Source organism: Delphinapterus leucas, chromosome 13, assembly GCF_059928025.1.
Source record: "Delphinapterus leucas isolate spDelLeu-1000000601 "Yukka" chromosome 13, BTC_Dleu_Yukka2, whole genome shotgun sequence".
Lineage (NCBI taxonomy): Eukaryota > Metazoa > Chordata > Mammalia > Artiodactyla > Monodontidae > Delphinapterus > Delphinapterus leucas.
Genome location: NC_143141.1, coordinates 85,123,573 through 85,267,751, shown reverse-complemented (window position 1 = coordinate 85,267,751; position 144,179 = coordinate 85,123,573). Strand labels below are relative to the sequence as shown.

Sequence of the window (144,179 nt, the reverse complement as noted above, 5' to 3'; positions counted from 1 at the left end):
CTTGGGTGACCCTGGATAAGTCAATTGATCTAACTGGATCTATGTTCTCATGGGTGAAATGAAGATACTAATAACCGCCCTGCCTACTTCATTTGACTGGTGTGTGAGATGAATATGTAAATAGGTTTTGTAAACAATCCCATCCAAATTAAAGGGATACGAGGCCACCAATGAAAAAAAAAGAAAAGAACAACATGACTTTTGTTTTTAATGCAATGCAATCTGAAACCCTGGGCTTTTTCTCTTTAAACAAAATTCTCATTGGAATGAGCATACTCAGAAAATTTGGTAAAGACCTTGAGAGAGAGGGAAACTTGATATAAGGAGGAATCATTCATTCTTCATTTTATGGTAAACATATTCTGAATCCCTATTACATGTCACACACCCTCTGCCAAGCACTAGAGAAATAAATGGGAGTGAGACATGGTTCTGGCCCTCAATGAGCTCACAGCCTAAGGGGAGAGAGGGAGAAATAACCATGCCATCCTAGTCTGATGTGCTAACTTCTGTGATGGGGATATGAACCCAGAGCTGGTGAGAGTAAACAGCAGGACCACCAAACCTCGCCTGGTACCACGGAGGATTTACCTGAAATCGATGCTGAAATACACAGAAGAGTAAATAAAACTAAAGGTGGGGAGGGAAGGTTCTGAATAGAGGGGAGGTCAGATGTCATGAATTTGAGATAAGAGAAGATGTTGCACCTCCAGAGATAAGAGAACATGCTGCACCTTCAGAATTACGAAGGGTCCTGCATGCCTAGAGCACCCTCTGTATATGGAGCCTCAGGAAGGAGGTTAAGAAGTATGTGGAACAGTGGAGGATTGAACGTGAGAAGTGATATGCTATTGATCTCTGTTTTAGAAAGATCATTCTGGAGACTTCTTAAATTAACGATGTATTGGTCTAAGCTCCAGGCAGGGTTTGCCAAATCTGGCTGAGCTATGAGATTCATTCAGGGAGCTCATACTAAGTTCAGGTTTCTGACCCCATGTCTTCTAAACCTGAGTCTAGAGATGCGTCTTTTGAACACGTTCCCAGGTAATTCAGGTGACACTGTATGAACTGAAGTTGACTTAACGGTGGCCCCCGGAATTATATGTCTGTGTCCTGAACACCTGGCTGATGAATGTTACCTTATTTGGAGAAAGAGTCATTGCACCTTACCCTGGATTGTATGCGTGGGCCCTAAATGCGACTACATATATCCTGAAAGATAGGAGATCAGGAGAGGGTAATGTGACCTTGAAGGCAGAGATGGAAGCGCTATGACCACAAGACAAGGAATGCCTGGGCCACCTGCAACAGAAACAAACTGTGCCCTTGAGCATACAGATTGCCTCAGGTCCTGTCGACTTCTTGATTTTACACTTCTGGTCTCTGGAGCTCTAAGTGAATACACGTGGGGTGTTATGAACCACCTAGCTTGTGGTCATTTATTACAGCAGGCCTGGGAAATGGATACTTCAACCAACAGCAATTTCATGTTTTATTTTCTTAGTTTCATGAAGAAGGGGAAAACGGTGGCACAGACTGAGGCAAAAGCTAATAAATTGTTAGATGGAGTTTGTTGAGAGAGAACATAGCAAACTGCATTGCAGTAAAAGAACTTTTCAATCTGAGCTGCAGTGTAACCCTGACCTAGGCTGAGCTTTGAACACAGCATTCCTCTCCCTTCCCCTTTGTCCTGCACCTCGTTCCTATGTTCTCTGCTTTTGCTCACTGGTGCTGGAAGTGGCTATGAGGTGGGCAACCTTAAACACAAACAGACCTATTTCCATCTCGTCGGAAGCCACGCTCACCAACGCGCAAGGGAAAACTCCCAGTCACTGACTGTATGAAAACACAGGCCTCGAAGACTCAGTGGGCTGACTGGGCAGCTTCAACAGTGCTGCAACTTGACCCTCTCGCAGGTGCTAGGCAGGTCAGAATCCAGGTCACTGAGTCATCGGGGACCTTCTGGACGATCATCAGGGACTTTCTCTATTCATTATGTTAGGCTATAAAAAAAAGTTTCCTTAATGGGGTGTGTGTGTGTGTGTGTGTGTGTGTGTGTGTGTGTGTGTGTTTCTGTTTCTGTGTGTAGTTCTCTGGGTGTGTATCTGGGTGTGTCTGTGTCTGTGTGTGTGTGTCTGTGTATGTGTTTGTTTCTGTGTGTGTGTGATTCGTGTTCAGTTCCTTCCTAGGAGCCATCTATTTCAGAAGCACCTTTCATGATACTAAAGACATTTCCTGAGCATCTAGTATAGCCCCCTTGAAGGCAATGAAGACACAGAAGTAAATTACAGTCCATATCTGCCCTGAAAAATGTTCACAGCCTAGTGGAAAGAGACACAGTATCGTGTTAAAGTTGAGGAAAACAACTTTGGATCCAGGAAAACCTCCATTCAAGTTCAGGGTCTGCCTTTCATTGACTGAGTGATTATTATTAGCAAGTTTCCTAAGCCCTGGAAGCTTTAGATCTGCAAAATGCAAATAATAATATCTTCTCTCAAGATTGTTGAAAGGATTTCATGAGTCGATATAGGCAGAACCTGTGATGTAGTGTCTGCTATATTCTAGGCACTAGTAAAAGAGATTTTACTTTTGAGTTTCATTAGGTCCCATTTGTTTATTTTTGTTTTTATTTCTATTACTCTAGGAGGTGGAACAGAAAAGATCTTGCTGTGATTTATGTCATAGAGTGTTCTGCCTATGTTTTCCTCTAAGAGTTTGATAGTTTCTGGCTTACATTTAGGTCTTTAATCCATTTTGAGCTTATTTTTGTGTATGGTGTTAGGGAGTGTTCTAATCTCATACTTTTACATGTACCTGTCCAGTTTTCCCAGCACCACTTATTGAAGAGGCTGTCCTTTCTCCACTGTACCTTCCTGCCTCCTTTATCAAAGATAAGGTGACCATATGTGCGTGGGTTTATCTCTGGGCTTTCTATCCTGTTCCATTGATCTATATTTCTGTTTTTGTGCCAGTACCATACTGTCTTGATTACTATAGCTTTGTACTATAGTCTGAAGTCAGGGAGCCTGATTCCTCCAGCTCTGTTTTTCTTTCTCAAAATTGCTTTGGCTATACAGGGTCTTTTGTGTTTCCATACAAATTGTGAAATTTTTTGTTCTAGTTCTGTGAAAAATGCCAGTGGTAGTTTGAAAGGAAACCATAAACAAGACCAAAAGATAACCCTCAGAATGGGAGAAAATATTTGCAAATGAAGCAACTGACAAAGGATTAATCTCCAAAATTTACAAGCTGCTCATGCAGCTCAATAACAAAAAACCAAACAACCCAATCCAAAAATGGGCAGAAGACCTAAATAGATATTTCTCCAAAGAAGATATACAGATTGCCAACAAACACATGAAAGAATGCTCAACATCGTTAATCATTAGAGAAATGCAAATCAAAACTACAATGAGATATCATCTCACACTGGTCAGAATGGCCATCATCAAAATATCTAGAAACAATAAATGCTGGAGAGGGTGTGGAGAAAAGGGAACACTCTTGCACTGCTGGTGGGAATGTGAATTGGTACAGCCACTATGGAGAACAGTATGGAGGTTCCTTAAAAAACTACAAATAGAACTACCATATGACCCAGCAATCCCACTACTGGGCATATACCCTGAGAAAACCATAATTCAAAAAGAGTCATGTACCAAAATGTTCATTGCAGCTCTATTTACAATAGCCAGGACATGGAAGCAACCTAAGTGTCCATCGACAGATGAATGGATAAAGAAGATGCGGCACATATATACAATGGAATATTACTCAGCCATAAAAAGAAACGAAATTGAGTTATTTGTAGTGAGGTGGATGGACCTAGAGTCTGTCATACAGAGTGAAGTAAGTCAGAAAGAGAAAGACAAATACCGTATGCTAACACATATATATGGAATCTAAGAAAAAAAAATGTCATGAAGAACCTAGGGGTAAGACGAGAATAGAGACACAGACCTACCAGAGAATGGAGTTGAGGATATGGGGAGGGGGAAGGGTAAGCTGTGACAAAGTGAGAGAGTGTCATGGACCTATATACACTACCAAACGTAAAATAGATAGCTAATGAGAAGCTGCCGCATAGCACAGGGAGATCAGCTCGGTGCTCTGTGACCACCTGGAGGGGTGGGATAGGGAGGGTGGGAGGGAGGGAGACGCAAGAGGGAAGAGATATGGGAACATATGTATATGTATAACTGATTCACTTTGTTATAAAGCAGAAACTAACACACCATTGTAAAGCAATTATACTCCCATAAAGATGTAAAAAAAAAGAGATTTTACTATTATTTTATTTGTGCTGTAATAGAAGTGAGCAGATGATTCAGTAAACACAACAAAAAAGAAGGAAGTAAGCTTGGCAGAGTCAGGAAAAAGCTTTCCAGAGTCATCAAGAATCAGGAAGCTGCCAAAACCTCTGGGGCATGGGGTCTAAGCAGGAAGAAGGGTTGAGTCTGGGAGGTAGAGTCATCAAAAATCCTGGCTGCCCTGTTAACCTTGACCATGCCGTTGATGGGAGAAAAAAAAAATGACATGGTTTTATAGTTAACGTTAATTGAGAATTAACATTGTATTCCTCTAATTTCATACTCCGGAAACAGAAGCTGCTTATTCAAATGGAGTAGTGTTTGGGACTTCCCTGGCAGTCCAGTGGTTAAGACTCTGTGCTTCCACTGCAGGGGTTGAGGGTTCGATCCCTGGTTGGGGAACTAAGATCCCGCATGCCACGCGGTGTAGCCAAAGACAAAACAAACAAACAAAAGAAACCCAGAAAGAACAAATGGAGTAGTGCTTGGCCTCATAAAAACACAGTGAACACGAATCACACAATTGAAGAATTAAGGTATTATTCCTCATTTTAAGAAGGAGCCGTTACACTTAAGAAAAGTTCCTGAAAACTATTTCTATCTTGTTTAGGGTGAAAGCATGAATAAAAGAATAAATGAAACACATTAAACATTTTTTTAAACCCAGCTTTTAAAGAACACTCCCCTGATGAATTCCACATGTCTTACTTTTTGCTTAAAAAAAATACCATAGTATCACATTTTCTGAATGGCATAGGCTCATCATCACGCACATGGGTTACTCAGTGGTGCCATCGGTGGCCCCAGTCTCAGCCATTTTCCCCCATGAAGTGTCCCTGACAACACAGCTCTTACACTGGCCACATCTGCTCTTGTTTTGATCTAATTTTCCTCTTTCTTTAGCTCCACTAATTGTGTTCCTGCTGAGACTAACCAGGGCTCAAAAAGTGTTTGATCTCGTCTAATCTTAAGGTGCATAACAGTGTTGGGAAGTAAGCTCCATTGTCCTCATTTTAAAGAACAGAAATCAACTCAGACATGACTCAACCAAGTACACACAGCTAAGAAATGGCAGATCAAATCTCCGTCTATTTGACTCAGAAATCCAATCTTTCCACACCAAAGCCTCTTCCACTTATGTTCATTCATTTATTCACTGAACAAATATTTATTGGGTCCAACTGGTGGGCACCAGGCTGGATGCTGTTGCTTACCCTTTGTAGGTCTTCTTGCATCTTTCACATATTTTGGTTCTCATTTACCCCCTGAGATTTAGCAGATTGTCTACTCTTTCAGGTTCCTGAACTTGGATATTGGAGATCCACCATCGTTCTCTTCAACAGCATCTCCTCTAACTTGGTTTCCAGTTACCACCCAATCCTGGTATCTTTTCTCTGAATGATCCATTCATCGTGCCCCTACAGAGTGCAGTGCTCAGATTCACATGCACTCATCCAAAATTTAATTGACCAGTGCAGACCTAAGCAACCTGTTGCTGCCTCACTCTGGGCTGTCTATCCCTAATTCAGGCCAAGAGGACTCCAGGAAGATGGACTTTTAGTCTAAAGCAGCCTCATCCTCCTGTCTTCAATTACCTCCCTGACATTCATGAGGCCCCACAGATAGAATGAGAATGAGGCATACCAACACAGAGAAGACTCATGAGATGTGAAAAGCATCCCCGGCCTCGGAACCCACAGACCTCTGAATGTTTTTTTCCATCAGCTCAATTCACTGAGCTGCAGATTCCACGGTCTACTGTTTTATTAGAACTTTCTCCAAACACTTCAGTAAATCTCAATGTACTGCTCTTCTGAAAAGCCCAAATGCTCATGGCAGAGATATTTAATCACGGCGCACCACGTTTTCAAATGAGATGAGGCAAGTGAAAGTTAAGTATTCCAGAATTCATGGTGGGCACCCTTTCAGAAAACGTTTTTATTAAGAATTTGATGAAGAGTCTAATCATACTGCACACACAGATGACTCAGAATAGAAGATGCACAGGAGGAAAAAGTTCAGAATACTTTCAGAGGCCTTTCCCCATCTAGAATGAGATGGCCTAGAAATCGGAATGAAAAGGCAGGTTGTGGACTCTCATTTGTTGCCTTCAAAAAGGAATACTTTTTGAGGAGCCCGAATTCACTGAGCACTGGGTCTGTTCAGCCAATTACTTTCCTAGTGGAAGAGACAGACTGGTACACCACAGGCAGTGGGCAGGCCAGCCTGGAATGGACTCCAGGCTCTGCCATGCACAGACTGAGCTCATGCAAAAGATTGAGCCTCGCTGAGCCTAAGTTTCTAGTCTTGCAGTTGTGAGGATTAAGTCAGGCAATGCCTGAAAAATTCCAGCTTCATAGCGGTTGCTCCCTAAAGGACAGCTGCTTGTAGGTTCAACATTAACCAAATTATCTAGGCAGAAAATCACTTTCTACTTTTAAAGAAAAATAGGCAACTAAATTTTCGCTAAATGCTGGGCTAGGAGACCACCCACATTAGTGGAGCCATACCTCTGTGTGCCAGATGCTAGGCTTATGCATTTAATCTTCACACTTTCTGTAGTGGGTTAAATGGTGAGTCCCTAAAAATATATGCTCACATGTAAATCCCAGAACCTATGAATGCTACCTTATTTGGAGAAAGAGTCTTTGCAGAAGTAATTTAGTTAAGGATCTTGAGATGAGGAAATCGTCCTGGATTATCTGGTGCATCTTAAAGCCAATGAAAATGTCCTTACAACACACACACAGAGGAAAAGGTGATGTGAAGATGGAGGTGCAGATTGGAGTGGTGTGGCCACAAGCCCAGGAATGCCAGGAAAGCCATCAGAAGCTGAAAGATACAGGAAATAGCTTCTCCACCTAGAGTTCCCAGAGAGAGACTGTCCCCACTGAAGTTCAGACTTTTGAATAAGTTTTTGTTTGTTTGTGTTAAGCCACCAAACTGGTGATGATTTATTATAGCAGATTAAGAAAATTAATAAACCATCCTTGCTCCGTGGGCATTTTTGAGCAAGAAATCTCAGAAAAGTCAAGTAACTAACCTAAGTTCAGACAGGCGTAGTGAAGCTATGATGCAAATTTAGGTCTCCCTCCCATGAGGACACACAAATGCTTGTTTGTTTGCTTCTCCTACTCAGTGATCAAGTCATCCATGATGCCTGTTGGATTTGGAATGAGTTCTTGTCATTCAAGAATGTTAGAAGGGTTATAATGAACATCTATCTCACCAACTCCCATCCAACGTAATCCAATCTCTCGAATAAATCCAGTAACAAAGATGATATCCTAACTCGGCGTTAGAATCAATAGATACAGGGCTTCCCTGGTGGCACAGTGGTTAAGAATCCGCCTGCCAATGCAGGGAACGCGGGTTCGAGCCCTGGTCCAGGAAGTTCCCACATGCCGCAGAGCAACTAAGCCCGTGTGCCACAACTACTGAGCCTGTGCTCTAGAGCCTGCGAGCCACAACTGCTGAGCCCTCGTGCCACAACTACTGAAGCCCGCATGCCTAGAGCCTGTGCTCCGCAACAAGAGAAGCCACCGCAATGAGAAGCCCGTGCACTGCAACGAAGAGTAGCTCCTGCTCGCCGCAACTAGAGAAAGCTCTCGTGCCGCAACGAAGACCCAAAGCAGCCAAAGATAAAAATAAATTAAATAAATTTGAAAAAATAATTAGTAGATTCAAACATACATAGGGAGCTATTTGGAAGAGCATTGGGATTGTCCATCTCTAGTTCTAGTCCAGAGTAACAAATAAAAGAAAAAGCTATGTAATAAGGGAATGTAGAATAATCAAACAGACACTGAACTGGGAACCAGAAGATTTGGGAGTTGCCAGATGGGTCAAATTCCTATGTGATCCAGAGAAAATCATTAGCTTTCTTCTGGACTCCATTTTCTTCACCAGAAAATGTTGCGGCTAGGATCCATTATTTCTAGATGCTCTTCCAACAAGATTCCCAAGAACTACCTTTAGGAACATTTCTTGCATATACCTGGAGCCCAAATTTTGCACCAAGTTGTAGCTCGTTTCTGTGGATACCTTGCCAAAAGTCACTGGCTCATACAAAGTCCAAACAAAACTTTAAAAATACTATTCAACAAAAAATTTAACTAGATACAAAATCTTGGTCAATCTTGAACGTGAGCAATCAAGGAGAGATTAGTTTTCGAAATATCAGTTTGTCCTCTACTATAAGCAAGTTCTTCCTGTATAGATCATCCCTGACATTTGTCATCGCTTTGTAGCTAACGAAGTGCTGTCATACACACATAGCCACAGGTCAAGGTCACACTGCTGGTAGAGGTCAGAGGCAGGATGGAGCCCAAGCCATCCAGGAGACAAAGCTTCTCTTCTTTCCACAGTATTCAGGGCCTGCTGATGACCCATGGACCTAAAACAACATTATCACCCCATCCGTGGTTTGATTGCCTGACTTTAGAGAAGAGACTCACAACCTTGCAGTCAATATCTATCATTTAATAAGTGAAGATTTGTCTTTGAAGGCGATAGCTTTATTTTATTTTCCCAGCACTTGGGACATGGGTGACACTCATAGAATTTTAATGAACAAATGAAAGATAAAATCATTTCATTAATTTGGGAGTTGAAGTCCAAAGAGAGAAAGCCACTTGACCAGAATCTCCCTGTCAATACTGCCAGGGCAGAATTCATTTCTAGATGAACCAAATCTCTCTTTTTTAAGTTTTCTTCAGTTATGTTAAATGGCACGAAATAGATCTTGTACAAGTACCTGGACAACGTAAAATTATTAAATTTTATAATATAAATTAAAGATGTGTGGCAGAAACTCAAAATCACTGTACCTGTATTCTCGGAAGAAGACAATGGGGTATGACAGAAGACTGTATTTGCATAAGCTGGAAGGTTTCCTCAAAATATACTTGTGCCGTGCTGTGATGCTGGGGCCACAGTGGAACGTGTGGAATCTCTCTGTTATGCTCACTACTTCCTCTCTGTTACAGGCTGCAGGCTCATCTCCTTACGTTTTTGTTTCCTTCAGCATAACTACTCCAGTTATGCAATTGTTCCCTTCATGGTAAGACCTCAGAGGTCACTCACTATAGCATGATGCCAAGACAAGGGCATCTTGTGCAAATCAGACAGAGGCAAAGAGCAGACACAAGCCACTCCTTCTGCATGATGTTTGCCATGCCTGCTTCTCATCCCAGCTCAGGACGCTAGCACTGAGAATTTTAAGAGCATGGGGAATAAAATGTATCCTGGTAACAGCTAGGGAAGGAATTCTGGCTGCTGTATCTCTCAGAGGAACATCAGAGTGGGAGAAGAGGTGATCCTTTTGTGGCATCTGGAACTCACCCCACAGGGAGCTGAAATATCTGGGGGCTGGGGTGAAAGAGAAAATGGGGTTCATGGAATTCACCAGCTATGCTTAGCCTGACCATCTTGTCCAGAAACAATGACAGCATTCCAGGGGTGAATAGGTCCCCAGGGGCCAGTTTAATACCTTCATTTCCTCTGCCAAGAGAGGAGAATGGTAACACCTAAGGTCACCCAGTGAATTTGTGGCAGATTTCAGTCCAGTCTCATTTGTCCAGAGTGCTCAAGATTGATTCAAACCTGCCAAAATGAAGCCAATAACAGGGCATTGGCACTAGAGAGTCAAGTATTCAATGCTTTCTATTTCCTTCCATCTTTAACAAACTTGGCAAATTGCAGGCACATACTATGTAGATTCATGTCTGCATGGTCTACCATGTTGATTTTTTTCTTTTCTGGCTGAGTTGGGTATTCGGTGCTGTGCACAGGCTTTCTCTAGTTGCAGTGAGTGGGGGCTACTCTTTGTTGTAGTGCACAGGCTTCTTATTGAGGTGGCTTCTCTGGTTGCAGAGCACGGGCTCTAGGTGCGTGGGCTTCAGTAGTTGTGGCACGCGGGCTCAGTAGTTGTGGCGCATGGGCTTAGTTGCTCCGCAGCATGTGGGATCTTCCCAGACCAGGGGTTGAACCCACGTCCCCTGCATTGTCAGGTGGATTCTTAACCACTGTGCCACCAGGGAAGTCTCTACCGTGTTGATTTAAAAAAAATAAAGAAAAGAAAAGAGGATGCCAAGGCTTCCTTGGTGGTGCAGTGGTTAAGAATCCACCTGCCAATGCAGGGGACATGGGTCTGAGCCCTGGTCGGGGAAGATCCCACATGCTGTGGAGCAACTAAGCTCGTGAGCCACAACTACCGAGCCTGCATGCTGCAACTACTGAAGCCCACACACCTAGAGCCCGAGCTCTGCAACAAGAGAAGCCACCGCAATGAGAAGCCTGCACGCACAGCTAGAGAAAGCCTGCTCGCAGCAACAAAAACGCAACACAGCCAAAAATAAATAAATAAAATAAATAAATTTTTAAATAAATAAAAAGAAAAGAGGATGCCAGTACACATGAGCCATGTGAAGTCTCCATACCTGTCTGTTTACTCCATTCTGCCATCTTCTATCTTCCTCACTCCTGACCTCATCTCATTTTCCACCTCGCTCCCCCAATGGCTTTTCTGGTTTAGCCATACTGTCCATTTCTCTTCCTTTGGATCTTGACGTCCACCAACTCTGATCCCATTAGTTCAATTTTTTTTTTATTATCCAGACCCCAGAAACCCCTGGACTTACTGAACGAAGTCAGCAACCCTGATCTGGCAGGGCTGTATTAAATTGGAGTCATTTTACTGATTCAAAGACTCATAAAAGAGAATCAAAACAGTAACCAAGAAATTCAGTTTCTAGCCTCACTGATTTCTTTGGTAACCCTTCTAGCTTGATCTACATTTTCTTCATCTCTTAAAGGAGGTGGTGAAACTAGAATTCTGGCTTCAGTATTGTATGAGTTTATAAGTTGGAGGAGATCAGACATGTAAAGAGAGAGGCTTTTCTGAATTAATGATGTCTCCTGTCAAATCCATCATGAAGAAATTCACACCCTGGAGGCGAATTATTCAGCTAAGCAAATGCTATGTAAACATGAGAAATGGCACTGATTTTCTTAACGTCACAGACCATAAACTAATTTATAAAAAATGAAAAAAGAATTATCTTAGTCCATTGGGAGCCATTTCTCTTGTGATTTTTTTTTTTTTTCTTCCTCTGGAGTATCCCAGACTGGAATATTCTGGAGAACTTTTGAAGAAGCTGATTCTGCCAGGAGAAGAATGCACGAAGTAGAACATCGTTCTGGACTCTCAATCCCATTTGATGCCTACTTCTCCAAGCCTCAAACTTTCTCTGGATTATCTTTCCTTGTTTATCCATCTTCTATATCTCGAAGTAAGAGACAGCACTCTTTTTGTCTGAAAGAAATCTGGCCTCTTAACCCTGGATCCCACACAGTCGTTAAGTACCCATCTTCCAATATCTTCCTTTTAACTGACTCCTCTTGAATCCTCCCTCCCTCATTGTAAGAAACCCCAGACAATCTCTTGAGCTTGCAGTAGAAGAACTCCCTACTCTGTTCATTTACAAACACCTATAAAAAATCAGCCTCGTTCTTCTGCAGCAGGGACCTCCTGCCCCTGCATTGCATCTGACTCCTTTCATCTTTTCCCTGGATTCAGCACAACCTCTGGCCCATGACCCAGCCTGTAGACCTGCTCCCGTGCACCTCTTCTCCCTTCTCCGCAGCACAGCCAGTGTGAAATGTAGCTTCCTTGGATCTCTCCCTGCAGAACAGCTCCAGTGTTTCCTCATCATCTCCAAAAGCCTGCACTTCTTGGCCTCCATCATACGATTGGAAACTACCTAGTTGATTCTCCCATTGAATGCATGTGCACCTCTGTGAATTCACACCTGCCTTTGCTACTTCAGGGAGAAAATGTCTGAGGAAGCTTCGTTAGCACCTCTCATGTGGCTTAATTAATGATGAGCACCTTTAGCTCACCTTTCACCAGCCTCTCTCCTCATGAAAAGGGAATGTCCAGGGCATCCTCGGGAGAGCACAGCAGACTCCAGCAGACCTTTCTAGCCAGCCTTTCTCCATCTCCAACCACATACCAAAAATGTCCTTCCAAGGCTTGGCAATAGGATCATTATTTTTACTTCCTTCTCATTCTTTACTTAATGTTTAATTTCTCCGTAACTCCTCTCTTTAATGTCAATCATACTAGAAATAGTGATAATAGTAAAAACTACTATTAATATTTGTATTGCACATTTTGTATCACATTCATACACTGGACATTCTAAATTAAACTTTTCATTTGAGATAATAGTAAATTCACATGCAGTTATAAGAAATGATTCAGCGAGATCTCATGTATCAATACTTTTACCTCCGTACCTCCAGAGATTTACAATTTTGAAATGGTATTACAATACCAGGATATTAACACTGATACAGAACATTTCCATCACCACGAGGATCCCTCCTATTGCCCCTTTATAGTCACACCCACATTCCACCCATCTCCTCCTTGATCCCCGTCCCGCTAATCTGTTCTCTAATTCTAAAATGTCATTTCAAGAATCTTGTATGAATGGAATCATACAATACATAACCTTTGGAATTGGCTTTTTTTTTTCTTTTTTACTCTACACAATTCGCTATAGATTCATCCAAGTTGTTGTATTTGTCAGTAGTTCTTTTTATTGCTGACTAGTATACTTTGGCATGCATGTACCACAGTTTGTATAATCATTCACCTATTGAAGGACATCTGAGTTATTTTCAGTTTTTAGCTATTAAAAATGAAGCTGCTATGAACATTCACAAGTTTTGTGTGAACTTAAATTTTCATTTCTCTGAGAGAAATGCCTAGTGAACAATCGCGGGGTCCTATGATAGTTGCATGTTTAATTTTTTAAGGAACCACCAAACTGTTTTTCAGAGCAGTTACACCATATTACATTCCCCCTAGCAATGTATGACTTACCCAGTTTCTCTATAACCTCACCAGCATTTGGTGTTATCAGGTACTTAAGGGTACATTCAGCTTAAGAGGGTACTGGAAGGTCTAGCCACAGCAATAAGTCAAGAAGGAGAAATAAAAGGCACACAAATTGGAAACGAAAAATTAAAACTCTCTATTTGCAGATGACATGATTTTCTATGTAGAAAACCCCAAGGAATCTAAAAATCAAAAAAATTCTAGAACTAATAAGTGATTTCAGCAAGGTCACAGGATACAAGATCAACAATAAAAGAAAATTATATATACTAACAATGAAAATGTGGTAAACGGTTTGTAAATACTATATCATTTACAATTCGTCCAAAGGAAGTAGAATATTTAAGTATGTACTTAAAACAATACAGGATCTGTATGCTGAAAATCATAAATTGGTGATTAAAGAAATCAAAGAAGACCCAAATAAATGTTGGAACAGTCAACTTAATAAAAATGCCGATTTTCCAAAAATTGATCTATAAGTTTAATACAATTCCTATAAAAATTCCAGCAAGGTTTTTGTAGACATAGATAAACTTACTCTAAAATTTACATGTAAAGGCATAAGCCCTGGAATAGTTAAAGCAATCTTGAACAAGACCAATAAAGTGCAGGAATCACTCTTTTCAATTGTCAGGCTTACTATAGAGCTACAATAATCAAGACGGTACAGTATTAGTGACATAGATCAATGAAGCAGAACAGAGAACCCAGAAATAGACTCACGCAAATAGAATCGGCTGATTTTTTGACAAAGGTCTGAAAACAAGTTAATGAAGGAGGGATAGGTTTTCAATAAATAAATGGTGCTGAAACAATAGGACATCCATAGGCAGTAAGCAAATGAATGAATGAAACTTGATCTAATCTAGCTTAAGGCACTGAGCTCCTTAAAGACAGAAATAATTTCTGATTAATCTCTGGGACCAAGCACAGTGCCTGGGACATGCAAACACTCTGTGGATAGTGAATAAATGAATGATTTGTGAATGAGTACGTAAAGTAGCACATAAGTGGCCCAGATATGCATCTGAGGCTCTCTCGAGGAAGAAGCGTCTGCACTGAAATTTCAGAGCTGCATGGGATTTGTCTTGAGATGAACTCTAAGAGAGGAAATCTGTTCAGTGGAAAGAACACTGACATCAGATAACTTTGGAGAAAGCTCAGATCTGAGTTTGAGCCCCAGCTTAGCAAGGTACTTAGCAAGGTTCTTCACTTTGGAACAGTGACTTACTAGACCTCAAAATCTTCATCTATAAAGTGTGAAAGAAAACATTTACCTGAAAGGTTATACAAGGATTCATGTTCGTATGAAGCACTAACAGAGCGCCCAGATGAAATAGAGAATCAAAAAAAGTATCTCTTATGCTTTCAATGATCTTAAAAATTGTTAAACCAGGATCTATCTTTATAAAACAAATGTGAATTATTGAAAAAATTAGTAGTAAGTTGAAGTAGTTTTATATTTGGTTTTATCTAAGCAGTTTTTCTGCTCTTAGTCAAAAATGCCCCCAGTAAAAATTCTCAATTCACAGCCAGAGTCATGTCCATTATCACTTGGATTTCTCTAAATAATTCCTACTTGAGGAATCTCAGCCAACAGCCAGTAACATGTGGATGAGTGATACTCTTCACTTCTCCCAGGCCAACTCAGTTTCGAACTATTTAAACGAAAGTATCTCCTTTCTAAATAAGTTTTGCTAGCTGGCTGCTTGAGAGTAAACTATCTTTAAGAAAAGTTTTCAGTGGTCAGCTCCAGGAGAGCTGGAGATGAAGCAAGGTCTCAACACTGCTGCTCTTTTGGTTTCATTTGAAGTATTTTCTTCTGAGCTTTGATTTAAAGTCTGTGCCCTAGACAGAATACTACTCCAGAGAGGGGATGAAATGAAAGAGGAAGAAGGGAAAATTCAGAGAAGATCTGAAAACAAGATGTTCAGTATCACAGCCTCACCATGCCTGAACTTGACTTTTTGGAGTGGACATTGGCCTCCAAAGTTGTAGACCCAAAGCAGCAGATGGTAGAGGAAAGGTCATCTGACTGAGAATTAGGACCCCTGCATGAGCCTCGCCAGCAAACTTTTCTTCTAGGGAGTCTCAGGCTTCTACCCATAAAAGACATGGCTGCACAAAGGAAGCTCTAAAATTGCTTCAAAATCTATATTTCTCTGAATTTTTAACTACCATGAAATCATCTCTGTCTTTCCTTCTAGCCATGTGGTCAGGCACCAACTCTCCAGCGCTGAGTGAAGTCACATATAGTTTCAAAGAAAACCTGGTAAATCCTAATGTTCAGAGATGAAAGGAAGAAAATGAGCATTGAATTCCTTTGTCATTAAAATTCCTTCCTAGACGACTGAGTTCCTGTGGATTTGAATGAATTATCTAAGAATCAGTGTTAACGCTTAATTGGAAGACAGAGGAAACCACAAAGAGCCTGACAAGAGAGGGCAGACGAAATAGAAATGTCTCTAGGCATTGAAAAGTTTGACAGGCAAGAATAGTTTGTGATTCCAAAGGCAGCTCTTGGAGAACATGAGTCAGCAGGAGATAACTAAAAAAAGTTAAATAATTAAGCTTACATAATAGCTATCTGATTGACTATCTAGATGTGGATTTAATTAACATTTTTAACCTCTCTTTGTCAGTAACTATATATTATTCAACTTAAAAGTGGAGAAGTTTCATTATTACCAAAAATCATTCATCTACAGTGTCTGGGAATTTATTTCCAAATTTAGCAAAGAAGCTACTGTCCTTCCAACTCCTTTCCTTCCCCTCCCTTACACACAAAAACCTTACAGTTAGTTTTCTGAGAGAAGAAGAAATTGAGAACATGGTTGCTCCTTTCATCATTTTCAGTAGGTAAATTGCAATGTAAATGATATCACGAACTGAATTCATGGGCAGATTTACTGGATGGAGGCCCTTTCCTGTACAGTGTGGGAGGTGGAGTTTGCAAAGTTTAAGCAGATCTAGTCTCCTTGAGGCAGGAGATAGATGGGCCCCAGGCTGAACAGTTTCTGCCCTGTGGACAGAAACTCCATAATAGCGGAAACTCCATAAAAACAGGATGATGGAGGAGGCTGGGCCCTTCCCAGATCAGAGATAAAAGACCACATAGTCCTCATTCTCGAAGTCAAGGAGACCTCCCTGACAACACATGCGCAGAAAGGCTCCTTGGAGGTCAAAAAGGGAGGGGGCGCCACCCCACAGTAAGTGATGTCAACTACCCATAGGCCTCTTTGTTAGAATCCATCTTGGCTAAGAGATGTGCAACGCACATATGGGAGGACCCTGAGATATACCAAATACGGACTCAGAACCAGGCAAAGCAAGATGATTGGTCAAAGGAAACCTGGAACAAATGCCCCATAAAAGTGATTCAACATACCACGGGGGCGCGACTCTGTCTCTGAGCCCACCCGTCTTTCTATCCACACGTACTGTAAGATTTTTCCTCCTAATAAACCCTTTACTTGCTTTACCACTTTCCCCCTCTATGTGGAAATTCATTTCTACACAGCTGATGGGCCAGGGCCTTGTCACTGGCCCCTGGTCCCTGATGGTCTAGTGACCAGGATTCAGCGCTCTCACTGCCGCTGCCCTGCCTCAATCTCTGGCCGGAACCGAAATCCTGCTTCAAGCCGCTGCAGGCCAAGGCCTCCCGAGATCACCCCCACCTTTGAGGACCTCCCAGCAATGGATAAGGCAGATCAATAAATAAGTACCATTGGTGGTAAAGGAAGTAAAATGTACGCCAAGGAGGACAGAAAAATTTTCCCCAGGTTGGGGCCGAGCAGTCAGGGAGGAAGGTAGGGAGGAGACACTGGGGTTGATGCTGGAAGCTCGGCCTCTTTGCACCGGCGCTGAATTGAATCTCAGAGACAGAGTTTTGGGTGAAGTAGAAAAGAATAGCTTTATTGCCTTGCCAGGCAAAGGGGGACACAGTGGGCTCATGCCCCTCAAAACTGTGTGTCCCATCCCCAGAGGTTTGGTTAGGAATTTTATAGCAATGGTTCAAGGGCAGGGTTGCTGAAAAGGATTAGGTTGTGTACAGGGCCTGCATTGCTTTACTGTGGTCTCAGGTAGCGAGCTTCTCTGGCTCCTTTATTCTGGCCTCAGGTGGGCTGCTCTGGAATGAGGAATGCTAACATCTTCTATTTGTTGGAGGTTTTAGTTCTGTAAAGAGCTCAGACAAACTGTTCTGTACATCCTTTGAGGCGGAACCAGGGCCCTGCCCCAAGGCTGCAATATTATTTCTGGGCTACTTCTCCCTCGTCTCTGCATCCCCTCTCTTCCCTGATTAGCAATTGTTTGAAAGGCTTCCATGCCCCGGAGCACCACAGGGTCCTGCTCTGTTTCAGGGTTGGGTTTTGAGGACCCTGCAGAAAGGGAACCGTGCAGAATAACAGAAGTATAAATCTACACTAGCCCAAAGTTAACTCCAAATCCTGCCCCGGTATATAATTTTAATTTACAGACTACTTTAGAAAAGGTGACTATGAGCAAAAACATTGTCAGGAGGCAAATAAAATATAAACCTAAATTATAATAAAGTAAGATCGAAAGTTCTAAAAGCCATCTACATGAAGTGGGACCAGGCGTGCAGGATATTAACCCTGACTTGGATCTTGAGGGATGGATAGAATTTTAAAGTGAGAAAAAGCAGAGTTTGGAGGGAGATGCTAAAAGTTTAGTTTTCCTTAGGCCAGAGTGTAGGAAGAGATAAGCTAAGCCTGAGGACAGAAGACCTTGAATTCTAAGCCAAAGAAGTGAATTTTACTTGCTGAATTTTTACAGTGCTACATCAAGCATGTATGTACCAAGTAAATCAGTATGCCCAAATATGAAGATGTGTTTTTATTTTCCTTATCTTATTCCAAGGAGCCCATAATATGACCTTCAGATCTAATGCTATCCGTTTAGGTAGGCAGACATAATTCCTAGCTTCTGCCTATGCTTTTTCTCAGCATAATTGCTAATACTGACCCCTTTTCCTCTCAGAATTGTCCTGGGTTGAATGATAAATTACTTGGACATCCAACTTACATGCTACAATTACCCTTTCCTCAACTGGAAGATGTAACCATGCTCCCTTAGGTGTTTGGCCAGTAGAAATTTGCAACTCTATGTTCTCCCTTTGCTTTCTTCCAGGTTAGACTGGTTTGTCTTGAGGCCAGCCCCGCTCCCTTCTCTCCTTCAGATTTGGTGTCTGACAGGCTTTTACCCTTTGGGCTTTAGCCCCAGTTGCTCTGGAAAAGACTCCATTGATAGCCAAAGCTTACTCAGTGGGACCTCAGTCCTAGCTGTGCGTTGGTATTAACTGTCCCAACTGGCAGACCAAACACTCTCCAGGCTAATTGCACACAAGGAAATTTTTCTATAAAGAAATTGATTTTTGACGGTTTTTATAAAACATTCATCCATTCAACCTAGTTGAATTCATTTTTATCTTACAGCTTTGTTTTTGGGTTTTCTTTTAATTTCAGATGAGGTCGTGATAGTCTTTACAAGGCATAGACCCTCTAAAAATCTCCGCTCTACTCTGTCCTACCCCATCCTCCCTACTCTTGATCTTGTGGGTCTACGGTGGGATCTGGGTTGGTCCTGATGTTCAATACTAAATGGGTAAAGAAAACAAAGTTATCAGTAAGGCCAAAGGAATACCAGGTCCCCCTGGGAAGAGCTAGCTCTTGGAAGGCGTTATTAAACTTGAGCAAGGCCAGGACAGGTGAAGTTTGATAGACTTGTAAATAAGGGCTGGCGTTCCAATTGGGGGATACAGTGCAAGTACCACCTGCTTTGGGAATCAGGATTTCTCTAGAAAAGGATCCCATCTCCTACATTGGTCTCGCCATCTCTACTCCTGCAGGACCTGGAGAGTCCTGATCCTTAGCCTGTCCTTTCCTGCCTATGAGTCAATGCTTGACACTTTTCTCTTCTGTGGATTTTCCTAGGGAATGCGGCCCTGCCACCATAAATACTCAGTACTGTCACCACCCTTTGTCCCCTTTGACTTTGGTTTTGACTCACCCAACATCTCTTCTTTACCAAGGAAGATGAGGAGAGGAGATATTGTCATTAACCACATGACAATAATTTTAGTCTCTATACTAGACCCTTTACATCCCTAATAATATTTAATTCTCATAACAACCTCTAGAAGGTGAGATAAGAGACAGATAAGAGATATCTCTTATCTCGATAAGAGATAGCAATGATCTCTTATTTTAGATGAGAAAACCAAGGCTCCAAGTGTTTTTAAGAAATTGCTCAAAGAACAAGTAAGTATTAGTAAGAGTGGGATTCAAATGGCAGCTCTTTCTAATACAACATGCTGACTCCTAGTGCTGCCTCTGGAAGGTGCTATTGGAAACAAAGAAGTTAAATCATATTTGATTCCTGCCCTCCCAGGAGACGACAGTTCAGTGGGGCAGGCAAACACACATAAATCCACCTGAACTGGAGCAGGGTACCAGGAGAACAGATTGCATAACCTCTCAGAATTCAACTCAAACATCCCATTCCCTGAGAACCACTCGACAAAGATTCTAATCAGAAAACTATTATGGGGCTTCCCTGGTGGCGCAGTGATTGAGAGTCCGCCTGCCGATGCGGGGGACGAGGGTTCGCGCCCCGGTCCGGGAAGATCCCACATGCCGCGGAGCGGCTGGGCCCATGAGCCATGGCCGCTGAGCCTGCGCGTCCGGAGCCTGTGCTCCGCAACGGGAGAGGCCACAACAGTGAGAGGCCCGCGTACCGCAAAAAAGAAAAAGACTATTACGTGTCTTATGTTAAAGTGCCCTATACTCTAATCAGACCACACATTTTAGCATTTTAATGTTCTAGAAGAAAATGGTATTAAAGGTAATATTTCTAGAAGAAAAATGGTATTAAACATAATATTAACATGCTCAGTTTTCATTCACTATATATTTATTCCAAGAATAATCCTTGAGTGTTTATTAAGGTCTAGCCTCCTCCCTAAGTGTCAAGAGTATGAACGCCAATGCAATGTGAGTCCGGACCTCCAGGGTCTTAGAGTTGTGGTTGAATGACTTTGTAAGAGCACATTGCACAATTCTAACCAGCTGTAATCCTGTTTCTGGAGACCGTACATTTCTTAACTAGCTCACAGCAATTCCCACTTTGCCAGGCACATGGAGGGTGCACGGAGAATTCTGGCCAATTGGGAATAATGCTCCACTGCTAGGTTAATTCAGTGGCCATGCGGGAAGGAGGAAGGGGGAGATCACCCTGTTGTCTGGAACATAACCACCAGAAGAACTTTCTTTCTTTTTTTTTGGTATGTATTTGGGTATGAAATTGTGAGCCAAAGAACAGAATGATGAATTTCATCTGCTCTAGCCAGGCTCTCCCTGAATGAAGCATCATCCCTCACAACCCTCTTGCTGCTTCCCTAGGGATTTTCCTGGCTAATGTGTTGGAGTGTAACATAATTTTGCAGCTTTCCCAGCTCTTCCATCTCAGTATATATTCATATATATGTATATCGGCATATATATACATACATATATATCCATGAACACTAGCTGGAATAAGACAAAAAGGAATCCTACAATTTTTAAAGGAAAAATGACAGCTCGTGTTTACCTTTGTCCTCAGGAACACAAGTCTGGGTGAAGTGAATTTGCTTTCAGTCTGGAAGCAGGGAAATCAGTGCCTGGTGGGTTGCCCCATGCGGTGGCCCTCTGACGAGGGAGACGCAGGGACAAGCCATCTTCTTGACGCCCTTGGCTGCGGGGGGAGAGGTGCCAGGCCCAGGAGAATCCCTAGACCCAGCTGTAGGTGGCACATCATAGGACTGGTTTTGGCCAGAGTTTCATAGTCTTGGTAGTGGCGTCTCCAGGGGAAGCCAGGCTCGTGCTGTGACAATCCAGGAGGGCTCATCCCATACCTCACCTTGCACTTTGCTTCTACACTGAACCATGAGCTTCCTGGAGTGGGACACCCCTCTTCAGGAGAATATCTGCCAGAAAGCAAGGCAACAGGTCTTCTCCAGAAAGTAAAAGAAACTATAAAGCCCAAGGAGACGATATTCTCTGAAACAGCGGAGAAGACAGCTGGTCCACAGCAGCCTTTCTTTTCTGTACTGGCTGCCGGAGCTGGTGCCGTAGACGGTGACACATAAAGATAAGTTTTCCTATCAAACTTTTCAAAAGTTTTTCACCAGTGTCCCTCCACCACAAAGGTGGCTAGAAGCATTTCAGAAAAAGGCAATCTCAGTAAGATTTTTGAAACAGAAGCGAAGCCAGGTACCCACACAGGGTAAGGAACTTACAGGTGGATACCTGCATTTGAATCCCAGTTTTGCTACCAAGCAACAAGCTGCTTTATATCTGAGAGCCTCACTGTCTTCGTCTATGGAATGGAAGTGACAATAATCCTACAGCCTTGCTCTGAGACAATGCCCTTGCTTGTGACTATTAAAAAGTTAATAAAAGTGCTGGCCACCAATTTGAATATTGTCTTTTCCACTCCAGCCTCCTTTTCTCCCAACTCTGCCCTCCCGCCAGAGGCTCATGTGATTCTGAGGGTGACCTTCAATCAGAGAAGGGCACTGGGGCTTTAGGTTACCGAGCACAGTCAAGACAAGTTGTTTTTGAGGTTTCAGTTTCTAAAATTTGGTAGAAAGAGACTCACCTTGGGGCCAATACAGTAGCCTCATTTTTGGTTTCCTTTTTGGTAAGCTCTTTGAGGGCGTAGGTAGCGTTTATCTTATTTACTGTTCCATTCCCAGCACACCCCCAGTGCAGACTGATACTCAATAAATGATGGTTGATTAATATATGTATTTTGGGGGGAACCTCAAAGAGAGTGAAAGCATGACTTCTTGTACCAATAAGCTTGTTACTGAATCCACTTTATGTAAGACCCATGTTTCTTCAAGCTTTCTTTTTTTTTTTTAAATTAAAGTATAGTTGACTTACAATGTCTTGTTAGTTTCAGGTGTATAGCAAAGTGATTCAGTTATACCTATAAGGCTCTCTTTCTATAGTCAATATTTTCTCAACAAGAGTTTATTTTTACTTAGTTGAAGTTTCCACCCTACCCCTTCGTTTAAGTGAAGCTATTGAAAAAAACACACAAAACAAAACAAAACACAAAGCAATGACAAAGCCCTAAGTGGGAAGGGTGTAACTAAGAATGCAGGTCCCGTTACTTGTTCTGGATTCAAGTCCTGACTCGACTAGTAAGTAGTTGGGTGACTTTGGGCAGGTTGATTCACTGCTCTGAGCTTTGGTTCCCTCCTCTACAAAATGAAAATAACAAAAAAAGGAAAGAATATAAATAATATAAAATGGTACCAACCATCTGGAGGGCAGTTAAGGATCACAGTGTGAAAGTTACTGTCAAGCTCTCCAAACAGTGTATGGTGTGTGGCTAATGCTCTCCAAACTGTTACTGTGAGCGCATCTCCTGAACATAGAAGACAAGCCACCTCAGTCCCCACGTGGTGGGAAGACGATGGGCCTTTGTCAGGCATGGAACCCTGGATCAGGACCTGCCAGGCTGCCTGCTTCTGATGGGCACAGGGCACGTGGTAGGTACTGCTTGTCGCAGTGATGTCCTTGGAGATCTTCAAAGTCAGCATGTCTGAATTGGAGCCCACAATCTTTCAGAGTCCCTATCTTGGTCAGTGACGTCATCGTCCTGTGGGTCACCCATGTCAGAAGCCCGCGACCCTTCCTGGCCTCCTCCCTCATGCTCTGAGCCACGTCATCATCAAGTTCTGTCGAATCGCCCTTCTTACAACGTCTAGAATCCAGCACCAGCTCTTAAGTCCATCTGCCTGGAAGGCTTCATAATCCGTCATGTTTCTGGCTAGTCCATCTCCAGAGCTATGATCGGGTACCGTTAGAAAGCCAATCGTTCCCACACACAGCCATTCTAACAGACCGATATGATAATGCCCCACCCTTGCTCCAAATCCTTCCTTGACCCCTACCAGGTCCAGAAAAAAAGGTCACGTCCCTTATCCCAGTGTGTGAGCCTCCTGTGCTCACAAACCTGCCAGACTTTCTCCTACCACACCCTCCTCCCGTCCTTTGTTCCAGCCACCAGAGGACACCACTGTGCTTGTCACTGACTGGGCACAGTCCTCTGCCTAGAACGCCCTCTTTGGTCTTCCTAATAAAGTCCCCTTCCTTTACGAAAGATCGTTTGACTGTCACCTGCCCTGAGACCCTGACCCCCTCTCTCTCACCTTTGGTGTTGAGGAATACCTCCCTGTGCTCCCATAGCTCCCTGAGCTGCAGCCCTTATCACACAGCATGGTTATTGTGGATGGACTTTCAGCCTCCCCGGTTACACTGTGAATTACACAGTAATTGCCAGGATGAGGCATTGTTCATCTGGAGCCATGGCACCCGGGACAGGGCTTCGAACAAAGCAAATAATCATAAAATGCTTAATAAATGAATGAAAATGATTACTGAATTAATCAATTGCAAAGGTAAGGTTCTTTCCTCACAAAAAAATCAATATGAAGCAACTAGAGGACACATAGGAAACAGTCTGCCCATAGGATGCTATTAACCTAGGGAGCCCCGGGGGTGGCTCCCTTACCCCCTACAGGTCCTGGCACAAATGTCACCTTCTTAGTGAGGTGGCCACTGACCACTGAATTTAAACCCCCCTCACCCTGCCCCCACCATTCCCTTTCCTGCTGTGCTTTTCTCTAAAACCCTATCATCTTGGAACATAGTATGTATTGAGTCTTTGTTTTGTTTCTTTTTTTTTACTAGGCTGTAAGCCTTTCAGAGGCAGGGATTTTGCTTACTTTGCCTTAGAACAGTGTCTGACATACCGTAGGTGCTCAGTGCATGTTATATTGAAAATGAATGAACGAATGTCAGTCATTCACTACTTGTGCTGTGACTGACAGGTTTGTTAGAAAAGGGAGTGATCACTTTAGCCTGAGTCTGATGACTCCTTTGAAGGTCAAGGTCCATTAAGCTGATTTTAATAGATTCCATTTATCAAAAAAGAATATCCTTCTTGATGATCTTATCTACTCATTATTAGTTTCAGAATAAACTGATGGAATGGTCAAATGCTATTAATATAAAATTAAAGCATTAAACTAGCAATAATAACGAAGAGAATCAATAACATAGCTAACACTTGTACAGCTTTTACTATGCGCTAGGCTCTGTCTCAAGCATACGACATATATTAGCTCACTTAATCGTCGCATTAACCCTGTGAGTCAGTATTATTATTTTCCCCCTTTAACAAATCTGAACACTGAGGTGCAGAGAGGTTAAGGAATTCACTCGAGGTTACAGAGCTGCAGTGTGGAGAATCCAGGGGTCATGGTAGAGCAGAGGAAATACAACAGGCAGGGCAAAGGGCTTGGGTTCAAGTTCTGCCTCTTAGTAACTGAGTCACATAAGCAAGTAACTTCATCTTCTAAACTCCAGTAACCTCAGCTGTAAGACGAGGAGGATAGGATCGTACACATTCACACAGTTGTTGAGAGGCTGACAATCATTGTATATGAAAGCGCTACCAAAACATGAGCTGCTGGGCTTCCCTGGTGGCGCAGCAGTTGAGAGTCCGCCTGCCGAGGCAGGGGACACGGGTTCGTGCCCCGATCCGGGAAGATCCCACATGCCGCGGAGCGACTGGGCCCGTGAGCCATGGCCGCTGAGCCTGCGCGTCCGGAGCCTGTGCTCCACAACGGGAGAGGCCACAACAGTGAGAGGCCCGCAAAAACATAAGCTACTGTTACTCACTGGGTAGCATTACAACAGTAATGTTTTCATCCCATTCAAGGTTAGGACACTATTATATTGTAATTCTTACATGATTGCCTCCATCTCATTCCAGGAAACAAACGTTGTTCTCATTGACCATTAATTCATACATTCTGGCCATGAGTTGTTTTCACTTGTCCCTCGTGTCCCAGAGCAGCCTCCATGCTAAGCTGAGGTTAAAATCTTCTTCTGGGAGGTAGAGGTGGTCTTCTCAGATGGCAGCCAGGACAAATGTTACAAGGTCTCTTCATTTTAACAGCAAGGGAGCCTGGTTAGTTGGCTTCAAAGGTGTGAATTCAAAGACCTCTGCCACGTGTTGAAGATCTTCTTCCTGTGTTAAAACAAGTTCCGCCTCGGGGTCTTTCCGCCTGTCTGTCCCTCTATTGGGAACGTTCTCCCCTTCTCTCTATGAAACAGTTAAATCTAACGGCTCATGCTGCTTCCTCAGAGAAGCGTTCCCAGGCCTCCAGGACAGAGCAGGTACCCATGCTCGCTGCCATCCCAAGCATCTCCAGGGGCACTGCCACAGCCCCAAAGCAGGCATCATTTGCATAAATAGTAAATGTCTGTCTTCTCCACTAGAATATAATTTGGATGAGGTTAGGGACCACCTCTGTCTTTTTCAACACTGGAACCCAGTGTCCGTTGTAACTATGACACCTTGCCAGTAAAAGGTGCTCGTTAAAATATTTTGAATGAAAGAAAGCACCCCTTGACCACTTTGGGGAAGCCCCAGGCTCTCTGAGCCTTGGTTTCCACGTCCGTCAAAGAATCTCCCTGGCCATCACATGATTGCTGTGCATATTACAGCGAAAAACTCTTTAGACACAAAAATATGAACATGCACCCAGGGACTGAGGTGCCACAGTTTCTATGCAAAGCATTTTAGGAGGTGAAAAATGCATTCCAAGGTTGAAACAAATAGACCTGCACATCAGGCATTGAGTTATTTGGAGCAAAAGCAACCAGGAGGGAAAAAAGGACATATGTTGATTTGGAGGGCAGAAGGAATTCCAAGCTCTGCAGTATCTTTGGAATTCTTGGAGCCCTTTCAGTGCGCATCAGGTTACACTGGAGATATATTTGGATTTTGCCATCCACTAAGTGCTGTTTCACATGGGCCACGGAGATGAATTCTAACTTACCGTAAATAGAATGAGGAGAGCTTTGTTGCTAAATTATTTATTGCGCATTACATCTGGCCCTGAGCAATGATGTTTTTAGGTTCCACAAAGGTAGCTGTGTATAGTCTATTGTCATTACATAAAGGAAACTCTGACGGTTTAGATTATAAGATATAAATTTTCTGTTCATCAACCGGTGAAGAGCACACAGGGTTACTCTATTGTGTTCGTGCAGGAGACTAGAAATGGATTTCTCCATCTTCTCCCAAACACTCTGTTCACATTTGCCATAAAGATCCACTAATCAGGTTTTGTTTTCCATCCTGTAGAATGAAAAGCAGAATTTCCTCTCCTCTGTCTGATGGATCCTGTATGGCTTCCCGGTGCCTGTGGAGAGAAAGCCAGGCTTAGAGGAATCTTCTAAACACAATACAGAATAAACCCCTTACAAAGCTTCACATTACAAAGGACAGATTGAGAAAGCCCTTCACATTCCTCCCTCTAATTGCAACAGGTTTGAGGTTGAGGGAGATTTCTTAATAGGGCAACACCTCATATGCCTCTTTCTTTATAGATGCAGGTGTTTTTCTTTCTGGAGAGGTACCTTTCATGCCCCAATATTCCTTCCTCTTCTTGCTTCTACTTCCTTCAATCTTTTCCTATTATCAGTTGATGATGGGTCATTCATTTAAAAAACATGTATTAATCCCTACCATGGGTTAAACTAACTGTGTGTTCAGATAACCCACTGGCCTTCCTCCAGCTCAGCCTGGACACCTTGAACACCCTTCTCCTGAAAGCCCTCCCTCCAGTGCCCTCGTCCTTCAGATCTTAGCTAAGATTTTACTGACTTGGGGACTCTTTCCAGATCTTCAAGCTGGATTCCATCTCACTGGTGTCCCCATGTCCATTGTATGCACGCTAGGCTCTCATTTTCCTCTGCCCAACTCCTCCCAGAACTTCCTATGCTTTGGATACATCCAGTGATATGTGAGTAAAGTCTGTTCCCCACACGTAGCTACAAGCTCCCTGTGAGCGAGTTCTAGGTATGTTCTCTTCATTATTGTATGTAGTTCATCATCATATTGATCACGATCAATATGTATTTGTTGAATGACTGACCTGCTTACAAATAATCACAAAATTGACAGTGGCTTCCACGGTCAAAGTTATTTCTCACTCACCATGGAGTCATGCAACCCTTTTCAGCAGCCCTTCTTGGAGTGGCTGTCCTCCAGGGGCCCTCTCTGGGGGCTGGGCTGTGTCCATCTTGAGACTCTGCCATCTTCTGGCCTCAGCTGGCTGGCAGAGGGAGAGCAGAGCATGTCGAGAAGACACCTCTGTCTGCAACGGTCGCATGTCATTCTCATCCACTGTCCTTTGGCCAGAATCAGTCACACAACTCGCCAAGTGCAAGGGCAGCTGGGGAATGGAGGGGGGCCCCCTTGTTATTAGTCGGTGCTGCCAGTCTCTGCCAGAGGCACTTAAAAGGGTGAGAAAGATTCTGATAGGCAAAGACATCGAGGGCTAAGCAAATAGCATGAGCAAGGGCTCAGGGAGGGAAAAAATGAAATAATAATTTTAAAAACCCTAATGATTTGAGAGGAACTTATAAAGGCATCTAGTACCTCAAGGACAATAGGCTGGAGAAAGGAATAAACAGGTCATCGAGTGGACAGATAAATGGATGCACGGACTTGCACCTAAGGCTGAGGAGCTCAGACATTATTCTGTAGAGAGATGCAAAGTTAATTTGGACCCTGGTCCTCTCAGCGTCCTGTACCCCTCCCCGCACACCATCATGAAGCAGCCACCATAGGAACTGCAGAAAGGCAAGAGCCCTGAGCGAAGGGATGAGAGGCCAGATGCCCTCTGAGACCCTGTCCCTCCAGAGACGCTCTTTGGAAGCCTCTTCATTTTGCTTTCACTCATTTGTGAGTTAGCCTCTCATGTAATTAATCTGCTGCCTCCAGCCTGACATGGGGACAGATAAGTGAGGGGAAACACGGGTGCGCTCCACTCGCAGAGAATGGCTGCTGAAAACATGTACACGGGCTAACAGGATGGAATTTAAATTCTGAGAACAAGTTACAGCTCATCTGGACCCCTGCTCATGGAAATAATGAGGTCACTGAAATCCTGGCAGTGGGGCGGGGGGATTGGCTCTGCCACCCGTGTGGTAAGGGCAGAACCAGAAGCCTGGTCTCTCCCAGCTGAAATGTATGTAAGGGAATCAGACCTAACCACGAGAGAATGAGCGAGTACGTGGAAAGATGCTGAGTGCTACGGGCAAAAGGAAAAGTTGAAAAGATGAAGGAGGACCAGAAATGCCAGGATGCTGACAAGGTACAGAAGGTGAGGCGCAATTTTAAATAGAAGAGTCAGAAGAGGCCTCAGTAACAAGGTGACATTGAGCACAACTTGAAGGGGATAAGAGGTGAGCCATGTAAACATCAAGGGAAGAGGGTACTGGAGCCAATGGGAGGGCTTGAAAATGAGGTGTGATGTGCAGAATACATTTCAAAAGGATCACCCCGGCTGCTGTGTTAAGAATAAACCATGGGAGATAAGAGTAGATGTGGGGAGACCATTAGGAGGTTATTGCAGTGACCCAGGCAAGAATGATGCACTAAAAATGATTAATAACCAAAGCTACAGTGTTCCAGGAAAATGCTTGTAGATTGTAAGTCATCCATATAAAACTATGAAGAGTAGATATTAAGAACCCCTCATTCTATTTTTCAGGTGAGAAAATAGAATTCAGAGAAATGTAGACCTTCCCCAATGTCACACGTTTAGTTCATGGCAGAGCCAAGTTTCAAATCCTAGCTCTAATTATTGGGCACCTACTGTATACAGCAGACTATAAGACATGGAGGAGTCCTTGCTCTCAGGAGATACAGGCTGGTAGCAGATGAGAAGGGAGGGGCCACGTGTGCCAAAAGACAAATGACTAGAGGGAAGAAGGGCATCTATGCTTCTGTGCCTGAAGCATGTGCTCTTCCTGCAGAAATTTCCCTGGATGCCCCCAGCAAATATACTCCTCGGGGAGGAACCCATTAGGTCTTGGGGGTAATTTTTTAAAGGTATGGAGAAAGATATGAAAAGTCAGAAGAAAATAAAAATTAGAAATGGGAAAACACACCAGGCAGACTCCAGAGGATAGAGGAAAAGATGGAAAGGAAGATCAGGGTTCTGATTCCAGCTTGCTTCTCTGTTTCTCTACTTGAAACATTTTCCTCTCTCCTCCCCTTTTTCCTTTCACCTGTCTTAATCAAAGAGGGGCTCATACGTCGTTGCCCCTTCTCTCTTGCCAATAAGTAAAGGTGGTGAAAAGCTGACAAGCTGTGCAGATCCCTGGCCTTGCCTCTGCTAGAGCCTGCATTGTGCTAAGACCGAAGCTGCAGTTCCAGGCTCCTTTCTCAGCTGGCTTTGGGCCCCAGTTGGCCAAAGAGTGTCTTGGATGAGAAATGGGAATGCTAGAGGAAGGGAAGAGCTGGGGTGTTTACCCTTTCTTTCTTCACTGCAGCCTTTCCAGCCCTGCTGGAGACCTGGCCTCTGGCCTTGGGCAGCATGGCCTCATCCCCCTGCTATCCAGTTTGGGATGGTACCGGCTTTCCTTCTTGTGCGAATCTCTGGGTTGCTTTGTTCTATTTGTTATTTATTCAGCTTCTCCAATCTTCCTTCTCCATTGTAGCTAATTCCCTGGATTAAATTCCTCCTGTTTTAAGTACTGAAAGTAACTTCTGTTTCTCTTGAATGACACCCAGGCATACTTTCAAACGACAGCCAGCCATGCAATCCCAAATGTGCTACCTTAAAAACAGTGCAAGACCGGATTCAGATTTTGAAGTACCTGCCTTAAGGATGAATTCCACTGCATATTGATAATGTAATAGTAAAACTTCCCTTTGAATAGAAGTCAAAATGTTTACAGTCAGAAAGGATTAACATTAGGATTAACATTACAAAGAAAACAGTCTTCTGTTCCAAGGAAAAATGTATCTCTGTGATGTGGTGGTTTTATCTGATACCTCCGTTAGCATAATACAGTAGAGGGGAGTATATTTACACTAACAACAGATCCTTTTCCTGCATTTCTGCCCCTTGTTACTTTTACAAACTAAGCGTCATTTTACCAGCAGGAAGACACAGTACATAAAACTTTGCAGCCGCAGGATATGTTCCCTAATATTTGGCTAATCTTTGGGTGATCTCAGGAGAAGGTAGTGGAAGAATTTTAATAGCTAGCAGGGGGTATATGAACTTCTCTTTTTATTACCTGGGTCAGCTAACACTTTGCAAGATGTCATGGCACAAGAATCTAAATATTACATCCAGAATCTCTTCACTGCTCTATTCAGACCCAATCTGTGTCTGGTTCCTAAGTGCTAAGCTTGAATAGATATGCTCTTAATAATTAATCCTTTCCTTAAAGGGCTTTGATTTTTCAGATTCAGATTCCGCTGAGTATATATTTGGCATCTCTAAGCCAGTTGTGCCAAAACAGAATTGTAATGTTGGAGGTGTACTCGATTCCAGGCCCCGTGAGATTCAAATGGAAGAGGCTCAGATGTGCTGTCTTAACCCTTGAAGAGAAGCTTGGCAGCAGTCATCTCCCCGAAAGAGGCACATTTATCCTGAATTAAAACACCCCTGCCTGCTGGTCCCCATGTGTGCTGTCCTGTGCCTCTGTGCTTTTGCTTGTGCTGTTGCCTTCCTCACTTTACCCCATTACTCCGTATGTGCTCTTTTCTAAGATGCATCCATTGCCTCCTCCAGGAAGCCCTCCTTGATTTTACACACACACACACACACACACACACACACACACACACACACACACACCCTGCCCCAGGCTGGCTCAGGCCGCCCCCCAGCTTTCTTCTGCACATAATTCCAAGGTGATCTCTTTGTGGGTCTGCAGCTACCTGCAGACTCCAAACTCCTGCAGAGCATGAACTGTCTCTGGATGTAAGCATGCAGCCTCAACAGCTGCTCAGTTCCTATTCCTCGAACACAGCTGAACTGAGCTGAGCAGAGCGGGTGATCGTTTACGAAGTCTAGATCATGCCTCTGGCAAAACTGCAAAAGGCAGCAGTTCCTCCAGCGCGGTGCTCCATGACCATTTCAGGACACAGTGGAACATTCATCTCTTTTCTGTAAAATTGCCTGTGTGCCGACGCTGCTTGCATTCTTCTTTTTCGTTTTGGCTTTCTTCCTGAGAGAATTACACAACCGCCTGTCCTCCTCCCTGTACTGTACCTCCAGCTCTGAAACCCTATGAATAAAGAAAGACAGCCAGGACTCCAGTATCCTGTTACAAATTCAATACACGCATACCTTTCCCGTGAGCCCTGCAGACTTGCATTTTCTCGAGAACGGCAAAGCCAAACAGGCCTTTCCTCTTCCCAACTGAAAAAGACAGGTCTCAGAAACCTGAAAGGGCTTTATGAGGTCGGTCAGGCTTGCCCTGTCCTTAATGGAAACGTAATGGATAACATGCAGCCAGGTCTGGGCTCGGAAAGGCTCCACCATTCGCTCCCTGTTGGTGACCCAGGCCATTTGCTTCCTGCGACCCCAGGCCAGCTATTAAACTTCATTGCAGCTCAGCCTCTTCATTTCTAAAATAAGGTCCTTACCATCTATTGCACAGTGCTTGGGGAGGATTAATAAGATAATGTTACACAGAGTCTGGCACCGAATGTTCAAAAAGGGGTAGAAATAATAATAATAATAAATATAAAATTTCTCTTCCAAGCTGTTATAGGTCAAATTATATCTACCCCCCCCCCCACAGCCCCAGTCATATGTTGAAGGCCTAAACCCAGAATGTGACCTTATTTGGAGGGCCTTTACAGAGGTAATCAAATTAAATGAGGTCACTAAAGTGGGCCCTAATCCAGTATAAGTGGAGTCCTTATAAAGAGGGGAAATTTGGACACAGTCATGGACACAAGGAGAACTCCATGTAAAGATGAAGGAGGAGACTGGGGTGATGCTTCTTAAGCCAATGATGCCAAAGAGGCCAGAGCAAACCACCAGAAGCCAGGAGGGAGCATGGAACAGATTCTCCCTCAGGGCCTCAGAAGGAACCAACCCTGCTGACACCTTGATCTTGGACTTTCCGCCTCTAGAACCATGGGGTGATGAATTTCCATTGTTCAAGCAGCCAGTCTGTGGTAGTTTACCTGTGCCGAAACTGAGAACAAAGAGGTTAGACCACTGCCTGGAACGATAGCACAGCGGGGGAGGCAGAGCCAGGACGATGTTGCAGTCCTGTGCAGTGTCTTTCTGGAATGAAAGGGCTCGTTTCTGTCCCCGGGAAAGGTGTTGGTTGCCACAGTCTCTATCCACACCCCTCACATGCACCTCCTCCAGCCCACCCTCCCGAGGCCTCTCCTCTGCACGCTCAGGACACGTCACCTCCTTTTCCTAGTAACCTTTGGCACATTCTCATCTCCTACCTTGCGCTTCAGTTAGGACTACATCCTTCCCAGGAGAGATTCTCATTTAAATGATCTAGGGTGGGGCTCACAAAATTACATTTTTTAAAAAGCTCCCCAGATGATGCTCATATGCGGCAGGGTGAAGATGCTGCATTAGACCACAGGCCCTCGGAGCGGGTCCACGGCGGCCTCACCTGGTATCCACTGCGTGCCATCCAGTGGGTGCTCCACTGGGTGGGAGACGAGGGAATTGAGTCCTAGGTAACAGATAAATACACAACCGCAATGCTCCAGAGCCCATGGTACCCATTCATCTGTCGTGTGCACTTGAACCATCAGGGAAGCGGCCTCACTGCTCACTGCCGGCCTCCTGTCCCTCTCACCCATATTTGGTGCCCCTCCAGGGGACTCCTTGTGCAGATCAGAAATCACTTAGCTCCACACACTGGGGTCAGACCCACCACAGCTCCAGTGGTACCCAGCCGAGTGCATTTAAAACAATTCCACAGTTCATTCTCATACCTCTCCAGAATGAGAACCCTCTGGTGTGGACCGAGTATCTTTTCTGAAATAACAAAAACAGTGCTACTAAAGCAATCGAGTCAAACAAACAAACAAAACCTCTCCCTGTTGAAAACAATTGAGTATCTTTCCATCACCTATTTTTAAAAGCTCAGACTCGTTCTGTGCCCCATCACAGCCTTTGCCATCCTCACCAGCAAACAAGCTAACCCTTTTCCTTCTTCCTGTTCTGCATGTGCTGACAAAGCGGGAGAGCTCTTTCTCCTACAGCAGGCTTTCTCCTGCCTCAGGGCTTTTGCTCCTGTTTGTTCCTTCTTCCTGGACTGTGTCCTGCCCCGTGGTCCAACTTGGACCACTTTTTCAACACTTAGTTCACGAATCTCCTTCCCTGAACCCTCCCCGCCTTAAAACTCTCCATCCCCACCTGACACCCGCAGGGGCCTGGGGCCTCAGGGCTCCCGTTAGCACTCCTGGTTTGCTTTGACAGACCCTGCTTGTGACAATGTCTTTACATTCTCTCACCCACCCTCCACAGCTCTCTGTGGCCCTGAGGACACTGCCTGTCTTATTCACGTCTGCAGGGCCAGCACTTAGCCCAGCATCTGGTACACATTAGATGCCCCGCAAATATTTGCTGAATGAATGAGTAAATTGCATTCATTGATACTTATGAGTGCTTTACAGTTTACAAAGTGTTTCAAATGGCAAATGGTATGAATAAAAGCTCGAGAAAGTGCATGCGGATCTAGTGGCCCTTCCAGCGAGGGTTCCTGCCAACCCTGACTCAGTGTTCAACTCTTCTCCAAAGTCTGCAATGGAAATATGGTTGTTAGTGGAGGGTGTTGGGTTTTGAACTTGGGCAACGGAGGGTAAGTTCACACACGCTGGGGCAGAGAGGGCCAGGCTTTATCCCGCTTCAGTGTGATTGACAACATGACCCCCCCCCCCCGCTACTCCCTATTCCAAGCAAAAATCCTGAATTCTGCCATTTACAAAGAAAGATGAGCATGATTAGCAGATGTGCCTCTGGCCATGCAGAGGACAGGTGTTTCCATCTGTGAGCACAGGCTCCTCTCCCAGATCAGTCACATCCTGAACACAAAAGGCTGTTTCTTTCCAGTTTGTTCAACCCCAGAGCACTCAGGGAGTTTCAGTGTCCATCTTGAGTGTCAAGCCCCTCGCCAAGACCTCTAGTGAAGCCACATGGAAGAGGTGAGGGACAGGGAATTAGGGTCACATAGAAGGAGAACTGGCTTTGAGGCAGCTCCTGGGCAGGGCCTCCTTGCCCGGGGCCCCAGAGATACTCTTGGACTGATAGACAGTGGGCCCAGCCCCAGACCTGTCCATTGCCCACCTGCTCCAGCTCCTGAAATATACCCCGTATGGCCCCCTCCCTTCAAGCCCATGTGGTGACGGCATTAAGACACTCCTGTCACCCACATTCTTCCTCTGGAATTGTTCCAGGACATCCCCAGTCTGCTTCACTCTTGCTCGGATTCTGCTTTCTTTCCGGGTCTCACAACCCCCTTCTGGGTCCAGTCCTTCATCACCTTGCATGGATCAACAGCTCGATTCCAGATGAGCCTTCTCGGCTTCAGCAGCCGCCATCCCACCCTCTGCCCTCTCCAGCCTTGCCTCCCTCCTGTCCCTCCAACAGACCCAAGGGCACCCGTGTCCACCAGACTCTGCCTTGTGGCTTCATGTGCTGAAACCATGGTAAGGGGCTGCCCAAGCTCCACTGAACCCTGGTCTTGTCTTTTCTAGTTTGTCACAGCCCAATGAGGCCTCAGTCCAGCAGGGAGATGGGTCTGTCTCTGAAGTTGTCATCAGCCCAAGAGGTGGCATCCAGTACAGGCCCACTGCCTAGCTCCAGTCAAAGCTGAGTTGCAACCTTGTCTATGAAATTGGGTGGCTCCCACTGAGTCCTTCTTTTGTCTCTTAGAAAAACTGATCACTAAGAAGCTCACAGCCAGAGATGGAATCCACCCCCTTCGCAAAGGAATTAAGCCTTCGTGTGTCTGGATCACTCACTGATTTTACCCTGGTCTCATTTTACTTGGTTTGCCTTACTCTGTTCTTTTTTGCTTCTCTCTAATTTTGAAATTCTCAAATCCTTAGGAAGGAGGGTTAAAAAATGAGCAAATCAATTAAACGAAATGATTAAACTCAATAAAATAGAGATTAGCCATAACATGCTCATTCTCTGTGTTCTCTAGGAGGCCTCTGAGATGAGAATTAGTTGGGGGACCTTGAAATGAATCAGATAACCAGACACTTAAATGTATCCTGGAATCACAGATAGGCAGCAGTAGAAGGGAATTTAGAGGTTTCCTAATCTAATATTTGCATTTTAAAGATGGGAATATAAAAACTAAAGATGGCAAAAAACTCACCCAAAAGTCAGGAATGACTGTGTGTCAAAGATAACATCCTTTATTCAATAATCCATTTGTTTATTGAGCACCTACTAATAACCAAAGGACGGTGCAGCAAAGTGGTTGAGAGAATGGCTTTTGGATTTAGACAGCCCTGACCTAAGACATAGTTTCCTCTCCCTGAAATGTAGATTGTTGTACTTATTTCAGAGGGTTGTCCTGATTACAAAATAAGGCCTTACCTGTGAAGCCTTCAATGGCATCTAGCTAAGATGAAGAAGTGTCAGTTACACTTCTCCAGTTTCCAGGCTCTCAGTATGATGTTCTTTCCCCACGTGGTGGAGCAGTAGAATGTGACGTAACGGCCATCAAGATATTGGGATTACAAGATCCAAACTGTTGCCCTCACTCCATCAGCTTCAAATCACAAAGGGAGGTCTTGAGTGAATCACTGATTGGAAAGCTCTTTCCGTTCCATATAACAGTGATTAACAAAGGACAAAGTTATTTCAAAAAAACAACAGAAAGCTGGGACACACAACTCAACTCCGTGCTAGAGAATCAGTGATTCCATTACAGAGAAAAGCCACACAGCAGACTGGGCCCAGTAGGATCCCACTGGTGCCAGCGTAATGGATCAACATAGATGGCTAAATGTCCTGTTTGCCACAGTGATAGCTGCATACATTCCAGACAGAGTCACCAGACTGTTAAAATGTTGTACAGGTAGCCTAGAATTTGATTCAATTTTTTCTCACTATCTTCAGATAACCCCCCGTGTTAACTTAACCTACCAAAGAAGCAAATGGTGCAAATGTAAGGAAAAGAGACAGTTTTTTCAGTCATTGTCAACAAGAACCTTGGGTTCCGCCAGACTGTCTTCATCACCATGCCATGGGGATTTCACAAGCTCTGAGCCAGAGAAGCTCCACCTCTTCCCCGCCATGCCAGTTTAGGCCAGTCTTTAAACGTCAGCGTCCTCACGTTGACGCGGGGAAAATAATAGCCACATTGCTGGGATGCTTGCGAGGTAAGCGAGACAAAACCTACAGTTTCCAGTACACAGTAGAAGCTTAATAGTGGCTCATCTGTGTCTTTGCCTGTACAGTTCGCTCTTCTAGAACGCGTTCATGCCTATTCTCTATCTAAATCCCATCTATCTTTCAAGACCAGATTAAGGCAAAAACTCCTCCAGGAAACTTCCCTACCCTTCTCAGTCCACACAGACCTGGCACTTCTAATTCATTGCACGTGTTATTAGAACCCCCCATTTATAAGATTAGAGACAGATGGTAGTATCTGATATCCAAAGGCAGCAGGCTGATACCTAATGTGTTGTCCCCATCTCCCACCATTCTACAGTGGTGCTAAACCAGCCCACAGCCATATTACTTATGCTACTTATAAATACAATGATTAGTGTAAAATACATTTTTTTGAGAGGCAGGACCATGTCTTATTCTTTGTAGCCCTAGAGTCTAGCACTGTTCCAGAATCATGGCAGAATTCCAAACTGAAGGGCTCAAAACAACAGGAGTTTATTCTTTCACAGTTCTAGGGGCTAGAAGTTCAAGTAAGGCAGGCCATGCTCTTTCCAAAGCCTCTCAAGGAGGACCTTTCTTTGTTTCTTCCAGCTTCTAGTAGTCCTAGGAATTCCTTGGCATATAGCAGCATCACTGCCATCTCTGCCTCTGTTACCATATGGCATTCTCTATGTACGTACCTCTGAGTCCTCAGCAGAATCACCTTTAACATCCTTATTTCTACAAATAGTTTCTAAGGCAACCCAGGATTTTTCTAGCATGAATCTCAAAAGTCTTCTAGCTTCAACCCATTATCTATTCCAAAGCTACTTCCACATTTTTAGGTACTTGTTACAGAGCACCCCACTCTTGATACCAAACTCTGTATCAGTCAGGATTCTTGAGAGAAAGAGAACAAATAGGATGTATGTGTGTTTGTGTCTATAGATAGATAGATAAACAGATATATAGATAGACAAGGATTTATTTTAAGGAATTGGTTCATGCAATTGTGGGGTTAGCAAGTCTGAAGTTTGTAGCACAGGCCAGCAGGCTGCAAACTCAGGCAGGGTTTCTATGCTGCGGTCTTGAGGCAGAATTTCTACTCCTCCAAGAAACCTCAGTGTTTGCTCCTAAGTTCTCCACCTGATTAGATGAGGCCCACCCACATTATCGAGGGGGGCTTTCTTACTTAAAGTCCACTGATTGCAGATGTTAATCACATCTTCAAAATACCTTCATAGCAACATCTAGACTAGTTCTTGATCAAACAACTGGCACCAAGATCTAATCAAGTAGTCACATGAAATTAACCATTACATAGGGCTAGGAGTTGTGGTTAAGTTTTGCCTTTGCTGTTAACTTACTTGGACTCATTGCTAATTCACACAGCCTTTCATTTCCTCAACCATAAAAAGGAAAAGTTTGGAATGACTCCAAAGTATCCCAGCAAGCTCCAAAATCTGTAGTTTATAATATGCAGATTCTAGGTTGTCCTGAATTGTCCTCCTCTTCCTTCAGGGCCACCTCTGTCCATCAGCCATCGATTTCACTACCACTCCTGTCTAAATTCCCTTCCCTGAGCCCACTTCTTAGCTAACCCCATTGATCTCAGAGGCATGAGGTGGGGAGACTTGACGCAGATTATAATAAACAAGCTACTGTCAATGGAAAGAAAATTTATCTTGGGAAGGTATTTATTCAGTTGGCTGAGAGGAGAAATGCTGTCTCCTTGAATGATACAAAATAAAAGAATAAACCACTTTGTTAAGCCTAAGCTGGAAGCAAACAGAACACCATCGGCACAACACAGTTCCAACCCCATGAGCTGTCTGAGTTACCTGGTGAACAAATTGAGCAGATAGAGAGTGACAGGCTGTAATGAGCACACACAGATGCCACTTGAATCCTGTACATATGGCACCTTTTTTGCAGACATCTTATTTTCTTTAGCCCCAAAGTCTTCCTAATATTTCAGATTCATGCTGTGATTTTTAGCGGGATGAAATGACAGCAGCTCAAAATTATATCAATAATAATATTCTGCTCAGAGGAGAATGATTCCAAGAGAATGTGTTCCAAGCTGCTAGTGGGACCTCTAGCAACCATCAGGAAAAGAATTTCTTTGTGCCAAGTAATTAGGTAGAGCATTTTAGCAAAGAAGTTAAGAAAGAAGGTTGTGAGGTCACTCAGACCTGAGGAATTTTGTCCCTGTCATCCATGAGCTAAAGGTTAAGTCCCTGAAATTTCAGCTTTCTTATTTTTAAATTAGAAATAATAATATATCCACCTTATATAATTTTGATGATTGAATGAGAAATATATCATGTATATTGTAAAGAATATCACAAAAACGATGGTGCATAAGAAATACTCACAAAATGAAAACACTTAATTGAGGTTCCCAGGAGAGTCTCTAGGTGGGAGATTAGGTTACTATTCAAACATATTACCTTTTTTTTCCTTCTTTCAAGAACACACCACCTCTCCATCCCTTGACCTGACATTGGCCATGTGGCTTGCTTTGGCCAATGAGATATTAATTGACGTGACTAAAGGCTTGAGAAGCAGTTGGTCTTCCTTCCCTCTGACTTGAGCAAAACTCACTCAGGCTGGCTGGCCTGTCCCAGGTGAGGGCAGGAGAAATAAAGATCAGAGAAGCCACAGTGAGCTGATTCCAGTTGACACTTAGAAGTGTGTGGACGCCCAGAAGAAATCACACCCTCAGCGGACCCACAGAGCCATGAGAGCAAAGGTTGTTGTCGTAGGCTACTGAGTTTGAGGTTGGTTTGTTAGACAGTAATTTTGTGACATTAACTAACTTATTGTCTCTCTTCATAGGATGATCTTATATCTTAGTTTACCCAGAAGTGGCTTGGTTTACACCTGTTTTTCAGTGTCTCATCTGTTTACCATTTTCTAGATTTTTCTTTTTCTTCCTTCTTTCCTTTCTTCCTTTCTCCCTTTCTTTTCCTTCCTTCCTTCCTTCCTTCTCTCTTTCTTCACTCTTTCCTCCTTTTAAACACAGTATTATATTTATTCATTGAACTGAAATGAGCTCAGATGGGTTTGGCAGACCTTCACTTTGCACTTGAAGCCTCAGCCATGATCCATCTACTGGCATTGAATGTACTCAAAAGAGACCCACGGTAACATATGATTAAATCTGAAGGATGGCAGAGAAAAAACACCACGCCTCTCTTCTCTTGACCCTTTCCAGACAGAATGTAACTAACCTCTCTTTCAACGACAACATGAAGAGGACTTGCAAATAAGACAAAGTGCGCTCAGACACTAGGAGCTGAAGACAGCTAACTCCTTCCATCCTTGAGTGGCAGTGAGAGAAAGACCTGAAGCTGCCGCCCATCACCTGGTGGACCACACAGCTGCGCCAGGGCCACGGTGAAGCCTGCAAGCTTCACCGTGCTCCTAGGCCAACTCAGAGGGCTATAGAGGAAACCAGTAAAATATAGGTTAGATATATATGAAGTATGTGCAGGAAATAGTCTGAGAATCCTGCTTTACAGAGTTTAAAGAGAAGAGGGTATCATTTATTATTTAATTTAAACTTACAACTATTTTAATGATTTTACTTGATAGTAATATTGGCATCAGAGAACCCAAAATAGTGCACATGCACGGTTAATGAAATATAAAGTAGAAATCTCTGTTTCTGAAGAAAGTTAATTACGACGTGTCACAAAATGCTAGTAAACATTTATCTTCCACCATAGAGGCTGTTGTGATGTCACTAACCACACAAAAACGAAAAGACCAATTGTACTGAAGAAGCATCAGTACCAATTTCAAAATTATTTTAAGAAGACAGTGGCCTGACAACCTTGATTTAACACACAAAGTGGCAGAAGGTGTGTTTGTAATTATTTTACGGAGCATGACTTTGAATTTAGATCAAATCACAGTTCAAATTAAGCTGGCTCTTGTTGGATTCTGAGTTTTCTCGCTCACACACCAAATGTGAAACTATGATTTTTAACACGTTAGCTCTATTGAATGAAGTTCACAAAGAGTTAAATGATTCCTATTTTACATAGAAAAGATACTTCACATGGAAAGTCAGATTATTTCAATAATGAATCTTCTTTAAATTCATGAAATCAAAGTAGAGCTATTTAAATGTTACTGCAAATTCAGCTTAAAAGTTCCACATTAAATGGTACAGATGAACCGGTTTGCAGGGCAGAAATAGAGACAGGGATGCAGAGAAAAAACGTATGGACACCAAGGGGGGAAAGCAGCGGGGGCGGGGGTTAGGGGTGGTAGTGGGATGAATTGGGAGATTGGGATTGACATATATACACCGATGTGTATAAAATGGATAACTAATAAGAACCTGCTGTATAAACAATAATAAAAAAAGTTCCACATTAAAGATTAAAAAAATTTGTTTTCACAATGCCATACAAAAATAAAATTTAAAAACCTGTGGAACAGAACTGGAATTGGTTGTGAGGCAAGCATAATTAACAATGCCATTTACCCCTGAAACGAATATAACATTGTATGGCAATTATACCTCGATAATTTAAAAACAAAAGCCATTCAGGCGAGCTGCAGTAATCTATCAATCAAAATAAAAGCTGTAGTCGTCAAAAGATAAACATAAATACACACATGCAAATAAACATCCCAAGTAACTAAACTACAAAACCGTTAACAAATGTTAAATACTAAAAGAAAAAAATCAGCATACGAGTGTCGACAGTCTCTATTCTCTTTCTTTAATCAGATTTTACAAATGTTTGTTTGATTTTTGCAGAACTACTGAGCCTAAATACTCTGCAATGCCATTACACTTTTTGTAAACAGGCCTCTAAGTTTTGGTTATATTCTGTTCAAAACCAAATGGGACACACACACACCCAAAATAAACAACGAAATAACTCCTGCAGCTTTTGAAGCTTTTAACAAATTCCAATTAATAAAACAAAGCTTAGGCTCTGTTAGTTTAAAGAGCTGTGATGGTGACAGGAGTCATGTCTGATAATGTCACTACAGGCCCCGGAGGACGTAGGTGCCATTTATTGTCCCTGCTTGATGAAAGGAAAACACGTACAGAGGCGAGAAGTGCCCACGGATCCAGGAGTAAGGCAGGAGAGGTCACGGCCTCGGTTTACACATGTGTAAAATGGGGGTGATATCAGTACTGCCGCCCTCACAGAGCTGCTTTGAGGATTGAACAAGGTCATTGATGGGAATTGCCAGGCTCAATAAATCTAAGTGACTGTTGTCAAAAAACAAAAACAAATAGAAAAACAAAGCTTACAAATAAGAAGACATTAAACTTTACTCCAAGAAAAGCAAGAGTAGAAATGAACAAGGATGAAGGTGTAAATGATGTACAGGCTTGAGTTCTGAACTTCCTTAATACGTTTGACAGAATATTCTAAATAATTGTGAAGAGAAATAACTTATTGGAAGAGTCTTGTCTAACTACATATTGGAGGAAGAACGGTACTCGAATGAGGCAAGAATAGGACCTGGGACAATATTTGGAGTGAAATACTTATACTCTTGAGTATGAAGGAAATGTTTAAGGATATCCTTCAAATACAGAATTTGTCTGGTCCTACCAAATACTTCAGCATCCATAGAGCGTGTTTTCACAATTAAAAACAGGGTCTAGATAAATGAGTCAGTTCAAAGTGTCAAATTTCAAATCTTTTGGATTTTAAAATGAAACTTTGAGGTGGATTGGAGACAATTCATTAAAATTAAAAGCACTAAGACTATTGACAAAATTCAGGAAAATATTGACATAATTTTGGAGACATAAATAGCTTAAAAACCGTTTAAATGTAGGAATATACTCTAAAGCTTTTTATTCAGCTTAGACTATTTTTTGTTTCAGATAATCCATATTAAGATGTTTTGACATTTGCTTTAACGTACATGGACAAATATTGGTTTTCAGGGGTGTGTTATTTTTAGTTTAAAAAGAATTTTATTTTTGAAAATAGTTTTGAATAGAACTACATTATAGACCATCAATGTTATAAAATTAATTTGTCAGCCAATAAATAAATTTTTAAAGAATATCAAATTTCAATGATTTGGGCCTCAAAATACACCCTGGGTTGAACAGTAAACTTGAAAGTAACACCTATTTTAAGTTCCTTTCCAGTGCAATGTTGTTTTTCATTCTAAGCAATAGCAATTGATGAGTGCTTCAAAATTCCCATTTGAATTGCACAGAAATACATAGAACAGAGTTTGGGTGTCCAGTCATCCTGGGTCCAGTAACGCCAAATGACAGATGCTCCTGGACAAGGAAGCAGAGGTCTGCTCCTAGCAGCTTCTAATTTCTCTCTCTCTCTCTTTCTTTTTTATTTTTGGACTTTTTGTCTCACCCCAGCTCCCCCATACTGAAATTTGCCCTTAATCTGCAACTCTTCAAAGTCCAGGATTTGGGTTAAGAAAGTTCTGTGTAAATCTTTTTAATGGCGGTTTGTGATGGTGCAGGGTTTTGATGTTCTCATGAGGTACTACTTGCATTCTTTTAAACGTCTTTAAACATCGCGATTCACATTTACTTAAAAGAATCTCTACTAAGTAGTGAGAAATGTCAACAATGTGAGTTAAAAACAAGATACTCTTTTGTGGTCACAAGCCAAAAAATGTTTTAAAAAAACTTACTTTAAGGCCATATCATTACCTATGTGCTAGCTACCAGCTAAGTGGAAAGCGTTAAAATCATGGCTCAAGTGACAACTCATGTGTCATGCCTGTTCTTAATTACATGACATTGGTCTAGAGGAAACGTGGTTTCAGGGTCTTTGCTGCATTACAGAATGCAGCCGTAGAAAGTCAGAGTGACGTGGTCACCAAGAGTTTTAGAGAAAGTTATGATTAGCTTCTGGCACAAAGACCAAGGTTTTTTCATCGTTCAAAGTGAATCTGATGGCTCACAGCAAACAAACCTGTTACAAAGTGTTTTCTATAACCCATGAATCATGTGTGGTGCAAGAGTGCGCTTCTCTGCTGCATCCTTCTATTAGTCATTTCTATCTTTATTGGAGGTTTAACCCTTAATGCTTCAGGGTTAATACCTTTTGAAAATAACTCAGACGAGAATGCTGAGGTCAATTTAACGTGACAATGCATGAGTTGCCACGTATGGGTCTTTGCATGCTAGGATCTATTTCTTAGTATAAAACACACATGTTCCAAAGGTCATAGATACTCCCAAGGACTTGAAGCTAAAATGAAGGCAATTTGAAGACCCAATATCCAATAGCAATCATTCATGCAATTCTCAGGACATGACTTTCCAGATACAACTTTGACACATGTGAGCAGTGAAATCACCATTCTCACATGGCTGTGATCCTTTTCATTTTAGATGACACTTCTCTATATGTCATTTCATTGGATTTACAAAGTCACCTGTGAGGAGGATAGACCAATGTTACAATTCTCCCTAGATTTATATATCAAATAGAAAACCTGAAAAAGAGCCAATTCTCCTTTTTCAAGTTTTACATGGCTTCATTTGATCCCGAATACAATCTAATAGGAAAAACAGCGTAACCATTAGATTCCTTCTCTGCCCAAGGCTGTTGAAGTTGAAAGGAACATGAAATTGTGCAAACTTGGTCAAGTACAAAGAAAATTTACTGTAAGGATCACTGTCCAACCTAGATGTACAAGTAACACCATCCTGCCAGACTTCATAGGAACTGAGATGGAAACTAAGGCTGTCTTCTCTCCCCACCAAGGTCACCTTGAATTTCTTATTTCTGCTTTTCTTCATCTCCTGTTTGGCTCAATTGATTTCCTCCAGGACTTGCCACTGCAGGCAGCCCCTAGCTTCCCAGACACAACTGCATAGCTACAGCTCCACCATCATTGGGTAAGTAGTTTCAGGGCCTCATAAAAACACAGAAAATCTGGATGACTCAACCCTTCCCATGAGCTGGTTCCCTTGGGGTAGAGTGTCAGCTGTGGATAGGGGTACGCGAAGTTCTAGAACAATGCTGGGAAACGAAACACCTAATTAACCTCTGTTAATACTCTCTATGTGCCAGATAAGTATAGATAGTATTATTATGCTCATTTTACCAATGAAGAAACTGATGCACTGACTTGTCAAAGGCTGCAGGTCAGAGACTTGTGAAGCCATTCTTCTCATTCTGGGCAATTTATTCCAAAACTGCTTTTATCCACTCTGCCATATTGCATCTCACAGTCTCTAAATTTAATACTCTCTCAGCCTTAAGGAATCATTTTGAGATGTTTATGGAGCTTAACGTTTGAAGCCAAAGTTTATCTGGTTCCTTAAATATCTAAGAATTATTGAAGAACATTGGGAATAAAAGGAAGACAAAAGTGGGACACCCACATCACACAAAACAGTGAGACAAAAACAGGGAGACACTGTTGTAAGGTGCAAGGTAATAAAATAAAGATGACAGGAAACAACCGATTTCATCTATGGGTACTCAGCGTGTGATGAAGCTAATCATTCAAATCATCAGAGAAAGCCTAAACTATGCCCCAGATGAGACAGAGACATTGGCCACGAGGACAGTGTCATATTTCACAACAGGCAACATTTTAGATTTTAAATTCTGGACTCATTAAAGGTATACGTTATTTATTGAATACATATTTATGAAACATCACTATTACCTAATGCTACACAAGGCAGCATTGACGCATATCCAAAATGATTCTTTTGTCAGTTTTGTCATTTCAATAAAGTTGATCCTCTTTGAGTCTAATTCTTTCACTCACCAAACATTGACTGAGCACATTCTCTGGGTCATGCACTAGGATTGCAGTCAATTAGCACAATCTCTGCCCTTAATTACCAAGTATGTTATGCTTCTGTATTTCCCAAGGTACCCAGTTTAATTCTTGTCTATAAAGAGTTTTGAAATATTCATTGATGGCCAAGAACTTTACTGTGCTATACCTTGAGCATATAGAAGAGGAACAAAAGAGGAAAGGGAGAAAGAGGAGATGGAAGGGAAGCAGGAGGAGAAAAGGAAAAAAGAAAGAAAAAAAGGAAGGAAGGAAGAAAGGGAGGGAGAGAGAGGAAGGAAGGAAAGACGGAAAGAAGGAAGGAAGGAAGGAAGACTATTGACCAGTCCCTGCATTTATGAGAAAACGTATATTCTAGTTGGACAGATATACAAACAAATTATTTCAATATAATATGATAGATGCCAAAAAGGATATAATGACTGACTGCTAGAATGCACAAAGGAAGAGGACTTACCTGAATGTAGGGATCCCAGGAAGATTTTCTCAAGGTCATGATGCTGGAGCAAGGTTCTAAAGGCCAACAGAAGTCAACCACTGGAATAAAGAATAGGTACAGATTGAATAAGTACATACTGAATTGATTGAATAAATAATGAATGATTGATTGAATGGATCAATAAGTAAGGGGATGGAAGAATCAAAAATGTGTAACGTGATTCTGACCTCTAGGCTTTTAATTAGCCACTGGAGAAAAGAGATAGGAACACAGGGACTCAGTTATTTTCCCAGAACAAATCTAAAGAGAGCTACTCTGGTAGAATGCTTTCGGCTGCATGTAAGAGAATACATGACAAAACAAGGCATAAACAGTGTTTTGTACAAATGCTTGTACGTGAATCTCTAAGGATGCAAATGCTTAAGACAGGAATTTGGTTATTTCACAGCTCAATTTCACAGGCCTCTGGGTAATGTCTCTCCAGTTCTCTTGTATAAAAACAACATTCCAGGTGTGTGTTTCCTTCACTCTCACACTACTCCACTACAACGCTACTCACTTCCAGTGTGTGGTTTGGAAAACCCACACAGCAAACAATTCTGTGACACCTGGATGTCATATTATTTAACTTAATTCTGACACTTTCTACCTGGAGATACTGGAGATAGTGTCAGACCCTACAGGTTAAGGGCTCCATCCCACAAGACTACACCCCTCACACACACACACACACACACACACACACACACACACACACACACACACACACTTCAGACGCCAATTGCAAGTCCAGGTGGTTACCTGTGCTTCTGACCAATAGTCTATAAACTAGAGGCTCCCACAACCCCCTCTTAGGGTTTGATTAATTTGTTAGTGACTCACAGAACTCAGGAAACCAGTCTACTTACTAGATTACCATTTTATTACAAATGATATTAAAGGATACTAAAAAACAAATAAACAGCCAGGTGAAGAGATATGTAGGGCGGGGTCCAAAAGGGTCCTGAGCACATGAGCTTCTGTTCTCGTAAAGTTCAGGGTACTTCAATTTCCAGGTACATGGGTGCCTCCTGGTTCAACCTGGAAGCTCTCTGAAACCGTCCTTTTGGGTTTTTATGGTGGCTTCATTACATAGACATGACTGATGCAATCATTGGCCATTGGTGATTGAAATCAATCTCCAGCCCCTCTCCCCTCCCTGGAGGTTAGGGGGTGAGGCTGGAATTTCCAATCCTCTAATCAAGGTTGGTTCCCTTGGCAACCAGCCCCCATCCTTAGGGACTTTCCAAAAGTCACCTCATTATCATAAACTCAGGTGTAATTGAAAGAGGCTGGTTACACCAGACAAAAGACATCCATTTCACATTTATTACTCAGTTTCAGGAACTGAGGACCAAAAGAAATATTCTAACAAAAAATGCCCTTTGTTCCATTAGTCATGATTTTATCACATGACCCTGCTTAGATTCAAAGAAGGCTTAAGAAAAAAAGCATCTTCCATTTCAGCCTCTTTAGAAGGAATTGGATTTGACCATCATAGAAGGAATTGGATTTGACCATCATAGAAGGAATTGGATTTGACCATCATAGAAGGAATTGGATTTGACCATCATAGAAGTGCGGGAGAGCAGTATCAACACATGAGCTAGGTGAATACTAAAGAGAAGACCTGCCAACACGTACCTGTGATGACCCTCTATATCCTAAGATGACACATGTGAACGTCAGTTCCTAAATACGAACAGTAAGGGATAGTCATTTAGATGTGTTCTGTAACTTGTCATATGTCTTATGCTTCTCTTATGCATAGGATTGTCCCCATAATAAAAGAAGTGACTTTCTGTTAAAGATGATTTAGATAGCAACGCAGAAAACATCTCTTCTCATTGCTGGTCTTACACCTTATGTCAACTCTAAGGAAATCAATGCCTCCACTAGAAAGATGGAGCTGAGAGCAAGGGAACATCGATTCCATGCCCGGCTTTCTACCAGGAACTTGACACCCATCCTCTCATTCAGTTTTTACACTGATCCTAAGAGGCAGCGTTAAACCGGAGCTGAGGTTCGCTGGGTCAAGTTTTTGTCTCAAGTCAGAGAGCTGAGTAATGGTAGAGCTGGGTGTCCATCCATGGCTCGTTAAAGAGCATCCCTCTGTTAGAACATGTACATGTCAGGAGGTGATGCCACGTGTATTGAAATACGATAAACATTCTACTTTTGTAGATTCTCCTGCTGGGAATCTCAGCACTGAGGAAAGCAGGAGATGTCTCTTTTAAGCCCCTCTTGCTTATTCATTTAATATATCATTGGGTCTCACAATGTAGGGTCCATTTTCCTAGTCCAGGACATTTACACAGCTTGTGCAATGATAACCATCAATCACATTCGAAACAGCTACGGGAATGCCAGTGGTTTGGACTCTTTGCTTTCACTTCTGAGGGCCAGAGTTCAATCCCTGGTCGGGGAACTAAGATCGCACAAGCCACACAGCATGGCCGGAAAAAAAAAAGAAAAGAAACAACTACAAGAACAAAAATACCAAGGGTTTGCCTGAGCTTTGCAGAACCTATTATCCTAAAGATTATGTAATTTGTTTTGAACCTACACATTCATTATTCACTCAACAGATATTAACAGACCATCATGCCTTGGACACCTGTAGATGTTTATAAATGTGGATTTGTGATCAGCCTTTAATTCACCAAATATTTCCTGATTATCTCCTAGGTGCCAGGCATTGTGATAGATTCTGATGGGTTAAAGAAATCAGCAAAACCTGGTCCCTGCCCTCAGGAACTCTGTTCCTTGAGAATTATTCTTCAATCTCTCCAGAAAAAAAAAAAAGATGTGTTCTGCCCTTTTCCCTAATGTAGGAGCATAATCACATGTATAAAGTCGTAGATTATGTGCTGGCTTTTGTGTTCTCGCCCACTCTAGATGCATTCTCTAGCCTTCTCCACACTGTTCCAGTCCCTGTGGCCTGCTTCACCTGGCTTCCCTTGCCTCATGGCATCCAGTTGGGTTTGCCAATGAGAGGCACCAGTGGGAAGCTGGAGGGGGGAGGGGATAAGATGCAGTTTAAGTTATTTCTTTTCTGCTCCCTCTCTGTGTCATCATGGTGTGTGTGGGAGGGACTCTGTCCCCCCGGGGACTATGGCTCCCACTGGGTGCCCTCCTCCAGAGTCCTGGGTGGGTTTCTCCAGAGTTCCAACTCTCACTGGGCTCCAATAACACTGTTTTCCTTTCATTCTCTTGGCCGTGGGAGTGACAATGGCTTGTTGCCTTTGCTGGTCTCTGGGTGCCTTACTCTCTCTTATTTGTCCTCTTAACCTGGCACAGACATCTATAAAAAGTCCCTGTGTTAAAATCTCCTCATTTGAACCATCTGGGGCAAATGCTGTTTCTTAACTGGGACCCTAGCTAATCAGAATATCGAAGTTGACAACATTGGAAAAAATCATCAGATCTCTCCTTTTCATTTTACAGGGACAGAAATCAGGTCCAGAGAGCACGGCACTTGAATGAGGTTGCTTCATCCACGGGAAGAAGTAATACCAGCTCACCTGCCTCTCCAGCCCCTGCTCCTGTGACACGCACCCCAGACCACCTCCCAGCCTGAGACGTGTTTCCTTTGTGGGGTCTGTTCTTCCAAGCTTTGGACAATGTCCGCTTCTGCCAGCGTTTAAGCCTGCAAGCTAAGGACATGAATGAACTGAGTCATCCCCACAGAGCTTCATTAATTTCAAGGCAATTTAAGATTTCTGAGTCATAGGTTTCAGCCACTTAGACTTTCCCAGCTGGTACTGCACTTGCCCACACACATTTTTCTTTCAAGATTGCATCTGGGTCTAGCTGCGTGGCTTGCCCACACTTCATCAGTTTGGGAAGAGAAATCGACCTCCTCGAGTGATCCGTGCCGGGCTATGCCTTCTCCATTTGCTGTGTGCATTGCAGTCTTTGCATGAGGACTTAATGGAATTAGCTGTCTGCAGCTCGATCCAGACTCAAACCACAGGAGACACGCACATTTCCACATTCTATATCCAACACGATATTTCACCCAGCCTCCCAAGGAAACTCAGTTATACCATATGGTGACTCCACTCTCTGAATAATATTTAGCAACTCGATGAACAAAGACTGAATCATATCTTAACTATCTTGGCCAAATATTGTTTTATATAGCCACCGTATTAGTAATATATATGTTTTATTTTTTACACTAGTACTTCCTGCGACGCCCACTGGAAATGAAGAGCTAGACCTCACTGGAAGGAGCCTGCACGGTCAAGGCATTCTTGCTTATTAGCGATCTTCTATTCAATATTGCATTGTATGTATGATACATTCAGAACCTCTGCTTTTTCTTTTCCTCCAGAACAGCTGCTGGATTGAGCAACAGTCTCCCTGAGTAACACAGCAGGGAATCCTGGGGCATTTCCCAGACACAGAAAACAAAAGATGTGTATCCATGGGGAGGATAGGGCTGGAGCTGTCGCCCTCCCACCAGGGAGAAGTCCTATAGTCTCAGGATATGGGGAGGAATCTTAGCAAGCCTCTGTGATGGGTCCCTGTGGTTAGGTGATCTTAAGAAAGTCACTTTCCTTTCTTAGCCACAATTATACAAGGATAATAATGAACACCTTTGATAAACTGGTGGACAGTAGGCAAGGCCTACGTCAGTCATTTATAATGTGCAGGCACTGTTGAAGCCTTCTATGTGCTAAAATAGATAACCAACAGGGACCTACTGTATAGCACAGAGAACTATATTCAATATTTTGTAATAACCTATAAGGGAAAAGAATAAGAAAAAGAATATATATATATGTATATATATATATGTGTGTGTGTGTGTATATATATATATATATATATATATATATATATATAACTGAATCACTTTGCTGTACACCTGCAACTAACACAACATTGTAAATCAACTATACTTCAATAAAAAAATGTAATCAGAAAGAGCAGCAAACAAAATGTCTTATATGTACAACCATAGGTAAGATGCAATCTATACTTTCAATGAAATAACCAGTTGAAAATAGGAATATGCAGGGATCATTTCGGTGAAATATGGCTTGGCTAAGATAGAGCTTTGCACAGTGGAGACTCTTAGCTCAACCTGAGAATTCCTGAAAAAGCTGGTGCTCAACGTGGATCTTGTCAAAATTTATGGAAGTGAGAAAGGTCTTCCAGACAGTCAAGAGTTTGAGTCTCAATTACTGGAGAATAGGATGCATTGCACAGACTAGTGGGAATAAGGCCACATTTATAGTTATGAAGAAATATTTTTTATAATTATTAGAGCATTGGTGGTTTTTGAAAATCAAGAAAGGGATTTCTGGGGGAGTCCTCAAGGTATGATAATACTCTCCCCATATCCATGGCAACTCTTGGGCCCGTCTTCACGGGAAATTGTTTGCTGTAAAGTGCTGACCTTCTGAGAATTAGGAGACAGCAAGCAGCCTAATCCATTGTTTTCTGAATGGAATTGCATTTTCTCAGCGTGCATATGTACCCAGCACTGTGACAAGTACAGAACAGAGGAGAAGGGAGAAGATGTGGCCCTTTCCCTCAGGGAGCTCCTGATCTATTGAGACAGCCATGTTCACGTCATATAATTACCGCAGATTAATCAGAATTCAGTATATAGTCACTGCCCAGTGACGCCATGCCCATCAGGAAAGAGGATATTCTCTAAGCCAGACACATCAGAAGAAGGAGGGCTTGGGAGTCATTCAACCTGTGTTTATTAAGTATCATCTTACAATAGGAATTCTTTTTATTCCTCTGGGTAAGACTTCATAGAGGAACTGCCTAGCAGACCCAGAAGGGTGACTATACTACCTTGTTCCAGTTTTCTATTACTGAGTGGAAAACTGACCTGATACTTAATGGTGGAAAACAACCACCATGGTATTATACAGCGATTTTGGGCAGCAGGTATTTGGGCAGTGGTGTTCTGTTGGGGGCTGGTCTGGTCTGGGAGGACCGAGATGGCTTTCATTCTCCTGCCTGGAGCTTTGTCAAGGTTTGGCCAGAAGGCTTGGCTCCCCTGGGCCCCTCTCCCTCTCCACGTCATCTTTTGGGCCTTTCTGTGAGGTTTCTCCAGGAGGGTAGTTGATTGGATTTATTTGGAGCCTCAGGCCTCCAAGAGACTAAGGAAGAAGCTTCCAGTCTTCTCGAAGGCAAGACCTAGAACTGGCCATGCATCATATCCACCATTTTTTATTGGTCCAAACAATCTCACACGAGTTTATATTCAAGGTCAGGGCATGGGACCCCGCCTCTTAATGGGAGGAGTGTCAAAACTCTGTGGCCATCTTTAACCTGGCACATTTATCCCTCGACTTTGGTCACTTCATGTGTGTAAGACAATCTTGGTGATTTATGGCTCAAGAAAAAATGTGATAGGAAAAGGAAAAAAAAAGAAAAAAATCTCAGATGAGGAAATAGGGTACTGCACAAGAGGCGTCTTTCATGATACTGTGAGTTCCTATACGGTCCGCTGTGCTTTGCCCAGAACCTAGTTTGGTGCTTGACACACAGAAAGTGATCCATCAACAGAACTGAGCTAACTGACAGGCATTTATTACTATATTTCTAGTTGTGTGAGTGAATTTCTCACACTAAATCTCCCAGGAAATGTGCCAGGGGAATCTTATTGCAAAACTAGCAGTTTATTGGGTTGACAAAGAGAACATTCAATTAAGGAGATTTTCAGAACACAATGGAATCATTTCAGTTGTGAAATGTGGACTTAAAAAGTAATCATTTAGAAACATCCAAGAAGCATTTGAAGACTGGATGAAAAGATGCAGCCCCTTTTCATTCAAGCACAGACTGAGGGTCCTGGGCGGGCACGGAAGGGCAGAGGCCCAGGCAGATGTGGGTCAATCCCAGGTCTCTCTGCTGCACTCCCACATCCAGGCTCATTCTACAACACCAGGCTTCTAAGAAACTGATTTACCCGGAAAACAGTGATAACAACCACAATGCATCCATCACTGTCCTAGCACTGTGGGTATAGAGGGAAATTAAAACATGGCGCTAGGTCTCCAGGGCCTCCAAGTCTCTAGATTGGGGCACTCTCTGCCCATTCCTAGATTCCAGGGAAATGCTTGGGCATCTCAAGGTAGATCAAGATGCCAGGAGGTTGGGCTTCCCTGGTGGCGCAGCGGTTGAGAGTCCACCTGCCGATGCAGGGGACGCGGGTTCGTGCCCCGGTCCGGGAGGATCCCACATGCCGTGGAGCGTCTGGGCCCGTGAGCCATGGCCGCTGAGCCTGCGCGTCCGAAGCCTGTGCTCCGCAACGGGAGAGGCCACAACAGTGAGAGGCCCGCGTACCGCAAAAAAAAAAAAAAGATGGCAGGCGGTAGAGAGGCTGAGATAGCCCATTGCCCAGCCACAGAGCCACCATGCCAGAGGGAAGAATTCTTGAAGAATATCAGAAGTGCACAAATTCCCTCAGTGTAGGCCAGCAGCTCTTAGCTTCCACTGCTTCCTGTTAAACGTAATCATATTCACCCCAAGATTCTGACATGCCACCCGAGAGAATGCCGAGGCAGGCAACTTCTGAAAAGGCTCCTCATGGCCCCTGGTATTCGCACCTTGTGTAATCCTCTCCTGCTGTGTTTGCGACGGCCTTGGTGGCTTGCTTCTGACAAGCAGACTATGGCAAAATGATGTAGGATGTCACTTCTGGGATTAGGCTATAAAAGACTTTGACTTCTCTCTGGCTCTTCTGGGGTATTTGCTCTAATCAAGCAAGATGCCATGCTGTCAGCTGCCATTTGGAGAGGCTCATGTGACTCAGAACTGAGGGTGGTTTCCAGTCAACAGCCAGGGAGGAAATGAGACCCTCAGTCCAACAATGTTCAAGGCCTTGAAACCTGCCAATACCTAAATGAGTGACCTTGGAAGCTGAAGCTTTGGGGGGCAACTTGTAATGCAGTAACAGATAACTAATACAAGCATATAAAAGAAGAAGAAAATTTAACTAACTCAGCTCTTGGTCTAGTGCCTCTTTCTACTACACCATGTGATTTCTGGCTAATAAGGATCTTTCATCCGGAGGACAGGGAACATCTGGTCAGTGGCATGAAGTCCTAGTATTTTAACTCAGCAGTCATATTCCCCCATGGTCTGACAGTGACCTTGTCTCCCAGTTGTCCTCAGTACCCATAGGGGATTGGTTCCAGGACCCCTCCCCCACTCCCCCTCAGAAACCAAAATCCACAGATGCTCATGTCCCTTATATAAATTTTTTAAATTTGCGTATAACCTATGCACATCTTCCTGTATACTCTAAATAGTCTCTTGATTACTTATAATACCTAACACAACGTAAATGCTATGGAAATAGTTGCTGATACAGGCAAATTCAAGTTTTGCTTATTGGAACTTTCTGGAATTATTTTTCTCAAATATTTTTGATCTGCAGTTGATTGAATCCATGGATGTGGAACCTGCAGTTAAGAAGGGCTGACTGTACTTTGTACAGGAGCCCTGTAGTCAGGGCTAACCCACACTACTTCCAGTCCCTAAACAGAGCTTCACCCACCTGTCCACAGTCCTCATGACACCCTGCAAGGTCTGTGCTATGATGGTGCCATTTTAAAGAAGCAGAAACTAAGGTTTAGGGATATTCTATAATTGACATAAGGTCAGAGAGCTACTGAACTTCAGAATAAGTGCTCAGTAACAGCTTCCTGATCTCTTGAATGACAATTGGTTGACTTTCGTATCTAACTCTTTTCTAGATGCGTTGCAGAGTCTGTCAGGGGTCAAGCGCTGTGGTCACTGAGCAACTGTGTGATTTAGAAAGAGGATTACTTCCCTGTAGCAAAATACCCTAAAAGTCAGAGTTGTTAGCAAGCTCTCTTATTATGCAAATGAAGACAATGAAGCCTGAGGCTTGATGCACACCCCATATTTAGAACAAAGGACATTATTTCTTCAACCTTCCTCCAGTTTACACCCCCAGGATCCTACACCATCCCCCAGGTCCACATATACAGGACACATTTTCTAAAGTGATGGCTTCATTGCTAGGAGCTATCCATCCAGTGAAGGACAAGCCTCAACTTTTCTGAGTTCTGGGACACAAATTGAATAATATAAAATTTCATGTTGTCCCAAGGGATAGCAATTATACCTAGATATATTTTTTAATTGCCTAAGTGGGGAACAATACTATGAAATTAGTTGTTTGCTTACAGTTTTGTATTTTATTAACCCCCAAAGTACTCACGCATATTTGGATGTGAATTGCACAGATATGGGTGAGACGCACCATTCATTGGTCTACTGAGTAGATTGCCCCGTATAGCGCTGAGTCTCCACGCTGCACACTCTCTACTCTGAGCCCACCTGGGGATCCAGGGCTCACAAGGTGGAAGCCACTATTCTATAGATATTGCCTTTTTGATTAGATATGCTTTCCTGGTTTGCAACTATCCAATGAAACCATCAAATGAAATTCTATGCAAGGAGCCCCAATGTAGGACCTCAAAATTGTTTTAAATTTAAAACAAAATTTTGACACAGAGGGAAAGAGAAGAGAGAGAGGAGAAAGAGGGAGGCAAGGACAAGGCAGAGGGAGAAGGCAGTGGCAGGAAGGAGAGCTGTGCCATAAAATGAACGCAGGATTTGCCCTCAGAAGTGCTGGGTTTGTACTCAAGCTAGCGACTTAAATTCCTTGAGACACAGTTTCTTCTACCAAGGCCAGTAATGAACCTCCTTTACGGAGCTATCGTGAAGATTAAATGGCACAAAATTCATAAGAGTGCTTTGTAAACTGGCAAGGCTGTGGCACGTATTAATTCTTAATAGACCTTAATCTGAGCAATCAGGGCCGTCCAAGGCCATGTTGCTAATTGGCCAAGTTGGGGCCCAGATCAACTCAATGTGTCCTTGTTCACTGGTCACAGTTCACACTGGTCACAGTTCACACTGGTTTACTGGTGACCAGCTTGTTTTTCCCGAACTGAAGGTTGGCTTTTAAAAGCTGAAGAGGGACGTAAATGATCATTTGATTCAGCCTATTCCCTTGGTAAGGAAATTATCGTTACCGCCACTCCACGATGGGCAGGGGATTGAAGTGCCACTCAGAGCCCTAAAGCTCATGAAACAAAGGTGGGCGCTCATCTCCCTCGAGGTCTGTCTGTGTGCCAGGTATGGAAACACATAACTAGATTTTCCAGAACACCCTTCAGACTGAATCTCTTTTTACAGTAACCTAACCCTCTAGATAAATGTAAATTTGCAGCACTTCCTGGACTAGCTGGATCATTTTACCTGTTTTCACTTTTGTTTATTAGCTGCTCAGCAATACATAACAGGATGGTAGACAATTTGCGATATCCAGAAAATTCCCATATGCTGGGTTTCCCAGCATCCTCTAATTTAAAAGCAACAACAACAACAAAAATTTCTCCTAGGGCCTGGGGAAAAAAATGGTTCCAAAATGGCAATTCCTTCTGTATTTATACACTGGACTTTTCCTAGTGGACCATTTATCCAAAGAGAAAAACAGACCCCTTACCTAGCCATGGTAAAACAAACCATCACAAAGTCACCTTTTAATAGGTACTGCTAGGATTCACCTTGGACATAAGCAGCTATTTTTCAAACACAAGCTGTTTGGAAAAAATTGAGAAAAGAAATCCCTATTATGGAAGGATTATAAGTGGGCCATTTAAGCCAAAGGTTTAGACATCTAAAAAAGCATGACGACAGGCAATGTGATGTAGTAAACCTTATTCATTCCCCACCCCCTTCTTCCCCAGCGCACACACACACACACACACACACACACACACACACACACACACGTGACCAGCATAGCCACTGAGTAATGGGCAACCACGGAAAAAGTTAAAGATTTTCTCTGGGTCCTGGTTTCTTCATCTGTAAAGTGGGGGTAATAATATCTATTTTGATGGGTTGTATAAGAACCAGAGAGAAAGTGGCTAGTCTAGCACTCAAAAGGCATAATTAAAGTATAATTATTATTAAAGTTAGTAATAGAGAAGACTCTCACAGTAATGGGGCAATTTATGTCATGAAGCTTGGAAGCATGCCACAGGCCTCATCACCACTGGAAATTATCTCTCCATCATGACTGTATCCAAACCCCAGGGTCATAGTGAACTTGGCCAAATGCATCTCTGACAGCTGCAGCAGGGAAGCTGTGCACCCTCTTCCCTGGATCTCTCCCTTCCTACTTACACAAAGGACTGACAGAAACTCTTCCTAGAGTTAACATGGAGGAATAATTAGGGGCACTTATCTTCTTGACGACTTTTACTGATTCTGATACTAAGAGATCTGTAGATTCTATCATCAGGAATATCTAGATTGCAACTCATGCATTAACACCACCAACCTCCTCATTATTGACCAAGCACACCCATGCCTCCCTGATCCTGAACATAACATTTAAAACCTGAGGCAGCCATAAAGCCAAATAAGAGAACTAGGGAACATGACTAGAGCAACGTAGAGGGAACACCTTGGAAAGGAGTAATTCCAGGGAAACATAGAGGCACCAACCATCAAGTAGGGTATGACTCAAGTCATAGGCATAGAGGTGGGAAACTGGAGTCCACAAAATGGTGTGAGTGGCCAGTGGGCATGTAGCCAAGAGGAGTGGGAGATGAAGTTGTTGGGAAGTTCTTGAGCTTCAGCCCCGTGTCTATACCCAAGTTTCCAGGTACGGTCAAGAAGATTGTGTTTTGCACAACCCCAGGGGTGCCATTCACAAAGACTTCAATGGGGAATGGAATGTTCTGGACTTCCAGTGTAACGAATGGAATGTTCAGTCCACAGCCTGCACGTCAGTCAGCACATGGTAGCATTCTCTACAGTTCGTCGTGGAAGTTTGTCACAGATTTTTCAGCCTAGGTATGGCCTGCTGTGAGAGTTGTTTAAGAAACATGAATGTCATCACCCGTGGTATACGTCAGCCTTCAAGTGACGGAGTAGTCTTAGGAGTTGTTCTCAGAAACCATTTATTTGATCAACGAACACAGTACTTGGGGCTTCATACTTAGCAGGAAACTACTGTACGTTTGCTAAATAAATGAACTAACGAGTGATGAAGTGAATTAAGGAGCGGTTAAGTACATTTCAAGACAGAGAATGTCTGGAAAGCATGCAGAACAGATGAGTGACCTACGGCAACTGGATCTGACTGTTCTACAGAGTGGACTGCTTAATATTTCCCTGTAATTACATAATCCTTATTTTAATTGGCACATCACCTTTTATCATAGCTACATAATTGTCTTTAACCATACCTACAACTGTATATTTAACAACTCCTATACATTTTATTGCTATTTTAAGCATTTTGTCTATTATTATTATTTATTAAAAGTTGGATTGCTTTCTGTGGACATATTTCAATAATAATAATAATATTTATTTATGTTACATGCAAGACCTTGTGCTAGTTGCCTTATATACATCTTCCATAATTTTCACGTTAGGTAAAATTCAGATTATAGTTCTATTTTATAATTAAGGTATTCTAAATTCATCTAAGGTCATATAGCTAAAAAGTGAATGAATGAAGAGTCCCACACAGATCTTCCTACTACATGTTTGTTTTTTTTTTTTTCAATCTGAGAAGAATTACTATCAATCCAGGTAAAAAGGTTGAAGGCACTTGGTATAAATTATGTAATTTATCCTGCACTACAGTCGTTTCCAAAGGTCATGAATCTGGCCTTCAAGAACGGGCAGGACTGTGGCCACTGTGTAATTTCATCAGAAGTAATGAACGTATCAATACTAACAATCGTTTACAGCATCAGTTATTTTCTCAGTCTCTCCAGGTGACAGTGCTTTCTCTTCCCTTGCAAGCGCACTGATGTTTACTCCATGTGACCTCCAGCGTGACCCTTCTAGAACCCCAATCAACCATGCTACTTGCCGCATTTAATGGTAGCCTTGACTCTACATCTCTTCTATTCTGGCTGGTCTATCAGCCCCTCCCCATTCTAATCCCAACTCACTTTGCCTGCCACATGCCTGGCCACTGCCACCAAGCTGCCAATACCAGAGCCATGGGGAGTTACTAGAAATTTCAGAACATCCCACTCCTTTGCTTCTGCACATTCTTTCTCTCTGCCTGAAATGCCAATGACAGTCTCTTATTTATGTTATCGCATGACTCATAGAACCTTTTCAAGATCCATGAGCACAGGAAAGTACATTTTTTAAATCATTGTATCTCTTTTCTCAGTGTCTGGTGCACAGTAGGTTTCAATAAATACTTGCTCTGGATTAATTCAAGGTGAAAAAAATCACATTTTCTGGAAAATTCCCTGAAGCCCGGGAAAAGTGGTTCCTTCCTCTACACTTCTTGGATGCCTTGATATCTAATTGCCACATTGTTACACAATGAAATGATGTATTTCCATATGTTTGTCTGAAGCCGGACTAGGAGCTCCTGGGCGTCAGAGACCAAATCTTACTCATACTTGGATCCTTAACACCCAGTGCAGGCCCAGCTTATGGTAAACCTTCATAGATTTCCTGGAACTGAAAAATATAATTCTAAAGCAATCACATGAGCTGAGCAGGGTGGGTGTTAGGCTTCTCATTTTACAGTTGAAAAAAGGGGACCCAGGGAGGAAAAAAAAAAATGTCTTGACTCAATTTTCATTCAAAAATCAGAGGCCCAGACAGGGCTGGAACAGGGTCTCCTAAACCCCTAGTTATAAAGCACTGTTGGTGGCCACTGAACAGAGGAGGCTGGCGCCTTTCTTTCTGACCCCTCAGCAGAGAAACAGAGGTCTGTTCCTGAGATAGGGACCAGCACAGGTGTCTTCATGGGACCAGACTGGGTGAAAGGATACTACTCACCACTCATGGTGATGGCCTGGGGAAACAGATGAGTCCCCCTAGGGTCAGGGACTGGGTCCTGGTTTGTGAGGAGTAGGTTGGGGAGACCTGCCAGGAGGCATGGGACCACTCCTTGACCTTTTCAAACCCTGCGGCCCTGCGGTGGCCTGTCGTACAGTCTATGTCCTCTCTGGCCAGCCTCCCAGGAACTGCTTATCACCAGAGTAACTTGTTTGTGCATAATTATAAATTATAAATATGCTCCAGGGGGCATAATTATACAGAGCTCTCTTTTTTGCTCAAAAGTGTCCTACTGTGGGCAATACATGATATAGTCCCCTTTTCCTCCCCCACTAGAAAATATGCATACATGCATGTAAAAGCTCAGAGGGCTCCAAGAGTCTTGTAAACGCCCCTTGGCTTTTATTTATTTATATATTTTTTAAAGTTTGTTCCCCCAACCAGATTGCTTGATTTACCAGGATACATTAGGTTAAGGCCTGGAGGTCCCAGTCTCTGCCTGAGTTCAAGCCCCTTTCCTGACGTGTGCCTGCCTAAGCCAGAGGACTGGCACCTCCTGCAGAAGTTGAGAATAACTGGAGTGAAAAGGCAGCCCTCACCTGATTCTCAGTGTTGAATGCCTTTTTGGTCCACGTGTGCGTCGGGGTAGGGGGCGCCACTGGAGCGGCCTGGAGCCTCGCAGGAGGTGTGCGTAGGGCATTGAGGGCATTGTTTCACTGGGCCAAGGCCCTCTGGGCACTGTCTTGGGAGAGGAAGAATTAGTGATTACCTTTGGTATGAGTTAAAAGGTGCCTTCAAGCTGGTCTTCTGCAGAAAATACTCAAAGCCTTGGTGGGGGGCGGGGTTTGGAGGGTGACACCAACTAAAAGTAAGCAATCGATTTCTTTTTAAATGGGGAGAAGAGTGTTAGTAAAAGATAACGAAACTAATTTTTGAAACTCCGTGCGGCACCACTGATGCAAGCACATTCTCCACGGAGAAAAGCTACATCTGAGCAGCGGTGTCCTGATGCTCAGAGGATGCCTGGCTTTCTGGGGAAGACGAACGGGTTAGAAAGTCCACTAGCCACTGCTGGAGCTGCTTGGGTACTTGTGACCGGGCGACTCCTGCCCAGCCGCGCGCGCAGTCAGCCTGTGGAGGCGCCGGGACCCTCCCTCCCCGGTCCGGTGCTCTACCTCCCCAGCCCCGGGCCGCGGTTGGATAATGCACTTTGTTTACCTCGCCCGGGCCGAGTCATCCAACTGGGAGGCAAGCGTCCGCGCCCGGGGCCGGGAGCTGCAATGGCAGTGGCAGCCGGCCGCGGGCGCGGGAAGCCGCCCCGGGACTGGCAGAGGCGAGGCTGATTGATGGGCACCCGGCTCAATGAGGGCGGCCCGGGCGGGGGAGGGGCGGGGCCTGCTCTGGGCTGAGCCAGTCGCCGGTGCCGCTGGGGGGGGCGGAGGCGCCGTAGAAATGTGTCGGTGACATTGAATGGGGAGACTGAGCGCGAGCTAGGCGCGCGCGCGCACACACGCGCACACACGGCCCCGCTCGCTCCGAGATCCCCGGCCACGTAAGTAACTATTAATACCGCCTCGCAGAGAGATGCGGGCGTGCTGAGCTCGGGGATTGGCCTCGGGCACCGTCGGCCGTCCCCTTCAATTTTAAGTACACATTCCTCTTACCTCCGGTTGGGGGAAGAACAAAATAAAAGAAGAAGAAAAGCCGTCAATTTTCTCCAAAACAAACCCCGCCAGGCAATTTGGGTTGAGGGTAAGGGGAGACGGAGTGGTTGCAAATTATTCCAAGGCGAGATCCAGTTACCGAACGAGAAAGGAACAGCGCGGGTTGACTGGGCTGGGGGTGCATCCCCTTCCAGGGCCGGGAGGACCCCCGGAAGCTCGGAGACCATTGATCTACCCTTGTCCCTGCCCGCACTTCTCGCTTTATTCGGAGGACGATCTGGAGCGCGAGGGAGCGGCGACAGCATGAGCCGGTGCTGACCTCCGCCCGGCGGGCCAAGCCCTGGGCTTTGCCGTGGTACCTGTGCCCGGACCACAACTCTGTGCCCAGCTTTTGCAATCTTTTGTTGGCAGCGCTGACCGCTCTAAGTTAAATGCTCCCTTGCTATTTTTTTTGTCTGTTTGTTTAAATTTTGGAGAGCTCTTGCGGTCTTGGAAAAGCCTCAGACGCCATCTACAGTTAAAACGTAGGTAACTACCCTCTCCGGCACCCCCCCTTCCACGCCCCCCACCCTTTCCACCAAAAAAGGGGGTGCAGCGCGGATTCTGTCTGCGGTGCGGCGCGAGCCGGTACCCGTGCTTATTTCCTTTTTCTTTTTGTTTGGTTTCTAACGCGCTGAGACCAAGCAGCGGCCGTGCGCTCCCCGAAGATTGCACAAACTACAGCCGGGCTCCTCCGCCCCGTCTGCGGTTCGGAAGCCTGCGTGGGGATCGCTTCGGGAGACCCGGCGCTGCAGCTCCCCACCTTAGCAACCTGGTTACTCGTCTAGATCCACTCTGGAAGAAGAGAAAGAGAGAGAGAAACTAAAAGTGCGAAGATTCTGCAAATCGCTGGCGGCTTTGGGGTAACAAAAGGACCCGAGTTGCTGCCGACCGAGGACCCCCGGGAGCCGGGCTCGGAGCAGACAAGGTGCCCGGCGGCGCCCATTTGGGGGCTTCTAACTCTTTCTCCACGTAGCCCCCTTCCCGCCCCCTCCCCTCTCGTTCCCTTTTAAAATCCGTGGCACCGAGGCGCCTGCAGACGCACTCGCCAGCGACTCGTCTCTCCAGCGGGTTTTTTTGTTTGTCGAGTGCGATCCCCACACTCATGAACATACACAGGTCTACCCCCATCACAATAGCAAGATATGGGAGATCGCGGAACAAAACCCAGGATTTCGAAGAGTTGTCGTCTATAAGGTCCGCCGAACCCAGCCAGAGTTTCAGCCCGAACCTTGGCTCCCCGAGCCCGCCTGAGACTCCGAACTTGTCGCATTGCGTTTCTTGCATCGGGAAATACTTATTGTTAGAACCTCTGGAGGGAGACCACGTTTTTCGTGCCGTGCATCTGCACAGTGGAGAGGAGCTGGTGTGCAAGGTAAAAAGCCCGGGGTTTGCTTTTGCTTTTTTTTTTTTGTCTTTTAAGAAGATCCCCCCCGGCCTTTTGGAGGGGGCCGGAGGGGGCGGAAGGTTGCCGAGCCCTGCAGTCCGGGGGGGGAGGGAGATTCGCGGGATAATTATCCGTGGTCTCGTTAAATGGGGTTATGTATTTATTTGTTCCTGTTCGACTAGTTGCGAAGTTTTTAGAGCGTTGCGGGCAATGCGGCGGACTGCGGCGGGGGCGTTTTGGGGAGAGCCCGCGGCGGGGAGGGCGGCGGGACTGCGCGGGGGCCACGGCCACGCGTGCTCCCAAGGGCTCGTGGAGCTCCTCCGCGCGACGCCGGGTCCCGCTGCCCGGGGATTGCTCCCTGGGTCCAGCCCCCTCCCCTTTCCAACACCCAGGAGGGAATCCCCCGCTAATTTTAAGGCGCTGATGACTTGGTTCCTTTCGCAGCCATTGTTCTCAGCAGCGTGCAGGTGTTGAACCTTTGTTCCGTAGGTGCCCCTTCAAAGAGACACACAAAGGTGTCCCCTCTGGCTGAGCCCAGGGGCCCAGCGCGGGGAAGGAATTCACAAAGAGCTTGCTTCTGCCAGGAGCCTTGAAAGGAGGGTTGGGGGTGGAAATCAAAGCCGCCAGCGCACCTTTGGGTGCAGGAAATTGTGAATCCTTTGGGTCTTTTCCTCTTGTCTCCGTTCCTTCTCGTCTCCAGCTCTCCGAGCCGGAGCCCCCTCGACCCTGCTACTCCACCCCTCAGCACACACCGTTGCCTGTATGGTTTAGAGGCCAGCATTTGGAGCCTCGGGGATTCACAGTGCTAATGCAGAGATGGGCACTTTCCTTTCCTTTTCGTCTTTGACCCTGAACTGGTTGGCGTCTGTGTTCAGTGTGTCTGTGTGTCTTTGTGTGCGCCCACAGGGCTCCAGACAAGGGGATGAGCCGGAGACTAGTTGCAAAAAAAACAAACAAAAAATGAAGACGGTAGAGCAGGCTACCCAGGAATTGGACATAGATCAAGAATTCACTGTTGCTTAATTTTAGATTGGCTCACTGTTGTTTTTTGGGGGGAGGGAGGTAAGGAGGTAGTAAGGAGTGGAGACCCCTGAGGTCTTTGAAATGGGCACTCGGCACAGCTGTGCTGCAAATAATGTATCACACTTTTACCATCAACCACAGGCTGCTTTGTGAACTTGCTTTCTTTCATAGGGGACTGGAGTATTTCATTGTGAAACATGGGTTTTGTGAAGGGTCTCCAGTCTGTTTTGCAATTGCTCAGTTCAGACCGCTGGGGAAAATCAGAGACTCTTTAAATATTTCTCTCTGCTTGTACTGAGCATTTGGTATTTTGCACCTTCTCCAAGCTATTGAGACTCAGAGCAGCTATTCCCGGTTAACCAAAATTCAGTAGGCTATTCAGAGCTGGATTGAATTCTCAGAAGACCTACAACGTTGTACAATGGGGTAGTCATCCTTTGAAATGAATGAATTCCACAGAGCTGCCACTCTCGTATGAAATATGCACAATCACCCAGCAGTGAGTGTTTTCACTCCTTTTGCTAAACTTCGGTAGAGCATTTTAATATTTTTCAAAGGCTGGAGACGCGTTTAAGTCAAGGGACTCTGCCGCCAAATTCTGCAGAAGCATCTTGCCCGCTATTTCTTTGTTTAAAGGCAGAGGTGACTCTGGCTCCTGCTGTTTCTTTCTCCCTTCAGATTTTTCAAGACATATTTCACTTTGGGCTGACCTTATAGTGTCATTCGTAGACTTGCTCTCTGGCCTGAAACTGTACTTAATCGGCTGGTTCAGTTCTTGCAAAGACTGAATCAGCCCCTCACCAATTACTGTGCGGCTGCAAGTGGATTTAAGTGCAGTATCATTGTTCTGCTTGACAGAGGTCATCCCTTTAAGACACAGCAGCTTCTGTTTGCCTGCCTTTTTACCAGAGGTGATGTGGGTGACTTCTTATGCAAGCATAGTTGTATATAACCTAGGAAGCTCCAAGTGGTTTTATAAGGCTTCTATGAACTACTCTCACGTATGCACCTTGGACTCTTGGCTTACTGCAAGGCTCACTGAAATCTACACACTGAATTCCAGTTCCTTTTGACATCTTAGAATATAGAGTTCGTTTCTCCTAGCTCTGTGTTGACCCAAGAAAAAAAGTCTTTGCAAAAACAGATCCAATGTAAAATGCCACTTACAGAGAACTCTATAGAATTCTGTAGGACATAATTTGGGAGAGAGAGACTGGAGGGTCATTTAACCAAAATAATCATGCCTGTTTATTGTCTCCCTGTGCCTACTTTAAGCTAGGCAGACGAAGGAATGGGACTTTAGGGGGTTCTTAGCTTACTGTTTTCATGGAAATGCTTGTAGCTACTGTGCAGATTGACATAATTACTATCTTGACAAAACGGGCACTTTTTTTTTTGCAAAAACTGTGAATGATGGCCTAATCTCTGCCTTATCTGAACTGTCACATTATATAACTAAGGCTCCAAATTAAACATTTAAAAGAAGCTGGCAACCAGGCTTATGGCTTGATTTTACACTTGAAGGTGATGGTTTAAATACCAATCCAAGCCCATAAATGCCTGTTATAGCTACTAATAAAAGTTTGGTTCCTACCCATTTGGGAAAACATAAGTGCTTGCTTTATTTTTCATACTCTGTCCACCATCTTGGAATTTAATTTAGTCTGTTCTACAAAGGGTATGGCTGCATTTTGAAGCTGCCATGAATTGTTTGATTTTTTTTTTAATTTTAATGTCCATCCAGTTTTTCAGCAGCAGGACAGGATAATAGACTAAAGGTACTGAGCAAAAAAAAAAAAAAAAAAAAAAAACTCCTTTTATTTTTTAAAACTGCAGCTCGAAGCAGGAAGTATGTTATAAATAATCATAACTCCATGAGTACTGGTGACACAGCCTGAAGCCTGGCTCTTCAGATCCCAGCATCCTCCTTATATAACACAGTGTTTACATTAGCCACTGCAAAGCCTTTATTGCTCTCCGGGAAATTTTTGAGGCTTTCCTGGGTTTCTGCTGCCTGCAGTCTGGGTGTTAAAGTTGACTCAAGCATTTCAGATTCCTAATTGAACGGACCTCTGAGGTCACCGCTCGCAGGTCATCATTTGACAGTATCAGGGTGTGATTTGTGGTCTCTGGAGACACTGAAGTATCCATTCTTAAATTCTAGGTTATAGTGGCAGCAGCTGTGCCACTTTCCTGAGATGCCTTATTATGGTTCATTCACAACGTTACTTTGCTTCCTCGCCGGGGTTCGCACCAGCCCTCCCGAGGTTCTTAGGAGGCCGGTTTGACTCACAGATTTTTGGGTTTTGTTTTTTGCAGCTAAGAGAGACTTAACTCATGGATTCTTAAGTAGCAGCCTGTGTCCCTGGCTGGGTTTTGGAAAGCCCGTGAATCCCCTTAAGATAAATCCAGTATTATACATGCTTTTGAGTGGTCATTGTCAGCTAAGAGGGGACAGAGCTCTTATCAGATTCTCAGGTGGGATCTGGACCCAAAAAAGGTCAACCATGTTCTAAATCAATGTCTTCGGCTTCTGAAGAGGAGGGAGGCCCAGTGATTCTGAGTGCTTTATCCACCTCGTGCAGGTTATCGGTGGCCAAGCCAGGATTAGATTCTCAAATTTGATTATTTCTAGGCCAGCGTTTCCCACACACACTGCAAAATGATGATCAAGGAGAGTATGTTCTAACTAATGAAAAAGAAATTTAAGAAGCTAAGCGATGGTGAACCGATAACATTCAGTGCATTGTAAGAGCAATCCTGGCCTCCCATGCTTCCTAGCAAGGGACCGTCGAGCCTGCACCTCACTTCTGCTGCACCAGATAGACTCAGCATACTCACATTCCCAGGCGGGCAGGAAAGCCACATTCCAAACCCAGAGATTTGTATCCCTGATTTAGTGGAGCTCTTGAAGTGAATGAAGGCGTTTTCTTGTAACCTCAGAAAAATCTCTGTAGTGTTAATTCCTCTTAGATCTGTCTCCAAAAGGTACTGAGGATGGATTTTCTTTCTAAATAACCCCACAATGAGGTGGCATTTCACAGGCTTATTCTGATTCATAGAAAATCATTGCATAACTGATTCATTGAGCTAGATATCTGTGGAGGGAAGAGAGAAAGGAGCGTGTCTGCTTTCTTAATAAGAAGGATTGCGTCCTTTCCTGGCTCTGCCACTGGGGGCTTGATTTGACTTGTTATCTGAGCCTCAATTTCCACATCTGCGAAATGAAGGTATTGAATTAGGTAACCTTCAGTCTACGCATTTAACCTATTAATTGCTGTTATGTTGTATACTGCTATACAACCCAATTATGCAGCACAAAATACGTTGTATACAGTTGCTGTAGCTGTGTAGTGTCGGTGTACTTTTTTTTGAAGGTAAATAAGGTGTTATCTGTGCAGCTTGGGATGGGTCACTTTCAAATTTTGCCTTAATTTTTCTATAAACACAGGGGATTGGGATAGAGAGAAAAAAATCATAAACTTATTTGTGATTTGTTTTGCGTCATTGTGTATACCGTTTGTGTAATACAGTACACAACTTGTGATACACAACTTGTGTATTGTATTACATCTGGCTGAGCATTCTGACCTTCGTTTTCTCATATAATCCTCCCGACACGGTGAGTCAATCACTTGCCCTTTTGCACATGAGGACTCGGAGGCTCAGAGAGGTCAAGCGAGTTATTCAATGCCACACAGCTGGTAGGCAAGGCCAGTGTGGTCTGGGTCCAAGTTTGGCCCACGTCTATGGGAGGCATCCACATTCTGTGGCTCGGTGGTACAGGATTTGGTTGTACTCTGACTCTTGGTCTTTTTGTTCATCCTGCCGTAGGTGTTTGATATCAGCAGCTACCAGGAGTCCCTGGCCCCCTGCTTTTGCCTGTCTGCCCACAGCAACATCAACCAAATCACCGAAATCATCCTGGGGGAGACGAAAGCTTATGTGTTCTTTGAGCGCAGCTATGGGGACATGCATTCCTTCGTTCGCACCTGCAAGAAGCTGAAGGAGGAGGAAGCGGCCAGGCTGTTCTACCAGATCGCCTCAGCGGTGGCCCACTGCCACGACGGGGGGCTGGTGCTGCGCGACCTCAAGCTGCGGAAATTTATCTTTAAGGACGAAGAAAGGTGAGTCTCGTTCCTGTCCAGGCCCGTGTACTATAGCAGGCTGCTCAGAGAGGTTGGAGTGGACGTTGTGTTTTGCTGCCTGCCGTCCAGGAGAGGAGGAGGGAGCGTGGAAAGACAAAGGGAGGCGGGTATCGCAGTGTTTGAAGTGCCCTTAGAAAGCAAATTGCCGCTCCTCTAAGAGATGTTATCAGATGTTCACAAGTGCCAGATTATTCTGTGACCCAGTAGTTATTTTTGTCTTGGTGTCTTGAACTCTGAAGGTGGCTGCCAGCCTGTGTGGCATTTTCAGTGTGAATAAGGCAAGATTTTGAAAAGCTTGCCTTCGGAAAGCTCCACGTCTGGGATCAGTTGTTTTGTCATTCATTCGTCACTCATTCAACAGGTATTTCCTAAGTCTGTTCCTCAGTATGAATTACAAGTCTCAGTACTGTGACTATCAAGTTGCATTAGCTAGTCAATGACCTATAAAGGAAATGTTACAGACCCTACATACACTTATGTACTGGGTCAGATGGGAACGGAGGGCTGGGATGTCAGTTCTAACTAGGAATTGGAGAGTCAAGAAAGTTTTTATAGGAGAGGTGATTTTGAAAGATGAATATATTGTAGGCAATGTGGGAAGGACCAATGTTGCAGGTGAGGAACCTGCCTGTGCACATGCCTGGCAATGTGAAGGTCTCGGTTATTTTAGGAGACGGCCGGACAGGATGCTAGGCATCTGGGCTTCATTCATGGTTCTTCCATTAACTCATTACATTCTATTTAGCAGATCCCACTGGGGCCCTGCTTTCTCCTCCAGCTGACTTTGATTGTAAAAACTCAAGTTACTTTTTTTCTTTTTAATAATATGCTTTTTTAGAGGAGTGGAAGCAGCTAATTTATGTCCATTGCTGACTATTCCAAGGATTATTCCAGGGGCTCTGCATACATGATGTCATGGAATTCTCCGGACTGCCTTGGGCATCCTCAGCTCCCGTTAGCAGTGTTTAGTGAAGTGAAGTTTCCATTGTCACAAAGCTGTTAAGGACCATCTGAATACAAGGCTAGTGCACATCATTCATTCATTCACTCAGCGAACATTTCGGGGCTACCTTTTATCCGTCTGGAATAGATTTACTATCAGACCTTTCCATCTTCCATTTAGCTGGCCATCGATCCCAGTGGCCTGTGGTGTATTTAGATGATTGCTTGTAGAAGTCTCATGGCATCCAAATGAGAGAGACCACGTGGTGTGTGCTTTGGTTTTTCCATCTTCATGGTTTGAGCTAATCGGGCAGTAAATGTCTGGGAAGCATTTGGGGATTAGCACAGGTCAAAGGGCCTGTGGTTACTTAACCCAAATGGAATAATTTCATGAACTTTTATAATCCAGCTGAGTATACAAAGTGCAGAGGGCCCCTGGATTTCCTGGACCCACAGAAGTTGATTATTGTTCCATATTTTTACCCATAAAGGAGTATCATAGGAATCCGTGGTGGCCAATATCCCGGTCTCTGACAGTGGATGGCATTTACCTTTATTAACAAACTAAAGAAGGTCGGGGGCACTATTTGAAAATCTAGAGTGTGGGGCGATGGTTACTTTTCTTTCAGCTCAGGTGTGTCTGCCCTTGGAGCCTGCAGACCCAGGTTCTTATCCTGTTTTTGCCTTTACTCCACTCTGTGACCTTATATTGGTCCCTTCCCCTTGGCCTCAAGTTCCTCATCCTTTTATTGTCCTGGCTCAGTTCTACTGGCTCTAAGGTCTTCCCGAGTTCCAACACTCAGGCGTGTGCTGCTTTGAATATTCTCACATGGAAAGATAAATATACATCTGACCCCAGCAGAATACTGACAGAGAGGTATCCTCTTTGCCCTTCAGTGTTCCACCATCCTTGAAGATCTAATAACTCTAACTACAAAAATAAGAGGTAATATTTGGTGATCTCTATAAGCTCCTACCATAAGGTTATCATTTAACACACTTAATTCTCTCTGCAAATTGGAGAGGTGAGTATTAACATGTCCATTGGGTAGATGAGGGCTCCGAAGTGTAGCATGGTAAAGTCTCAAAGTTACAGACATGAAAGAGCAGAAATAAGGACATATTATCTCTGTTAAGTCAGCTCTCAAGAAATTCATTTGGCCGCCACCAGGAGTCAGGACAATCAATGCTCTCTCTCGTGGGGATCTGCATTTTTAAACATCATCTTTGATTCTGTCTCTTTAGAGAGGAATTTCAGGCATCAGCAAGGACATGGGGTGGGTGACGCATCCAGGCTTAGCACAGCCGTGGTAGACACAGATTTGTGAAGTGAGTCAGAGTAGGCTGGATGTTCCCAGGTCACAGGACATGGGAGCAGAAGCAGACGCTAGAGGTTCCATGCTTCAGCCCTTTTGTTTTGCCACCAAGAAGCAGAGCCCCAGAGGTGAGGGTGCTCACCCCAGAGCCCACAGCCGTCTGGAAGCAGATAAGGGCTGAGTCCGACCTCACATTTGCTGGTGCAGGGACTCTCCCCCAGGCCTGCTTGTCCTTTATGGGAAGACGTGTAAGACTGCCGATCAGTGCATTGTGGCAAAGCCAGGGTCTTTGATGTCGCAGGGGCTGGAGAAGAAATACCCATGCGTAAGACGCTTCCAACACGAGAACTGTGGGGCTCTGATGCTCAGTCTGGAGTTATGTTTGACTTATGCAGAAGAGCAGACCCTTTCTAGAAAGAACTAGAAAGAGGCATCTCATGTGAATGTGAAACCAGGACACCACTGGAGCAGGCGTGTCAAAGCTCAATCCTTTTTAACTCCAAAGAGCATTTTCCTTCTGAAAAAGACAACCTAAGTGACAGGCAGGAAGCTGGTCTTCATCTGTTTGCAGCATGTCTGAGCACCTGAGCCCGAGCAGCCCGGCCTCCCGAAGGACCATCGGGGGGGAAGGAGAACTCCCCATGCCACAGGCGAGGCACCTGGGCCGCACAGGAGCTAGGTGACCTTGCTCAAGGTCTCACAACCAGTCCGATGATGGAGCTAGCCTAGAAATCCTATCTTTTCCTTCCAGAGCTCTTTTTCTGCCCCGAACCATTCTGAGGTACCAACGAACTTGCGGTGCTGAACACGACATGTATCTCTGTCTGGGCAGCTCTGAGAAGGTTGCTGCTTTCCTTTTCAAGGACATTCTAAATGTTTTCATCAGTAGCTGACAGGACCTTTTTAATTTTCACCCAACCATCAACTTTTTGTAAAAGATGAATAATGCTTAGTGGCCTTCTTTCATCTTCTTTGGTTTTTAACCTCTCGACTTGGGACTGTGAGACGGGTTTTGTCACTCAGCATATTCTAGTTCCCAGGGGCCACCGAGTTTCATGGTAGAGTCTCTTTGTTGGTCTGCACGGTGGCTGTGTGGCAACCTCGCCTGTATTTCCTGAGAAGAACAGGACTCAGGGGCCCTGGGATCTCTTGGGGGCCATGTTGCTGGCAGCCTTCACTTTTGGTCCTAATCAAGAGGACCTAATCCATAGGTATTTCAATAGGACTAAAGCTTCTTCCTCTCTTGACAGCATCGAAGAGTTAGAAACAATGGGTTGAATTTGAAAGACTTTTGAAAAGTTAGGCGACGGCGTCTGTGTCTGTTCTCTGATCCTTAATGCATTGGTCCTATGATGGGGGGCGGGGCATAGAAGAGACATTAGGAAGCACTGCTTTATTAAACTTCAAATCACCAGACACTTCTTTTGCACTCTATTTTTTTTTAATTTATTTATTTATTTATTTATTTTTGGCTGCGTTGGGTCTTTGTTGCTGCGTGCGGGCTTTCTCTAGTTGCGGTGAGCGGGGGCTACTCTTCGTTGCGGTGCGCGGGCTTCTCATTGCTGTGGCTTCTCTTGGTGCAGAGCACAGGCTCTAGGCGCACAGGCTTCAGCAGTGTGGCACGCGGGCTCAGTAGTTGTGGCTTGCAGGCTCAGTAGTTGTGGCTCGAGGGCTCTAGAGCTCAGGCTCAGTAGTTGTGGCGCACAGGCTTAGTTGCTCCACGGCATGTGGGATCTTCCTGGACCAGGGCTCGAACCCATGTCCCCTGCATTGGCAGGCGGATTCTTAACCACTGTGCCACCAGGGAAGCCCCTCTTTTGCATCTGTCTTCTCTCTCTCAAGGATGTGCTTCTTGTTCCTTGATGATCTTGAAAGTGATAGAAGGTGAAAGCATTACGTAGTGATATTGACTGTGCCCCACGTGGTTCAGAAAGAGACCTGCCTCTGGGCTGACTTCTTATGCACAGATTTTCCATTCTGAACCATCTGTAACTCTTGAGTCCATGGCCATCCATGGGAACATTCTTAATGGCACTGTCATCACCGCAAGTCCAGTTTCCCACAAGTGGCTTTGCAGACATCATATACAAATGACACCCAATGTTCTATTAACCCTGACGCTAGGGTGCCTTCTGCTTCTGTGTTGAATCAGCAGCACCTCAGATTCTTCTGCTCCTGTTTTATTTGTTTATTTTTATTTTATTTATTGTTTTATTTGAGCTAGATTCAAATTCTGGCTCTACCACTTATTAGCTACCTGATTAAGTCATTTCATGCTTCTGAGCTGTGCTTTCTTTCCTCAAAGCAGAAATAATAATTGCATCTCTGTAGGGTGGTTGTGAGAGTTCAGTGAGATGATTCTGTGACTCACAGGGCAGGGCAGGCACTTACTAATCAACAACTGCTCCTAGAGTCATTGATAAAATGGTACCGTTATGGGGGAGCAGTTCCCAGAGAATGGAGAATGCAGTAACCATTTCCATGAAGGTGGAGCCCTTGTGACGGAAGGGTTCAGATTTAAGCCACTTCCTCCTCTTTCTTTTCTTTAATTATAATCACTGGATCCGTATTATGAGGGCGCCTGACAGGTCAAGTACATGTGGTGTGGAACCTGATGCTCATAAGGGCTAGAAGGTTGACGAGATGTACCAAAGGCAAGGTGGACAGAAACACAGGCAGGGAGCGAGGGATCCTGCCCCAACAGGCCTGGACCGGCCACTGTGCTTCTGCCCCTGTGCTGCTGCCTCTCCTCCCTGCCGAGATGCTTCTGCAGGGCAGAGCCTCAGTCATTTTGTTTGTGTTTTGAGGAAGTTAAACCCCTATCTTGGTTGAACTCGCCCTGGACACACCCTTGGCATCCCCAGTTCCTGTCGTAAAATCTGAGATGGTCTGTGTGTGTAGGAGGGGCCCCCTGTTGGTTGGGGCCCTGAACCTGAGGAAGAGCAGTGCTCAAATTCCCAGAGGGTGTGCCGGCGTCCTCCCGCCCCTCTCGCCCTGCTCTGGGATTAGAGGGATCTGCTTGGTCAGTCTGCTCCTTGAGGCCCATGGTTCAATCCCAGCCTCTAAGGGACAAGGCCAGTTATGCCCGTGGAAAGTGAGTTGCTGTCTGGATTCCAATCTCTCCTCTTGCACTTATTCATCACCTTAACTTTGACAAGTTACTTCACCTCTTCTGCCCCATTGCCTCGTCATAACGAGAGGACTTTGCTCCTGAAATTAAGTGAATTAACAGCAGTGAACCTGATGCTGGGTGCACAGCTGGCCGTCAGCACGAGATCCCTCTGCTGTCCTTGGCCTCTTCTGCACGTGCTGTCTGGCCCTCTGGGTGACACGGGGCCAGTCTGCTGACTCAGGACGTAAAGAGCCCTTTAAGCTGGTGCATCCTGGGGCTGCAGCGGGGCCACCTGAAGAAAGCTCCAGGGGCAGGGCTTGTGCCTACAGCAGTCCCCGTTTGCCAGCTGGATTTCTCCTTCCCTTGCCACCCCTCACCCCAGCTCCCTGCCCCCAACCACAGTTCAGTGTTGACATTTCTTTGCCCAGAAATACCCCATGTGAAGGAGAAGACGGCTTCTGTACATGTTTCTTCTTTGGTTTGGAGATCATTATCTCTTGACGTCACGGGTCTCATTTCCTCTGCTTTGTGGAAGCCGATCAGTGCTGTGCCTGCCACAGGGGACTCTTCGGAGGAACCCAGCGGCCTGGGGTTTTCGGTAGAACAAAAGCCCTCTGCCCAGGCGCCAGAGGACCTGCACCTCCCTGCAGGGTGAAGGCCTCTTCCCTCCCACACCAACCCAGGTCAGTGCTCTCTTTCCCAGGTGTTAGTATCTATATGGGTCCTCCCTTTAGATCTTCCAGGTTTTTCTCACCTCTCTTGGGGCTCAGTATCTAACAAAGTACAGAGGGCAGGCACTGGATCCCTGGAGACCAGACTCTGCTTTCTTTCATTAATAGTGATTTATGTTAAGTTGTAGGCTCACTGGATTTTAGGGAAACACCTTGCCTTTTTGCTTTGAAGGAGCCAGAACTCCTGGAATTCTCTTCTTCATGTTGACCACTTTGATGTACATCAGGCCCATCCTTAGGGAAAGCTCCTCTCCCCAGATCCTTTTTCTCAGGATGTGTTGGTGACACCCTCCGGTAGCGCCCACACTTGCCTCCGTCATAGCGTGTCTCCCGCTCTGTTGTTATTGTCTGTGTGCATCTCCAGACTGTCCTCATCTCCTGCTGGCCTGGGAGCTCCTCGGGGTCAGAGGCTGTCTCATGCTCACCGTTCCGGAACGTGGTGGGCACTGAATGACTGAAAATGCCTTTTACTGAGTAGGAGCCTCTCAGGTTGGATTCTAATGACAGAGTGAGGGGGGCAGGGAATGTACTGATCTAATGGTCGTCTCGGTCATGGCCCAGCTGGGAGCCCAGAATGACTAAAACTTAGGATCTCCCACGTAGACACCGTTTTTCAAGAGAACTGTTTACAGAGCTCCACATCAAGTAACAAATCATTCCCATTTTGATTTAATGATTTATGCAAAAGCGACATTTATCTAAGATACCATTATCCATGTCTGCAGTGGGTGTCATTTTATTTACGAAGGGCTTCAGGTCACAGTTAGAGGGGAGGGCTTCCTCAAGGTTCTGTGCTTAGAAATACGCTAAATAGTGGAAAGCCCAGCAGGATTTCTGGCTGGGCTCTTTACTATTGGGGCTTAATAAATTAGCTCATGGGCTCGACTGGGACCCCCTCAGGCAAATGGAGCAGAGGGCACAGCAGTGAGATTTTTGATTCCTGCACTTGACCATTTGACCTTGGCCTGCCTTCTCTGACATGGGTTGGAGATAATAAACTTAGGGTATCCAGCACAGAGCCTGGTGCACTGCAGGGACTTAAAAAGATACCTGTCAAGAATTCAATCCCAAATCTGTCACACTGAAGTTTAAGCTAATACTTGAGATTAATAAAAACAGCACTAAATTAAAAAAAAAAAAAAGATACCTGTCATGACTGCTGTCCGTCGTCCTCTACGGCTGTGAGCCTCATACCCCAGCAACCTGTAGATTCATTTATTTGTTCAACAGATATTTATGGAGCACGTGGTATATGCCTGGCACTATTCTAGGTGCTGGAGATACCGCAGTGCCGAATGAGACAGAAGCCCCGCTCTCACGGGACTTACATGTTAGTGAAATAATATCTAGGGTCCACCATGTACCAGGCCCTGTTCTAACCACAACACTGAAATGAATTTCATCTGAATTAATTACTATACTTAAGTTAAGCCATTTAAACCCAATAAGTGAGTTCTGCTATGGTTATCACCATTTTACAGATGAGGAAATTGAGGCTCAGGGTCGTACAGCCAGTCAGCACAGACCTGGGGTTGTACCCACGAGACCTGGCTCCCAAGGTTAGGCCCTCAAATGCCACGTTAGCTGCAGAAATAGATACCACGTAAAATACACCCTTGTGCTCAACCCGTAGAAGGAATTTTCGTACGCAGTTAGGCGACAAGTGAACAGCACGAGGACCTGGCCGGCTGGAGTCTAAGTAAAGCTCAGGACTTGGTTTTCTCTGAGCAGTCTTGGCAGACATAGACTCGGCCACCAGTTAACTAACCCCACGGGCAGTCCTAATACGTCCTGTTGTTCCACTTTGCGGAGTGGGTTTGGTTTCCTCTGCAGAGCTATAAGCTGTGGTCCATTTATTATTTGGACCCTCATGCCTAGCACAGGACTTAGCATTATAAGTGCTGGTGAATGTATGACATTTGACTCAATGGGGGGATGAATAGCCCCATATACCCTGGAGGCCTAAATATTATAAGAAAAAATCCCCTAAACATACTGCTGGAAGAAGACAGTGGATGGAAACACATTTTAAACGTCCTTTACCCAGCCCTCGTGGGAGTTTCTCTAAACCATGCACAGAATCCAGTCTATTTGAAATTTCTTTGGATTCTAGACATTGCAGTTCTTGAGCAGTCACGCCAAGATGCCCTGAGCTCTAGACAGCAGGTTAGAGCTGGGGGCATCTCACAGACACGAGAATCACACTATCTTGCAAACGTTCATTGAGCACCTGTTATGCACTACTTGCTGTGCTAGGTATTGGGGATACAAGACTCAATACCAGAGTCCTCCCCTAATGGAAGACACAGTGCAATGGTTATTTTTAACACCATGTCAGAGAGGAAGGGTGTGCGTTAGAGAGCTGTCTGCGAGCAGGAAGAGGATATTCCAACAATGGAGTGGGGTGTAGAGAAGGATTATGTCAGGGAGGAGATGGGCTCCTTCACAGGGCTGTTCCGAGTGATGGAGGAGGGAAGGGGAGGGGTCCCGAAAGTGCCAGGAGTAGGTGGGGAGGGACTGCTGGGGAAGGGTACTCTGGGGCGGGGTGGGGGCAGAGATGAGGCTGAAGAGGTCTAGGGCCTTGGCTTCATGCCTGGGACCTTGAACTTGATCTGAAATTCAGGAGGAGCCATTGAAGTTGTTTTCTAGTCAGGGCTGGGCGGGGTCACGTTGTGATTCCAGAAGTGTGTGTGGAGGATGGACTGTGGATGGGCATCCCCTTCAGGATGCTGAACCAGGACTCAGGCAGTGGGGGGGGAGGGGGAGGGGGATTTAAATCCAGCCCTTTTATCTTTGCAGCTAAAGAAATCAGGAGGGGAAGGTCCTTCCCCAAAGTCCTATAACATGTTAGTTACACGACCGAGAGCAGAACCCGGTTTTCTGACTCCCTGAACTTGTTCCGTCTCTGCTCAGGCCACCTGGGGAAGCCCCAGTTTAGGACCCTGCCAAGGGAAGCATCCCCGTCCGGCCCAGTGTGTGGACCAGCCGCTCACAGCACTGCTGGGGGTGGCGGGGCTGGAGGGACTGGCCTGAGCCCTGCCCTCACCCCACCAGTGGGGCATGGATAGGAATGTTATGGGCCCCAAATCAACCGAAACAGCACCTCAGGATGTGCCTGCCTCTTCCTGGAAGAAACTGGCCTGGTGGCCCCTTTGGGCAGCGCTGTCCAGCGTGGAGCAGGGATGATTGCCTGGGAAGCTTTCCTGAGAGGCTCAGTCGACTGATCTGGGGTCGGGGGAACCTCGGGGACCCAGGTCTCAATGCAGGGGAGCGAGCGGTGGATGGAGTATCATGAGTCCGAGCCGCGTCTCCTCCCTTGGATGTCCTGGCCGTTCCTATGACGACGGCAGGCAGGCTGCATGGGGAGGGGGTCGGGGTATGGCTTCCCCAATCCCACCACGGCCCTAATGAGTCGGACGCGAACATGCGTCTGCATGCCAGCTACACAGGCTTTTACATCCTGGCTGGGCGGCCGGTGCCGTGGAAACACCTGGGTGCTTGAGTCCGCTTGGGTTTCTCCTCCCAACTGTGCTGTTTCCCAGCAAGTGACTTCATCTTTCCAAGCTGCAGATTTCTCTGAATCAAAGCGGTGCAGGAACCACCACGTCCCAGATTGTGGGGTGGTGTTGTAGGGCAGTCAGAGGATATACTGCCTTCTAGAACTTACCAGCCCTCCCTAGGTCCCCCTCCCCTTAGACTTCTCCCCCTCCCCACCTCCACCCCCGAGTGGTTCCCTTACTGGCTTACCTGCTGCTCTCTTGCTAATTTGTGAGCAGCTTGATCTAAGTGCTAGGTCTGTTCAGTGAATCTCCGGGAGCTGGCGCATCGGTGGCTCTCAGAGGTGACTGCTGGAAAGATCTATACACACAAGAAACAGAGGCTCAAGGGAGTAGTGATTTATTGGGCAGTTTAGCGACCTGGGGAGTCCCAGTGGTGGCTGCCAGGCTAGCAAAATGCAGCCCATGGTGCTCAGAGGTCTTCCTTGAGCCCCCCAGCAGTAGCCCCAGCTGGGACCCTTCGGCAGCCAAGGGTGGCTTTGCAGTAGCGGCTGTGGCGGACTGCGGCTGACCTTTCTCCCTCGACCCTTTGCCTGCTTGGACCCACCCCACGGAACGGCCTTCAGGGACTTCCGGACTTCCTGCCCAGGCCAAGCCCACTTGGTCTGGCTGAACTCCCAGCCTGGCCCCTCCCTGGCTGACCCTGTCCTGATCTCTTCCTGCTGAGAGCCCAGGATGGGTTTTGAGGTTTAAAAGCAAAGGATGATTTGCTTGTGTGTATACCTTTTTTCTATTTTGGATAGAAGCACTGAACATGGAAATCCAGGCTCTGTCACTCACTTTCCAGGTGGCCTTGGACAAGTCACATCTGCTTTCTGTACCCCAGTTTCTTCATCTAGTGAACGGGCAGGTCCAGCTACCACCATCCACCTCATAAATTATAGCACTTAGATCATGTATGTGATGGTTTTGTAGGTGCTCTGGTGCTGAATAAACCCGGGGCCATGTTTGTCTCCATAAACCCAGGGTCTCCCTTAAGAAGTTTCTCTGTCTTGGACACCAAGTAAATCTGTGATGTTGGTGCCAGCGTGTCTTTTGGAGAGGACACTGGCATTAGAATCCTCCTGACGTGGATTAGAGCTCAGTTCTTTCAGTTACTCTATGTATGACCTAAAACATTTCATTCTCTGTGCCTCACTTTCCTTATTTTTTAGGAAGTGGCACATATAATATTTGCCTTTCAGTTTTGTCATGAGAAATAAGATAATGTAGACTGAAAAAAATCCCAGCATTTTATAGATGTTTAATTCGTGGTTTCCTGTTGTTGTTACTACAATTATTATATCAATATCAGGATGTTATAGAGGAAGGGTTGCAGTCCCTATAGCTTAAGAGTTAAAGGAAAGGTAAAATCGGGAAATCTGAAGCTAGAAGAGCTCTTTTCAAGCCATGTACCATTGGTTCTCATTTTACAGAAGGGAAACTGAGGCTGAGGTCGATTTCGTGACCCACAGGGAGCCACTCAAGCCTCTGCTGAGAGTGGGCAGGACATCAGGTCGGGGCTTTCAAGGCGGGTGCGGATGCTCTGTGCAGGTGGGGAGTGGAACTGCATCCTGCTGGTTCTGGCTTCCTCACCTGGCTCAGGATCCGAGAACAGGAGGCCTGGCACTGGGCTGGGCCTGCGCCTGGGACACAGGCGGCCCCCGTGTAAGCCTTGTTCATTCAGAGGTTGAAAGCAAAGCAGGCTGTTCCCCGCCTGTGCCAGGGACAGGTTGCAGAATGCACGCAGGGATGCAGCTTGCAGGCCAAATCAACCCTGCCTGGGGCTCATGGCTCAGGGCTGTCTCCTCCAAGAAGCTGCAGGAGATAACCACTGTCATTTACAGCTCTTTGGCCACACAAATCTCCACCATCCTCCCTTGTCACTTTCAGGAGTCTCTATTCTTCACGTAGCATCTCTGGTCTCATCACCTCCATGAAGCCCATCCTGATTACCTTAGTCAGTACTGAATAATGTGAGCAGGAGTGAGCTGGGCACATATTTGGGGGAAGAACATTCTAAGCAAGGGGAAAAAAAAAAAACAAAAAAAACAAGTGCAAAGGGCCCAGGAAGGTACCGGGGCACAGAATTCATGTCCATTTCAATCTTCCTGAGGCTCGTACATCTGTCTTCCCCTCTAGGCTTTGGGGCTGAAGGTAGGTTCCTTATCGTAATAAGAAGGTTAGTTAGTTTCCACCACTTTTTGCCGACTTACTATGCTATGCTCCTTGATAGATGCTGTACTTGCATTGTTTCATTTAATCTTCACAAAAACCGAGATGATGGGCGTGACTTGTCCTGTCTGTGTCTCCCGTGACTAGTTTATTTGAATGACTAGGGCCATCTGATGCTCCCGTTGATTTTTATGAAAATCGATTTCTCTGCCTGGAAATTCCTAATTCCCAGACTGATCAGGAGCCCTCAGAAGCTGGAAGACTGTTCATTCATTTCCTCCCACTCCGGCGGGCGCAGGCGCTCCGCCGGGCACTCCCTGCAACACTCCTGAGAGGAGAGGGCGACCCCCCCCCCCGCCATCCCCGGGGGTAAGCTGAGCCCCAGAGACCTTCTGAAGGGCCCTGCAGTTGTGTGGCACGTCTGTGGGGACCGGAACTGGAACTCCAGCCGGGCTCGGGCCCGCGACCTATGGGCACCCCGGAAGGTCCTTATTTAAAGACGTAATCCAGGCTTCTTGCCTCGACCCTTGCCTGGGAGTGATGTAAACAAGTTCAGGATGTTCCCAGAGAGGCAAGGTCAGAAGAATGCCTGGGGCGCCGCATTTCCTCCCCGTCCTTTTCTAGGCTTCTCTCAGCCCACCCCGGGGGGGACGCCTGCACGCCTGCGCAGAAGAAGCCGGCTCCCTGACCCTGGGGCGCATGCGTGCTGCGCCTCGTGAGGGGGCGGCTTCGCATCCCCGCCAGCCTGGGTTGCGTTCCTCCGCCCGGAGCTGCGGCGGCGCGGGTCTGACATCAGCTCCCCGCCGGGAGAAAGGCGAGCGCTCAGCCGCTAATTAGTCTTCCCCACAAATGAGCTGACCTATCCTCTCTATTAGACTCGGTGTCCCAGTAAAGGAATAATAATTCTTGCCTTGAAAGTTGATTTTATACATCTTAAAAAAGAAAATATATGTAGATACCTACTCATGCTTAAATGCAGAGACGGTGTTTGATATCTGGCACTTACTAATTGTCAGAGGCAGCATTTGAACCCGGGCCTCTGACCTCAAGACTTGGAACTGGCCTGGCTTCTGTGTGGCTGTGTCGCTACCGGCCGCACCGAACGCCCTGTGACCACAGATCCGGATGCTCCCAGCCGGAGGCTCGGCCTCTGAAGGGAGGAGGAGGCAGGGGCCGACGGATCAGCTTAGGGGCAGCGGAGGTCAGCGGCGCATGGAGTGCTTTTTGATTAATTTTTTTACCGCCCTCAGATTCCTTAGGTATTTGCATAGCTCCTGAGTACTCGTCTTGAGTTTGGGGAGGAAGAGAGGTGAACTCGGGGAGGGGGTTAATTGACAAGAGGGAGACCTTAACCGTTTTCGAAGGCCCTTGTCCATGATCTGGAGGGGGATTCCGGAAGATTGGTGAGGATGAAAGTGGGGTCCCTGCTGCCCATGGGAGGGAGGGGGTGGGGTTAACGGGGTGAAGGAGAAAGTCGGAATCTAGGGGTGTGACCCGGAAGGAGATAAGAATGTAGAAAGGGCTTTAGAAATCGGCTTATAGCGAAGAGCTTGAGGTGGGGAAGCCCGTCCCCTGAAAGGTCCTGGACGCCACATCTCCCTCCTGCCCTCACCCTGCCAGGCACCTGAGGTGTTGTAATTTACAAAGCCCGCCCCCCGTAGAGCCTTCACCTGGCCTCCACTTAGTCCTGGGAAGGTGTAACTCCTTTACCCGGAGCAGGGGCCGTTGTTCCTTTCAAGGTGAGCGCCCGGGCGCTCCCGGGGCTCAGCAGCGTGACTGTCCCTTTTACTCTTTGATCGAGGGATTGAGTGTCTACTGTGTGCCGGCTACTAGTCTAGGGGCCGGAGATACCGCAGGGAACACAGGTGGTTTTCTCCACGTTCAAAGTGACCTTAGCCACCTGCCCGGGAGCCCCTGGAGGTGGGGAATGAGGTGAGGACCCTGAAGCGACCACTGGCATCATAATACAGAGTATCAATGCAGAACCGTGGACGTGTAAGTGCGTAGTATTCCCGGCGGTGATGAGGGGATGCGGGATTCTGGGATGGGGCGCTACTTTGTATAGAAGGGTCAGGCAAGGTCTCTTTAATCAAGTGCATTTATTTGACCAGAGACCTGAAAACACTGAGCGGTGCATGTATCTGGAAGAAGAGCATTCCGGGCAGGGGCCTGGGTGGGGTGGGGAGGACCGTGTGCAGAGGCCCCAGGAAGGACTGGGCTTGGTCGGCGTATGTGAGGACCGGTGCAGGGTCTGGAAGGGGGGGGGGGTGGGGGGGCGTGTGGGTGAAGATGGTCGTCCCCGCTTGGACGAGCTGAGACAGCGGCGGAGGGTTTCGGCGGACACACCTGGCTCCAAACACGAATCTTCTGGTTCCAAGTCTCATTCCACCGGACGATAGCCCCTCGTCACACAGATGCGACGGCTTATTATTGTTATTTGCCCTGCAATAATTCTTCCCATAGCTGCTCTGCTGCCAACACGGTGAACCTGGAGGTGAGGGAGCCTGGCTGGTCCCAAAGCTGGGCAGGAGCTGCTGCTGGTGAGGGGGGGACGGGGAAGCTGCAGAGAGAACCCACTGCGGCCTGTGGTTTGCGGCCCTTCCCCTCTGCCCTGTGGGTTTCACTGACTCACCTCCAATTTCTGAACATCTGGTGAGGCTGGTGTGAGTCAGCTCCACCTGCCACCTTAGATTAGAAAAAGGAAAAGGAAGAAGAGATTTGTTTCTAATCCACTCAATTCCAGATTAGCACATCTAGACCCTTCCTATTTTTACAGATCATCACTAAAGGGGGAGGAGAAGGGCATGTGCACTCCAGATTATAATAGAATATGGGTGAGCAGATAAAGAAGTTGTGTTGCTATATATGACAGAAGCCCAGAATGTTAAAACTGGCAGAGACTTTAAGACTGTCTTGTCCAGATGGATGCACGACTGTGTGCATGTACTTAATGCCACTGAACTGTACACTTAAAAATGGTTAAAATGGTAAATTGTATCTTATGTATATTGTACCACAATAAAAAAATAAAATTAAAAAAAAAAAAGAAGACTGCCTTGTTCAGTACTCTGCTTTAAGGCTGAGAACACAGAGGTTTAATGACTCACCCACAGCCACACAGCAGATAAGAGACGTAGTATGGCCTGGAATCTGCTCTCCTACCTCCTAGCCCAGCACCTTTTCCAGTGACCACAACTGTTTCTTGCTCATTGATGGAAATTAGGACCAGGAAGTAGTCACCCTTTGGTCTTGGAAACTCCTGTAATCCAAACATAGGATCTTAGAATCAGCCCAGGGTTTCATCAGACCTTTTGCTCTAGAGAGCTCCGAGCAGTTCTCCTTGGAATAACTTGAGCCTCGCCTCCCTTCAGTGGCTCTTAGGGGAGCTGTGGTGACTGCCTGGAAAGGCTAAGACCTGCAGTTGGAGAAAGAAAGAGAAGTAACAGTGGATGGACCTGAGTCACGGGCTCTGATTTAGGAATAAGGCCTTATTGTGGTTTCTCCGAGCAGTTTCCTACTCTCGGCTCATCTGAGCCTCCTGACACCTCAGGGCAGCAGGGTAGATGCTTTGATGGGCCCTTTTGAGATGAAGGAACCAACTGATAGGAATGATACTGACCTTGTAGGACCTCGTTGGCACTATCCATGCGGTCCCAACCCCCTAACTCTAGCCCCTCTTCCCCGTCCCATGTCCCCTTCGTGGCAGACCATCATCAGTGTGAGGGAATGGGATTAATTGAGTTTACAGGGACTTGGCAGTGGAGGTGTTCTGGCCAGGAGAGTGAGAGGAGGGTGTCAGTTTTAAGCACTGAAAGGTTAATAATGCCTAACTTTCCACTCAGAGAACAGCAGGGCAGGGACACAGGAATTCTTGGGAGGCCCCTGGGCTAAGGAAGGGATGCTAGGCTAGGAGCTTGGGGGCACTGAACACATACTTATTTTGTACTCGGTGATGATATCAAGTCCTTCTGCATAAAGGTGAGAGGTCGGTTCCAGGGACTCAGAGTTTAATGCAGGATTTCTCCACCTCCGTTCTTCCCCATCGTACCCAGGAGAGTCCTGCATCCATCAGCGAGCTCAGTGGTCCTTAACTGGTGGGGGAAAGATTCACACACACACCCATGTACCCATGTGAGACAGAATCACATATGTGCTGGTGCAAGTGGACTATCTAACCTGAGTCACATATGTACCAGGTCAAGGACCAGACCCTAGGAGTGTGATGGGCAGGACAGGAGGCAACTTCAACAGGAAATCTTGGAAAGAAGATGAGGATGCTGGCTTTGGAAGGACTAGGTAATGGGATGCACTCCTGACTGAATGTTCCCTGGCTCTGCCTGTGTCCTAAGAGAGGCAGCTCGGTGCAGTGGAAGGAGCATTCAGGTTGACTTAGGAATATGTGAGGTCAAGTTTTCTCTATTTCCCAACTAGAAGGCTCTGGGCAAGTTACTCAAACTCTCTGAGCTTCCATGTTCTTTTCTGTAAAATGGGGTAATAAAATCCTTTACGTCCGAGTAAAGGGCTGTTGCGAAGCCAAAATGCCGTTGAGTGAAAAGTCCTGCTCCTATGTTGCATCGTGTTCGCCATAAGTTTGCCAGAAGCTGTGGACAGAGCTTCTGTGAGCTTCCCAGCTGGTTGGATCTGAGTTCAAATCTTGTGTCTCCCCATCATGACCCAGGTGTGACTTTGAGAGTATGACTTAATCTTTTTCTTCCTCGTCACTAAGATGGGGCGATAATAGTGCTGTTCGTGGTTTGTTTACTTGCTGAAGGTTGCAGTCCCCCAGTAGATCATAAGTTTCACGCAGAGTCTTTGCCTCCTGGGTCCCCAGCCCTGGAGTAGGGTCTGGCACGTAGAAGGTGCTCATTAGGTAACGTTTGGCTGGGCCAATGAATGAATGGTCATCGGAAACATGAGCTGTAATGATGGGATTCGTGGGTCTCAGAGCACCCTTATGAGCTCATGTTTTCCCTCCTCTCTTGCAGGACTCGGGTCAAGCTGGAAAGCCTGGAAGATGCCTACATTCTGCGGGGAGATGATGACTCCCTCTCCGACAAGCACGGCTGCCCAGCGTACGTCAGTCCAGAGATCCTGAACACCAGTGGCAGCTACTCGGGCAGGGCAGCTGATGTTTGGAGCCTGGGAGTGATGCTCTACACCATGTTGGTTGGGCGGTACCCTTTCCATGACATTGAGCCCAGCTCCCTCTTCAGCAAGATCCGGCGTGGCCAGTTCAACATTCCAGAGACTCTGTCGCCCAAGGCCAAGTGCCTCATCCGAAGCATCCTGCGGCGGGAGCCCTCAGAGCGGCTGACCTCGCAGGAAATTCTGGACCATCCTTGGTTTTCTACAGATTTTAGCGTCTCGAATTCAGGATATGGTGCTAAGGAAGTGTCTGATCAGCTGGTGCCGGATGTCAACATGGAAGAGAACTTGGACCCTTTCTTTAACTGAGCTCACGCCCCACAGTGACTTAGCAGGTACCAGGAGCAAGAGAGGGCAGTGGAGAGGACTTCTTCCAGGGAACACGTATCGCCTGGTTTGGTAGCAAGAAAGACGCTGACACTCACAGGCTTCTTGGTTCAAAGAAGGAAAACCGTCAAGGAGCTGACTGAACATGTAGCATGGGGACCAGAGATGCGGGATGGGGGCGGCCTCTGGGGTCCTGTCGGATGGGCGGGAGCCCCCAGGGGCTTCTCTTGCCTAATGGAGCCCCCCCGGAGACTACCCCTGTCAGTTAGGCTGCTTCCGCCTACCCCACTTTCCATTTTGTTCCAAAATAATTGCAGATCCTGATAGAATCAGAACTCTCTGCCTCAAACATACATCTTGGCATCGCACTGTTAGCATTTAACGTCTTGTCATGATTCAGGGAAGGTACCATTGGCCAAGGGTTTTTTTTTTTTTTTTTCATTTTTAAACAAGCCAACCACCTATCTGATAATTCACGGGGTTCGTTTAAAAAAAATTCGGTGCACACAGACTGACATGAAACCTGGGTGCTAAAACTAAAAGAAAATAAAAATCCATTTTGTGTCTTTTAATTGCGTTCTTCAACTCATTTCTTCTAAATAAACATTGAATATCCTGATCAGGAAACGACATGTTAATACTTTGCTCCCTGAAGTGGGAAAAAAAAATCTCTCCTTTAACCCACTATTCTGTTTTGTGTCAATTGGTTTATGGCAGGAAGCTATTAGAAGTCAAACTTCCATCCAGATGCATTACGGCTATCATAGTTTAAAGAAAGAAAAAAGGAAGACGAAAGGAAAAGAAGTTCAACTCCTTTTTTTTTTTTTTTTTTTGCTGAATGATGAGGGCTGCGTTACAGGCATGCCTCTTTCCTGAGATGATAGTGTTAGTGTGAGATCCTGGATGCTCTCGGAGTCTGAAGCTCTCTTGTAACACTCTGATCTCAACTAAACATTTTGTCTTTGTTTTATCGGCAACTAGTGAAACGAAGCAGGTTGTCCCACGTATAAAATACAGAGCAGCTATCGAGTTTTCTTTACGGAGTATGATCTTTTTTGGCTTGGAAGCCCCTCTGGTTAGGACAAAAAACCTCAGTCGAGACAAGCGGGAAGGAAAATAAGCTGAAAGCTGGGATGATATAAATAAAACAAGCTCTCTATCCCCATACGCACCTTTGTATTTTCAAGAACTCTTCTATTTATTAAGGAAAATGTCACATTGTGATGTATTAAGCCAGTACTTCAATTACGGGTTAACTTGTTACATGCTTACATGTTACATGCTGTAGTTGGGTAACATGTTACATGCTGTAGTTAACATTTATATATATTTTTTTCTCTGAGTATTTCTGTCCCTGAAATAACCTTTTATTTGGCTTTTCTAGATAGCTTTATTTGATTTCGAGTGGCAAAATTTTTTTTTTATGGCTTTTCTATTGCTGTATGATACAGAACTCTTTGGGCATCAATATTTGTGTTTCCAGTACCTCAGTTATTTGGATTTTACTGCCTGTATACGTTTTGTGAAATGGTCATGTTTTTGGGTAGGTGACACGTGGACTCTAGTATGTAAATGTTACTTGAATCTGTGCTTCATTATAGTATGTGGCATGTATGTTCAGACCTTGGATGCTTTATTCCTACTTAGCAGGATCCCGGCCTCACGTTCCCAGGAGGGCGGCTTATCCGTTCATTGTTGGGAGACAAGGAGGCCATGGATTTGCTCTTGATTCTATTTTGGTAATGGAAGATAAAAAGGAGAGAGGGTTTTTTACATTCTGAAGATGGGGCTGAGTCAAGAAGGACCTATTTTTCTTCCCTCTCCCTTATTTTTTAAGTCCCCTGTAGGAGGAAAGATTGGTGACATGCATGGTGGGAATCTATGGCCTCTGGTGCTTTGTCCTGTATTTGGTTTCATGTTTTTGTCCTAATCTCTTCAATCAATAAACTTGTGCGTATTTAACTAAACCCCTGGGGTCTGGAAAATGATGATTTTCTGCTATTTGGGGTTTGAGACCACCTCACAACAGCCAGGAACTCATCTGTTCTCTTAGGTTGCCACTTTTTTATGAGGGAACCACTATTATTATTTATACAAAGCAAAACTACCTTTCTGTCGTGTTTGGGCATATGCTGGCCAAATTAGATGTAATATCTCACTGAATTCACACTTTCAGAGGTGTGAATTATGTTCCTATTACAGATTAGGAAATCAGCCCAGAAAGTTGTATAACTTGCCTGATGTGAAACCACCTTTAGGTGAGTGAAGAATGAACCCCAGGTCCATTGAACCCCAAGCTGGTTACTCTTTCTAAGATTTTAAAGCCCAGAGTTTCTCAGGGCGAGTGTAATAATAGCTCTGGAGTAGAAAGGCTTACCTGGGACTCAGTGCAGTATCCCACATGATTCCCCAGACTGGAAATCTCCAAGGTGGAGACCACCCAGCTCCCAGAAACAAATGTTCGCCCAGCATCCCTTCTCTCAGTCAGAGATCCAGGGAGTATCAGAGCTAGGTGGGCTCTGTCAGCAATCCCATCTACCGTACACCTCATTTAAGAGACGTACCTCCAGCCCAGAGAGGGTCAATTCAATCCTGAAACGTTCAGTACATGCCTCCTCTGTCATTTCAATGCAGGTTGGGGAAACAGACATGGAAACAGACAAAGACAGTGGTGGGTAAACACAGGTTCATGGCAGCCCATAGATGAGTGCCCCACCTGTCTAAATTGGTCAGGTGGTATCCTGGAAGGGGTGGCCGCTGAATCAGTCCAGAAAGAAAAGGCTTTGGGTAATAAAGGAAGAGAAACAGCAGTCCTCTAAGCTGAGGGAACTGTGAGAGAAAAGAATCTAAGACTTGCCCAAGTAAATGTCCCTCAGTGCCAAGCTGTGGATGGTGCTCATCAAAGTCCTTGCAAAGAAGTGGGTTTGTGGCATTTGGGAGGACATGGCTGAAGCGGAGGATTTCTAATCAACTGCACCCATCTTCTAAATTCACAGAATGCTTATCATCCAGATACATCACCTCTATATCCCCAGCAGCACCTGACCCCATGCCTGGCTCATGGGGGGCATTCAGTAAACAACTGTTCATTGATGTTTAATTTGTGCTGGGGGCTCTATATACTGCTAAATTTCCTTCCAACCCTTCTAAGGGGTGCATCATTAGAAAACAGGCTTTGCAAGGACGGAAGCCCTCCAGTAGTGACTTTTGCTAGGGCACAGATAGGTTGATCCAATTTCTTTGCTCTTTCACTGCCTGTGATTAAGCAGAAGTGGGCCTGCTGCCTAATGAGTGCCTGTTTGAATTGTGTTCTGTCAAACCTTCCCACGTGTGGTTACTGCGGGGAGGGAGTTGCTGACACACACTTCCAGCTTCTATATGAAAGCTTGCACCTTGGTGGGGACCCAGAATCAGCAAGCTCCCGTTTTCTTAATGTCTCAAGGCTTAGCCAGAAGAAATCTTTGATTCGATCATGCCTCTGGGGATAGGTACTTCACCTCATTGCTCCTTAATCTGGTCCTGGGGCAGGGCCAGGGGCCTGGGCCACTGGGAGTGAAGGCGGGGGCTGGGAAGGTAGAGGACTCGTGCTCTGAATCCTCACACTCATATTAGCCGTGACCAGGCAAATCATCACATTTTTATTAGGACCAAGGGTGTTGTGAGGATTAACTGAGATGAGGTAGGGCATGTCAAAGGCTTAGTCCTGAGCCAGGCTGACATGGTGAGTGTTGGTAATAGCAGCTGAGGGCATAATAGGGCAGAGCTCTTACAACTGGGGAATGGCCCTGGAGTTGAGAATTTATCAAGTGCCGTCAAGGAGAGTGCCACCGAGACCTGTCCCCTGCCACAGCCAAAGCAGCTCCACTTTTACACGTGTGTAGTTCAAATGTAGACATATAAGAAGGAAGACGAAGGTTCGGCCGCTAGGTATGCTTGAAAATGATTGATCAAGTCTAACTCCTGATTAAGAGTTGACAAAGCAGCTTTGATAAAGCAACCAAGGTCCAGAGAAGTCAAGGGCATTACCAGAGGCCACCCCAAGACTAAGTAATGGGCCCTGACCTGGAGGACGAAGGTGTGCACGGGCTCTGTCGGTGGGTTGTGCCTTACAAACCTCAGGGGATTTGTTATTCACCCATCTCCTCTCACTTTGATCTTAGGTCCTTCCCAGTGGCCTTTTCCCCTGACTCAGTCCGTTCTCCTCTGTGACTAACCCAGTGAACAATATTTAATGGGTATCAGATGATCATCAGAAATAATTATGGATTATGTATATATCAACATATCAAATGTCTAAGCCAAAGTTTTCGTATTCAATATCTATGCCTTTAGATGATCCCATTTATACAAGTCAGATAATTGTCCAGTGTTGTAACAACAGATAAAGGCCAGGTAACTCAACTTTGGAGATGGAGCCCCTTGCTGAGCCCATGGACAATCCCTGTTGTGTCTGTGTTATTTCCGTGCATTTGAGTCCCTGGGTGTGTGTATACTACAGGAAACCAAACTCTGAAATGAGAGACGAGGGGAAGGAGGAAATAGGAACCCACACCTCCTATTCAGTCTATTGATAAGCCTTTCAAGGTAGGCAAGAAGTTTTACAAATGAGTAAAGTGAGCCTCTAAGATATTAATTGAAGGATGTCATCCAGCTAATGTCGAATCTTCTGTTTGAACCATGGTTTCACAATCTCCAAAGCCACTCAATGCTGTCAGAGGAAACCCTGATGCCTTTCAGCTCAGAGACCTGAATATTAAAATTTGGGAGCTGTGACCAATGCCCTCTCTCCCCTGTTCCACCCATTCGAGAATGTTTTCTTGCAGCTCCCAGAGGTAAGGGACTAGACAGGAGTTGAGAGTACCACTGAGGCTAAATGAAGTTTTCACCTTTTCCTGAACTTAGTCACAATTCAACTGGATGTGGACAGAAGCCTTGGGAAGGAATATCTTCCCTTCCTCAAAGAGAAACTTTGGAGGGGGGTGGGAAGGGATAAAGTAAGAGGTTGGATTAACAGATACACACTACTATGCATAAAATAGATAAACAACAAGGACCTACTGCATAGCAGAGGGAACCGTATTCATATCTTGTAATACCCTGTAATGGAAAAGAATCCGAAAAAGAACATATCTATCTATCTATCTATACATATATATCCATCCAAGACATAATCATAGCCTTTCTTCATTCATCCTGTGATGAACTGTCAACACCTTACCTCTACATAGAGACCTAGCAGACATTGTGCTTTCTTCTCCTAAGTATGGTATGAATGATGCAGCCATTGATATTTTACTTTGAAGATGATGTTCCTGACCATTGGACCTTTGAAAACTTTGGTGATGTGGCAGGGCCCTGAATCTTCATAAGGTTTATCTCCCGCTCTTTACAATTACAGTCATCTTAATAAGGCTAGCCTTCCTGATCAGCATAATGTTATCCAGGTAATGGGTGAATGTGATGCCCTGTGGGGGTGTCCAGATGGCCCAGCTGTCTTCAGGCTATGTTGTGAAAGAGAGCAGTAGCATTAATATGGCTCTGGGCCAACTGTGAATACTTTTTGTTGTCCATTTCATGTCAGTGCCATGATTTGAATAAAAAAGAATGCATTTATCAAAGCAATGGCCACATAGTAGGTACCTGAGGCCATTTGAATCGCTCTCACAGTGATACCACATCTGGTAAAGCATCTTTGACTGAGGCTAATGATTGGTTGAGCTTGTGGTGGTCTATAGACGTTCTCCAGTGTCCCTCTGGTGCTGTAAGAAGTAAACTTCCATATTAAATGGAAATGTGAGAGGAACCATCACTCCTTCATTCTTTTTTTTTTTTTTTTTTTTTTTTGCGGTACGCGGGCCTCTCACTGTTGTGGCCTCTCCCGTTGTGGAGCACAGGCTCCGGACACGCAGGCTCAGCGGCCATGGCTCACGGGCTCAGCCGCTCTGCGGCATGTGGGATCTTGCCAGACCGGGGCACGAACCCGTGTCCCCTGCATCGGCAGGTGGACTCTCAACCACTGCGCCACCAGGGAAGCCCTCTCCTTCATTCTTTAGACTCTTTTGGGTAGCACTAATTACCACCATCTGCCTGAGGATGTGACGTTTTTGTTATTTACTTTCCAGACTTGCGTGGGGTAGGTGGGTAACCAGTTTCAGAAGACTCATTTGGGGCCTTCCCTGGTAGCGTAGTGCTTGAGAGTCCGGCTGCTGATGCAGGGGACACGGGTTCGTGCCCTGGTCCAGGAAGATCCCACATGCCGCAGAGCGGCTGGGCCCGTGTACCATGGCCGCTGATCCTGCGCGTCTGGAACCTGTGCTATGCAACAGGAGAGGCCACAGCAGTGAGAGGCCCGCGTACCACAAAAAAAAAAAAAAAAAAAAAAAAAGAAGACTCATTTGGGCTTCCTCACTATGCTGGCTCTTAACCCATAAGTCAAGACCCGATGTGAGAGGGCAGACAGCAGAAGCAAAAAGAACTACAGTTCTGAAGCCTGTGGAACGAAAACATCATTCACAGAAAGATAGACAAAATGAAAAGGCAGAGGGTTATGTACCAGATGAAGGAACAAGATAAAACCCCAGAAAAACAATTAAATAAAGTGGATATAGGCAACCTTCCAGAAAAAGAATTCAGAATAATGAGAGTGAAGATGATCCTGGGCCTCAGAAAAAGAATGGAGGCAAATATCCAGAAGATGCAAGAAATGTTTAACAAAGACGAGAAGAATTAAAGAACAAACACCTAGAAGAATTAAAGAACAAACAAACAGAGGTGAACAATACAATAACTGAAATGAAAAATACACTAGAAGGAATCAATAGCAGAATAACTGAGGCAGAAGAACGGATAAGTGAGCTGGAAGACAGAATGGTGGAATTCACTGCTACAGAACAGAATAAAGAAAAAATAATGAAAAGAAATGAAGACAGCCTAAGAGACCTCTGGGACAACATTAAATGCACCAACATTCACATTATAGGGGTCGCAGAAGGAGAAGAGAGAGAGAAAGGACCCAAGAAAATATTTGAACATATTATAGTCAAAAACTTCCCTAATGTGGGGAATGAAATAGCCACCCAAGTACAGGAGGTGCAGAGAGTCCCAAGCAGGATAAACCCAAGGAGAAACACGCCGAGACACATAGTAATCAAAGGGACAAAAATTAAAGGCAAAGGAAAATTATTAAAAGCAACAAGGGAAAAATGACAAATAACATACAAGGGAACTCCCATAAGGTTAACAGCTGATATCTCAGCAGAAACTCTACAAGCCAGAAGGGAGTGGCATGATATATTTAAAGGATGAAAGGGAAGAACCTACAACCAAGATTACACTACCCAGCAAGGATATCATTCAGATTCGACAGAGAAATCAAAAGCTTTACAGACAAGTACAAGCTAAGAGAATTCAGCACCACCAAACCAGTTCTACAACAAATGTTAAAGGAACTTCTCTAAGTGGGAAACACAAGAGAAGAAAAAGACCTACAAAAACAAACCCCAAACAATTAAGAAAATGGTAATAGGAACATACATATCAATAATTATCATAACTGTGAATGGAATAAACACTCCAACCAAAGGACACAGGCTCACTGAATGGATACATAAAGAAGACCCATATATATGCTGTCTACAAGAGACCCACTTCAGACCTAGGGACACATACCGACTGAAAGTGAGGGGATGGCAAAAGATATTCCAAGCAAATGGAAATCAAAAGAAAGCTGGAGTAGTAATACTCCTATCAGATAAAATAGGCTTTAAAACAAAGAACGTTACAAGAGACAAGGAAGGACACGACACAATGATCAAGGGATCAATCCAAGAAGAAGATATAACAATTTTAAATATCTATGCACCCAACATAGGAACACCTCAATACATAAGGCAAATGCTAACAGCTATAAAAGAAGAAACCGACAGTAATACAATAATAGTGCGGGACTTTAACACCTCACTTGCACCAATGGACAGATCATCCAGACAGATAATTAATAAGGAAACACAAGCTTTAAATGACACAAATAGACCAAACAGATTTAACTGATGTTTATAGTACATTCCATCTGAAAACAGCAGATTACACTTTCTTCTCAAGGGCACACAGAACATTCTCAAGGATAGATAACATCTTGGGTCACAAATCAAGCCACAGTAAACTTAAGAAAATTGAAATCACATCAAGTATCTTTTCCGACCACAATGCTATGAGATTAGAAATCAGTTACAGGGAACGAAACATAAAAAACACAAATACATGGAGGCTAAACAATACGTTACTAAACAACCAAGAGATCACTGAAGAAATCAAAGAGGAAATCAAAAAATACCTAGAGACAAATGACAACAGAAACACGATGATCCAAAATCTATGGGATGCAGCAAAAGCAGTTCGAAGATGGAAGTTTATAGCAATACAATCATACCTCAAGAAACAAGAAAAATCTCAGATAAACAATCTAACCTGACACCTAAAGGAACTAGAGAAAGAAGAACAAACAAAACCCAAAGTTAGTAGAAGGAAAGAAATTATAAAGGTCAGAGCAGAAATAAATGAAATAGGAACAAAGAAAACAATAGCAAAGATCAATAAAACTAAAAGCTGGTTCTTTGAGAAGATAAACAAAATTGATAAACCTTTAGGCAGACTCATCAAGAAAAAGAGGGAGAGGACTCAAATCAATAAAATCAGAAATGAAAATGGAGAAGTTACAACAGACACTGCAGAAGTACAAAGCATCCTAAGAGACTACTACAAGCAACTGTATGCCAATAAAATGGACAACCTGGAAGAAATGGACAAATTCTTAGAAAGATATAAACTTCCAAGACTGAACCAGGAAGAAACAGAAATATGAACAAACAAATCACAAGTAATGAAATTGAAACTGTCATTAAAAATCTTCCAGTAAACTGAAGTCCAGGACCAAAACAGCTTCACAGGTGAATTCTATCAAACATTTAGAGAAGGGCTAACACCCATCCTTCTCAAACTCTGCCAAAAAACTGCAGAGGAAGGAACACTCCCACACTCATTCTACAAGGCCACCATCACCCTGACACCAAAACCAGACAAAGGTGCTACACACACAAAAAAATTACAGACCAATATCACTCATGAATATAGATGCAAAAATCCTCAACAAAATACTAGCAAACAGAATTCAACAACACATTAAAAGGATCATACATCATGATCAAGTGGGATTTATCCCAGGAATGCAAGGATTCTTCAATATACGCAAATCAATCAATGTGATATACCATATTAACAAACTGAGGAATAAAAACCATGTGATCATCTCAATAGATGCAGAAAGAGCTTTCGACAAAATTCAACACCGATTTATGATAAAAACTTTCCAGAAAGTGGACATAGAGGGAACCTACCTCAACATAATAAAGGCCATATATGACAAACCCACAGCAAACATCATTCTCAATGGTGAAAAACTGAAAGCATTTCCTCTAAGATCAGGAACAAGACAAGGATGTCCACTTTCACCACTATTATTCAGCACAGTTTTGGAAGTCCTAGCCATGGCAATCACAGAAGAAAAATAAATAAAAGGAATACAAACTGGAAAAGAAGAAGTAAAACTGTTTTCAGATGCCATGATACTATACATAGAGAATCCTAAAGATGCCACCAGAAAACTACTAGAGCTAATCAATGAATCTGGTAAAGTTGCAGGATACAAAATGAATGCACAGAAATCTCTTGCATTCCTATACAATAATGGTGAAAAATGTGAAAGAGAAATTAAGGAAACACTCCCATTTATCTTTGCAACAAAAAGAATAAGATGCCTAGGAATAAACCTAACTAGGGAGACAAAAGACCTGTATGCAAAAACTATAAGACACTGATGAAAGAATTGAAAGACGATACAAACAGATAGAGAGATATACTATATTCTTGGATTGGAAGAATCAATATTGTGAAAATGACTATACTACCCAAAACAATCTACAGATTCAATACCATCACTATCAAATTACCAATGGTATTTTTTATAGAACTAGAACCAAAAAATCTTAAAATCTGTATGGAGACACAAAAGACCCCAAATAGCCAATGCAGTCTTGAGGGAAAAAAATGGAACTGGAAGAATCAGACTCTCTGACTTCAGACTATACTACAAAGCTATAGTAATCAAGCCAATATGGTACTGGCACAAAAACAGAAATATGGATCAATGGAACAGGATAGAAAGCCCAGAGATAAACCCACACGCCTATGGTCAACTAATCTATGACAAAGGAGGCAAGGCTACACAATGGAGAAAAGGCAGTCTCTTCAATAAGTGCTGGGAAAACTGGACAACCACATGTAAAAGAATGAAATTAGAATACTCCCTAACACCATACACAAAAATAAATTCAAAATGGATTAAAGACCTAACTATAAGACCGGACACTGTAAAACTCTTAGAGGAAAACATAGGAAGAACACTTTTTGACATATTTCACAGCAAGATCTTTTTTGACCCACCTCCTAGAGTAGTGGAAATAAAAACAAAAATAAACAATTGAGACCTAATGAAACTTAAAAGCTTTTGCACAGCTAAAGAAACCATTAACAAGACGAAAAGACAACCCTCAGAACGGGAGAAAATATTTGCAAATGAATCAATGGACAAAGGATTAATCTCCAAAATATATAAACAGTGCATGCAGCTCAATATTAAAAAAAACAAAAAGTCCAATCAACAAATGGGCAGAAGACCTATATAGACATTTCTCCAAAGAAGACATACAGATGGCCAAGAAGCACATGAAAAGCTGCTCAACATCACTAACTATTAGAGAAATGCAAATCAAAACTACAATGAGGTATCACCTCACACCAGTTAGAATGGGCATCATCAGAAAATCTACAAACAACAAATGCTGGAGAGGGTGTGGAGAAAAGGGAACCCTCTTGCACTGTTGGTGGGAATGCAAAATGATACAACCACTATGGAGAACAGTATGGAGGTTCCTTAAAAAACTAAAAATAGAATTACCATATGACCTAGCAATCCCACTACTGGGCATATACCTAGAGAAAACCATAATTCAAAAAGATACATGCACCCCAATGTTCATTGCAGCACTATTTACAATAGCCAGGTCATGGAAGCAACCCAAATGCCCATCGACAGATGAATGGATAAAGAAGAAGTGGTACATATACAAAATGGAATATTATTCAACTGTAAAAAGGAATGAAATTGGGTCATTTGCAGAGACGTGGATGGACCTAGAGACCGTCATACAGAGTGAAGTAAGTCAGAAAGAGAAAAACAAATATTGTATATTAATGCATATGTGTGGAATCTAGAAGAATGATACAGATGAACTGGTTTGCCAGGCAGAAACAGAGACATGGATGTAGAGAACAAGCATATGGACACCAAGGGGGCAAAGTGGTGGGGGTGGGATGAACTGGGAGATTGGGATTGACATGTACACACTAATATGTATAAAATAGATAAGTAATAGGAACCTGCTGTAAAAAAAATAAATTAAATGAAGTTAAAAAAAAAAACCCAGTGTGGGTATTATTATATGTTCTAAGTATGTCAAACTCTATACATTTGATGGATGGGGAAATGATAATCAGGTATGTCTGCAGACCCCGTGGACTCAATATGAATTGGTCACGGGCTCTAATTATCACCCCCCCATTTCTCCACTCTAATATGGAGCCATCACGACACTTTGGATTTCTGGGTACCAGGGTCAATCCTACCCTGTGTCCACAGATCTTTGAAATATCTAGATATTGCTATTTCCTCAGCGATAGCCACCCAAGTAAATGACTCTAGTTCCCTTTAGGAAAGGACAGAGGAATCATTTTATGCATTTCTTGGAGATAATTTGGGTTCCATTCCAGACCACTGCAGTTAAGCAAATGTCACAAAAAACTGAGTCACACACATTGTTTGGTTTCCCAGTGCATATAAAAAGTATGTTTACACTATACTGTAATCTATTGTGTGCAATCGCATTATGTCAAAGAAACAATGTATACACCTTAATTAAAAAAGACTTCATTCCTAAAATATGCTAAGGGTCATCTGAGCCTTCAGTGAGTTGTAGTAGTAATATCAAAGATCACGGATCACAAGTCAGCATAACACATATAGTAATAATAAAAAAAATTGAAATATTTTGAGAATTACCAAAATGTGACACAGAGATATGAAGCGAGCAAATGCTCTGATAGACTTGCTTGAGCCAGGGCTGCCACAAAAATTCAATTTATAAAAAAACATAGTATCTGCGAAGCATAAGAAAGCAAAGAGGGAAGAAACAAGGTCTGCCTGTATAATATACACTTGTTTCACTGCCGCAGGGCCCTCTCCTGAGAAACCAGCTCCCTTAAATGCCAATAGGTCTGAGTCTGAAAACTTGCTTCCAATTTCCTTACTTTGTCTGCAACTGGACAAAGCATATGACACTTTATTAGAGTCATTTTATTGCCATTAGTCTCGTGATCATCATTCTTATTTGCTTTTTAATGCACTGCAGACATCATGGTAATTGTGGCCTTTTGATTTTTGGCAATTAGCTGTCCACACATTATTGCTTTGGGGTATCATCACTCCCATTGCTACCTGCAAGCCATCTCCATGCCAGCTCCTCTTCCTTAGCTGTGACCTCTGGAAAGAGCCACCACTGAACTTAGTGATGACTCTCATCAGCACGTTCCTGATGGCCCTGGTGGCCTTTGAAGCCATCATGAAACATAATCCTCTGGTGGGTCTGCTGGCCTCACATAATACATCTGTTCCAGTGCGTTGTCTTCCCTGTGGCTTTAATACCTTTCTCTGCTGTTTCCCTACTAATTCAGGCATTTAGCTTGGCTCATTTTTGGCCATTGCTTTCTCCAGTTTTCCGGGAAGCCCCCTAACAGCATGTGTGTGTCGTCCCCAGGATTCTTGCTGGAGTGGTGTCAGAGTTTTCTATTGCTACTGTAACAAATTATCATAAATTTAGAGGCCTAAAATAATACAAATTTATTATCTCATAGTTCTGTGGGTAAGATGTCAAACACAGGTCTCACTAGATTAAAACCAAGGTGCCAGCAGTGCTCCTTTCTTCTCTGGAGTCTGGGGAGAATCCATTTCCTTGCCTTTTCCAGCGTTTAGAGCCCAGCTGCACTCCTCACATGGTAGCTGCCCTCGGCCAGCATCACATGGTTTCTCTGCTTCCATCATCACAGCCCTTTTTCTGACCCCTTCTTGCCTCCCTCTTCTACTTTTAAGGACCTCCGTAATTACACTGAACCCACTTGGATAATCCACGATGATCACCATATTTCAAGGTCACCTGATTAACCATTCTAATTCCATCTGCAGCCTTAATTCCCTTTTGCCATGTAAACTGACATATTGACAAATTCTAGGGGTCAGGACTTGGACATCTTGGGCTTGGGGGTCACTATTCTGCCAACAACAGATAGTAAACCTTATACCCAAGGAGAGTGTTCCCAGGTCAATATGGTCTCCTGATGTACTTCTAGGTTCTAATCCCCTTGACCAAGAATCTTTAAAATCCAGGACTGCAAATACGCATTCCCACCGATACATGCTGGCTGATTATTGGAGCTACTTTGGAACGTAGCACCATTTCTCCCTTACCAGATGCTATGTGGAGCCATGATGACACTCTGGGTTTCTGGATTTCTCTGTTAATCCTACCATGTGACCAAAGGTCCTTGAAATATCTAGGAAATCATTATAGTACATACTTATATGGGTTGTGTAGCTGGGTCATACAGCTACTGAACACAAATTACTGACTTGTTATCTGAAAGGGGACTCTTGTCGTGCAGTGTCTCCCACATAGGAGGGGTGCTGGCTTTTAATAGGAGAGCTTGCTCTCAGACTGTGAGACATCAGGATTCTGGCAAGCCAAAATTTTGGGGGGAATCCACCAAGATATAACAGGGATCCAGATTTTCCCAACCAGGGCCTTGACCTTGGTATAACAGAGCTGTCTTGGCTGCATATTCAATTGCCTTTGAAGCTCTACACTAAGGATTACACCCTGAGTTTGAGCATTTTCTGTTCTCCCACTAAACCAAAGAAGACCTTCTTTGTAAGCTACCAAAGAGGCCCTCTGGTCTTCACACTCAGTTTTAAATGGTTTGTTAACTGTCCTCAACTTTCCGTTGTCCCTTTGAACTGCAGTGCAATGCCACTGTCCTTCCTGGGCAAGGATGCTAATCAGTGTCCCAAAGCTGGCCTCATAGAGCAAAGCTCTTCATCTCCCACCTCTGCTTCCCGGGGCACCACGGGAGCAGTAGTGCAGGGGTTGAGAAGATGAGTATCAGCGATACTCATGAGGTGGGTGGATCTCCTCTGGCACCCTTTCCAGGCACCCCCAGCCACCCCAGGAAATCCTCCCAGGCCACCTTTCTAGATTCCTCTAGAGCCCCAAACCTCTGCCTCCAAAGCCAGGGTGGAAGGGGATCTGGAGCTTCAGAACCCGCCAGGCCCCATAGATCTCCACTTCCTTCCCAGAGGAGGAAACCTGGCCTAAAGAGGCAACCCATTGTTTCTCCTTCCTATGGGTGGGATGTTCCAGGGAGGATGTGTACTTCACTCTGAAGTCAGAATTTATTTCTTCTTAATGATCAGAGAACTGGGAATCCCACTGGCTCTGAAAATGTAATGCCTTAAAGGAATGTTTAAAATATAAGCTCCTTATTAATTGTAAAAATGAACCCTCATCTTAAGTCTTTTACATACCTTCCAGCGTACGGGTTCTATCTTGACATGTTGCTACTTGGCTGGCAAAGAAACAAGAATCATCTAGTTTGGTTCCGCATTTCTGTGGGTGAGGGAGGACACTGAAGGCCAGGGAGGGATAGAAACATCATAGCTGTTCTCATAACATCATCCTTCAAGACACAGCTCTGGGGTCACCTCTTCCAGAAAGCTGTGTGTGCTTGAGCAACCACCCTGCCCATGGGCCCTGCTCCACATCTGGACTGTGGTCTCCTTGAGGGCAGGGTTCTGTCTAATGTGTCTCTGTATTCCCAGCGGCCCACATGGGTCCAAGCACAGAGCCAATATTCATCAAATGTGTGTTGAATGAATGAAGATGGCCCAGAGATGTCCTCAGGGCCAAACCAGAGAGACGTGTCTCACATGGTGATTCAGAGCACAGGAGTCTGGTGTGAATCTCACAGCCAAGATGATTATATCAAGGCAGGGAGGATAGTAAGGGAGGAGGACAGGAAGAAACAACCGGTGAGCCCGAGAAAGCATCCTTTCTACAAATTACCAACCATTTTCTTTATTGCATAGGAAGCTTTGTAGTTTTTTAATATATTGAATCCAGCTGGCAGCTGGGGTGGTGGGCAAAGTCCTACAGCCATTATCTGATTGAATGTTTAAAACTCTTTATGCCATTTAAGGGACTGAAATCTAGAATACAAGTCTCCTGAGCAGGTACTGCTTCTTTATTACATATTGTTACATGCTATTAAATATTATGCCATATTATTAAACACTTCTTTATTACAGGTGTTCTTGAACCTTCATATAGAATCTGGGAAGTGACTGGCCATCAACAAATATTTGCAGAAAGAATGAATAAGAGGTTTAACAGACTGCTGGATCTTCACAAAGGCGATGCAGCTTGGTATCATTTTGCCAGGGATGGTGTTCTGAAGAGTAATTTAGAAGCCATCTCAATGTGAGTTAAATTCTTTTCTATTATTTTGACAATGTTCACCAGCTTCAGTATGAGATCTATGAAGATGCTTAGAGAAATGGCCTCGGGAAGTTCAATGTTCATATGAGGCTGCTCCTGGTAGATAAACCTTTTAAAGGATGGTCCGTGCTTTTCGGGGTAAGTTTGGCAATTTCTGCACCCCATCCATGGAGCTGGATTTTCTGATATTTTCCCCAAGTGTTTGTCTTCATCTTATCCTCATGACGAGGAAGCTGATTTTGTCAAGCTTTATTTTCTGTTGTGAGTAAATTTTTTAGAATGCACATCTCTCATTTTCTAAATATAAATTTGCTATGTTATTAAATGTGCTTTTTTTTTTTAAGCCACACGTATATCATCCAGTCCAAATGTGATTCTGACATTCCCCGGGGGAGACTTCACTGACCAGATCACGAGGGCAGACCACTGGACTCAATGACCCCTACCATTGACTCCCATAAAGTTTTCAGTGGCCCTGGGCAATTAAAAGGCAGTGTGATGAATGATAAAGGAGAAAATCATGGCTCAAATTCCAACGCTGGGGCTCAGGGCATAATGGGGTAGCTGACAAAGACTGGGCCCTTGCAATGCCCCGTGAGCACCTCTGGGATAGAGGTAAACTTGAGGAGTTGCAAGGCGACTTAATCCAGCCTCAGGGGGAGGTAAAGAAGGACTCACTGAGGAAAAATATGGCCAGTCTGAGTCCTGAAGGATGAGTAGGAATATGTGAGGCAAAAAAGGTAGCGTCATAAGAAGGCCCATCAGTATACACTATAATATATGCATATATTGGGACTTCCCTGGTGGCACAGTGGTTAAGAATCCACCTGCCAATGTAGGGGACATGGGTTTGAGCCCTGGTCCGGGAAGATCCCACATGCCATGAGCATCTAAGCTCGCGAGCCACAACTACTGAGCCTGCGCTCTAGAGCCCGTGAGCCACAACTACTGAGCCTGCGCTCTAGAGCCCGTGAGCCACAACTACTGAGCCCACATGCCACAACTACTGAAGCCCGTGTGCCTAGAGCCCATGCTCCACAACAAGAGAAGCCAACACAATGAGAAGCCTGCGCACCACAATGAAGAGCAGCCCCTGCTCACCTCAACTAGAGAAAGCCCGCACACAGCAACGAAGACCCAACACAGCCAAAAAAAAAAATATATATATATATATATACGCATATATATATATGCGTATATATATATATATATACTGTATATAGACATATATAGAAATATACTCTGGTATATTTCTGACTGCTACTGTCCAAAGCTAAGCACAATTGGTTATGAAATGCAACATGTCTGAGTAAATAAAATGTATTAATTAACAAAAACACACTTTTCCTGCCATCAAACTCTGAAAAGCATTTTTTCGCACATGTTAGAGAGAGCATACAGTGACGTAAGCAATGTTTTCTGGATCAATTTTGTCACAGACATAGATACAGATTTTGCCTAGTTATGTTTCCGTTCCCTAAAAGTCCCAAGGAGTGTGTGCTGGACATTGAAATGGTGGCACAACCTATTGATATAATAAAAGGAGAGAGTTCCATGGGGACTGAGGCCATCTAGGAAGACTGGGGAAAGAAGCCTCTAGATGCTAGCTTTGACTGATGTCCTAGGATTAAAATTTCTGCCAAAGGGGGTTATGAATGACTCTTGCCACTAGCTTTGCTGAAAGCCGGGCCTCCGCCTCTAGTTTTGCGATGCTCATGTTGTTGAAGAACCCAGGAGGACAGCCCAGATTAGGCTGAATCAATGCAGGAGTGTTTACAGCAATCCCATCCCAGGCCATCTGCTCAGAGAGTTAAACAGAACTTCAGGCACTTGGGCCTTTTTCCTTCTGGATCCCAGGTCTCACCCAATAAATGACCTGCCTTCACCAATACTCACAGTTTACACTGTCAATACTGTACCAGTTGGAGAAAACAATTTCATCCTGTTTTTAAAAAAGCTTATTTTCGCACATTTACTAAAGGAAAACATAGCTTCGTATGCCTATAGACATTGTAGGGGTTGAAAACAGAAATGGAGAAAGAAATTCTGGTTCCACCTCTTTGAAGCAGAGTAATATTAGGCAAGCTTTCTTAACTTTTCTGTGTTTCAGTTTCTTCATCTGTTATTTGGGGATGATATTACCTACTTCATACGTCTACCGTGATAGTCACAGGGATAGTACATGTGCAAGATGCAATAATGCCTTCTTATTATCAGACGGCCACTTTCAGTCTATCTTAATTTGCTTCCTGTGAAGCCAAGAACCTCGGGGATCAACATTTGCTTAGAGGAGAGAGAAAGGAAATATGATAACCAACTGGCAGTGAACGAGTCCGCCCATGGGCTCCCTGGGACACCTTTGGAAGGGAGCCCATGTGTTCCTGCAGCTCAGTGCAAAGGGTGTGCTGGTCTGGGTGGGACAGGGTCAGGGCTGGAGGTGACCTCAGGTGTCCTGAGGCATGGCAGCTAAATCACTCAGTAGCCGTCCTATGGAAACAGCGGTGGGGATGCCAGGAGGTGTTGCGATATTATTTTAGAGGATTCATATGCTTAGTATCAGAGTTCCCCTCATTTAACCCTCAGAGGTTTTGGACTCTGTCTGGTGTGAACATTTTTTTCTGTTTAGAAAGAGTTCCGCACATTGCTCATGACTTTAGCAGACTGCACATCGTGAGAGCTTGTTTATTCTGCTAAGTGAGTCATCAATATCCTCTACACTCAGCCGTGGAATGGGAGACTTGGGAGAGAGTTGAGGGCTCAGCTAGCTCAGCCCTCTCATTTGACTGATGGGGAAATGAAGGCCTCAAAGGGAGAAGGGTTTGCATGAAATCACATCGTAATGGACCTAAACTACGGGGCTCCTGATTCCAGGTCTGGCATGTATTCTACTCAATGCAACAGACTTTTAAAGAGTTTTGGAGGGAATCGGTGGAAGAAGAATCATGTTAAATACTCTACATATTGTGTCCCAATTAAACCTCTCAGCAGCTCTGGAAGAAAGTCATATTTAGGAAGGGGATTATATAAATCTCCCATGTGAAAGGTACCCTCCCTGCATTAAGAAGTAGAGAAACATCCTCATGGCCAGAGGTAGGGAATTCAGGGTCAAGAAGTCTCTATAACAAACTGCTTAGATTCTCAATTGTCATAAATGCATTGTTTCTTTGTCTAAGAGGTATGAAAGCTGCCTGCTTTGGTCGCTTCTTAGGTCTCATATCTATGAGACCTCCATAAATATGAAATTAAAACTTGTTTTTTTCTTCTGTTAAAAAAAAAGAAGAGGATTATAGCAGTAAGTTAAGGAGACACAAATAGAAAAAAAATTACATCATTCATTCTACGTAAAAAATATTCTACATGGAAAATACTTGTGTACTTACTCCCCATTCATTGTGCTAAACGCGGAGATGTGGAAGAGAGTAGTACAGATCCCATCCCCGTCGTCACTGACTTTATAATCTAGTGAGCTCTGGAGTCTGTACTACACAGGTAGTTTTAAAACTGGTTACTTGGAGCACTCAGGTGCCACAGAGATGGCTCAAGGTTTAATTGAGGCTGCACAGAGGATCACGCTGGGGGCCACATCTCTCCTCCTCTCCCCATCCTCGCGTCAACTGTAGAGATGCCATTCTGTCTCTTTCTACACTGGGACTTCGTGTAAGATTTCACTTGAAGACAGGATTCCTTTGATTCATCCACTAAGCTGATTCATGCTGCCTCCTTCTCTTATTCAGAAAATCTTCAGCTGCCAGTGCAAAAACTCAACTCAGAGTATCTCGAGAACAGAAACAATGGAATGTACTGGAAATCTTTGGATACATCAAATTTGAGGTTCAGCCAGGTCGGGAAGCTTAAACATTGGAAGGGGTAGCCCCCTCTTGTTTGGCTTCAGATCAGTTCAGATCTAAGAACTTGAATAAGAATATCAGATTTTGCTCTCTCTTCCTTTCTTTCCTTATCTTTCCACTTAGCTTATCTCTGCTTGGCTTTATTAGTCATAAGTTATCTCCAAATAGCAGAGGATATGGCTGTTGGAAGCCCTCAATCTGTAACCTTCCAGCAGAAGGAAACATTTCCTCTCTTTATGTCCACATAGTCATCTCAAGGAAGAATATTATTGGTCCTGTTTGGGTCCAACAAATCCGTGGAGCCAAGGGCATAAGGATACTCTTGCTGCTCAACACATGCTCAGGTGCCAACCCTGGAGGAGAGGGTTGGGAACTATGATTGACAGTTCCACCACCATCAAAGAGAATGATAGATTAATTTATAGAAAGAACGGATGAGAATGTGCAGGTGGGAAGACCAATGCTAAGGTAGCATAGTCTATTATATCCTTCCTTCCTTAAGTTGATACAGACATATTCTTTGATAACCTATTGCTTTATTCTACTTATTGTATTTCTTTAATATTGACTAATTGCAAAGATGATTCTAGGCAACTGAAATTAAAGTATGTACAAGAAAGATGAAACTCAAACTCTTGAGCTCAAGGTAAAAGGTAAAAGGGGGTGATCGTAACACTATTCCCAGATGCCCTAGCTAGGAGAAGACATACACGTTAAGAAGAAATCTTAGCTTTGAGTTTCCAGTTTCCTTCCAAAAAAAAAGGAAGAGTGGGTTCATAATTCTCATTGTCTAATATTAGAATCTAGTTGCCAGGGGCTAACAAACTTTTTCCTGCCACTGAGATCTGAGTTTAGTTTGTCACAGACACTTTTGTCTATAAGACATTCATGTAGTTTTTTTTTTTAATTTAAAAATTTTTTTCAAGCCAGCAAATAATCCTTCTACCCAGTCTCTACAATCCTGGATGGTTCTTTTTTAAGCCTTTTGTGAAAAATACATACAGCCAGCATCTTTTGAAGTTGTCATTCAAATGAGAGCACCATGCTACTAAGAGAGCTGGAGTGTTGAGGAAGAATGGCCCTGCTCAGGACCAAATGATCCATTTAGAGCTATAGAAAGGACCAGCTATAATCATCACTTCAGAGGGAATTATTTCCTTTCTGTCTCAATAAGAAGATGGGAACCATGAGAATCATTGGAAATTAGCACAGTTTCATTGAGAAAGGCACTGCAAAGGAGTCACACTTCTAGAACATTTTGACGTCGACAGTGGTAATGCTGGGTGCATTAATACTGCATTATTGTTATATGGACAAGCGATGAAAATAAAGAGAAATCTCTCTGTTTTCCAGGTAGGAGAATGCATGCAAAGTCTACAAAAAGGCAAAGAGCTTGGTGCACATAAAGATTAATGATCCTGAGAGCCAGGAGATCTAGATTCTGTTTCTGGCTCTGTCTTTATTTGCTGTGTGGCTCTGTGAAAATCCCTTCTTATTTAGACTTCATTTTCAAAATATGCAAAATACAAGAATAGGTTTATGTGATTACTAAGATTTCTTCTGGCTCTAAATGTCCATATCTAGATCATATTTTTAATAATACAGATACTAGAAAACTATGCCTGTTTGATTATTAAGGGACAATATTGTTTTCCACATGTAGCTTTTGGAAACTGGTCCCGTTAATTGGCAGAAAACTCTCATATTGCCAAAACACTCTTGTGTTTCTGAACAACACTTATATTTTTCCGAGAAAGATTTTGAATATTTCTTGCTCTTAACAGTTTTCTTATAGAGACGCAGATGTAGAGAGCAAACGTATGGGCACCAAGGGGGAAAGCGGGGGGAGGGGTAGGATGAACGGGGAGATTGGGATTGACATATATACACTAGTATGTATAAAATAGGTAACTAATAAGAACACTTTGTATAGCACAGGGAACTCCACTTTGCTGTACAGTAGAAACTAACACAACACTGTCAAAAAACTATACCCCAATTAAAAGAAAATACCAGTGATTTAAAAAAAAGTGAAGGAGAAATAAAGACTTTCTCAGACAAAAAACAAAAAATAGTTTTCATTTTATGAGCAACCCTCCTCCACAATATACAGAAAACAATGAAAAATTCAAAGTTTCCTTGAAGCTCTTTATCTCTGTTGCTTCTCTTTATGACATACACTAGCCTCTGTCAGTTACCAGGGAATTGTTCCACCGACCCTGCCTTGGAAGAGGGCATCCCAAAGTCAAGGTTAGCTTTTCCTGCCTCCAGAGAAAGAGCTGGAGATTCCTATTATAAGAGAGAGAATTAACATTGGAAAATTAGTTCTTCTTACCTAGAGGAGGGTGTGTAGGAATGAAAATAGAAATGGAAGATTCCATCTAAGAAGACTGAGACTGAGATTCTTCCAGTTCTGCCAATAAACTAAATATATAAGAATTGCTAATACTGATATACCATTTTGCAGTTTACAATATACTTTCATACGTATTATTTCACATGATCCTCACAAATACTCCTGCACATAATCGATATTCATTGTGTTTCCTAGATGAGGCAATGGAGACCCCTATGGTTTAACTGAAGTGACAAGACAGCTAGTGGAGAAGGAGGGGACCAGGGCCCGCGTTCAGCTCTCATCAACCCAGTGCAAGAGCCTGGGCTACTGCTTTGCAGCCCTGGGACTCAGTCTCCCAGCTGGTAAACCAGGAGTCATAACCCCAGTCTACCTAATTCACAGGTCTGCGTGTGTTCTGAGGAAACACAAATGCCATTCATTTCTTACTGACTGAACTCCAAGTCTATTTCCATAGCTCAGAAACATGGTCAAATATCAAAGACCTGAATTTAGCAACTTCTAAAGTCAAAACAAACCAAACACCACACAAACTCTGCCTTCTCCTCGTAACAAGGGAGTAGTATTAAGCCCAGAGCTGACCTGGGATTCTCTCCAGTGGGACCCGAGATGGGAGAAACAAACCTTACATTTGCAATTTTGGTGTGGTTTGAGACTCCATTTGCAAAAAGAAGTTACTTACGAAGGAGGAGAAACATTTTTGTGGATGCAAAAACTGGAGACAAGACAGGAAAAAAAAAATCATAGATTTGAAAATCTTACAAAAATAACAAATGAATAATTTACAGCTTTCCCTTCATTTATTGAAAAACATTGGAGCGTGTCCCTACTCAATGCAGCTCTTGGGTCCTCTTCCTGCGGCTATTACTCAGTGAACTTCATTTCTTTTCTTTTTTTAAAAAAGACATTTATTTGGTGACTTGTTCCTGGCTTTTCATAAGATACCATCTGAGCACCATCTGTATGCTCATTCCACCCAAGCCTTCAGCCTTCAGAGACAGCGTCTATTTGCCTCTGCTGTCTCCCAGACACCCTGTCACCCATCACACACACAGTCTCTCAGACCCACCCTCCCGATGCTGTCTCTAGCCCCCGACGAGAACCTTGTGAGAATCCCTAGCCTCAGATCACCATTCATTCACCTTTAATATGAGCCTTTGAAAATTCCCGTGTCTTATTCCTCTGACCCAGAGAGCCCTACATCTTACATTTGTTGGTCCCTGTAGCTTCCCTAGGGTTGCCAGATTTAGCAAATAGAAGTACAGGATACCCAGTTAAATTTGAATTTCAGATAAATAAAAAATTTTCAGTATAAACATGTCCTGTATACTACACTTGTGATGTCGCGCTTGTAGGAGAAGCGGAGCCGGAATCACTATTTCCATTTCTATGGAGAAGAAAACTGAGACCCACAAAGGTAAGAGAAATTGTCAGAGGTTGCACAGCCAGGAAGCAGTATCGCCGGAATTTGAATCAGGCTGGCTGACCTCAAAGCCCAGGCTTTCTCCATGGCAGCGGGCTGCCTCTGATAAATATAACAGCGTATCTATGGTACTTGACAGTTTTCAAAACACTTTCAGATGCATGCTCTTAATTAATCTTCCCAGGAACCCTTTGAGATAGGTGCTACATTTCATTTTTTCTAAGACACTTTTTTTCCTTTTTAACACTTTAACATCTCTGATTGCAGAATGTATTTCATTGTCAATAGTGTGTCAGTCTAATTGGCAGTATTTTTTTTTCTTTCTTAGAAGGGCTTACCTAATGGCATCTTGGATTCAATTAAATGCAACATTATGTATTTCCTCAGGGAAGTCTGGTCTCTAGGCTAAGGTGGCAGACACTGTAATTAAGCCTGTCTTCCTGACCTACTACCCTCATGTTGAAAAGAAATCATACAGACTTTCTCCCCAAGACACACAATGGAGCCAGGATGGGTTCAGTGAACTCCGCAGGTATCACACTTCTTGCAGGAGGGTGGAGGTGTGTGCTCCCTCTTTGCTAAATTTCCCTGTAAACTTAGAACTGAAAGACTAGGCAGGTGAGGTGAAGAATCTGGCAAGGAATGGCTCCCCCCTCTTTTGTCTAAATCTTCCAGGGGAGCTACACAGAGAAAAAACACAGCTCCCTGCAATGTCACACAAGTGAAAAATTCAAGGAAACGGGAGACAGAAGCTGGCCTTGGTAAAGTCATCCCACGACGGGCTCTGCCAGCTGGAGAGCACTGCCGACAACGCACGAGCTGCTTGCTCCAAGCCTGGGTCCCGGCCCAAGTGCTTAATGACTCAGGCAGCATCTCTACCACCGCTTCCCCTTGGAGCCTCAGTCTACAGTCTAGACTGAGCTGGAGGCGCTCATTCTTGACATTGGGCCCACATTTCCCAGCACGTATTCACAGAATCTCATTCCAAGTGTTGTATTCTTGGGCTCTGAACAGCTAATATCAGGAGGGAGACTTCATTAGAAGAGAGAAACACATTGTACAGGAAAAAGGAGGAGGAAGAGAAAAATGATACATTGATTGCAAGCGGACAGTCTGAGATTGAATCGATTTACACCTTCAGAGTTTAAGGCACGATGAGCATCTGCCTGAAAGATGATCATTTCCGAAGAGAAGGCATTTGAATGGTCTTTTTTTTTCAAGTAAAAGAGCTTATAACTGGAAGTTTGGATGGATCTAATGTACAGTGTGGGGGTTATAGTTAACGATGCTGTATTGCATACTTCAAAGTTGCAAAGACTTAAAATTTTTCACTACACACACATAAATGGTAACTGTGAGAGATGGATGTGTTAACTCACCTTATGTGGTATAACCACTTTGGAATATATACGTGTATCAAATCATCTCATCGGACACCTTAAACTTATACCGTGTCACATGGCAATTATGTCTCAATAAAGTTGGGGGGAATCAGTATAAACAAGGAGCTAATTCTGTATCAGAAGCCTATCTGCAGATTGCCCTCCATGTTGAGAACAGTCAAATGCATTTCCCTTCCCTAGGCTCTCAGTAATAAATCACATCACTTAAGCTTCCATCAAGGCTGTAGGGTCAATGTCAATGTTCTCATTTTAGAGACAAAGAAACAGAGGCTCAACGGCCTCAGTGACCTTGCTGAAGTTCACAGACTATTCACGGCACAGCTGGGAGCTGAGCCCAGATCCTGAGACTCCAAAGGCTGTGTTCTTTTTGCTCCCTGCACCCGTAGCTACTGGTACCTCCGTGAATAAGAGCAGAGATCAAGTTTGCTTGGGCGAACTTGGGAGAAAGTTGGGGAGGGTAGAGTGGAAAGAGAGTGATAGATTCTAAAAGGGGCTTAAGAATTTGCCTTGCGTCCTGGCAATACTGATCTGATGGAGTCGTTAGAACATATGAAGAGGAAAGAAGGGGTTGGCATCGGGAAACCCATCTCTGTAACAGAGCCTTCATGTCAGAAGATAAATGTTTAGTCTGGGGAGGAGGTCCTAGAATAAAAGGTCTTTGATGGTGAATTAGAGGGCTTTGAAGATCATTACCTCCTTACTCCAAGAATTTTGATACAAGAAAAATAAAATTTTTAATGGCATCATCCTTTTCCAGTGCAGCCAAAGTTGCTCAAAATGGTGTAATGAAAACAGAACGGTCTTTGGAACCAAACACAATTGGGTTGAACCCAGGCTACACCACTTACTGATTTTTGACCTAAGGCAGGGCATTCAGCCTTCCTGAGTATCAGTTTCCCCATCTGTAGAATAAAGGTGAGATTACCTCTCTCAGAAGGCTGCCAGGAGATCCCTCATTTAACTCGGATTAGCTCACTCCCTTCGTGGGTTCCTTGAATCTGACACTTGCTCTGTTACAGCTCCACACACCATATTCTAATTTCTTTTTTTGCTGCTGTCTCCGCTTATACTCTCTTGGATCCCTGGAGATTTCACCTAATTGTATCTCTGGCATCAGTGTCTGGCAAAGGAGCCGCTCTCAGGGTCTCCTCAAAGAAAAATCCTGGGAGAGTGGGAAGCAGGAAAGATGAGAAAGAAGGGATTTAGTCTAACAAGCTCCAAAAATTTAGAATGTGTTCCCCATTTACTCTGAGACCTTCAGCCTTCTTTCTTCTCCCAACCTCCCAAGACCTTGCACCAGCCCCTGCCTCTTACACATAAGCAGGTGAAGTCTAAAAGGAACAGTTGTAGGGTAAAATAGAAAGTATCTTTTCACTGGGGGGTTAGTAAGTTTACAATAATTAGATGTTGGTTTACAGTTGACAGTGCTCTTTCATCTCCATTATCACCTCTTTTGAGGCTGGCTATAACCCTCTATGGTAAGATGGGCTCACAGTATTAGAGATAGTCCCTGACTAACGATGGTTCAACTTATTATTTTTCAGGTTTACATGGTGCAAAAGTGATACGCATTCAGTAGAAACTGTCCTTTGAATTTTGACCTTTCCCTGGCTAGCACTTTGCGGTACGACACCCTCTCATGATGCTGGGCAGCAGCAGTGAGCCTCAGCTCCCAGTCACCAGGCGATCACAAGGGTCAACAACCGATACACTTCCAACCATCTGGACCCAGACAACCATTCTGTTTTTCACTTTTAGTACAGTAGTCAGTGAGGTACAGGAGATATTCAACACTGTATTATAAAATAGACTTTGTATTAGAGGACTTTGCCCAACTGTTGGCAAATGTAAGTGCTTGAGCACATTTAAGGCAGGCTAGGCTAAGCTATGATATTCTTTGCTAGGTCAGGTGTATGAAATGTGTTTTTGACTTACAATAGTTTCAATTTATGATAGGCTTATCAGGACAGGAAGTAACCCCATCATAAGTTGAGGAAGATCTGTGTTTCACTGTACCAGTGAGGAAACTGAGTCTCAGAGAGGTAAAAAGGAAGCGAGGTCACACAGTTGCTAGTGACAAAATCAGAACAAGGAGGCAAGATGACTCCCTCTTTCTGCGCCTCTCCGTGCTTTGTCTCTCAAAGATAATGCAAAGCTAATAAGGCTAAAAATAATGGCAGGAGAGAAGTTTCCCTGACATCTCGGATGTGTGTAGGCTCTCCCAGAGCCTCGCATGGGGGTGCAGCACGGCCTACATTTCCTGCTCACTCATCAGACAGGCCATCCAGCCCTCAGAGCAGAGTGGATCCTGCAGAACTGAAGCAGGAGCTGAATCACCGTGAGCCTGACTGTTGGATGGGAAGTGATGGCGTGGGTGGTCGCATCCCAGACAGAAGACGCTCTGCCAGATGGAGACGCGCCTGGAAGCTTGGATGGGCCTCCAGTTGTTGCCAGATCCCTGGCGCTGCTCTCTTTTGACTGAATAGGTGGCCGAGGAGGCAGCAGCCAGGGAGCTCCCCACCACTCATGGGGTCCCTGGACCCCCAGATCGGGACATGTCCAAGGGTGATCAGGGGCCACACCAGCCAGAGGGAGAGGCGAGGGCACCAAGAAGTGCCGACACAACCTAGTTCTTGGTAAGGAAATTTGGGCAGTAACAACAGTGTGGCCAGGATGCTACTTATACAACACCCACCTGGTGAGCGCTCTGGGTGCTTCCCTCCAGACACACAACTTGGATACAGCAAGTATGCTGAAGCTAAGGGCTCACCCTGCCATTGCTGAGCTGCATGCAAGAGTATTCTATGGAGAGGAATCCCACGTTAAGTGGAGGAATATTTGAAATGGCCCTCCCTTTCTCCTCCATGGTGATCAGGGTAATAATCAGGACAGCTACAATTACTCTATACTCTGTGCTAATCAGTTCTAGTCTTTATCGCAATTCTGCCAAGTGGGTGTCATCATGCTCATTACATATGTGAGGAGATTCGCCGAGGTTAAGTAACTTACCCAAGGTCACCCAGCTGTAAGTAGTGGACCTGGGGCACTAAAGCCAGTTGACTAGAGTCACTCAGCTGACGGGTGACAGAGTCGGGTGGGAATCGGGTCTCTCTGACCTCAAGGCTCTGTGCTGCACACCCTACAGCCCCCACTTGCCATCTCCTTCCTGCTCCCCGCCCCAAATCCCCAGAGGAAAAGAGCTCCTGAAAGTCACCTCCAGAGGGAGACAAGAAGACAGTTGCTCTCCTTGGCCCAGCACTGAGGTTTTATACGGCTTCAATGCTCTGGAATTTGTAGGCGAATGTTACTCTCTTGTCTCTGGCAAATCCAACTGCACATTTTGTACTCACAAAGCCCTACTCAGACACACGGAGGATGGGGGGGCTGCTCTTCCTACTACCCCCAGCTTCCCCGGCTCTTGCTCTGCCCGTCCTGTGCTTTCTCAGGAGCACGTCCAGGCAACGCCAACCAGCAGCACGGGAGTCAGTGCAGGACCGCGAGTGCGCTTGCCGTCACCATGCTCCTCCAGCCTGTGGCGGGGAGCCCTGGGGAGCCCTGGGGAGCCCGTCAGGATTGGAAGAAACTCTAGGAAGTTGTTTGTTTAGGTTCGCCCCCAACCCTGTCTGGGGTGGGAAGAAAAGAGGGCCAGAGAAAGGATCTCAGAACCCCTCTGAGTGCATTTATAGACATAAATGAAAAGAGAAAATTATAGATCTATAAATCTAACCAAATTTGGAAAAAATGCCAGGAAAAGAAGCACTAAGTGCTTATAAATTACTTTAATCCGATGAGAAAGAAGGAAAGGAGGGAACAAGGGAGGGGGGAGGGGGAAAACGGATAAAGGAAACCAGTGTTTACTGAATACACTTATGTGTCTCCCACGATGGTGGGTGCTCTGAGACCAGAATGAGAGGCGGGTTTTGTTTTTAGTTCAGATTCATCATTAAATGATGTGTGACTTTTGGCAAGTATTTTCCCTCTCTGGGCTTTGGTTTTCCATTTCATAAAGGGTTGGGGTAGAGGATCTCTAACTCCCATCCAGGCCTATACATCTAGAGATGTAGTCTTTATAGACCAATGCCTCCTCCTGTATCACTGGGAGTTCTCAAAAGCAGTATCCAAGGTCTCATCATGTCATATGTGAGGGCAGCTGGAGTCCTGGAGTGTTTGCTCTGGAACTCAGTGCTGGTGCTGACAGGGAATGCCTCTTGTCTTTTTGTTCTAGCGTGGTATTCTTTCTTCTTCTCCAGGACAAGGATCTGGCCACTAGACCAGGAAGGCTACCGTGTGTCACTGGTAGATCTGAGCCATCAGCTAGGATAAGGGGGGACTAAGTAAGTGGGTGGAGGTCAGGTAGAGATGGAGAAGAGGAGGAGACAGGATGTGTGAGGTGGCAGAGAAGGAGAGTTGCCAAAATGTGTCTTTATGGTAGGTCTGTGGCCAAATCTCCCAGCAAGACCAGCTGGCTTTTTTGTAGGGAGATAGTGGAGTGCAATGGTCTAAGATAGTAATTATCATCAAGGGACTTGGGTGTTAGTCCTAGTTCTGGACTAACTGATGTACACTTTTCCTTTTCTCTGATTCTCTAAGGTGAGGGCTGTGCAGGGGCCTCCTCAGTGACACTCTTCCACAGGAATATCTTGGTCAAGTACCATGCATGACACCCTACAGAAAACCAGGGCCACTCAATGTGCACAGCTCACTTGACCTTGATGATTTTCATATCTCAGCTTTCCCTAGGGACCCAAGTCATTTTCAACAAAGGGTGTCCATCTTAGAGATGGCTGCTTTCAGGAGAGTCACCACTCTTCCAGGATGACCTGGGCGTTGTGCTGAGCTGCCTGGCCCCTCACCTCCTCCACTCTTCTCTACCCGATTGGAGGTCCTGACCACTATTTGGAGAACGCCTGTTGAGTATGTTCCCCACGTGACTCCTGCATCCACTGAGAATTGAACTAGATGTTCTCTGAGATTCCCCCTAATTCTGAGCTTGAGAGACCTGTATTTTTTCCAGAATTATGAGAGCAGGACATGGCTTCTAAGAAACCAAGATCTTCAGGATATTAAAAAAAGATATACATAATTAGGCCTTATTTTATTTTTTGTGAAACTATATAATGTGCTGTGCTGAACACTCTAGTTGTAGGGCCTCAGAAGGCAAGGAAGCAAGCAAAAAAGTAGAAAAGGAAGAAGGAAGGGAGGAAGGAAGGAAGGAAGAGAGGGAGGGAGGGAGGGAGGAAGGAGGGAGAAAGAGAACTTGTAGAGAAGGATATAAGGAGGCTGTACATAAAAGATGCCAAGAGGAGAAAGGGGGAAGAGAAAAGAGAAAAAGAACAGAAAAAAGAAGAAAGAAGAGAAGAGAGAGAGGAAAGGAGACCAGAGAGATGGACATGCTCCTTGAGGACACGTTTCCAGGCTGCAGTCCTGCTGCCCGCCATGCACAGGGATCTGCCCCCTGCCCCCCACGACTTGCTCTGAGCAGGAACTTCTGTAGCTGTGGAGCAGATCAGGCTGCCCTGGCTGGTTTTCAGCACAGTCCCTGCTGTTTCTGAAGGATGCTGGAGGTGGAGTAATTAGCACTTGTTCCTGTGCCAGTGCTATGCCGGAGGAATGGGCTGTTGGAGAACACTGTTTGGCTGATGGATTGCTGGCCTCTTGTACTGCCTGAGGGCTTGTCTGTGCATTTGAACTTCTCAGCAACCATGGAGGTAATGTGGGAGGAGGACGCTGGAACTGCGCCCTCCAGGCAGACTCCCCATGGCTGTAAGAAGCCCAGAGAGACTAAACAAAGTAAAGGAATGGCAAAGTAGAGACAGTTTTGAGAAGGAAGGTAGCAGAGCCCTGAGCAAATTTCCTTCAGAATCATCTTTGTCAATTTTTAAAAAATGATTCAATCATCTTGTTTTGAAAGAAATGAATCCTGAGCTCTGGCATCATGCAGCCCCGGATGTAAATTCTACTTCTTCCCTTCATCTTGAGCAGCCAACTTAATCTTTCAGAGCCTCAGTCTTCCCACCTGTATAATGGAAGTGCTACTTGTAGAACAAGGATTTGAGATGTTCTGGTTGCTTCCTGGTGTGTTACCTGGCATTCAGCAGGTGCTGGGCAATGTTTGCTCTCATGCCCTTCAAGCATCTAATTTCACTTCTTTCTTCATATTTCCAATCCATTAGGGACACTGAAGCACAGACATTGCTAGAAACCAATCATTGATTTTAAAAGGCAAAAGAAGATTCTATGTGGCAAATATATTCAGGAGGAAATAGTGATAATGAGGAACCAAGGAGGCCTCATGATGTTCGTTCATTCTCTAACAGTGGTCCCCAACTTTTTTTGGCACCAGGGACCAGTTTCTTGGAAGACAATTTTTCCATGGACGGGGAGCGGGGGGATGGTTCAGATGGTAACGCCAGCAGTGGGGAGTGATGGGGAGTGATGGGGAGTGATCGGGGTGATGGGGAGCAATGGGGAGTGGTGGGGAGTGTTGGGGAGCGATGGGGAATGGTGGGGAGCAATGGGGAGCGATGGGGAGCAGTGGGAAGCGATGGGGAGCGATGGGGGGCAATGGGGAGCAATGGGGAGCAGTGGGGAGCGATGAGGAGTGATGGAGGGTGATGGGGAGCAATGGAGAACGGTGGGGAGTGATGGGGAGCGATGGGGAGCGATGGGGAGCGGTGGGGAGCGGTGGGGAACGGTGGGGAGCGGTGGGGAGCGATGAGGAGCGATGGAGGGTGGTGGGGAGCGGTGGGGAGCGGTGGGGAGCGGTGGGGAGCGGTGGGGAGCGGCAGATGAAGCTTCACTCGCTCGCCTACTGCTCACCTCCTGCTGTGCAGCCTGGTTCCTAACAGGCCACCAGCCTGTGACCCGGGGGTTTGGGACCCCTGCTCTAAGAGATTGAGGGTATCTCAATAGCCAGTATTAGCTGTAGTGCCAGCTTTTTTTGTTTTTCTGGCCACACCACACAGCACGTGGAATCTTAGTTCCCTGACCAGTGTTTGAACCCGCGGCCCCTGCATTGGAAGTGCAGAGTCCTAACCACTGGACCACCAGGGAAGTCCCCCTAGAGTGTCAGCTTTTTGTGCATTTCCTTCACCTGCAGTTTTGCTTGTCACTCCCCCTGGTGCCTCAGGCATTGTCCCTTATGCCTTCTCTGAATACTTTTCCCCATCAAGTTGAACTGCAATAATTTGTCTTCTTAATGCATAGTTTTTACTCTCTTCTGAGAGGATAATTTTGATTTCCTCTCCTGAAAGTTAGGCATTTATTTTTGTATTCTTCTATTTCTTGCCTTTTCTTAACAATTTCTCTAAGGAGATTCAGCTGTTCATACCATCTGGCCACAGCCTCAAGAATTAGAAAAGCGTGTTCCATGATAAGAAAGTTCATCTTTACGTGCTTCAGGTATGCAGGCCGGAATGGAGATTCAGAGAACAAAACTCATGCATCATCCTGTTGTGTGAAGCTGTTGTTTCATACAGGAGAGTTGTCTGAAGGTGGTACCACACAACTGTGCACACAGATGTAGACACACCACACACACACGCAGAATATACAACAAACCAGGAACGAGGAGACCACACTTCTAATTCCACCTTTGCCACCATCTTGCACTGTGACCTTAGAATAACCACCTAATCCTCAAAGCAGATCATATTATTCCAATTTTACAGATGAGAATACTGAGGTACAAGGTTATTTTTTGCTCAATATCACATTTCTATTATAAAATCCAGCAAGTATTAAAATTTAGCTTTCTTGTTCCCCAAATCAAGAGCTCAGAGTTTAGATTTGAAAGGAGGACTGTTCATGTCTCTGTGTCCTTAACTCCATGTCTGCCCTGGCTTGACTCCTTTAGGCCATACTGCCCACTTCTCTTGGTATGTACCTAGCCTCCAGAATAGAAAAGTCTGGCATATCAATTCCACCCATGGCCTCCACTCCTGGGCTCTCATCTTACCTTTCCTACACTAGGGGGTTTACCTTCTGACACAGAAACACTTAACCTTCTAAGACTGCTGGGTCCCCTTTCTTCTCTGGAAACTTTTCTCTTTCTGAGCTCTTAGCTCCTTTTCCTCTCCCCTTCCTCCCTCCCTCCACCCAGCCCTTCTTCACTAAACTCTATTGTTTGAACTGATTGCTCAGAGCCAGGTGTGGGGCGGAAGCGCACTGACTAAAATAAATTTGCACTCAAGTGTTGAATGAAAGCCTCCCCTGTTTCCTAGTTTGTATTTTAAAAAGAAGCATAAGTAAGCCCAACTGACATTCTAATAAGTTATGCGTTCTTCAGATGATGTGAAATGTGCCATGAACAATCCTGGAATTAGTGGAGTGATGTTCAGCAATTTACCACCAGAGAACGGGTAGAATATCTGGCTTAAAATTACCACCAGGGACAACCCCACCATTTCTAAGCCTGGTCCTGCTCCTTTGAAAGCTGCTTCTAGAGTCTTTAATTATAAAATGTGAGTGTCTTTAACACTGGAAGAATCTCCCTCAATATGTATTTTATCAAGAACTATAGATGTTTTTTTTGCATTCTTGGTGGGTTGGTGGAGGGTCCAAAAGCAACGCTGGGAGGCTGAACATGACAAACAGGAGGATTCAATTAGGAGGAAAAACTCAGCATCACCCGCTGGGACCACACTGCCTCATTCCCGCACTAGATTCCATCTTTGAAATGTCTTCTGTACAGCACTCTCACCCCTGCCCCACTCCTTGAAATTTCACAGCTGCAATACAGAGGGACTTTGAAGGGCGGAAAGACAAGAGGGATTTTTCCTTTCTCCATGGTCATATTTAACAGCCAGTTCCCAAATGGTATTAATAAACATTTCAACTTCAAAAACCGAACTTGACATTTCTACATCCTTTCCATTGTTGCTATGTTTTTGTCTTTGTCATTACACAAATGATGTGTATGGTTCATGTGGGACTAAAACGGGTTCACATGTCTCTGGGTTCAGAAATGTGTATGTTTGTTGAAGTGTCTATAGGTCCCTGAGAAGTACTGGGGTAGTAATTGTTATCCTCGAGATAGAATAACATCTAGCGCTATGCGTCCGAAGATTGGAAACTCCAAGATCAATATGTGGGGTACAGAAAGTAAGAGTGCAAATATTCTTTTGGCAAAAGGGCTGAATGAGATGGGACAGTGGTATAATGGGTGCCAGTGATCAACCTTGCATTTGAATCCCAGCTATACTACAGGCTATCTGAGTGATTTTTGAACAAGTAATTGAATCTTTCTGCCTCAGTTTTCACTTCTGTAAAATGAGGATAATAATGCTTTCTTGCAGGGTGCCTTGAGATTTAAATTAAATGATAATGTATTGAAATGACGCCCACATAGTGAAGTAATAAGAAATACCTTTATATTGGTCTCTGCCCCAGGTTCCTGACACAGAGGTTCTAAAGCCCTTATAAGTAAGGATGCTAGAAGAATCTTTTGTGTTAACATTTTAGTCTTGGCTCCAGTTCCTGACACAGAGCTCCTAAGACCTTTGCAATTTCCTGAATGATAGGAGACTCTGACCCAAAGCTCCTAAACGCCTTGGACTTCCCTGGGTTAATAGGAATGTCTTTTGTTCTAAAAAGGTGACTCTTAGTAGGCTCCTGGGTAAGGGGCTGAACACCAGAAAGACCAAGCCATGAATAGAAGCTTGGAACTTTTAGCCTCACCCCCCATTTTCTGGAGAATTGAGAGGGGCTGGAAATGGAGTGAATAATTGATCACACCTAGGCAATGAGGCCTCTACAAAAATCCCTATAGTGCAGAGTTTGGAGAGCTTCCAAAGTGTGCAGGTTGGTGACTATACCCATAAGCTGGGAGGGTGGTGGACCCCAATTCTACAAGAACGGATGCCCCCGTGCTCAGGATTCTTCCAGACCTTGCCTTATGGACCCCTTTATCTAGCTGTTCATCTGTATCCTTTATTATATAATAAACTAGTAAATGTAAGTCAGTTTTTCCCTGAGTTCTGTGAGCTGTTCTAACAAATGATCAAATTCAAGCAGGGGGTGTAAGAACCTCCAATTTGTAGCCAAGTCAGACAGAAGTTGTGGGTAACCTGAGGACCTACTACTCGGGGTTGGTGTCTGAAATGGGAGGCAGTCTTGTGGGATGGAACCCTTCTCCTTTGGCGCCTGCACTAGGTCCCATCAGAGTCAGATTTGACTTGAATGTAGGACACCCTCTCAGAGAGCTGCTTGGTGTGGGAAAAAACGCACACATCTGGTGTCTGCAGTACTGTGGGTGCGAGGAAAAGAGAAACACACAGAGCGCTTTTCCTCTTGCAGCAAAGACATTGCCCAATAAATAATGATGGTCATCAATGACTTAATACTAGCATTCATGGTTTCAGGAAAAGAAGGAGGAGGAGGAAGTCGCTGGAGGGGAAAAGGGCCGGTGAGTGACAGGCATTGAGGCACCTGGGTTGTTGGTGTCCAGGCAATTTGGCGTTCTCTGAGTTTTCTAGGAAGGCTCAGAAAACTCAGGCTCAGGGGATGGAGTGGCAGGAGAGAGCAGCAGTGAAGACACTGGGAGCAGCTGGGCCTTGGGGAGCCCCTGTCTGGAAGCAAGCCTGCTGAAAGGCCGTGGGATGACAGAATCCATGGGTGAAAAGCTTCAGTCACGTGGCCAGGCAAGTGCTGGTCATGTGACCCTGTCTGTTGCTTGCTGGCATTTGGTGTCAAACTCTGTTCTAGGAAGTATTTTATAGATAATTTTACCCAAATGGACGTGTGAGTCATGGTGACCTTGACTCTGTGGGACAATGGGAACTGGGCCTGGGAGGACATTCCGAGGAGTAATGTGGGTCAATGTCCTACATTTCCTGGAGAAAACAAGAGCACGGGAGACACTTTGGAGACACTCCGAGTATATTTATACACACACAGTCGCGCACACACATACACACACTGGCACGTATTTAAGACAATGACTGACTGGTAAATTGTAATAGAAAAGGGATCTATTTTGGTAGCATTGATGTGATTGATTGACTACTATAAATCCATAAGTTCATGGGCCTGACCATACTTCTGCTTGGGTCAGAAATGCTCTATGCACTCTAGGGCGCACATGACGCAACTACTGAAACTACGCGCCTAGAGCCCGTGCTCCGCCACCAGAGAAACCCCCACAATGAGAAGCCCACGCACCGCAACGAAGAGCAGCCCCTGCTCGCCGCAACTAGAGAAAGCCTGCGTGCAGCAACGAAGACACAAATCAGCCAAAAATAAATACATAAATAATTGATTTTTAAAAAATGCTCTATGTACGTGGTTCTGTGCCAGTAAGGGGCTCAGAATTCAGGGACACAGAGCCAGGTGAAGGAGGCTGAGGACCCTGAGACACTTCGTTTTCCTAAAACTGAGCTTTAATCCTGCCAGTGTCCTGAAGAAAGCCATCCCTTGCTTCTGCCCACCTGCAGGATACACTCCCACCTTCCTCTCGGAGCCCACAATTGTAGGACTAGTTCTTGTTCAGTTCTAGCCTGATCTCATCTCACAGGCCCTCGATATCCTGATACTTGCATTTCCTTCCAGTCTTCAGGTTCCCTTTTTACCCCTGGCTTTGCACATTCTGTTCCCTCTGTCTAGAATAACCTTCCTACTCCAGGCACAGGAATTCACCTTTTCAAATCTGGGCTGTGTGGTTTGTGACATAACAAAGCCGCCTTTGATGGGTTAAGAGCCCTTTCAATTGCAAACTTCTTACTTCCCTTGGCCTGGCCTTGATGACTGTTTGTGAGAGTCGTTAGCTCACTGGACTGTGAACCTTCCAGGGAAGAGAGGTCAGCGTATTTCACCTCCATGTCTTGAACCTTGTGTCTAGTCTGGAAAAAAATGTGTTAAAATAGATTAATGATTGAGTTGTTTTTCAGCCCACAGCCTAAAATTTTTTTCAGTGTGATTCTCAGACCACCTGCACCAGCATATCCTTGGGGAGCCTGTTAAAAATGGGAGGTTCTGAGCCTCACCCCAGACCTAAAGCATTTCTCAGGTGGGGTCCTGGTATCTGTATGGCTAGCAAACTTCCCAGATAATTATAGTTACACTGATGTTGAGAATCACTGCACTAGCAGATAGAAGCAGGGGAAGGCTACAAGAGACAAACACTGGCGAGAGCTGAGAGCCCGATGGGTGAATGGGGAGAGAGTGGGTGGCCAGAATCATTTCATCATACAGCTTTCTAATTGATAGATAGTAATAATAATGACACTGCATCATCTAGAAAAGTTTAAACTTGTAGTCAGTAATTTTTCTCAAGAAGGAATAGTCGCACATCAATCATTTTAGAAATATTGCCATCCAAAATGGAAAAGCCGCATTTTAAAAACTAAAGAATAAATAAATGAATGATTTGGGTAATTAATTCACATAAAACAGTGTATGGGTGAACTTCATAGGGGATAACCGTTATATAACATGGCTACTATGTTCCTTCGGGCAGTTCATCTTTTGCCCTTGTCACACTCACCAACTGGCCTCACCAACTGAGCCAAAGAGAGGAAGAGTCTAGGAGAACCAAGCAACACATGGATGAGTGTGGTCAACTCACAGTAGACAGGGCAGCAGAATGACTATGGGGTATTTGGAGCCTGGAAGACCTGGGCTCAATTCTCATGTCTACCTCTTAACTCACCTTGGGTCCTTGAGTATTTGTTTTCTCCCCCTCTCATGACAGCAGGTGGTATCTCAATTGTGCAGTTGGTATGAGACTGATGTTCAGTAGTATTTAAGTGTCAGGCATTTTACATACATTATTATTGAAGAGATTGTTATTATTCCTTAGATGGGAAAACTGAGATTTGAAAAGTGTAGAAACTTCCCCACAGTTGCCTAGATAGCAAGTGTTGCGGTTCAACTTGGATTCCAAGTTGGTTATGATACGGAGTGTAACAATGCCCAGTGCCTGGTAGGACATCAGAGCCTTTGCATCCTTCCTTTCCTATGGCCAAGAGGAATCTAAAGGACAAAACAAAGTGCAGAGAGCATCTCAGATCTCTTTTGAATTGCATTTTTGGCTTCAACACAGAAGCTTCCAGCATCTCTCCCAGTCTCTTTCCATCTGGAAATATTAAACGTCTGTCTCAGGGCACAGGTGACTGACATGGTGGGAAGGGCCAGCTGCTGAAAGATTGACCCCGAAGGTGACCAGGATCAAAGTGGATGTGGGCTTTGTAGATCAAAGGCTTTGCTTCCCCCATGGAGTGACCCAGAGAGCCAAAGTCAGGGCAGTGGCAAGCGCAGGCTGCGGGAACATCGCATTCCCATCAGTTCATGTTGTAATTAGGCAGCCGAGTGCATCAGCTAAGGCTTCTGGGTGGTCTGAGTGGGGGACTGTCCACTAGCTCCCGTTGCTGAGCTCTGGACGTGGAGCATGGTGGGCAGGCCCAGCCTGGGAGAGAAAGATCTCACCACTTAGACGGAGCAGTGGGCTCCCAGCTCTGTGGTCACTCTGTTTGTGGAGCCTTCTGTTGTCCTCAGAAGCCTGTTTTAAATTAGCTGGTGGTTTCTCAAGTTGGGCTTAAAGAAGAGGTGCTCAGAGCCCCCAAACCACTTTCACCTCATAACTCTGGTTTGCCGGCCTCAATAGAGAGAATGTCTGTTAAAGGTCTGTGCTGTCAGAACCATTGGATGAGGACTTCCATGGACGCAGAGGAAACAATAATTAAAGCTTCAGTTACTGAGTGCTTATTAAATACCAGCACTTACATGTCACTCAGATCCTCACAAAATTCTGCTCTTGGTATGGTTAGTCCCATTTTATAGAGAGTAACATTGGGGCTCAGAAAGATGCAATGACTTTCTCACAAGTGGAGCTCCCAAGTGAAGTTGCCAGGGCTTAGATCAGGTTTTGGGACTCCAGACCTGCATTAATTATCTAGTGCCACAATGACAATGCATGACAACCAACCACAAAACCTCAGTGACCAACAACCAGCAACAGTTACTTTTGCTCCCTAGTCTATGGGTGAGGTGGGAAGTTCTGCTGATTTGGACCAGGCTCTGCTTCCTGGGGCTGGGCTCATTCCTGGGTCATGGGTCAGTGGCTGGGTTAGCTGGGGCAGGCCTATTTTGCATGGTCTCCACTGGGGAGACCACGCCCTCTACCATGTGGTCTCTCAGCCTTCAGGGAGTCAGGCTGGGCTTGTTTTCTGGGTGTGGTAGGGGTCGGGGGGAAAGAACGTGAGCATGTTGTCCTGGGTACTGAATTGTCTTACTGCCCCATCACCTCGTCCTACTGGCTGACACAAAGCAGCACACGGTGCTGGTATTTGTGTTGAATACTGTGTTGAATCCGGTAGACTATTCAGGCATAGAAAAATAGATTCTCTCTGTAGATAGGAGGAGCTCTAATATCATACTTGTGAAGGTATTATTTGAATATCGAGAGACCATCCCTTGGGCTCTTCATGCAATCAATTTACCAAAAAGCTGCAATCTTTCCACTATACCAGTGTGCCACTGACGTAGAATTTTGAGGATTTTTGTACGTTGCTTCTATTTCTAGTAAATAAGCTAGAACCCTAATATTGCCCCTGCCTTGGTTTAAGTAATACATACACTTCCGCTGAAAGATGCATAATAAAATTTGCACCAAATTTATTCTTACTCTAGCTGATACCGAATGAGGAATGGAAGACAATGACGTGTACACTTTGCTACGGTCACTGTGTCTTAGGATTACTGACTGAGCTCTGGAAGCTCACAGAAACATTGCAATGGCGCCTAACTGAGTTTAGGATCCACGCAAAGTCCTCTGTTTAGTCCTCTGGAGTGCTCCCCATCCTGCCCTGTCCTCTCTCTGATCCTGTCTCCTAACAAGTCCACTCTCCTCCCCAGCTTCCTTCCTCTAGTCCTGAGTGGTTTGTTTTCCTGCAATATTGCCTCACTCTCCTTGTCTCTGTGTTTCTGCACATGCTGTTCCTTTGGTCTGGGGTGTCCTTCCTGCTTTCTTTCTCGTCTAACTCCTACTCATGCTTCACTTCTCGAGGGGGCCCCTTCCTAAGCGTGCCACCTGGTTTAGCACCGACACCGGGCTGCGTTTTCCTCGCTCCAAGGCCTCGCCACACCGTGAGTTCCTTGGGGACAGCTTTCATCTCTCTGTTTCCAGTGTCCAGCACAGTCACAACAGGTGGAGAGGAGTTATTTGTCAAATAAACAGATACATAAAAAAAACCATCTACGTGCTTCAAGTGTTATTTATTCTTTGAGGAAATGACTTTAATAAAGAAACAATTTTTAATTTCATGACTCTTCATGCAACTTTTTGCAATTCAAATTTTTCTTAACTGCTCCTTCACGCCATGAGTAAAAGAAGCCTTTTTTTTTTTTTTTTACAGTCACACATGTTGGGTTGGCTGAAAAGCCCTGTAGGCTGAATGGAGATACCTCATTTGAGGAAACACAGCCTCAAGCCATGTGAGCTCCGGGTCCACAAGCTCTGCCAGAGCTCAGCGGGACATTTTTATGAGCTGTTTCTAGAATTCTTTCCAGCCCAAACTTTATCCTGTTTGTCCCAATTCCTGGGTCTATCTGAACACTTGGTTATTGGCCTTCTACTCTGGAACACGGCCAGCAGACAAACAGGGAGTGAGGTTTAAAGAATGAGGGTGTGTGCAGGAATTTTAATAAATAGTCCCATCTTGGAGGGTTTGTTGATGAAGTAGGGTGGAATGAAGGGTGTCAAGGATACAAAGAAGGAAACCAAATGAACAAGTACTGAATTTTCAAATATTTCATGCAGATCTATATGTAGATTTATGCACACATATTATTGTCTAAGTATAGTGTATATGTATGCATGCATACACTTTATGTATTTAACATATAAATGTGTATTTAAATCATGTATTTGTTCTTCTGCTTTGTAGATGTATATGCATGCATATTTGCACACCTCTGTATAAATACATGCATCTGAACATATTCGTAAACGTATACTTATGTGTATATTTGACATATATTACATAAAATCTTGCACTATGCATACATAGTTCTGATTAACTTTCTATATAAAGTATAGAAAGTCTAATTCATACGCAAGTATGTATGTAAATGTCTGTATATATAAATGTGTAATGCTATATATCACAGTTATTGTGTGTATATATTTGTGTGATGTAGCTACCTCTGATTATTCATATGAATAAGTATGCCTAAATGCTTTTCTACATATGCAGATATATAGACACACTTGAATGTAGCCTTATCAAGTCTTAGATTTAAAATATATAATATGGATATTTTTATACAAGAAGTATGTTATGGAGGAAATTCAAGACTGTGTTTAATAAGTTTTTTCATTTGCAAGACTATCTAGGAAAGTACTTTGTATATAGTAGACACTCATGAATATCCCTGTTGATGATATCTTTCAAAATGAATTACATTTGTGAAGGTGATGCTAGTTACTGGAACAAATAAACCTAAAATCTCAGTGGGACACTGGTGACCTAGGTCCTCTCTTGCCCCTTGGTGATGATCATTTCCTTTTCTTGGATTCTGTTTCTTCCTCTTTAATATGAGGATGTTGTATGAAATGGCTCCAGATGCTTTGTTAGTGATTACGTGCTTTGCTTGTTTACTTTTGGCAATTCTTAACTGGACACCCAGGGTCAGCCTTGCAACATTTTTAGAAACAGACTGTGATCTTTTCAACTGCAGCTTATGAGGTTTATGAGGAAGAGAAGTCTTAAAAGAATCAGCCACTGGCATTCACTAACCTGATGTTATGGCCAAACTCTGTGATGTTGGAGGGAATGCTGATGTGACGACAGACAGGAGAAAGGGGATTCCATCCCTATATGGCCACTTACGAGTTCCTTCCTTCCGAAAGCCACCTGGGTTTTCCTTATATGTAAGGTAAAGATTATGGTTGTGCTGTATCTACCCACAGAGACTTTTTACAAGAAGCAAATGAGATCTCTTCTAAGCTTTTTAAAATGAAAACTGATTTTGTTGAGGTGATAATGATAACTGATATCTGCTGTTTAGGTTGATAAAATATAGTAGCAAGGCAAGGCAAACACTTTTGAGCAATGAGTAGAACAACAGTAAACATCTAACACAAATGACTCTAGTTTCTGGGATAGTAACAAAACTCTGGGCAGAGGCTTTACATCCATGATGTGAGAAAACACATTCATGGGATCCGTGGTCTGGGAAAGTTTCCCCAAGGAAGGCTCAGTTGATCCGTGCCTTGAAGCAAGGAGATTTCCACTTATAGTGAAGAGATGCTACAGTGATCTCCAAAGAGAGGGTTCCCAGGCACCTAGGAGCATCTGGCACCCACACAGACATCTAGAGGGAGCTTACCAGAGATGCTGGCTGCAGGAGCCTCTGGAAATTGCTGGGATAGACCAAGGACTCCTAATTTTTGGTATACAAGCCCTCCAAGTGGTCTGTGGATAGAATTTCAAAGTTTGTAATCATGGACAAAAATCATATCTTTTATTCCTTTCCAAGAGTTAGCATAAGGACTACTCAGTTCAGGGTGGCAGATTTTATATTTAGTTTTCGCTAAGGAAGTATAGGTCACATTTTATGTTTCTTCTGAGGATTACTAAAGAAGTGAACATTGTAGAGAACATTTTATTTTTCTTAATTCCTAAGGATATAAGAACTATAGAGAGATTGGTTCAAGATGGCGGAGCAGAAGGACGTGCGCTCACTCCCTCTTGCAAGAGCACCAGAATCACAACTAACTGCTGAACAATCATTGATAGGAAGACACTGGAACTCACCAGAAAGATATCCCACATCCAAAGACAAAGGAGTAGCCACAATGAGATGGTAGCAGGGGTGCAATCACAATAAAATCAAATCCCATAACTGCTGGGTGGATGACACACAAACTGAAGAACACTTATACCACAGAAGTCCATCCACTGGAGTGAAGATTCTGAGCCCCACATCAGGCTTCCCAACCTGGGGGTCTGGCAATGGCAGGAGGAATTGCTAGAGAATCAGACTTTGAAGGCTAGCGGGATTTGATTGTAGGACTCTGACAGGATTGGGGGAAACAGAGACTCCACTCTTAGAGGGCACACACAAAGTAGTGTGTGCATCAGGACCCAGGGGAAGGAGTAGTGACGCCGTAAGAGACTGAGCCAGACCTACCTGCTGGTGTTGGAGGGTCTCCTGCAGAGGCGTGGGGTGGCTGTGGCTCACCATGAGGACAATGACACTGGCAGCACAAGTTCTGGGAAGTACTCCTTGGCGTGAGCCCTCCCAGAGTCCGCCATTAGCCCCATCAAAGAGCCGGGTAGGCTCCAGTGTTGGGTGGCCTCAGGCCAAACAACTAACAGGGAGGGAACTCAGCCCCACCCAACAGCAGACAAGAGGAGTGAAGTTTAACTGAGCTCTGCCCACCAGAGCAACACCCAGCTCTATCCACCACGAGTCCCTCCCATCAGGAAACTTGCACAAGCCTCTTAAATAGCCTCATCCACCAGTGGGCAGACAGCAGAAGCAAGAAGAACTACAATCCTGTAGACTGTGGGGCAAAAACACATTCATAGAAAGATAGACAAGATGAAAAGGCAGAGGGCTATGTACCAGATGAAAGAACACAATAAAACCCCAGAAAAACAATTTAATGAAGTGGAGATGGGCAACCTTCCAGAAAAAGAATTCAGAATAATGATAGTGAAGATGATCTAAGACCTCGGAAAAAGAATGAAGGCAAAGATCAAGAAGATGCAAGAAATGTTTAACAAAGACCAGAAGAATTAAAGAACAAACACCTAGAAGAATTAAAGAACAAACAAACAGAGATGAACAATACAATAATTGAAATGAAAAATACACTAGAAGGAATCAATAGCAGAATAACTGAGGCAGAAGAACAGATAAGTGACCTAGAAGACAGTATGGTGGAATTCACTGCTGCAGAACAGAATAAAAAAAAAAATGAAAAGAAATGAAGACAGCCTAAGAGACCTTGGGGACAACATTAAACACAACAACATTCACGTTATAGAGGTCCCAGAAGGAGAAGAGAGAGAGAAAGGACACGAGAAAATATTTGAAGAGATTATAGTTGAAAACTTCCGTAACATGGGAAAGGAAATAGCCACCCAAGTGCAGGAAGTGCAGAGAGTCCCAGGCACGATAAACCCAAGGAGAAACATGATGAGACACATAGTAATCAAATTGACAAAAATTAAAGGCAAAGGAAAATTACTGAAAGCAACAAGGGAAAAATGACAAATAACATACAAGGGAACTCCCATAAGGTTAACAGCTGATTTCTGAGCAGAAACTCTACAATCCAGAAGGGAGTGGCATGATATATTTAAAGTGATGAAAGAGAAGAACCTACAACCAAGATTACTCTACGCAGCAAGGATCTCATTCAGATTCAACAGAGAAATCAAAAGCTTTACAGACAAGTAAAAGCTAAGAAAATTCAGCACCACCAAACCAGTTCTACAACAAATGTTAAAGGAACTTCTCTAAGTGGGAAACACAAGAGAAGAAAAGGACCTACAAAAACAAACCCCAAACAATTAAGAAAATGGTAATAGGAACATACATATCAATAATTATCATAAATGTGAATGGATTAAACACTCCAACCAAAAGACACAGGCTTGCTGAATGGATGCATAAAGAAGATCCACATATATGCTGTCTACAAGAGACCCACTTCAGACCTAGGGACACATACCAACTGCAAGTGAGGGGATGGAAAAAGATAGTCCAAGCAAATGGAAATCAAAAGAAAGCTGGAGTAGCAATACTCATATCAGATAAAATAGGCTTTAAAATAAAGAATGTTACAAGAGACAAGGAAGGACACGACATAATGATCAAGGGATCAATCCAAGAAGAAAATATAACAATTTTAAATATATATGCACCCAAAATAGGAGCACCTCAATACATAAGGCATCTGCTAGCAGCTGTAAAAGAGGAAATAGACAGTAACACAATAATAGTGGGGGACTGTTAACACCTCACTTACAACAATGGAGAGATCATCCAACAGAAAATTAGTAAGGAAACACAAGCTTTAAATAACACAGTAGACCCGATAGATTTAATTGATATTTATAGGACATTCCATCCAAAAACAGCATATTACACTTTCTTTTGAAGTGCACATGGAGCATTCTCCAGGATAGATCACTCTTGGGTCAAAAATCAAGCCTCAGTAAATTTAAGAAAATTGAAATCACATCAAGCATCTTTTCCGACCACAATGCTATGAGATTAGACATCAATGACAGGGAAAGAAACATAAAAAACACAAACACATGGAGGCTAAACAGTACATTACTAAATAACCAAGAGATCACTAAAGAAATCAAAGAGGAAATCAAAAAATACCTAGAGACAAACGACAACGAAAACACGACGATCAAAAATCTATGGGATGCAGCAAAAGCAGTTCTAAGAGGGAAGTTTATAGCAATACAATCTTACCGCAAGAAACAAGAAAAATCTCAGATAAACAATCTAACCTGACACCTAAAGGAACTAGAGAAAGAAGAACAAACAAAACCTAAAGTTAGTAGAAAGAAACAAATCATAAAGATCAGAGCAGAAATAAATGAAATAGGAACAAAGAAAACAATAGCAAAGATCAATAAAACTAAAAACTGATTCTTTGAGAAGGTAAACAAAATTGATAAACCATTAGCCAGACTCATCAAGAAAAAGAGGGAGAGGACTCAAATCAATAAAATTAGAAATGAAAATGGAGCAGTTAAAACAGACACCGCAGAAATACAAAACATCCTTATAGACTACTACAAGCAACTCTATGCCAATAAACTGGACAACCTGGAAGAAATGGACAAATTCTTAGAAAGGTATAACCTTCCAAGACTGAACCAGGAAGAAATAAAAAATAATGAACAGACCAATCACAAGAAATGAAATTGAAACTGTGGTTAAAAATCTTCCAACAAACAAAAGTCCAGGACCAGATGGCTTCACAGGCGAATTCTATCAAACATTTAGAGAAGGGCTAACACCCATTCTTCTCAAACTCTTCCAAAAAACTGCAGGGAAGGAACACTCCCAACCTCATTCTACAAGGCCACCATCACACTGACACCAAAACCAGACAAAGATACTACACGCACAAAAAAATTACAGACCAATATCACTATGAATATAGATGCAAACATTCTCAACAAAATACTAGCAAACAGAAGTCAACAACACATTAAAAGGATCATACATCATGATCAAGTGGGATTTATCCCAGGAATGCAAGGATTCTTCAATATATGCAAATCAATCAACGTGATACACCATATTAACAAACTGAGGAATAAAAACCATATGATCATCTCAATAGATGCAGAGAGAGCTTTTGACAAAATTCAACACCCACTTATGATAAAAACTTTCCAGAAAGTGGGCATAGAGGGAACCTATCTCAACATAATAAAGGCCATATACGACAAACCCACAGCAAACATCATTCTCAATGGTGAAAAACTGAAAGCATTTCCTCTATGATCAGTAACAAGACAAGGATGTCCACTTTCGCCACTATTATTCAGCATAGTTTTGGATGTTCTAGCCACAGAAATCAGAGGAGAAAAAGAAATAAAAGGAATACAAACTGGAAAAGAAGAAGTAAAACTGTTTTCAGATGCCATGATACTATACATAGAGAATCCTAAAGATGCCACCAGAAAACTACTAGAGCTAATCAATGAATCTGGTAAAGTTGCAGGATACAAAATGAATGCACAGAAATCTCTTGCATTCCTATACAATAATGGCGAAAAATGTGAAAGAGAAATTAAGGAAACACTCCCATTTATCATTGCAACAAAGAATAAAATACCTAGGAATAAACCTAACTAGGGAGACAAAAGCCCTGTATGCAGAAAACTATAAGACACTGATGAAAGAAATTAAAGATGATACAAACAGATGGAGAGATATACCATGTTCTTGGATTGGAAGAATCAATATTGTGAAAATGACTATACTACCCAAAACAATCTAGAGATTCAATACTATCCCTATCAAATTACCAATGGTATTTTTTACAGAACTAGAGCAAAAAATCTTAAAATTTGTACGGAAGCACAAAAGACCCCAAATAGCAAAGCAGTCCTGAGGGAGAAAAATGGAGCTGGAGGAATCAGACTCCCTGACTTCAGACTATACTACAAAGCTACAGTAATCAAGACAATATGGTACTAGAACAGAAACAGAAATATAGATCAATTGAACAGGATAAAAAGCCCAGAGATAAACTCATGCACCTATGGTCAACTAATCTATGACAAAGGAGGCAAGGATATACAGTGGAGAAAAGACAGTCTCTTCAATAAGTGGTGCTGGGAAAACTGGACAGCTACATGTAAAAGAATGAAATTAGAACACTCCCTAACACCATACACAAAAAATAAACTCAAAATGGATTAAAGACCTAAATGTAAGACTGGACACTATAAAACTCTTAGAGGAAAACATAGGAAGAACACTCCTGGCATATATGACAGCAAGATCTTTTTTGATCCACCTCCTAGAGTAATGAAAATAGAAACCAAAATAAACAAATGGGAGCTAATGAAACTTAAAAACTTTTGTAAATCAAAAGCAACTACAAACAAGATGAAAAGACAACACTCAGAATGGGAGAAAATATTTGCAAATGAATCAATGGACAAAGGATTAATCTCCAAAATATATAAACAGCTCATGCAGCTCAATGTTAAGAAAACAAACTACCCAGTCAAAAAATGGGCAGAAGACCTAAATAGACATTTCTCCAAAGGAAACATATAGATGGCCACGAACCACATGAAAAGCTGCTCAACATCACTAATTATTAGAGAAATGCAAATCAAAACTACAATGAGGTATCACCTCACACCAGTTAGAATGGGCATCATCAGAAAATCTACAAACAATGAATGCTGGAGAGGGTGTGGAAAAGAAGGAACTCTCTTGCACTGTTGGTAGGAATGTAAATTGATACAGCCATTATGGAGAACAGTATGGAGGTTCCTTAAAAAACTAAAAATAGAATTACCATATGACCTAGCAATCCCACTACTGGACATATACCCAGAGAAAACCATAATTCAAAAAGATACATGCACCCCAATGTTCATTGCAGCAGTATTTACAATAGCCAGGTCATGGAAGCAACCTAAATGCCCATCAACAGGCGAATGGATAAAAAAGATGTGGCACATATATGCAATCGAATATTACTCAGCCATAAAAAGGAACGAAATTGGGTCATTTGCAGAGACGTGGATGGATCTGGAGACTGTCATACAGAATGAAGTAAGTTGGAAAAGGAAAACAAGTATCGTATATTAACGCATATGTGTGGAACCTAGAAAAATGGTACAGATGAACCAGTTTGCAGGGCAGAAATAGAGACACAGATGTAGAGAACAAGCGTATGGACACTGAGGGGGGAAAGTGGTGGGTGGGGTTGGTGGTGGGATGAATTAGGAGATTGTGATTGACCTACATACAATAATATGTATAAAATGGATAACTAATAAGAACCTGCTGTAAAAATAATGAATAAAATTCTAAAATTCATATCTTTATTTTTACTACTTTTCAACTGAAATTTAGCATGTCCTTTAATTATGAATGTGGGCAACATACTACAATCCTATTTGCAATACCTATAAAATCAATAGATATCACAGCTATTTTCATATCCCATTAAAGTCGTAGATTTCTCAAAATGTTTACACCCATCACTACTTCGGAATTATGATAGTTACTAGATTTCTGTTCGATTTTTAAAATATAATGTGTTAAGCACAAATATTATTGTATCATGCCTTTATTTTAATATGAATAACTATATTGCTATATAACTGAGTCTCTTTTAAATCTTTGTTTTCTTTACACATTTAAATATTCTGAAAATGTGTTCAGAGGCTTTGCCGTACTGCCAAGACTGCATGGCACAGGAATAGTTAAAAACCCCTGGGTAGGACAAAGGAGCGATATTATCCAGCATGACTGAAGGCCAGCTGAAACATAAGCCTGTCTTGTGCTCATATTGGGACATTGGAGCCGTGATGTTGGACAATAAATATAAGAAGGAAGACAGAAAAGTTATGGAAGGGAAAGCATGGCAGCTGAAGCCAGACATTAGAATTTGGAAAGGGTGGGGAAGATGCTTGGAGCCATCGGTTTAGATTAGTGCTAGGGCAGGAGGAGAATGTTAGCAGTGACCATGGACTTAGCCTGAGAAGCTGAAAGGACTTCATTATATTTGTTATGGCAGCAATAATAACATTATTGTTATGAGCATCTATGTGCCAGGCACTGGGCTGAGTTATCGACATGCACAAACTTGTTTAATAACACCATCGGTTCATGTTTAAGAAACTGAGCCTGAGAGGTTAATTAACTTGTCCACAGTCAGGCAAGTAGAATGCTAGGATTGAAACCCAGGGAATGTAAATTTAAATTATAAGCCCAGGAGTTTATTACAATAGCACACAGTTTCCTCATCAAGCACAGTCCCACTTTGGGAGGGCAGGGGGCCAGTGGGGTCTCCGGGGAGGTGGGATGTATTATGCATTTTGAGTCTTTCCTTGTCAGGGCCACTGTGTACTCAGTGTTCATTGACTACATTCCTGAGTTACTGTAAGGGGCAGGGTGGGGGGTTGTTTGGAGCCTCCTGGGTGAATCTGGAGAGTTCTTACTGGAGTTGACTAGCAAGAAGCCTCGATTACACTTGTGGAGGCAGGATGAGGACAATGGAAGTCAGAGGCAACCATCCTGTAACTATTTTTAAATATGAAAATGAAAATAGCAAAAACAAAATAAAACTGGGACTAGAGCACATTTTCCAAATTCAGCACAATTAACTCATCTTTTTTCCCTGTGAAATTTGAGAGAGTGTGAGCTCGCGGAGAGAAATATGGCCCCCAGCTACCACCAGCCCTCCTTCTAAGCAAAGTAGAATTAAATGGATTTCCCAGGACCCTGCTTATACAGGGAGCTGGGAGCTCAGGCTAAGATGCACAGATTCCCAGTGAATGAAGAAATACTTGTAAAGCCTCAACTTCTCACTCAAACTTCACAGACACTTGAATTCTTTCTATGACATGCTTTGCCAAGTGATTGATCAACATTATTTGAATTCTTTCAGTGTCACGAAAGTTGTTACCTCCAAAGGTGACCCAGCATATGCTAGACTTTATCTGTACGATGTTTTTCATGGTGTGAATTCATATTTCTCTCATGCAGCTCCTATTTTAGCACTTGTGATGTCTGAGAAAATAATTTTAAAAACTTGAAAATAATTTTAACTGTGATGGCAGAACATATTTGTGGTAGTTGAGCCAATTAACTGAACAATCAAATAAGGCCTTACAAATCTCCACTCTCCCTGCCAACACACACACACACACACACACACACACACACACACACGCACACATTTCTTAATTATTAATATTTTAGTTAATTCAGGTCTTACTGGATCACACATGTAAGTCTAAGTAACATTAGTTCAATTTTTTGTGTAATTTAGTCACATAAAAATTCCTTTCTCTATTTTGATTTCTTCACCTAGGCTTAATTTTGAGACAAAATATTACTATCTCCTCTCATAGCACAGGATGTGGCATAAACTATTTTTTTCAGGCCATGTGCTATGTGCCTTTGTTTAATCTTCATAACGACTATATGGGTAGATGTTATTATCCCAATGTTACAGATAAGAAAACTGGGACTCAAAAAGAAACTTAAAATGGACTATAGACCTAAATGTAAGACCTGAAACCATAAAACTCCTAGAAGAAAACATAGGCAGTACGCTTTTTGACATAGGTCTTAGCAATATATATATATATTGGATCTGTCTCCTTAGGCAAGGGAAACAGCAAAAATAAACAATTGGGACCTAATCAAACTTAAAAGCTTTTACACAGTGAAAAAAGCCATCAACAAAATGAAAGGCAACCTACTGAATGGGAGAAGATATTTGTAAATGATATGTCTGATAAAGGGTTAATATCCAAAATATATAAAGAACTCATACAACTCAGTATTAAAGAAGACCAACTCAACTAAAAAATGTACAGAGGACCAGAATAAGCATTTTTTTAAAGAAGACATACTGATGGCCCACAGGCACATGAAAAGATGCTCAACATCTAATCCTTGGGGAAATGCAAATCAAAACCACAGTGAGATACCATCTCACACCTGTCAGAATGACTATCATGAAAAAGACAAGAAATAACAAGGATGTAGAGAAAAGGGAATGTTAGTTCACTGTTTGTAGGAGTGTAAATTGGTGTAGCCACTATGGAAAACAGTATGGAAGTTCCTCAAAAAATTAAAAATTAAGCTACCATATGAGGTAGCAGTTTCACTCCTGTGTATATATCCAAAGAAAATAAAAGCAGTAACTCAAAGATACATGCGCACCGATAGCAACATTATTTATGATTACCAAGATATGAAAGCTGCCTTAAGTGTCCGTCAACAGATGAATGGATAAAGAAGATGCAGTGTATATATACAAAGGAATATAACTCATCCATAAAAATATGAAATTTTGCCATTTGCAACAACATGGATAAAACCCGGAGGGTATTATGCTTAGTGAAATATCAGACAGAGAAAGACAAATACAGTATGTTTTCACTTATATGAGGAATCTGAAAAATGAGACGAATGAATATTACAAAACAGAAACAGACTAGATACAGAGAACAAACTAGTGGTTACCAGTGGGGAAAGGAAAGGGGTGATAGGTGAAGGGGATTAAGGGGTACCAACTACTAGGTATAAAATAAATCAGATAGAAAGATGCAATGTACAGCACAGGGAATATAGCCAATATTTTATAATAACTTTATATGGAGTATAACCTGTAAAAATATTGAATTACTATGTTGTACACCTGAAACTAATATAATATTGTAAGTCAACTATACTTCAATAGAAAATAAATTAAAATAAATAAATATAAACAGAGGAAAAACAAAACAAAACACAAAAAAACTAAGAGTCCTGCTTGAGCGCATACACCCAAGTAAATGTGAAAGCCAGGCTTCAAATGCAAGTTAATATTTCTCAAAGCTTATAATCTTTACAATACTATACACTATCTCTTAATTTACCACAATACTTTGTAATGCTTATTTCCTTCCCCTACAAGATGCTGCTGGTGTCCCTATGTACAGAGAATATAACATTCATCTTTGAGTTCTTTATGTCTAGTAGAATGCCTTGTGCAGAGTGAACACTTAGTAAATGAATAAATGAAAGATTAAATGAATAAAAGTAAGCACAGCCACTTTATTTAAACTTCTGCTGGATGCTCTATGTATTAAAGAAAAAACTTAGAAGTCCATTACTTTCCTAGGTGTGTTCATGCCAACATGATACACAGGGCTAAATATAGGGATAGCTGGAGAGTTTTACCCTAGACAATGTTAGGGTGGTTAGAGTCTGTTGTTCTCTGTCTTGAGGCAAACCAGGTGATTCATCACATGGGGTGGGAGAGGATTCTTGGAAAAGGGATCTGAGAGGATGCTAGGGTGAAAGAGAGGATGTAGAAGTTGAACCATGGTTCACACGAGAACTGGGAATGACTCCAAAGGACAAGGAATTCCAAAAGAAAAGAATTTATTTCTATCTCCTTAGAATTCCATTCCATTGTATGAGCAATGCTGAGAGAAAGGGCAGAAGAAAGAAAAGGAAACAAAGATTGTGTTTTCCGAAGTTGTCCTTTATTAGGCAGCTGGAACACAATGGAATGAGAACTAGATGTGGAGTGAGAAAGACAGGGGTTCAAACCCTGTACTCTGACATTTACTGCCTGTGGGCAAACCACTTAACATATTTAAACCTTCATTTCTCATCTGCAAAGTACGGTTGATAACATCCAACGTAAAAGTTGTAACAAATTAAATGAGATAATTTTCGTGAAAACGTCTAGCATGGTGTCAGCCACATATTAAATGTTCCAAACATGTTTACAGAGATCACTAACAAAAGCCCTAGTCTTCCTAAATATTTTCCAGAAAGACCATCATGCTAGGAACTGTTGGACAGACTAGTTCATGATAGCAAGAAAGACTTGACCTTTTGTATCCTCACTGATCAGATAGATGAATAGCCTTGGTGAGAGACTAATTTGAAACAGATGTAGACTAGAAACACATTTTCTGAGCAAACTCTCCTTTTGAGGGAGTGTGGAGGGGATTCTCTAAATCCCTTTCTACCTGCATTCAACACAGATCTCCTGGGTGGTGGTTATGGGCTAGACACTCTTCTAGACTCAAACATGCAGAGATAAAACAGACAGTGCCTCATGTCTCTAGGGAATTATGGTCTGGTGAGTCATGAAAATGTTTAGTGGGTGCCTTTACATGTCTGGGAGGGGTCCTGTACTGACTTGAGTAGGTGATCAGATTCAACTGCCAGTTATCCAACTCCTCCACTCTTGGTACTTTCACATAGAGTATCTCCCTTTAATTCTCACTGAAACCCCTCATCTTCTAAAGTCTATCTATGTATTTAGATGACAAAATGGAAACTCAGGGATTGGATAATGGTTTCAAGTTTTTCAATTAAAGAGAAATAAGACACTTTAAAAATTAAAATTACTTGTTATATGTAAGGCAATAGTGAAGAATACCCATACACAATCTAGGAAAATATTATTTCAGTTATTCAGTGTATTTGGGGAACTAAGTAAATGTTTCCTAACTGTTCTCTTTGGAAATCTTAAAATGAAAAGAAGAAAGAAAAAAGGAAAGAAAGGAGGGAGGGAGAGAGGAAGGAAAGAAGGAATAAAGGAAGGAAGGGGGTGGGAAAGAAAGGAAGAAAGAGAGAGTAAAAAAGAAACAGAGAAAGAGAACAGAGAATAAAATTTTATGTAAATTAAGCCTAAACTAGGGAATAAATGTGAACAGCAACAATAGTTCAATAACTATAATTTTATATTAAGTAGTTTTTCTTCTGAAAATATCTATTCTGATATGATACCATGTTTAAATTGATTCCATATTCACTACCTCTCTTCATAAACCATAAATTCCTCACTTATGACATCTTTATTTTGATTCTGATTTCAAGCACATTTTTCAAGATCACAGATGTTCTGGTTTTAAGATCTTTTATCAGGAGAATCATTTCATTGTTTTGCTCTTTATGCACAATGACTTTGCTGGTTATAGAAAAATTTTGGGTCATACAACCTCCCTTTCAAATCTCTGTAGATTTTTAACAAATTTTCCATTGGTTTCTAATATTGATGAGGCAATGGCTGAATTGGAAGAATTTAGTTTCCTTTTTTAGTAAGCCTAGAAACTGATTTCTGGTATGCTTTTTTACACTTAAATTTTGCTAACTTCATCAAATACGCCTTGATCTGTTTTCCTTTTTCCCTGTAATATCTTGTACATTAGATTTTACTGTGATGATACAGTAAAATCCAGCAATATCTTACAAAAATAAAAACATTTATTTCTCACTCCCTGATCAGCTCAAAGGTTTGTGGCTTCTCTACGTACTCTGTACATAGAGCTGTACTCTGATGGCTTAGGCTCACCTCCTGGCCCTGGGCTGGGACATGTGTTCCAGGTGTCTTCATTCTGGAGTCCAGGCTAAAGGAGTCTAGGTACCAGGAGCATGTCTTTCCTATGAAGGAGGTCAGAAGCATCAGACTAGTGATGTTTCTTTAGACCTTGGCTTGCAATAGCAACCATATTCCATTGGCCAAAGGAAGTCCTATGGTCAGCCTCAAAGTTGATGAGATGGAGAAGTATTCTCAGACTACAGGATGGGAGTGGGTGGGGGTGGGATTCAGGTCTTCATTTATTTCAGGAAACATTTTTTTAATATGTTTAGAATATTTGTTTTCAGTTTGTTCCATGATCTATTTCAGACCTTGGGTAACAAGATGTTGGATCTCCAGTGGCTTGTCTTCATATCTGCCTTTTATCCTTGATTATGTTTTAGTTATCTATACTTTCTTTATCTGCCATTTTCAAGACTGAAGCAAGTACAAATTAAGTGATTAGACAAAATTAAAATTATAAATATTGGCAAATAGGAGACAAAGGAATCATTATTTTCAGACAGCAGATTGTCAATTTAGAAATCTAAGAAATTCAACTGAGACTGTTTTATAAAGCTTTTGTAATTATAAGTTGGCTGGATTCAAAATATTTACAAATTAGTAACTTTCATGTACAGTAATAATTACACAGTATATATGATGAAAAAATTACCAAGTCACAACATTAAAAATATGATATAAGGAGATATTAGCTTAAGTACAAGTGTTTACAGCCTATATGAACAAAATTATAAAACTCCTGAGACAGATGTAAATTAAGATTTGAATACATTATACTGGAATAGAAAATCTCAACATCGTAAAGCCACTAGTTATCTCTAAACTAATCTATGTATTCAACTTCATGGAAATAAGAATTTGAATGAAATAGGGAAATATTTTTCTACTTCCCCTGGAAGATTAGGTTTATTAAAATGCTTAACACATTTTTGGAAAAGTAAGACTAATGAGGGAAGACTTACCTCACCAAATATTTAAACTTAATACAATACAATACCATTATAATTAACAGACCTTCATGTTGGCACAGGAGCTCATGAACAACTCAATGAAATAGAATAGGAAATCCAGGAATTTATGCATGTGTATGATGGAGTTGAGTGTGCCATAAAGGCAATACTATAAATAACTAAACTGTAAATATTTGGGGCACAACTAATTAGCCTTGGGGAGGGGGTGGAGGAGTGATAGACCTTTGTCCTTGATTCACTTGTAATAAACACATAATAAATTCAACATTTAGTTAAGTTCATTAAAAAAATCATACTATAAATGTGCTAGAAGAAAATATTGGTGAATATTTTTATATATAGGGTTTGGAAGACATTTCTAATTCCTCTTCAAACCCAGAAAGTATAAAAACAAGTGTGATAGATTGGAGTATATTAAAATTTCAAACCTCTGAATAACAAAAACACCATAATTGAGGTTGAAATAAAAGAAGTTTGAAAAATTAGTTGCAACATATATGACATTGTGTGTAAAAGCTTTTATAAAGTGATGAGAAAAAAGGAAATTAGCATTGCAATTAAAATGGATGAAAGATTTGAATAGACAATTTATAAAATAAGAAAAGACAAATGGCCACTTAACATATTAATGACAACAAAGCTTATTAATATTTCAGAAAATCAATAAAAAGTTATAGCTTTTAAAAGATGTATATCATTTACCAATACTTCAATTGTTAATAATACAATAGAAACTCTCTTTACTTCCACTTAACTGATTTGCAGGATTGATTATTCCTCTTGGCACACTCTACTAGGATAATACTCTTCTCTTCACCAGTCAAATTAATGCTCACCAATTTAGTTGTGTTTGTTCCCAGACTTGTTTATACCAATTTATTGGTATGCTTGATACATCAATTATTTAATTTAATTCAGCCTCTTTTAAATTAGCAAATGCAAAATAGAGATTTTGTTGCTGTGAGTTTGAATGTTTTGGAAAGTCTCTGAAAGTGTGAATGAAGTAAAATGTTGAATTAGACATGCAACAGACAATGATAAAGGTTTAGATCAGAATTAAAAAACTTATAAATCCTGAAATACTCTGCATAAAGGCTACTTCACAAGTGCTTTGAAGTTTCTATACTCTGTTTCTTTGATAATGATAGAGAAGGAATCATGATTAACTTTTAGGCAGAAAGAAAATAGGGATCGGCAACTAGTAATTGGGCAAAAATTTAAAAAGGTCTTTGAGCTACAACCAAAAATTAGGCCAGTGCAAATTTAACAGCAAATGTGTGAAAGCTTAAATGTTGGAAAAACATCATAGTATCTATATATTTCATACTAAGAACATATTTTAGTCCAATTAACCTATTTAGACATTTATAAAGAGTCATTTTTCAAGAGTGAAATCTTGATTGGAGAAAATAAAATGTATGATTAGATTAAGCAGGTCTAAATTACAAATGATCATCTACCAAAAAACATGGCATACAAAGTAGAACAGGAAATATCAAGAAGCCAAAATTCCAAAGAAAAATATCACATTCTTTGTAGCAATGCAACTGAACTGCCATTTCTTGTTTTTAGCAAATCAAAGGATCCCACCCTTTGAAAAACATAGATAAATTATCATTACCAGTTTACTACTGCTCACAAAAATCAGCATGGGAGGGTTCTAAACTACTTAACGAAAGCTTTTAATTTTTTTCCCATGGATTTATACATTAAACTTAACTGAAAAATATCCTATCTCAATTGTGATGAACCTAACAAAGAAGAAGTGACGGCCTTGTTTTCTCCAGTCTCTGCAGTTCTAGAATGTTTAGTGAAATGTCCCTGGAAAAAGATTTTAGTTATATTTGGGGGAAAAAATAGGACACATGAATATATTTGTTAAAGAATCATTTAAAGTTAGCAACTTCATTGATAATCTTTACAATGTAGCATTAGCATGGAATAAATTTCCCAGTACATTTATTACCATAACTTCAAAAAACTGGCCTGAACCTCTGTGCAGAAACCCTGAACTATGAGACAAAATGAAAAAACATAATTTGTTAACTGACCTCATACCAAACAAATTGTTTATAGTCTGTCTTCACCTTAAGAATATAAGTTCCAAAAGACAGAACTTTTTATGTCTCACTCACTCTGTTGCCCAGATTAGTATTTGGTCCATTGTAGGTAGACAATAAATATTTGTAGAATAAATGACTAAACAGAATTGAGGTTCCTGATTTCTGAGCTCCTTTCCACAATATTATCCTATGGGATTATTATTGTTTACCAGGAAGAGCATAGACTTTAGAATTGGAATAGAAACTCCTACTTTGCAACTTTCTTGCTCTGTGTTCTTGGTTAGCTTATTTTTACCTACGGTTCTCAGCTGTCTCATATATATAATACAAATCAGACCTTTTAGGCTTGATCAAATTAACTGAGATAGTATATGTAACTTATCTGGTATATAGAAAGTTCTCAATAGATGGTATCAATGTGAATGATGTTGATAAGGACGAGGAGGATGATGGTGGAACTGGTGTAGGTGGTGTAGGATCTAAACGTTCACTGAGTGCCTTTGGTGAACAGAGTATTTTCTAGTTTCCATGCTCAACGAAGGCAACACTCTCAGAGAGGAAATTGCTCAGCCCAGAAACAGTTCTTCAGTGGGTCACATTGCAGAAACACTGTTTTGGCTAGCCTAACAAAGAGGCCGTTATTCTCATCCCCAGACAATGCCAGAAGGTGCTGGGTGGTCTAGAATCAGGAGACAGATAATGTAATGACCCCATTCATCAAAAAGTCCAGCGTGCACACCAGCTGCCCGCCAGCTGGAAAATGAAGCTCTTCTTCATTCTGAGGATAATTTACTTCTGATGGGGAGACTCTGTGATACCCTTCACCTTAAGGGACCAACAGAATTCCAACAGTATCACGTAACATGGTACTAACCCAGTCATAGACTCCAAAGGAGAGCAAAATAAAACAAACAAACGAAAGAACTAAGTCAGTCACCTTTCATGTTAGGAAGAAAGGTGCACTAATAAACAACGATTTTTCTTCTGTATTTTTTCCTCTATATTCGCCTTACAGACATTTCAGATTCTGTACTTGATCATACTTTTCTTTTGTCTTTGGCCATTAGGAAGGCTGATGTCAAATTTTGATCACCATGTAATCATAGTGCAAGAAACTATGGTATGCATTTCTGTATGGAGTACTTCTACAACCTTTACTATTTTCTCCTCCAAACTTTAATACAGCCCAGGGTCCATAATTATTAACTTCATGTTTTTACTTTGGATATACTTTTGAGATTTTCCTCTATTCTCTACTGTGTGACTCATGAGTAGATGTCACAAAACATAATTAGATCATGATTTAAACACCTGATATGTGGTAAAGCCTATAGGTGCTTCTCTCAAGCTTAAAAAAATGACATAGTTCTTACTACAGTCAGCCTTCCATATCCATGGGTTCTGCAACTACAGACTCAACAAACCAAGGGTCAAAAATACTTTTTAAAAAATTCCAGAAAGTTCCAAAAAAGCAAAACTTGAACTTGCTGTGCACTATTTTCATAACATTTACATAGTATTAGGTATCATAAGTAATCTAGAGATGATTTAAAGTATACAGGAGGATGTGTGTAGGTTATATGCAAATACCACTCCATTTTATATAAGGGACATGAGCATTTATGGATTTTGTTGTCCACGGGGGTTCTGAAACCTATCCTCTGTGGATACCG

General features: G+C 43.5%; 1 protein-coding gene and 1 long non-coding RNA gene across 2 annotated transcripts; one reads left to right on the top strand and one right to left on the bottom strand.

Moving 5' to 3' along the window:
* Nucleotides 1–23,916: 23,916 nt before the first annotated feature.
* LOC111164476 (uncharacterized) lies at nt 23,917–60,882 on the bottom strand. Its single transcript, XR_002642088.2, has 5 exons — nt 60,825–60,882; nt 60,206–60,348; nt 45,738–45,817; nt 27,310–27,547; nt 23,917–26,512 (listed from the first exon to the last, which is right to left on the bottom strand). It is a non-coding gene; the product is annotated as an uncharacterized LOC111164476 (long non-coding RNA).
* A 154-nt stretch (nt 60,883–61,036) lies between these two features.
* On the top strand, nt 61,037–85,723 carry TRIB2 (tribbles pseudokinase 2). The gene is made up of 3 exons (XM_022554147.3): nt 61,037–62,684; nt 67,554–67,846; nt 84,665–85,723. The coding sequence occupies exons 1-3, from the start codon at nt 62,415–62,417 to the stop codon at nt 85,131–85,133; spliced, it is 1,032 nt and encodes a 343-aa protein (XP_022409855.1). The 5' UTR covers nt 61,037–62,414; the 3' UTR covers nt 85,134–85,723.
* The last annotated feature ends 58,456 nt before the right edge of the window (nt 85,724–144,179 follow it).

Bases quoted from the DNA above. Each gene is read 5' to 3' on its own strand.
- TRIB2 (XM_022554147.3), top strand. From the start codon at position 62,415: ATGAACATACACAGGTCTACCCCCATCACAATAGCAAGATATGGGAGA. The intron at 62,685-67,553 runs GTAAAAAGCCCG...ATCCTGCCGTAG, and splicing joins GAGAGGAGCTGGTGTGCAAG to GTGTTTGATATCAGCAGCTA. The intron at 67,847-84,664 runs GTGAGTCTCGTT...CCTCTCTTGCAG, and splicing joins ATCTTTAAGGACGAAGAAAG to GACTCGGGTCAAGCTGGAAA.